The sequence below is a fragment of the Anastrepha obliqua genome, chromosome 3 (genome assembly GCF_027943255.1).
Source record: "Anastrepha obliqua isolate idAnaObli1 chromosome 3, idAnaObli1_1.0, whole genome shotgun sequence".
Lineage (NCBI taxonomy): Eukaryota > Metazoa > Arthropoda > Insecta > Diptera > Tephritidae > Anastrepha > Anastrepha obliqua.
This window is the reverse complement of record NC_072894.1, coordinates 16578271-16692609: the sequence shown is the minus strand read 5'-3', so window position 1 is coordinate 16692609 and position 114339 is coordinate 16578271. Positions and strand designations below refer to the sequence as shown.

General features: G+C 36.5%; 5 protein-coding genes and 1 long non-coding RNA gene across 17 annotated transcripts; 1 reads left to right on the top strand and 5 right to left on the bottom strand.

Annotated features, from left to right (window-relative positions):
* Positions 1 to 9301: 9301 nt before the first annotated feature.
* On the bottom strand, positions 9302 to 82807 carry LOC129240983 (chromosomal serine/threonine-protein kinase JIL-1). Of its 6 annotated transcripts, none has more exons than XM_054877080.1 (11): positions 82137 to 82807; positions 81809 to 82049; positions 71945 to 73486; positions 44327 to 44395; positions 41802 to 41935; positions 13679 to 13763; positions 13328 to 13600; positions 13018 to 13257; positions 12611 to 12912; positions 12095 to 12540; positions 9302 to 11998 (listed from the first exon to the last, which is right to left on the bottom strand). In XM_054877080.1, the coding sequence occupies exons 3-11, from the start codon at positions 72921 to 72923 to the stop codon at positions 9859 to 9861; spliced, it is 4668 nt and encodes a 1555-aa protein (XP_054733055.1). In that variant the 5' UTR covers positions 72924 to 73486; positions 81809 to 82049; positions 82137 to 82807; the 3' UTR covers positions 9302 to 9858. The 6 variants fall into 6 exon arrangements, with proteins under 6 accessions (XP_054733055.1, XP_054733058.1, XP_054733056.1 ...); XM_054877083.1 differs by having other exon boundaries at positions 81809 to 82027; XM_054877081.1 differs by having other exon boundaries at positions 82642 to 82807.
* A 2456-nt stretch (positions 82808 to 85263) lies between these two features.
* LOC129240978 (iodotyrosine deiodinase) lies at positions 85264 to 86330 on the bottom strand. The gene is made up of 2 exons (XM_054877076.1): positions 86141 to 86330; positions 85264 to 86070 (listed from the first exon to the last, which is right to left on the bottom strand). Exons 1-2 carry the CDS (start codon positions 86328 to 86330, stop codon positions 85328 to 85330), a joined length of 933 nt encoding a protein of 310 aa, XP_054733051.1. The 3' UTR covers positions 85264 to 85327.
* Positions 86331 to 89113: 2783 nt separating this feature from the next.
* Positions 89114 to 90259, bottom strand: LOC129240979 (uncharacterized). Its single transcript, XM_054877077.1, has 3 exons — positions 90186 to 90259; positions 89746 to 90128; positions 89114 to 89660 (listed from the first exon to the last, which is right to left on the bottom strand). The coding sequence occupies exons 2-3, from the start codon at positions 90106 to 90108 to the stop codon at positions 89301 to 89303; spliced, it is 723 nt and encodes a 240-aa protein (XP_054733052.1). The 5' UTR covers positions 90109 to 90128; positions 90186 to 90259; the 3' UTR covers positions 89114 to 89300.
* A 1875-nt stretch (positions 90260 to 92134) lies between these two features.
* Positions 92135 to 95021, top strand: LOC129240981 (uncharacterized). Of its 7 annotated transcripts, none has more exons than XR_008582115.1 (4): positions 92135 to 92406; positions 92785 to 92983; positions 93048 to 93559; positions 94908 to 95021. It is a non-coding gene; the product is annotated as an uncharacterized LOC129240981 (long non-coding RNA). The 7 variants fall into 7 exon arrangements; XR_008582117.1 differs by having other exon boundaries at positions 92136 to 92406; positions 92805 to 92983; XR_008582114.1 differs by having other exon boundaries at positions 92136 to 92406; positions 92802 to 92983.
* On the bottom strand, positions 94148 to 94926 carry LOC129240980 (CCAAT/enhancer-binding protein gamma-like). The gene is made up of 2 exons (XM_054877078.1): positions 94810 to 94926; positions 94148 to 94744 (listed from the first exon to the last, which is right to left on the bottom strand). The coding sequence occupies exons 1-2, from the start codon at positions 94924 to 94926 to the stop codon at positions 94505 to 94507; spliced, it is 357 nt and encodes a 118-aa protein (XP_054733053.1). The 3' UTR covers positions 94148 to 94504.
* Positions 95022 to 102381: 7360 nt separating the features above from the next.
* Positions 102382 to 103119, bottom strand: LOC129240976 (CCAAT/enhancer-binding protein gamma-like). Its single transcript, XM_054877075.1, has 2 exons — positions 102850 to 103119; positions 102382 to 102785 (listed from the first exon to the last, which is right to left on the bottom strand). Exons 1-2 carry the CDS (start codon positions 102964 to 102966, stop codon positions 102546 to 102548), a joined length of 357 nt encoding a protein of 118 aa, XP_054733050.1. The 5' UTR covers positions 102967 to 103119; the 3' UTR covers positions 102382 to 102545.
* Between the last annotated feature and the right edge of the window lie 11220 nt (positions 103120 to 114339).

Below are 114339 nucleotides of genomic sequence, written 5' to 3'. Positions count from 1 at the left end.
CACAGATGTTTTAATAAATTTTGTTTAACGTCTTAAAAATCGTATTTATTTGCGATATACGAAACAAAATTAAATAACTTATACGCATTTAATTTTTGTATATAAGTATAAATTATCCGTTATGAATATATGTTTTGCTAAGAGCGGATTAACCAATTGAAGCATAAAGGGCTTCGAATCTATTCAAATTTAAAAATATATTTCTGAAATGCCTTGAAGTCCAAAGAAGCTAATAATATTCGCGTAAATTCATATAGAGAGCAATCAGTCTGTTCATGCAGCAAATAGTTTATAGCAGATATTAAAAATGATCACGTTTTTTTGTTCATGTACCCAAAAAACTATCAAAGTAGGGGAAAATGAGAGAGCAAAATGACATTTCATTTTGAGGGGAAGCTGCAAGTTTTTACTGTATAACTTTTGACTTGTAAGAATTTGCAAGTGAGAAAAACAGCTGATCGCAAAGTAAAAATAAACACGAAATAAACTTTGCGAATTGCAATTGCAATGGAATATTCTCCATCTGATTGCGATGATAAAAGGGAACAAATTATTGTAGAAAATGTAAAGTCATGTGATGCTAAGATCGTTATTTTGCATTTTATTTGCTTTTTTGAAGTGAAACTTCTTAGGCGTCGATGGGCGAGCGAGAAGGGAGAGTAAAATTTCAAGGTCATGCAACGATTTGCGCATTTTCGTTCCGCGAGAGAGAAAAAAGATATAGGGTAGAGGAAAAGGAGAGAGAGAGAGCTATACCTCATATTCATATCTTAGATACACTTAAGGCTATTTTTCCCGAGTTTTTCCTTGTGGTTGCTAATTTCTAGTGAGAAATAACACTGCCTACTTTTTGGCGCTTGTTTGTTGGTGCAAATATATTTTTGGTGCCTACGTTTGACCTTTTTGGCGCTATATTTCCTTGGTGCCTACTGATTGGGGCGTTTTTTGGTTCCAATTTTTTTGGCGTTTTTTTGGTGCCTACTTTTTGGCGCTCATTTCCGTTTCCTGGCTAGTGCTTGTGCGTACTATAAAGTGCTATCCATTCCGACGCCGAATTTATTGGTATTGCCTTGCGGTAATTTGTACCGTTGCTGCAGTCTTGTAATCGCTGCGTTTGTGCGGGTGATAAACGCTCGGAGTAGTGCGCGTTGTTGCCACGGTTTGTGTCCGGCGTTTACCTACACCGGTCGACCCTTACCCGTTTTTTGTAAATTGTGTCTATTTGTATTCTCTGCAAATGTTGTGAATTTATTAAGATATATATTCTTTCTCTCTCGGGTCTCCCCTCTTTCTTTGTCTGCCTTGAAAGTTTCACTTCTGTTATGTGTACTACGCTACTACGAGGTAGCTCAATTGCAAATATATTTACTTTTTGTTATTTTTCCTGCCAACAAATTAATCAGCTGTTCGTAAAACTTGCAAATTGTTACTGGTTTTCCATTTATGTACTTTTTTTAATATCTTTCTCTTTCATAGCTCATTCTCGGAAATTAAGTTACTGGATAATTTTTAAATGCACAGACTTATAACGATATACTTTTGTCAAAGTTGCCAGAATTTCACATCGAAATAATCGTGCCATATAACGGTTGCAATTGCAAATCGAACATGCCCTTAGAAATATGTACACATGGTAGAAAAAGTCTGCGTTCACCCACTGTTATAAAGTATTAAAATAATTTAACGTGTTTATCTTAAAACTCTCAGTTATTTCTTTCCACTTATTTTAAAGAAAATTATTCGCAGAGGGTATGAACAAAATTTTTTGGAGTTTGAGCTGCGTTACTTAAATAGGCTGAGCAGAAAAAGTGTGCGTTCATTTCGAATAGTGACGATTATTTGCATGGCAATTACGTTAAATTTAATTTTAAATCATTCATGTATTGTAGTTGACGCGGTTAAGAACAAATCTAAAGAGGGAAAAATTGATATTAGAAATACATTTTTTGTTACTATGGACCAAAGGCGAAAAGAAATAGATATTGGTGAAAGGAAAATCATTGTAAGTTTGTGGCAAAATAGTAAGAGCTATCGGGAAATCGCGAAAATTGTTGGGAGGCAATACTCCTCGGTCCAAAGAGTGATAAACAACTTCAAGCAAACGAATTGTTTGGAGTCTAAGCCTCGTTCTGGGCGTCCAAAAAAACTGACGGAAAGAGAAGAACGCAACATAACTATTCTTGTGAAGTCTAATCCACGACTAACGGCAAGCCAAATTTCAAAAGACATAGAAGTAAAATACCAAAAGAAAGTACATCCAGATACAGTAAGAAAAATTCTAAAAAGAATCGGATTTCACGGCAGAGTGGCCCGAAAAAAACCCTTCATATCACGAGTAAATCGACTTAAGCGGATGGCTTTCGCCAAGGAATACGTAAACAAGCCACCTGAGTTTTGGAGTGTGATTTTTTCAGATGAGAGCATGTTTTGCATTTTCGGGATAAAAGGTCGTAAAATTATTTGGAGGAAAAACGGAACGGCACTTGGAAAGCAAAATCTGTTACCTACGGTAAAGCATGGGGGAGGAGGTGCCATGATATGGGGGGTGTATGGCTAGTTCGGACGTTGGAAATATACAGTTTATTTAGTCGATAATGAACAGCCATGATTATCTCGATATTTTAAAAACGAATTTGAGAGAAAGTGCAATCAAACTGGGACTCGGTGAAAGATTTGTTTTCCAACAGGACAACGACCCGAAACACACAGCAGAGATTGTAAGGTTGTGGTTATTGTATAATGTTCCAAAACAGCTTCGCACACCCCCACAATCACCTGACCTTAACCCCATTGAGCACTTATGGGACGTTCTAGAAAAAAAAAAATACGAGAGCGTACAATAACTAGCAAGGAAATGCTTAAGAACGCGCTTAAAGAGGAATGGGAAGCCATAAGTCCAGAAATAACAGCCAAACTAGTTGGATCAATGAAAAGACGCCTTCTAGAAGTCATAAAAAGGCATGGATATCCAACTAGCTATTAATTTTAAAACATTTCTATGATCTTAAGCCTTTTATTTTATTATTATTGAAGTGAACGCAAACTTTTTCCGTTTAGTTTGAATGGCCTTTTTAATTTTATGTGATCTCATTTTAAATTTGATTTTGTTATTGGTAGCGAAATATGTGTGATAGTTACGGTTAAGTGAACTAAATAAAACTCATTAAAAAAAATTTCTGAAATATTTATTGTTTTGAACTTTTTCTAATGCAAAGAATATTTGCATAGGTGAACGCAGACTTTTTCTACTATGTGTATATGCGCAGCGTTTTTTTTTTATGTGTAGGCAAAAACATGCATTTTTACAGGGTGCAGTGCAACATTGAACAATATTTTTTCCAAAAAACAAACGAAAGCACATAATAGTCAATATTACAGTCTACAATTCTTGCTGAGTTCCGCAAAATATTAAGAAAAACTACCCGAATTAGGGGAAAAACCAAAGTCACAGTTTGCCCACCAACACAATGCGCCGGCTCATTTCGCATTGTTCATCCAGATGTTTTTAGTTAAATTATTCACCGGACTTGAGCGGTGCGATTTCTATTAGTTCCACGTGCCTCGAAAGCGCTGACACACACTGGCACTGCAACTGCTTCGAACACGGGCAGGTTCGTGTGGTGCGTAATACGTGGAGATAGAGGGAGGGGTGTAAATTGCAGTCATTATGCTTGTACCATTATCCTTGTTGGGGAAAAATAAACCTATTATTTTTGCGTAAAATTTTTGCGCAAATGGTTTAAAACTGTTTTATGCTCGATTTTAGGTCCTAGACGCTGCTACGATTACTAATACGCCGGTCTACTTCGATTATTTCTGTAATTTTATTGACATTTTCTTTAACATCACAAATGCCTGAACGAAATCGATGAAAACAAAATTTCACTTAATTAGCTGCTACAGTATCAGTCTGGGTTATACTTTCGCCTTCTCTTTGTTGTCTTACATTGTTAACACCCTGTAACTCACAACTGAATATATATACAAAGTGAAGTCCAAAATAAAAATGATTTTGATGGCGCCATATTTTTAATGACTTTCCCTAGCTGACTTCCAGTGAAAGCTTGGTGACATTTGGTTTAGTGGAAGCGAAGTTATTGCGTCTAAAGTTTCAGTATGTTTGTGTCAAAAATGAGTTTCGAAGAATGAGTTAAGATCAAATTTTGTTTTTAACTTGGGAAAATGCTTACCGAAACATTTGAATTGATGAAAAAAATTCAAATTCATTCATTCAGAATTCATGAGTGGTTTACATGTTTTAGAGATGGTTGTGAGGACATAAATGACAATGAACATACGGGCCGCCCAAAATCAGTAATCACCGAAAGCTCCATCGAAATTGTTGGTAAATTTATCAAAAATGAACCGAAACCATTGTTCAATTTCATGGAATCGCAGCTGAATATCTCCATAACATCGATTTATCGCATTTTAACTGATCATTTGAACCTACCAAAGGTCTGTGCACGTTTAATTTCGCACAAGTTAACTGAGGACCAAAAATTGCTCAGAATTCAATATTCGAAAGGCCTCATTAAAGAGGCGAGAAAGGACAAGAACTTCCTTTACAACATTGATGAAACAGTGATGAAACGTGGTGTTTCCAACATGAACCTGAAAGTAAGCGTCAAAGTGCCGAATGGAAGACCCCAGATGGGCCACCACTCAAAAAATCGCGTTCGGAGAAATCAAAAATCAAGCCGATGCTGATTTATTTTTACGATTCCAAGGGAATTATCCACAAGGAGTTCGTGCCAACGGGCCAAACCGTCAATGCAATTTTCTATCTTAACGTTTTGAAGCGTTTGTTGCATCGCATTCGTCGGATTTGCTCTGAACACCGCGAAGGAGGAAGCGGGCGCTTATTGCATGATAATGCACCATCTCATCGATCCACTCTTGTGACTGATTTTTTGACTAGAAATCGCAATTTAACCATCAATCACTCACTGTATTCGCCTGACATGGCTCCCTGCGACTTCGACCTATTCGAGAAATTGCATTTGGCCATGAAAGGAAAACGTTTTGCGTCTGTAGATGCCATCCAAAAGGCTTGTACCGACATCCTGAAAGACATTACGCATTCCCGTCAATGACCTGAAACACTCTTTTGAAAAGCTTTCAAATCTCGTAAAACAATGTATCGAGGTTACTACTTTGAATAAATAAACTCGAAGTTCTCATAATAAAGCTCCTGTCGTTTCTATTTTAGCTCACTCCTGTTTATATATATATATATATATATATATAATTGGCGCTTACACCCTTTTTTGGCAGATTTTTCATGGCAGAAATACACTCGGAGATTTGCCAGTTCCTGCTGAGAGACGACTGCTATTAGAAAAAACTTTTTCTTCATTTTGGCGTTTCACTGAGACTCGAAACTACGTATTCCGAATTCCGAAGGGTAGTCACGCACCATCCATTCGGCTGCGGCTGAGTGGACGCAACAAAAAAAGGAGAAAGAATTCTTTTGTGTGAAATGCCACCTTCACAACGAGCATCAACTTTAAATTGTTTGATCGATATCGATCACTACAGCCATCTACCGAGAACATAATGGATTTCGTTTTGCCCAAACTAATATATTATTTTCTGTTTTTGAAGTAACAGCACAATTCTCCAAAACACAAGTCTGTCTCGAGATGCCTAATGCGGCAAAATATCCATTTGATATTTGTTTACTATTTAGCTGTATATATGTATGTGTATATAGTGTTCTTTTTTTAACATATCACAAATCATAAAATATAAAAAAGAAATAAACACAAAATTAAAATTTCTCAAAAACAAAATTTATTATTCAGTAATGCGATTCATTATTTCGCACTTTTAGTATATTAAAGTCAAGTAGACGTAGTTGATTGTTTTTTTTTTTTGTTTGCTTTTTGCTTTTAACATTATTCCGTAGTTGGGTAAAATAATAATTGACGTTAAAAGTATTATTTATTGTAATTAAATGTGTTACGCAGTGCCAACATACTTAAAAATACATTTGCAATCGTAAAAGAAAGACTACAACAATACAATATTTATTTAAGCTAAAAGCGAAAAATAGAGCTAAATTCAACTTAAACATAAATCAAAATGTATTAACTGAATAATAGCAGCAATAAGTAAATTGCAACAGAAAAAAAGATACCCAAAGTAATTCAGAGGCCGGATATGCTTACTTATGTAGGTGCGTGTAGTAGTAAATTTTTAAGATTTCACTAATATTTATACTTAGATACAAATTCAAAAAAAAAAAAAATTTAACTAGACTAAACCAATTTACGTGATTTGCGCTAGGAAATAATATATTTTTTTATATTTTTCGCCAAAAGACACTGGCTTTGTTAATAATAAGTATGTATGTATGTATGTAAGTGTTTGTATTTATGCTTCCTTCAAATCGGGCGATTGACGAAATCCAATATTTCGAATTTACACACACTTACTTACTTACTAGTACTTGTGTTGAAAAAACTGTTGCATATTTTTCCAATTATTGACTTAAGACAATATAGAAACTATGCCTGTACACATACATAATTTCATATAATAGTGCTACTAATATTTTTTTTTTTTACTAAAAAAGTAACTTATTCATTAAATATGCTAAAATATATATTTGGGGTTTGGCGTTCGTATTTCCTTTTTTTTTGTGTTTTTTGTAAAATGCACTCACGCACCTGACGATTCCACTGCTTGACAAAATTTTCAGAGATTACTCAACATACGGCATATGCAATAGAAAACAATTAAAACTAAGCAAAATGTACTTAATTCTTACATAACATTTTTCGCTTTGGACTATGCTTGCAGTTATTACTTATTTTCTTCCAAATAGTGGTTGCAGTACCATACAAAGTACGTTCATACACACATCCTTTGACATAGATAAAGTGAGATGCCTCAAAGGGCCATGTTTTCAGTGCTAGTTCAATTATGCTTTCCAGTTAAACTAAGTTTAAGCGCACTATTTTGCATTTCAGTTTAAAAATTCGCCACAATTAAACCAGCACTGGGAGACTGGTCCAAAATGGTACATTCTGCAATTTTTATTATTATTATTATTATTTTTGCTAATTCGCATAATCTTTACAAAGCCACTTTTTTGGCAAAAGTTCAATTACATTACAGTGTGCAATATATTTTAAATTCATGTGAGAATTTCTTTTTATGTGCATATATTAAATCTACATGATTGTGGAATTTTTATTGAAAAACTATTAAACTATTTGTCTATAGGATTTTTTAATTTTAAATGAATAAATCCTTACGCGCATAAACCAACTTCATATTTCGATTCTACATAATCGCTGCTCAAACCACAGTCGCATTTTTTGAAATTATTAATCCCTCAAGTCGAACTGTGTTGTGTGATCGGGCGTTCGCAAACGTGTGGCTATGAGCACCTCAACAAAATGGGAACATAAATTATATTATGCCGGAATAGTCTATATACAAGGAGTAACTGAATCTGAAGCTGAAGAAACTTAATATTTTTTACATTCAACTTTTTTATATTCTTTATAAGAAAAAGTAACAACCAAATGTAAGTAAGTTTTAACTGCATAAAGAAACCGAATTGAACGAAAAATATGAGTAATGAAAGCGAAGAAACGAAAACATTTCATAAAAGAAATTACGAAAGAATAAAAATATACTGTTATGAAGGCATGAATAAACAGTTTTTCATGAGTTTCGCTTGAAAAAAAATTCTACTTTGAAATTTCTAAATCGCTATCTAACTAACATTTACATTACAACGCAAGTAATCGGTAATTTTGTTTTTACAGCATCACCAAGGCGAATCTATTAAAGGTGGTATCGGTTAATCAGCTGGTTTTTTGCGAATTCATTCTTTGTTTTCTACTTTGCTTTGACAATCAAAAGTACAAAACATTGTTGTTGGTCTAGTGCCACCCAGCTGGTTTTTTGCGAATTCATTCTTTGTTTTCTACTTTGCTTTGACAATCAAAAGTAAAAAACATTGTGGTTGGTCTAGTGCCACCCACCACCTTTAACGAATGCGCCTTGATCGCAATCTAATTGCGGCGCCGTGCTTATTGACATTAAAACGCAAGCAATCGGTATTTTTGTTATGATAGCTTCTACGCTCATTTTAAAGTTAAGCAATAGCAAATTTTCAGAATCACATATAGGTAACGATGAGTTGAGAATTTAAATTCGGGTCTTGTTTGAAAATTTTGTAAATGCCTAATTAAGAGAAAAAAAAAATACGCCATTCCTTAAAACAATCAATTTGCTATGCGACTTCCTCATTAGCGTTTACAAAAATTACCGTTTAATGTTCACTAAAATTACCGTTTCTCATACAAATCAGCTTCATACCATTTCACTATAAGACACGTCTAAAATAAGACTGTCTGCTGTTATTAGTCAGTACCTAGTTGTTGACCTAAAATACATTTTATTTCCAAATTATTCGTATATTAAAATTTAATATATTTAAGAATAATAACATTTTTTAATTTGAAGTCTATTATTACGCATACTCGTACATTTTATTTCCTATGCTGACTGTTGCTTAGTGTTTGTTGTTTCAATCGACAATTAAAATTGTTTTGGTCTTCTTAAAACATTATATTTTTAAATTTTATATTTATCTAATATATACTAATATTAGTTGCAAATTGTACAAATTCGCTATATTATTAATAATTAATGGAAATTATTGTATACACGCATTATTTTGTCTGGTTGCTGGCCATAATTCTGCCACTAATGTTTTTTGGCGATTTTCCCCCAAATTCAATTGTTTCTAGTGGTCTGTTTTTATTTTCCTATAACTTAATTCATTCACATGTTTTCAACTTGCTTTTTTTTTGGTTTCGTACAAATATTATTACTAAGAAAGAAAACACTGAGTTTTTCCTTATTTGCTTAATAGCAGTTATTATCATAACTTTTGCTTTCAAGTTTCTTCGGTATATTTAGATATTTATTTGCTTTTATGTATTATTGCTCACATCTTTGAATTCTGTTCAAATTGAATTTTATGTACAATAAGCTTTTCCCGTGCTGCATTCATTACATTAAATACTAATATCTGTTTTAGTACTTGTAGTAACATACAATTAATTTATACATAAACAAAAAAATATGTTGAATGTGCACAGAAGAAGGGTAATTAAATGCGATTTAGTAAAACTGATTATAAAATGAAGAGGAAGAGGAAGAAAAAAAAAGGAAAGTAGGAAGAAATCGCTAGTCGAGATTGGTGCAGCTTTTTGTGGTTTTATATTTATATACCTGAGTTACTTCATCAATCACTGCATTCGGCTGTTCTAAATTTATATTTATATTTTTTTTTTTTTTCATTAGATAGAAAAGCTTGGCTGTATTTTAACTTAGAGTCCATATTATGATATGAAATATAAAATCAGCGTTTGACCAAGTCAACGGTTGAAGCCCGTTTGTTAGAAATTATTTATTTTAGCAACCCGCCTATTCTTAAAATTAACTTCTATATAAACTATTTCTTTATAATACACCACATCATCAAAACAAAAATCTTTCGAATTCTACTGGTTTTTAAGACATTTAAAGCAATGCTTGCAATCGTCATTTTAAATGTTATTTACATTATGGAAAAGTTCATAGAAACATTAAAACCGTTTTTCGCATTTAATCCCCTTTGCGCTTTTGTTCAACACAGGACCGTAATAACGCCTGTTATTTCCGTTGGCTTTAAATCAACGCATAATTAAATTTATGCGCATAACTGAATATATAATAATAACTTATAAAAATGTCAAAATTTAATATGTGATATTTATCTGCAATCTGGCCACATCTATAGCCCACTATGAATTCTAGATCCACCATGATGCGCAATGGATGCGCCAATCATTTGTATACGTGACGTTGACGTAACGAACGCAGCGTGCCGGCCGGTAGCAGGTGCACGGTCGCTGGAGGCACAACATCCTTGCTGCTGCTGCTACTTGCATGTGTGGCTTGCGGACTGCGACTTGCTCCGCGACTGTTTGCATGTGTTTGCCGTTTTTCGTTCGCTGCGTTGGTTGTCATCGCTTTGAAAGTTCCCTTTGATGTGGTTGAAAAAACTTCGTCGGCTATTTGCTTGCGAAGCGGTTTCCTTGTGTTTTTAATGTTATTTTCTTGCTTATCACGTCCTTCGATTTTATGCTGTTGCAGTTCCGTTCCATCTAGTTCCTTATTAATTGCCATTGCCGTGTCCTGTTCTTGCGCATTGTCGTATTCGTAGTAACGACGCTCGATTTTAAAGTAACGTAATGCATTCTGCGTACTGAACAGCAGCAGCGTGAATACCCGGAAACGTGCTTTGAAACGTTGTGCATACTTCGCTCGCAGCTGCGTTGGTAGGCCTAACCAATTATTTTCATCATCATGCGTAGGTACACGTAGACTACGCCGCATACGACGCGACTGTATTGTTTTGGACTGTGCTGCCAATGATAGTTCGGTTTTGTTTTCATTTTCGTAGTTTTCCTCCAAAACATCTACGACTGCTCCGCCGATCTCTTTCTTTGGCTCCATGTCTTTTCCAATCGCAATTTTGTCTACTCCTTCGTCCGTGTTTTCCTTTGACTCCATTTTCGGTAATGGTACGCCTCCTTTTCTTCTTGCACCAGTCTTACATTTCCTAACACTCAATGGCCTATTCGCGCGCACTTGAGTTACATTTCGTTGCCGTTTTTTGTTCGATCGCAAATCTTCCGACTGCTCATTCGGTTCCATAGATTTCACCAATGTATTTACCTTATTGGCTTGGGCATTCGTATCAGTAAAGGTTGTCTTAACCTTAGTACCATCGTTTTCATTAATTGCACTTATAGCTTCATTTGTCTCTTCAACGACTGGTTCAGTCTTAGTTAGCGCTGCTACATTGTCGATTTCATTATTATCAATTTCAATTGTGGCAGTTTTATTCTGTTCAATCTGTGTTAAAAGTATATCAATGTAATTAACTTTACGTTCCACAATTTCTTCCTCATCAAAGCCAGTAAATCCTTGTTCATGCACTTCCTCCTCTAGCATACTATCATTCAACTCGTCTGCGCTTACAGTCTTTTCACTAATAACATAGTCCAGTTTTGTGGGTTCTCTGGCTTCAATTTGTTCTCCACTTGCTTCCAGCCCATTCAAACTATTTACGCTTAAAGTCTGTCGTTCGATCAACATGTGGTCAGAGGACTTACTGCGGCCCAGACCGCTAGTTGTGTCACCTTCCGATTCGAGTCCTTCGTGTGTCGACTGTGTATCCGATTCTTGTGTTGCGCACAAAGTTGATGCGGTGGCTTGCCATTCTGTATAATTGACAGATTCATCAACTGCGGCCATCACTGCTGGTTGCTGCTCTTGCGAAATTTCCTCTATCTCTTCAGCAATGAACGTTTCATTTAGTTCAGCAACCGCAGCCGAACCTTCCACCTCTCCATAGGCAACATCAGCATTCTCATGCTGCTCTTCACTCGTGCACGAAATATTTTCTTCTATTAGTGCGTCTTCATTTTTCACTTCCACTTTCTCAGATAATGCATCTGTTTCAGTTGCAATCACCTCTTCAACATCGGAATTCTCTGTATCATCCGATTGTTGACGGTTCAAACGCCGTAGTACCTTTTGCAGTTCATCGAATTTAGCACAAAGGAATTGATGACCTAGTAACCCTTCAATGGACGTTCGCTTAGCTGGTTCACTTTGCAAACAGAAGTCCACAATTAGTTGTTTCAATGCTGGTTTGGCATTCTTCCAACGTGAGGACTTATTTTGTATATCACCGTCCAAAATGCGTTGCTTCACTATACGATCATGGATTTGCTCGATTTGGTTGCGCCTGAACGGCGGATGACCCATATACATTGCATAGAGAGTTGCGCCGAGGCACCAAATGTCGTAGGCTTTCGAGTACGTTGTGCATTGTGCGTCTGCAAAACTTTCGGGTGGTGCATAGTCCAGCGTGTAACGGGGCACATCCTGCCAAGTTGCGGCGCTCGAATTGTAGCTGTATAAGAATAACGAATAGATGTAAAAAAAGTTATATTTCATAATAACATAGTGAATGCTTTCACATAGCACTATTGTATGCTTATACACTCACCTGGCTGAACCGAAATCCACCAATTTTATACGTTTCATTTGCGTGTCGGCAAACAGTATATTTTCCGGTTTCAAATCACCATGTATGAAATTCTTTGAGTGCAAATATTGCACAGCATCACAAATTTGTAGGAAAATATCACAGCACTGTGATTCAGAGAGACCTCCAGATGCATGTATGAACTGTTGCAGTTCACCGCCAGCAACATACTCCATCACAATCCAAATGTTTGAGCCGTTGCGGTACGTATTCACATATTTACAGATATTTCTATGACTGCACGATCTCAGAGCGTCCACTTCAGCGGGCCGATACAGTTTTTCGGATATAACTTTCGCAACGTGATTCAAATGCCTTTCGCTGTCGTTGAGGATGTAGCAACTGCCGAAGCTGCCGTTACTCAAAAGGCTTTTCAATTGAAGTGTGGGTGGACAAGGCGAGGGAGTCTAAAAGAAATATGCACACACATACCATATATCATTATTTGTTGTACAACAATGGGTGCCTGCTTCTTACCATAACTGGGTTTTTGCAATACTCAACGTCGTAAACGTTTTGCGTCGCTCTAAGTGACTTTAAGTGTTGCGGTGCCACATACGAGTAGCCACGAAACAGTCTATGTGTATTAACAGGAACCGGTGCTGGTGAATCGATCACTGGCTGTTTAGTGAATTCTTCGCTAAAGTTTTGGGTATCATCCTCGCTATCCAATTTTGGTTTGAATGGAGCTTTTCGTCTTTTACTCTTCAGCTCATCCCAGTCGATTCCTTTGAAGAAGGGATGCTTTTTGATTTCGGCAGCGTTTTTGCTGTTTCCACCTAAAATAAAATGTATGATTTGCATTATTTATTAAAACTGTGAAACTCATATGAACTATGAAGACATTTGGGTGGCATGCCAAAATATTCCAATACATAACTCACCTAAACGCTTTTTGGGATCCTTATGAAGCATTTTCAATATAAAGTCCTTAACTGTATCATTAAGAGTCGATGGTAGTACCGGATCGACTTTTTGTATGCGACGAGATATGTCTACTTGAGAGTTTTGTTGTTCGACAACGGTGAAAGGCGAGGCGCCAGTGAGCAATTCATAGGTGAGCACGCCCACAGACCACCAATCGGCAGCGAGATCATGTCCAGTCGGACCAGCCCGTATAATTTCTACAGCCAATGTTATATTAGATATGTGATTATCCTCTTCAAGAAAAAATATCATTTAATTACTATTTACCTGGCGCCATATATTCTAGTGTACCACAAAAACTATGCGCACGATGATCTGAATCAGGTTCGAATATTTTTGATAGCCCAAAATCGGCCAATACTATGTGACCCTGGCCATCTAGTAAGATATTTTCAAGTTTTATATCGCGATATATGATACCCAGTTTGTGCAGATGCTCCAAAGCCAGCACCACTTCGGCAATGTAAATGCGTACCGTTGCCACCGAGAAATATTCGGCTGTATAGAGATGTGTAAATAATTCACCACCACTGACATAATCTATAAAAATAACAAATAAAAAAAAATGGAAATCATAAATTACAAAAAGTGTATAAGGGAAGCAGTGAAACTTCTTACCCAAAATTAAATACAATTTCGAATCCGTTTGGAATGCATAATGCATGCCAACCAGGAATGGACTTTGTTGTATAGCCTCAAGAACCTGAAAAGTAAAAAGTGTTAAAATAATTCAAAAATTATAAATTATTTTTTTCATATTTATCAAGAGACCATCTAACCATGCCAATCGTTTTTAGAACTCCTCTTACATAATGGGTTTATTTCGCTTTGAGGCGCCCTCTAAAAGAAAATACTGATGCATGCGAATTTATTTTTCTAAATTGACTTGATTCCTGCATTTCGACGTCGTCATTATAATAGAATTGTGAGTTTTACACAAGTGCGATGTAGCTAAGGATACTAAAATAAGATTTAGAGCTACGAGGGCGGTTCAGTAAGTACCCGGATTTGATGACAGAGGGCGTTCCTGAGGGAAGTTGGGGTTCGCATCGTGTGCTGTCATCTATCAAACGACGGCACAAGAAATTTCAGACTGATAAATAGGTTAGATTGGAGATAAAAGTAAAGTTGGACACTGGCTATAGGGACGCACACTGGGCCAGAAGACCCGAGTGAAAATTTTCGACTTAATTTAAACAGGAAATTTATAACATCATCTTATTTTGAGTAATTTTTTACACCAAATTATGAAGTTTCTTTAGTTTTTATCAATTAGTTTTTTTTATGTAACAGTTCAAAGTCAAAGTTTTAGTTCGATTTTTAACACTTTCAAACAATGTTTATCAATAAGTTGTTGTGAAAAATACTACTCAAGATATTATTATCGTCCATAACTTTTCTTTATGGATATCAAAAAATAATTTATAATTGAAACCATGTGTATTTATGATGAATAAGTTTTTTATTTTTGTATTTTATTCATACATGACTTACTTTGAAAACAAAGTTCCCCGAAGTTCCCCTATCAAATGAGTTAAATTTTATGTCAAATTGTTCGTAAAGAAGTATTAAATAAGGTATATATGCGCCTTTTTGCGCCTTTTCATAAACATGTCTGAAATATCGATATTAGTGTGAGAGAAATCTCAAATAATTTTGACCCATTAATGTTTGAGCCAAAACTACCGAGGGAAAATCGAGTTTAATTCAGTGTTTGCATTTACTACTTCAGAGCAGCAGTAGTACCCCAAATAATGCTCTGCTCTAACTATGTAGTTAAACATTGTCAGCTACAGAGTAGAGCTGATAGCGCACAAGTCAAACTAGGACTCCAAGCTATGACTCTAACTGCGCAACAGTCAGAGTCATAGTAGAAAAATAATTGCGTCGTAGTTTTACACAGGAGCTCCAGATAAAAATGCACTTCAATATGGTATTAGCCCATTACATGCGTGGATTCGATTTTATGAATGTTGTTTGCATATAGCTTACAGAATTAATATTAAGAAATGGAGGATAAGTACGCCTCAGGATAAAAAACTTGTTGCAGATCGGAAAGCTGAAATTCAAAAAATTCTACGTGAAAAGTTGGGACTATTAGTTGATATACCAAAAGCAGGTGGTTCTGGTACAACTAACGACGGAAATTCCGCACGTAAGGCATTTCAAAATGCAGAGATTTTTGCTGAATGCTTAAAGATTGATTGCCAGTTCGTAAATAATTTGAAAATTATTTTAGTTTGCCTTTCTTGTCAGCTACCAATCAACACAGAAAAATTTGAAGAATTCTGCTTAACCACTGCAAGCTTGTATGTTACCTTGTATCCTTGGTATCCAATGCCAGCAACTTTTCATAAAATCTTGATTCATGCTGGAGAAATAATAAGACATTGTACTTTACCAGTTGGTGTATATGGAGAAGAGGCATCTGAATCGAGAAACAAAGATTACAGAAACTTCAGACTCAGGCACAGTAGACAATGTGATAGGAAAACAAACTTAGAGGATCTCTTTAATCGATTACTAGATACTTCTGATCCATTACTGTCTAGTATGAACAGGTTGTCTAGAGCTAATAACAGAAGACGTTTACCACTTTCAGCAGGAGTTAAACAGTTACTTTTGTTAGATACTCAAAATATGGAAAATGATCATAGCAGTGCCAGTGCAAATGAAGACGAATATGAATCGGAAGATGAAACAGAGGCTGAACGCGATCATGAAATGATTGCGTCTAATGACGTTCACAAACTTCTAGATGAACTTGAACTATCAGAAGAAGAAACTTCTGATTCTGAATAAATTGAGCTTAAATGCAGATTCAAAAACTAAGTCAAATTAAAAAAAATTAAAAATTACAAAAATTACAACAACAAAAAATAAAAATTACAAAAAAAATTAAAAATTACAAAAATTACAAAAAAAAAATTGGGATACTAGATCATACTAGAATCCTCCTCGCGGTGTATCCTGGGTGTATGAGTACAGCTAATTCTAGACGTATTTTCTTTGTTCTAAACCCCTAGATTCTGGGTTTGAAGCAAAAATACGGATTTTTTAAAATTCATGTCCGCCATTTTGGATCCGCCATTTTTAATTTTTTAATTTTGACTTCAGATTCGCATTCATAGAGTTAAAAAACTATAATAAACGTGGTTTTAATCGGTTTTATGGCCTTTTCCTAAGAAAAAAGAGTTTTGGCCACTCACTCGGGTCTTCTGGCCCAGTGTGGGACGCTTTGCCACCTATGACCACAGTTAGTTATTGGTTCAACGAATATACACGTGGGCGAACATCCGTTTTTGATGAGGAGCGACCAGGACGCCCGGCAGACGTGGTTAACGAGGAATTCATTCAAAAAGACTAGGACATGATTCTCGCTGATGGAGGGTTTTGCCAAGAAAAGTAAGTAGTTAAAAAATTTTACTTCATTTAATAACAAGTGAAGTGTCCTAATATTTAGGTCGCTTACTGTTTATTGCATTAGCTTATTCTCCTATTCTCTTTCGATCTACGCTTTCACAGTTATTTTCTTACCTTCCAAGAATGTTTCTCTTTACTATATAAGAAGTATTGAAGTACCTAAATACATTTGCATATCATCTTCCGTTACTTATGAATAAGCAAGCTGTTCAAGAAACCCACTCTCTATTTTACTTCATCGAGACCGGTTGATCTTTTATTCTGCGTATTTCTACAAGTATTTATGCATAAAGCGCTGTAAAACAACTGAGTTATTGATCAGGGAAATGGAGAGAAGTCCTGACCTGGCCAGGGGTGTAGCCGTGCTTGGATAGAATCGAAAAAATGTAGAGAAGCGGTGGGAGGAAATCATGAGGAAAATTAATTCTCATTATTCAGCGGTATCGGAAATTTTGCTAATTTAAAATAAAAACTTGAAATAAGCTAAAAAAACATTAGAAATCTAAGAAAAAGTCTTCAAAAATGCATCAAAAACTCATCCGGCAACATTATTCCAATCGGAGTCTCCGTAATCGAGATGACTGCAACTTGATCAACATCAAGGCTAGACGAAGACGACCGATAGAGTTATAAAGTTGTAAACAGAGACGATAAAGCCATACGACAAGCGAATAGCTCAAGCAGCCTATCATTCGAGATAGAGATTAGGCTGATAATCACCCTTTCCCCGTTTACTCATATAAAAGGATGATAAATCATCAATCAAATTGGCCTCCACATCACCGAGGACTAGGCAACAGAATTCTGCCCGCACATTTCATATGCATTCACACACTCGTCCAAAAAACCAGACGGCAACGAAGCAACACGAGCAAATACTTTGTTGATTATTTCGTATACCACCAGCACAAACAAACCACTGTTATAGCCTCGGCGTCGTCAACCAATCAATTGATTCTTTGGAATTAGCTTGGAGTCGGATAACGGTCTGACCTTTGACTACACCCTCTCAAATTTTTTATACCATGGGTTTTGTAGAAAAGATTGCTAAATTTAAAATTTTAAATTAGCGGCGAACCAGTTCGAACTAGTAGTGGGTTTCCTTACAGGGCATACTTCTGCTTTTATCTCTCAGCTGTGAGAATAAACATCAAGAGAGCAGGCAGTGTTTCAATTTGTATTTGTATTGGTTCTGAAAAATGCACCGCATCTACTGCTTGTAAGCTCGTATTTTCGTAGCAGTTATCACTCGCTCATTCTTCTTTTATGTATTTCGGCATGTTTTGAATGCATGCGTGAGCAGTGTACGTGCATTTAGCTGCGTATGATAAACTGTGGCTACGAAAAAAACAACAATATCATTATTTACATAGAAATACCAGCATAGCTACAGCAACGAGAAATAAAAAAAAAAATATTTTCAAAATATCTAAAAATAGTTTACGCATTGAAATTTAGAAAAAAATTAAATTTCGTCATACGTCACACTGTAGGGACGCTAAAATTATACAAAAAAACACCGAGATCGATTTTAAGTTTGCAATGTCTCTCAAGCGATTTACCGATTATTTTTGAATGAAAGAAGTCGCAGTCGCTGGGGCAAAAATGGTTTGCAAATAAGTAATCAAAACTTTGCAATATGTCGCGTTGCTATTATTGCGAACCATATTTTTTGTTATTTATTTTATTAAGCCAGTTCGCATTGCAATCAACTAAAACCCAAAAACTATTAAACATTGTGCAAATAAACAAAAAAAAAAAATAAAATAAAATAAAAAAAATTGAAATTACTTTGATGTGTGTATTTTTATGTCCACAACTGTATGCGTGCTACTTATTTTCCATTTGCAGCCACAACACGTGGAATGATTGGAATTGTTAATTCGTTCTGCTTTCAATTTTTTATATACCCTCTTTACTTTCACTTCCATGCCTACTTTTACATATTTTTCATGCATTCTATTTTCGTTTTGTGATTTTTTTTCACTTAATTTTATTTTATTTTTGTTATGAATTTTTCAAATTTTTTCTTTGTTTTAGTTTCTATTTTTGGTACTGAATTTCTTAAACGTGTTCATACTTTCGTCAGGTGTAGCGTACACAGTGGTAAATATTAGTTTAAACGCACTTGACTTATTTCACAATTTATTATCTTAAAAAGAAAATTTTTTGCGTTTGGTAGCTTTCATTACGGTGCCTATTCACAATAAGGGGGAAAAATAATTATTATTCCTTAAATTTTAACAAATAAAAAAACACCTTCATCTTTTAAAAGTAGTAAAACAATTTTAACGATAGTCACATATTTGTTTTCGTACGCCCTACCTAATCTATGGATAATGATTTGCATTTTTTCGAGTTTTAAAAATTATAAATAATAATTAAAAATTGAATCTGCTTTTTTGCTCAAAAGTAATTATTTAGATTCGATTTTAATTTTTTTACCCTACAATAATGATTTTCTTGTTATTTTTTCACTTAATAGGAATGCCTGCCACTTGATTCTCTTTTCTTTCACAACATAAAACTCAAAATATATAAATAAATATAACCTAGACTCCATGAGCTATTGATTTAAAATATGAGTAACTTCGCTTCATATGCAAAGGTATAACAGGGATATTATGTTTTGTTTTTGTTTAACATTACGTCCGTTACGTGCCCAAAACTTCAGTACCCTTAGCAGAAGTGCTCTCTGCGCAATTGAAATGCAGGAGGAAAAGTAAATAAAGTATGTAATAATAATTATGTCATGTTCGATATAGTTTTTTTATAGTTTTTATCGAATAATTAAGCTGGACCAGGCGTCTATAGGCCTTTAGAGGTTGGTTTTGATTTGAAAAAGAAATTTGTGCTTTCAAACTACTGCACAAAATAAGAAAAAATAAAGAACATTTCTAAACATGTTCGCACATTATTCCATTTCCATTTTCGTACTTCTCTCTAACTCTTTCAAATATATTATTGCAATATTGCGGCAGATTATCAGCTGAGTAGCAAGCAAGCAACAGGGTTATACTATTACGTGCCCCGAACACGCCGCTGGTTGCATCGACTCGTAATGTGACTAGTGTGAATTTGCAAGTGTTATTGCCACTGCTACTGCTACTACTACTACTACTACTACTACTACTACTACTACTACTAAGGTGGCAGATATTTTGGCGTTATTGCTGCACACTTGAATTATTTTTAGCTTCAATGTGAATTCAATATTTACAAGGACTTGCGTATGTACATACATTTATGTATGTATGTACGTAGCACAGCTTTGGCGCAAAAATGTGCATACACACACACACATACATAAGTACATACGTGCGCGCTGTTTGCAAGAAGTATATAAATATAAATACTATCCTACGTATGTACATACATATCTATAACTAAACGACACGAAAGAGTCATTTTACTAGATATTGAGAATTTTTGTGTTTAATGGAAATGGATAAGCTTGGTTTAGGTAATTTATGACAGATTTAATCGTTTGTAGTTTTCGATGAAAACTACAAAAGAAAGCTGGAAATTTGGAGAGATCATGGATAATAGGCAAGTATTTGTAAATGCATCTTGGAGTTTTCGATTGGCTCATCAGCATCATAGTGAAATCCTCAACGGTGTGAAATGAATAACTGGATGTTTAAAATAACCAATGCCTCTGCTGCTAGTTGCCTTAATTGTGTAATAGGTATAATCATGTAATTACAATATTTCACGTAAATAAATAAAACATCAGCACGAAATATTATATAAGGCATCTTCTTTTCGTCAAGCGTTAGCAAGTGGCGAATAGATGCAGCAACTGGTATAAATGAGCATATGTTGGCAACGCGGGAAGAGAGCTACATTAAATTACATGTGTTGGTAAGGCGGTGCGTCTAATGAGCTATAGCCATACTCGCTAGCGGCGAATCTTACTCGAAAACTTTGTTGTTGCTTTCGCATGCAAATTTTGCGTAAAGTCAATCGAGCATAGAGATAGCAAGCGGAGAAATGGTGAATCGAAGTGAACTATAGTTTCCATATTCGCTGCGTTCATAACTTTCCTCTAAACTTTATATTTGTTGCATCCTCTTGCTATCGAGTGACACAAAAACGGCGCAACTCGATTAGAATTGATTATGGATTTTACGGATTATGGGAGCGTTCCCGAAATTATTTATCGGCTATTTCGGATAGAATAAAATTGAAATAGGAATGCATTTAACTACAGCAACGAAATGTGTCGTTAACTGTCCATTATATTAATCAGCAAATGAGATAGGATTGCAAATTTATTTCCACTTTTCAAGAGCAAGAAGCAAAAGAATTCTGTAGATAGCTTAATTATTTTAATAAATATATAATAATTAAGGGGGTCTTCTGGTCTCCAGCGAAAAAAAAATCGATTTTTTTTTTTGCATAATTTTGTTGTATGTGTATGCGAGAATACGCCACAGAAAGGATTTTTTGAAAATCGCATTTTTTCACATTTTTCTGGGCACCGAAGTGTACCCTCCTCCGGCCGTTTTATCATAAACTTTATCTTTAAACGCGTTTCCCCGAAAATCGTGTTTTTTAAGCATTTTGGTCACACTTTTCAAAGTAGTTATACTCCGATTTCAATGGTTTTGGTCTTAAAAGGTTCGGAAAACTTACCGCTAAGTTTCCCCGTGTACGATTTTTGAAATTTTTTTTCATTCCATTTTTATAACCTTTTAAAGTTCAAAAAATGAGCAAAAAAAAATTTTTTTTTGCAAATTGTTGCATAACATTTGAAAAAAATTAAAAAAAAAAAATCTGTCACGGGAAAACTTAACCAGGGCAACTCTGAAGACAACGCATATCTAATTTTTGCTTTCTGATTACCCAGGTGGAAAAACCGTGACCAAAATGGAGACCTGTTTCGTTTGGAGGTGGACGTCTTCAGCGCCATTTCAAGGTCGCGGGTGTTAATTTTTTTCAAAGTCAAAACCATTTTTTCAAAGTCAAAACCATTTTTTAAAAGCCAAGACATGTACCTTTAAAATAAAAAAAAAATTTTTTTTAAATATTCACAGGATTTGTCACAATCAATCCCCAAAAAAACCCTTCATTTCAGGGCCTCGAGACCAGAAGACCCCCTTAAGTTATAATTTTGTCCTTTTTATGGCAATTAGTAAATGAACCGTGCACTTTAAATACCGTGTAATTTGAGAGAATGTCGCATTCTTTTTCCATGTAATATAACTCGAAAACCGTGCAGCTCAAGTACCGTGTATCTCGAGGGATACCTGTATTTTACATAAATACATGTGTCATGTACATTTTCTTTTTTTTCCTTGTTCACACCTCTCGGGAGCATAGGACCGCGGCAAGACATTTGTCTTGCGTTGGTGACGTTAAAGTATATGTTAACGTATTTGATTTCTGACAGGGTAGGTGATTAGCCTGCTGCTATGTTACCATTATTGATCTATTGTTGAATTTGTGGAAAGGTAAAAATGTAGGGAAATCAAGAGAGGATTGGCCCTATAAACTGTTTTACTATTAAAAGGCATAATCTTCCGCGCACTCAATTCTTTTGTTACGCAAAGTCAAAGTGTTGCTCTTTTTCATTTCGGTCATTTTTCATGTTACAACTGGGTGAATGCAACATTTCCTTGCACTTCAAAACTGCTAGTTCTTCTTCTTCTTCTTAATTGGCGCGATAACCGCTTACGCGATTTTGGCCGAGATTAACAAAGCGCGCCAGTCGTTTCTTTCTCGTGCTAACCGGCGCCAATTGGACACACCAAGTGAAGCCAAGTCCTTCTCCACCTGATCTTTCCAACGCAGAGGAGGCCTTCCTCTTCCTATGCTACCACCAGCTGGTACCGCATCGAATACTTTCAAAGCCGGAGCGTTTGTATCCATTCGGACGACATGACCCAGCCAACGTAGCCGCTGGATCTTTATTCGCTGCGCTATGTCTATGTCGTCGTAAAGCTCATACAGCTCATCGTTCCATCGTCTGCGATATTCGCCGTTGCCAACGTGCAAAGGTCCAAAAATCTTACGCAGAATCTTTCTCTCGAACACTCCAAGCGTCGCTTCATCGGATGTTGTCATCGTCCAAGCTTCTGCGCCATACGTTAGGACGGGCATGATGAGAGTCTTGTAGAGTGTTAGTTTTGTTCGACGAGAGAGGACTTTACTGCTCAATTGCCTACTTAGTCCAAAGTAGCACTTGTTGGCAAGAGAGATTCTACGTTGGATTTCAAGGCTGACATTGTTATCGGTGTTAATGCTGGTTCCTAAATACACGAAGTTTTTTACAACCTCAAAATTATAACTGTCGACAGTGATGTGGGTGCCGATACGCGAGTGCGCCGACTGTTTGTTTGAAGACAGGAGGTACTTCGTTTTGTCCTTGTTCGCTTTGCCTCTTTATCCAGTTTGGAGAAGGCAGAACTAACAGCGCGGTTGTTACAGAAAAATTGTGCTTTTTCTGCTGAATTCTACAACTGGCGGCGTAATTGCGCCTTAAATGCAAATCGACGGATGACCTGCCAAGATTTCAATAAGCTAATCTTACCGGGTCTGATAAATTTATTGCAATTTATTTCAATTTATTGACAAATGAATTCATATCTGCAAAAATGTATCTTTTTATGAGTCTAGGTCTATGCTATACTTTCTCCAAGTAATAAAAAAAAGCAAATATGTAGACCCAACAATGAAAATCGAAAGTTCATGCAGAGATACAAATGAGATATAAAAAGTAGGAGAAACGAAGTACTTTACATACATACACATTAAAATTTCTAAAAATTTTGCAGAACTCATTTTGGACTGTTATCGACCATGAAGTAGGTCAAAACAAAAACAACAAATTTAAAAGAGAGCGGCATATTCATGTACCTACTATTTACGCAAGCATACGTACGTTTGAATATCGTCGCCGTTGCGGTAACAGGTGTTAACTCCTTTTAGTAAAATTTTACAGTGGAGCGAAAAAACATCATTAAGTAATAAATACGCACTAAATTTTAAAACACCCTTTTTTGCATCCTCACTATTGTCTATTTATTGACCATGCAAAACATAAGCTTTCCGTTATAAATGAAAAAGGGTTATTTCGATTGAAAAGTGGAGTTAGCAACTCTTACAGGCACGGCAACGACATGAAAAGCTTGAGTTATTGTATAAAATCAGCACACAAACAAAAATATCATCAACACTACATACATCTAGTTATAACTTCAAACAACAACAGCAACAAAAACACAAGTCATGCTTGCTTGGCCAGCAACAAAACTATGCACGAGTATAAGCATCTAACGATCAATCGCGTTGCCAACTCCAGCCATCGCACGAGTGCAAATTCACCGGCCAGTGAGTGAAGGTAGATATATATATAAATATGTATGTAGGTACAAATATATGCATGTACTTGTAATATGAGGACCGCGAAGGCAAAGCCGTCAACCAAGTGAAAGTGAAGTTTTGTATGAACAAGAGTATGTGGTCACAAAGCAATGCCTTCTTTGATTTTATTTCTATTCAGATTTTCGTTTCGTGCGTTCGCCATTTCACTTTTACTTATGTAGAAGTATGAGTGTATGCATTTCTCGTTTAAGATTTCTATGTATTCATTTAACCGCAAGCACAATCGAAAACTTCGATAGGAATCCAGTAACTGAACATCGAACCAGCAGCTCTTTTTGCATAGGTAGGTAGGTATGCACCTAAAAAATATGCAAATATTCTGCAATTAAATAAATATTTTACTAAAAAGTGTTAATTTAGAACGAAATTATTTATAGATCTTTAGATGAACGGACGTTGTAAATGACAGCGTAAATGTTGCAAATACCACCTTGATAAAAAAGGTCCCGGAACAAACACTAGGCGACGCTCTAAACCAACTGATTTGTGTTCTGTTTTTTTTTTTTGTTTTTGGTAGGTTGCCACTTGTATTCGATGTTTTATAGTTTCAAAAATGGATTGGAATTTCCAACAACGTGTTTGTGTTACATTATCCGTTAAAAAGTGTTGCAATGGAACATTCGAAATATTGGGAAACTATTTCGGTAATATTCTAAAAAAAAAAAGTGGCATGTACGCTTCAGCAGAAATCGTGAGCCCATTGAGGATGACGACAGAGTGGTAGGCCTTCGACATCGAAAACTGATAAAAACATCAATAAAGTGAAAGAAAAGTTAGGGTTAGTGCGTGAATACCATTCGGAATTCACCGAATCTCGGTGAAACACCAAAATGAAGAAAAACATTTTTCTATGGGCGCTATAAGACGTTTAAGCAATTCGCCAAAAAAGAAAAGATTTGTGGGAAAATAACTCGTGGATTTAGAACCTTGATAGCGCACCCGTTTTCAACGCTGCTCTAAAACTCAAATACTACCTAAAGACATAGAAAATTGCCGAAATCATTACGATCCCAAAGCGCAATAAAGACGCCACGTTTGCATCGTCGTACCGACCAATAAGTCGGCTGCCGACAATACCAAAAATATTTGAGAAGCTACTCTTTGATCGCATAGAGCCCATTATAACAAAAATTAATTTAATTCCCCAACATTAGTTCGGATTTAGGCGAAAACATTCGACAATCCAACAAGTGCATAGAGTCACTCACAAAATTAATAAAGACTTCAACCATAAACAAGTATGCGCGGCTGTATATCTTAGGACCCACTCTGTATCTTATTTACACCGCAGATTTACTGGAACCGTCTTCAGAAAATAGCATAATTGCTCATAGAGACCCGAAAATAGCACAAACAAATTTACAAACGCCAAAACAATTCAAGTCAATTACACGAACAGAAAGGCAACTGTACCTACTGGCTGCTAGAACTTCAGTCAAAGCTCTCGCTGCAAAACAAGACTTTAATTTACAAAACGACAATTGCACCAATTTGGAAGTATGGTGTAGAAGTTTGGGGCACAGCTTGTAAATCCAATTTGACAATACTGCAACGTGCACAGTCGACGATACTTAGGGCAATAACAAATGCACAATGGTATACACCAAATGCTGACATTCACCGCGACTTAAACATCGACACAGTTGACGAAGCCATGAAAAATGCAAAAGGCACATAAGCAGACTTCTGACGCACACAAATTCGACGATGAGGAAGCTTCCTGCTGAAGAAAAATGAAAAAAGAAGAGATTTACTTAAATGAAAACACCAACTGATCTTTTGTAAAATAATAATAAGAATTATATTTGGTTACTTATCTAAATTATCATAGTAAATATTTTATAAATGAATTATATATTCCTAAATGATCCTAAAGAGCAACGTTCTTACAGTTTCACTTATAGATCCAAATATCTTTAAAACAAATTACTTATTGTTAATATAGACAGGTGTAATACTTTTTGGAAGCAATAAAAAACAAACAAAAAAAAATAACGTACCCTCGCCCAGTGTCGCCTTATCCGTGATTTTTTGACCAAGAACGAAACGAATATCATCCAAAAGCCATCGAATTCACGTGATCTGATTCACTACGATTTTTTTTTTCGAGCCACGAAATCAATAATAGGATCGTGTGTTAACATCTCAACATGGTGGTATCAAGCTTCCATTGAATGCCATGTCGATCAGCACCAGGAAAAGTAGAGATCATGATATCGTTGATAACCAAAAGAAAAAAAATTGGGGAGAGGATACCCCCTTGCCGCACACCACTCTCAGCGCGAAAAGGCTCTGATAACGCACCTTTGTGGAGCACCCGGCAATTTGTGCCGCGATAGCTTTTCTTAAGGGGTTACATAGGTTTCATTGGTTCAAAAAATCGATTTTTTTTTTGGTTATTAATTTCTACAACTTCTCAGGAATATTATCCTAAATTTTCAAGTCTATCCGAATAATAAATTCGGAGATACAGCCTTTGGAATGTGTGCGCTCCAAGCCACTTTTATTATTACTCAAAACTTTAAACGCCGTTTTCTCGGAACCGTCTTTTTCAAAGTCGGTTGTCAAATGTTCTCGAAAACTAATATACTCAACCGATTTTGATGAAATTTTACACAGGTGTTCGAAATACAATTTACTCGTGCTTGAACGAAGGATTTTTTTTTTAATTACAACTATTTAAAAAAAAACAAAATGTCAAGCAAATTTGACCGAAATTTTCATTTTTTTTTCAAAAATGTCTGCCAAAATTCCAAAATTCCAATTTTTCCTTTTTTTTCTTTCCTTCGTTCAAGCACGAGTTTATGGTCTTAACTAAAGCACCTATTTTTGTTTTTTCATTTTGATGATTTTTTTTCGAGGGGTCACCTAAAATGACTTCATAATGGAGGAGTTTTAATTTTTTTTTTGACAATTTCAGAAATTATTTTTTAAATGTGTATCTATAAGACAGAAATAAATAACTTTTTACATAGAACAAAAAATATTGAAAATAGGCCTTTTTTTACCCGACGAAACCCATGTAACCCCTTAATAAGGGCTACCTCTTCTCCGCAGAGCTGTCCATATGCATTCGCACTCGACGCTGTTAAAAGCCTTTTCAAAATCAATAAACAAAAGGTGTCAATGTTCAATGATGATGCGCAATGTGCGGAAGTCTGCCTGACAAAAGCTGATAGTAGTTGCTTCAAGGTGATCTTTAAGACGATTCAGTATACTTCTGGCTAGAAAAGTTAGTTTAGAAAACGCAGAACTTATAATAAATTGTGCCTGAGCGAGTAGTTTTGCGTCTCCCATAATCTTTTCTGGCATCAGGTTCAAGAAGTCACACGACAGTGAGTCACCCTGTCTGAAGAAACCGCGTTTTGTATCAAATGGCTCGTAGAGATCGTTCGCAATTCTGCTGCTGGTATTGCTCAACGTCAGCTATCAATATATTAAATTCGGAACAGATACTCTTGGAAGTCACTTCACATTTCCCCGCCGGCAATTTGGGATTAGCATACACACTTACGCCTCCTATGTACTTGTATAAACATATACATATACACTTTACACCTACATATGTACATATGTATGTTGTTATAATTAAAACATAAATTCATGTCTGAGAAGCGGTTGAGAAGAAAGAAAGAACAAATACTTTCATTGCAAAAGTACATAGAATCGAATTCGAGATAAATGTCGGTGTTAGTTAAGTATGTATATTCACTCATTATTCACACATATCTGCATACAAGTATGTATGTATATATAAAACATATATGTGTAAAAGTATACGTAGTTGTATTTATGTCAGAAGCTTCAAGTAAGAAAATGTAGTGTGGGAGGCTTTTCGAAAAGCCATCAGCCATATGCTGTTAAATGGTATGTACTCGTATATGTACATATGTACGAAAAAATCTCAGCAAATTGCCGGTGTGCAAGTCAACAGTAAATCTAGGTTAATGTGCAAGTGGAACACGAATGAATGTCGGGAGAAGTTCAAAACGAACGCAAGATATTTACATAAGTGTCTGTGCATATAAAATCCCAAAAATTAAAAGCGGAAAAGTTGTATTAAATCATTAACACATTTAGGAATGATTATAAAATTTACAAGGCTTCATGAAAGTTATAAAATTTTGGTTTTATAAAGATATCTGGTCAGTCCATAAGTTCGTGCGTTTTTTAAAGGTGGTTTAAAAATTAATAAAAAAGATGTTTAAAGTATTTATTAATCAATAATATATTTTCCTGAATTATTTACAATGTCTTTCCAACGTTTAGGCAAATTTTTAATTCCCTGCTCAAAAAAATGTTTGTCCTTGGAGCCAAAATACGCTTCGATATCACTTTTTATAGCTTCTTTTGAGGAGTAGTTCTTGTTACTCATATGGGATTGAAGTCCACGGAAACGGTGATAATCACAAGGAGCAAAATCCGGAGAGTACGAGTATGGTGAATGCGGCATTAGTTCCCATCCGAGCACGTTCAGCTTGCCTAATGTTTGCCTTGCGGTACTCGTATGAGGTCTTGCGTTGTCGTGGTGAAACAAAACTTTGCGTGTATTCACTAGGTTAGGTTAGGTTGAAGCGGTTGTCCCGTGGGACACACTCAGGCTCATAGCCCATTGTGATGCCGCGTGGGGAGCTTGTCCCTATCTCTCCTAAAACCAGTGTGTGCTTTTCAAAAATTTTAAAATATCTTTGATTTCTGTAGAACTGAGATCTTCTAACTCATTAAAAAAATGGCTACCCAGAATAGTAAACCTGCGTCTGGATAGAGCAGGGCAGTGGCACAGTAGGTGCGAGATTGTCTCTTCCTCGTCCTCATCTAGACAACTTCTACAGAAGTCATGTGTTTGCACACCCATCGTTTGGGCGTGTCTACCTATTAGGCAGTGCCCCGTTATGACTGAGATCAATGTGCTAAGACTGTGTTTATTTTAGCTTAGCAGAGATTCTGTGCGTTTAGCATTTAGAGTCGGCCACAGTTGACGGGCGATTTTGCAGGTCTCTTCATTACGCCCTCTTTCGTTTGCTTTCTTTACAATTTTTTCAAGGATGAGTAGCTTACATGTTTATAAGGGTATCCCTATGTCATTATCTATGTACTCATCAGACAATTTAGTGCCGAGTCTCGCTAGTTCATCGGCTCTACAGTTACCCTCAATGTCGCGATGGCCAGGAACCCATGTTACCTTTATATGAAATGACTCAGCCATCTCGTTAAGAGATTTGCGGCATTTCATGGCTACCTTGGAGGTTGTCGACTGTTTTGTGAGGGATTTTATCGCCGCTTGGCTATCAGTGAAAATGTAGATATCATTTCCGGATATCGCATCACACTGTATCAGTGTCGCGGCTTTTATTATTGCCATCAGTTCAGCTTGAAAGGCACTACAGTAGTCGGGGAGCCGAAAACTGAAGGAGATACCCAGATGTTCGGAATATACACCTCCGCCCACCCTGCCCTCTATTCACTAAAGACGGTCGATTTTTTTATGTGCCTCATTCACGTTTGATAGCTGATGGGAATATTAATCAGCAGTTATCGTTTGGTTTGGTTCCAGAAGTTCATAATAAACAATACCGGCCATATCCCACCAAATAGACAGGAGAATCTTCTTGGGGTGAAGACCATCTCTAGGGGTCGGTTCTGGTGTTTCGTCTTTATCTAACCATTGGCGTTTGCGAACAGGATTATTGTAAAGGACCCATTTTTCATCACCAGCAACGATACGGTTAAAAAAACTTTCATTTTCAAGCCGTTGCAGCAGCTGAGAACACATATTCACTCTCTGCTGAAGGTTGGCGACGGAAAGTCTATGCGGAACCCATTTTCCCCAGCTTTGAAACCTTTCCCAACTGAACCAGGGGTCTGTGAACTGTTCCAAGCGATGAATTTAACCTCTGAGCTATCATATTGACTATCAAATTTGGCTCAGCTTCCACGAGTTCGAGCAAGGCGTCGGAGTTAAAGACTTCAGGACGACCAGCGCGCGGGGCACCCTCCACGTCGCAGTTACCACCTCGGAATTTTGAAAACCACTTTTGCGCAGTCCTTACACTCACGGCATCCTCTCCGTGGACTGTGTTTATTTCTGCAGCAGCAGTGGTTACATTTTTACCACTTTTATAAAAAAATACCAAATATGCCTCTTATACGCGTTCGAAGATTCCATTTTATTTTTTAACAACACGTGCTTCTATCCGTGATTAAAACCAATTGTTGAATGCACAATATATCAAAAAAAAAAAAAAAAAATATATAAATAGTTCCGTTATATACCGCATATAATTTTTTGTATGCAAAAATCGTACAAAAGTGAAATTATGGGTAAAATACGCACGAACTTATGGACTGACCTGATATTTGTAGGAAAAGAAATATGCACTTGTATTAGTATTGCCTTTTATTTAAATAAAATAGTATCGGATTGTTAGGTGCACTAATATCGTATTGTATTTAAAGAGTCCAAGGGGTGCATACTACAAGCGTACTATGAATAATTTAATGGAAAATGCATCAATTTCGATTTCGTCCGGTTAACATTTTATTTGAAGGGGGTAAATTACGGTAAACGATATCGAAAAGATGGTCCCCATTTCCAGTGACACATATTTGGGCTTAATTTCGGTATTTTTTATAACATTTCCCATTGATTTTTTCTCCATAAAATTACTTATGTCTGGCATACAGGTACCTTCTCTTGCAAGTTGGTCTGCCCTACAGTTCCCTGGTATATCTCTGTGGCCTGGGACCCAGCATAAGATTATACGATATTGCTTGGCCATCTCATTTAGAGATTGGCGACAACGTAAGACACTCCTTGATGTTGTTTGGAATGCATCCAGGGCTGGTAGGGCAGCTTGGCTGTCTGATAGAATGCAGATATCCGTTGATGATATTCTGTTTATCTTTAACCATTTTAAGGCTTCATGAATAGCGTTTATTTCCGCTTGAAAAACGCTACAGTGATCCGGTAATTTAAAGGATTCACTAATAGAAAGCTCTTCGCAAAATAACCCTGATCCTACACCGGTGTCCATTTTCGATCCGTCCGTGTAGATTTTAACGGGTGTGTTGGGTGTTGGATCTTCTCAAGCCATTCCAGTCTAGAAGGGATTTTCATTAGGAAATTCCTTTCGAAGCAAAGAATGGGAGGGTGATAATCATATCACTGGGTTTATAATTCGCCCGTAAGTAAGAGTAAAAATTAAAACTAATAGAACGAATACCAATATTCAAGTATTACGTCAGCAAATCAGCTGATTCTGTCGTCTAGTTTACTAAGAGCAGGAAAGCAGTTCGCGGATGTCGCCGCCTTCTGCATTCTATCTCCCCACCAAGATGCATTCCTGTGCTTAAAATTGTATGTATTGTACATGACCATTTCCGACTGGGTAAAGCTTTGCCAATGCAAGTGTACTATTTACGTGGCCATGGCTATATGTAATATATACATACTTATATACTATGTAGTTATTATGAAAAAGCAATACAATGACAAAAAATCCCACTCTGTGAGTAGAGTTTAGTCATTTGTATGCGTGGTGAATCAATTCGCTGCTCATCTCTCTTCTCATTTTCCTCTCATCTCACACTTATTTTCGGTTTTCCATTCAATACATAGGTATGTATGTATGTTAGTACCCCTGCTTAAAATTAATGCATTAAAATAACTACTAGTTGCTAGTTTTGAAAAAAAAAATTATAAACAAAATTTAATCCAAAAAAAAGGTTTAAACCAATTAATTAAAAACAAAAATATATATATACATTTATAAAGCTATATATAATAAATTTACAAAGAAACTAGCAAGAACTCGACCCGCTTTGTTGTGCCGCCAAAGCAGTTTGTGTATTCTAACGATTTTTACTGCATAAAAACTTTAAGCTGTTGCATAATATTCACTTGCAATAACACATGAAAACAAAAACAAAAAACGAAAAATGTTGTAAGCAAATTCAATATTTTTTTAGGACCATCAACGCATGAAAACCAAAAACAAAAATGTTGTAAAGACTTTTTGCTCCGGAAATACAATATTTTTTGGGACTATCAACTGCTTTAATGGAATATTTTTCACGCTACTTAAGTATAAGTTTTTTATGAAGTAGACACTTTTCTCCAAATGAAATACAAGTACAAATATTCACTTAAATCCACGTCTCCATTGAGGCATATCTGTCGGCAATTACGGTTTTTTGAAATATGGCATCTCGACGCTACTGCGACCTAACATTTTTCGCTTGGAATTTAGTTTTGTTGCGAAGTTCATTTCAAGACAGTCATTTTCGTGCCTTTTGCCTTCAAATGAGTTTCCACCACAGTTTACTTTTAGGTTTGCTGCTACTGGTGGGTTTAAGCGGAAACACCAACCAAAACACTTGTCAAATTCCATACAAATATCATAACCCAAACCCATTTCAAACCCATCTTTTCCAGCGCATTTGTGTTGCGTTTGCATGCATTTTAATATTAGGCATCTTCTATTCGCCACTTCTTTGCGCGCATCTCTGCACGACTGACTTGACGGAAAATTGGCACGTTGCAGCAACAACAAAGTTATCGAGTAGTATAATTCACATTTATACACACTAATGTAATCTTAGAGCTACCTCTATTCGAGTGTTGCCAAGATATGTTCATTTATACCAACTCTATCTACCAACTCCACTTGCTAAAGCTGGCCACAAACAGGACACAAATCCCTGCGATTTGTGCCCAGTCCGTAGCACACATACACACCGCACATAAACCATCATTTCGTTGCGATCGACGCACTGTTAACATGCGAAAGAAAAAAGCGGATGAAGCGATTGCTTTTGCAGTTATTTACATGAGAAAATTAAGAAGAAAAAAAAAACGAAAAAAGACAAAAAATGTGTTTTGAATAATTCACTTTTTATTTGCCATAACGATGGCTCGTTTTTGAAACACTCTATAAATTCTTCTAGACACTTGCCGTTTTACGCTTACTCTTATCTCGACCACGGCCATTAAAAAATAAGAAAATCCACAAACTAGCAACTAATTCCAGGTAAATGAAAATTTTCAAATACTTTCGATTTGTGCAAGCACTTCGACATATACGATCGATTTTCCAACTGCAACAAATCGTTAGAAATTGTACCCCGTCCCTAGACCGGACTGAACATACACAAGAATGAAACGACAGAATTGCGGTTTAAACACAACTTCCATGCAACACGCAGTGCAAATAGTTGAAATTTCGCTCAAACGCAAAATCTGCGAATCCTGGGTTTGTCTTACCAGTGTGCGAATGTCCCGTGCAACAAATTCTTGCCGATAGCAATAGACGAAGTTGATGTTGACGGAGTCACACAAACGTACCGATGACCAAAGAAATGTGATATTTTCGGACGAATCGAATTAATTACTACTACGACTCCCGGGAATTTTTCTACTAAGCGAAACTTTGGAAATGGTTCTTTGATGGTTTGGGCTATACATAAATTTATTGGACGAAGTCTTCACTAACTTTATGGAGGACTTGTCAGCCAGACACTTAAGGGGACAGATACCTGTAAAATTTCGATTTGTTTTTTTTTTTAAATGTGAATATTATTTAAATTTAAGTATTTCTTATATTATAGATCGTCAACCGTGACTACTCTATTTTTGCGTAAGTGTGCTGGGAGAGGTATAGTTATGCATTCAAACTTTAGACGCGTTTTTCTCAAAACTATATTTTTCGAATTGGCGCACACGATAACTCGAAAAGTTAGAGACCGATCTGGCTGAAATTTTGCACACATCTTTTTTATGATATTAATTTCTATGCGAATTTACAATTTCGAACATTTTTCGAAAAAAAAGAATTTTTTCGAAGCAAAAATAGTAGGAAAATTCGCCCTAAAATTCTTTTTTTTTTTAAGCATGTTATTCCGCGATTTTTTCCATTTATTGGTAATTCATATAGAAATTATGGCATTAGTAAACGAACAAATTTTTGGTTTTTTGTATTCAGATCACTGATGCCGATGCTACAATGCCCGCCGATTGAGAAGCCCCGATGCGACCACCTTCCTGGAGTGTACATCCGCCATTTTAAATGATTAAAATAAAAAAAAACTTTATATTATTTTAAAAAAATATATTGACTTCTTCATTTTAAATAATTTTAATGAAAATCAGGGAAAATATGGCCTTTACAGGTAACTGTCCCCTTAACGCAATATTTTAGCAAGATAAGGCTGTCATACATTCATCACGCGCCAGCGGATGTTGGCTTCAGGAAACACAAATTCAGGTATTAGAATGGCTATTATGATCGCCTGACTTGGATCCGATCTAGAACTTGTTCCGCATGTTTTAGTCAGGTTTACGCTGTACGATTTAAGTTTCAAACAGTAGAATTCCCCTTTCAGAGTTTTAAAATGTCGTTGTTTCGATTCCTAACTGGATTTATAAAGTCATAAATACATCTGGAGGTTTGACTCGCTCTATTAATTTTATATTACATACATTTTTCATTTGTTTTCCAATTAACTTTTTAAAATTAGCAGCAGTGTTTTTAAGCAAATTTCGCAATTAAATTTGATTATATTTTTTTACAATATTAAAATAAAAAAGTTGTTATTGCGTTGAAATGAAAAACTTTTTATTTGTGCGACTCCTAATGTTATAAATATTGCTACAGAATCTTAAAAAAAAATGATGTGCTTTTTTTGTTTTGTGTTTTTATTCAAATTTTTTTTCAAGGAATTACAAGGTGCTTTTAATTGAATTTCTCGGAATGCGTAAACTATATATAATGGACGCTTACAACATTTGTTACCTTTTTTGGCCGCGCTAATCCTCCTATTTGTGATGTGGGCGTCTTTATGTTGTTCTCCAACATCTTGTTGAAGGAACCCGCAGTTCCACGCCGCCTCCGAATGGCAGATGGTTTTTTAAGAAGAGCTTTTTCATGGCAGAAGTACTCTTAGAGGTTTGTCATTACCTGTCGCGGGGTGACCGCTACTGGAAAAAACGTTTTCCATCATTAAGTGTTTCATGCCTACAGTGGACTTCGAACCCAGGCGAGCTGAACTGAATGCTAATTATGCACAAACCGATTTCGGTACAGCATTCCTCGTAATCATGCCACCAAGCGAATCCAGTGATGAAGTAGGAATAATGTAAGAAATAAAATATTTAGGCGGAAATAAAATATTTAGACTATGGCTATTTTGAAACGTTCTACGAATTCAACAAAAGATTTCGTGTTCGATAGGCAGCAAAATCCAAAGATCCACTAAAAGAAGATGTGCCGTCAATGAAATTGCAATTGCAAATTACTCACCACTAGATGGCAACGGTAGTTCAGTACCATGCAAATTGGAGTTTGAAAAAAGAGCAATAGTGTTCGTCGAGTTGACGAAAAGTACCTGTTAGGGTTAAATGGCTCTTTTTTTCCGCCTTGGCTAAACCGTGGTTCTATTATCGCCACCACATTAAAAAATTTAATACATGAACATTTCTCTACATTTCTCACATTATTTCATCATTTTGGTTTTAAATGTTGCGCTATTCGTATATAGTCCCTCCTTTTCTTTCTTTTGTGGACTTAGTTCGTAGCTTAAACGAGCTAACCGATTGTTAGCTTGTTAACGGATTTTCCTCAGCATAGAGACATGATTTGATATGTATGCTTACATCCATACAAGCACAATTTTTTGTTGTTGATTACATGGATATCTCTTTTTCTCTCCGATTGTACTTTTACTTGATGTGTGTGTGTGTATGAATGTATTTTATTATTATATTACTGGCGTTGCTGCAACTGGTTGTTAGTGCCGGCATTCGCAACGTTGCGTGTGTTAGTTACAACTGTGTGTGTATATTTATGAATTCGTGCATGTATAAACGCTGCTAGTGGTAAAACTCAGAAAAATGTGGGTCAACGTGAAGTGATGTCTATCAAAATGCTTAAATATAAATATCGCATGGAGTTATCGAAAAAAGCTGAATAACTGTGGAAATTTATTTATAAAATTTTTGCAATTCGCTGAATACTTGCAATTGATAAATTTATAGGGCGGTTGTACGGTGCGATAGTAAAAGTTATCCAGGAAAGTTATGCGCGTGAATCTAAGGACTTTACATAGTAATTCTGTGTATTCAATTTTTAATTTTTTTTAAGTTTCAAAGGTTAGATTTTCAAAAAATTGTTTTAAATATATACTTCTGATATTAACATGTACACCAAACGAAAGAGTATTTCTAGCTTTAAACATTTTTTTTCTTTTTTCGTCTATTCAACTTTTTTGTTCTTGCTGTCTTATAAAAACATAAAAAAATTGAGTTTTCATTCTATGTAATAAATTATACGCATAGATATTAGAAAAAATTGTGGATATTATAAAAAATCTTTATTTATCCTGGTGAAAAGTAAACAACAAATAAGGGACAACGTTGGTTATGCTACCAAATTGGTACTACTGGATGATCTAAGGCACGGACGAGATATTCATTTAGTTGAAATTATTTATAAGCGTGCCATGAAATCGCCACATTAATAAAGCCAAGACAATGGCGACTTCATTGATCTTTTTGTTTTATTTTAACCTCGCTGATGCCTTCCACTCCGTCTGTATAATTAACAATGTGTTTCATTCACTGATTGCAGAGATAAAAAAAATTCTAAACTGAAAAACTATAAATGCAATGCGAGGTTGAGGATACGAGAGTAAGTGACGTACCGTGCAAGAAACTTCTATTTTTTAGATCAACACAAACACCAGGTCATTGATAATTGGCACTAATACTCGTTCTGAATATGAACTAAATCAGATGGTAAATATGTGTTTTTCTAAATGGCTCGACTGTAACGCCACCTAGCGCATCAGCTTGAAGCCTATGCCCAAGTCAGATGTCTAAGGAATAAACTAAGCGAAATTTATTGAAATTCATTAAGGGATTAGAGGTGGTTAGAATTTTCAAAAAAAAAAATTTTTTTTTTTGTATTTTCTTAAAGTATAATATCTTCAAACTATTGTGTGAAAATTTGAAGTGAATCCAGAAAATATTTTTCTAGTTCTTCAATAATTAACAAAGGGCGCTCAGGCACTCCGGAGCTCGATAGAAAAACTTTAAGGGGTTATATACCTTGTGGTCCGGTGAAATTAGCGAAAGTTGGGTTTTTTTTTTAAAGATATGTAGCAATAATTTTATTGTATAAAAGTTTTTATTATTGGATATTACAATGTTTAAAGAAAAAAAAAAGGCTTTGTTTGTGTAAAAATATTTAAAAATGGCGGAGTTATGGCGTTTTCCCCCAAGACCCTTTTTTTGGAAGAGGCTTGCGGTGGACGCGATTCAAGTCCACCAAGTCAACTGAAATCAAAAAATCGAAAAGATTTTATTAGTATAGGGTTATATCTTCTTAGTGAACGATCAATATATTAAATATTTTGATTTTTGTGAAAATAGGAACATGTTTTTAAAAAACTCCACTTCTACAGTCCTAAAATTGGCATTAAAAAATTCATATCTGCAAAATAAAAATTTATAATATACATAAAAAGTTGATCGTTCACTAAGAGGCGACATCAATTACGAACAATTTAAAAAAAAAATTATAAAAATCGGTTGAATACTTTTTTTGCAATCGCGTCCACCGCGAAAGCATTTTTGGAAAAACACGTTTTTGAGATAATCGCGTTTAAAGTTTCAAGCGCCGCATGAGGCCGTACGCTCAGGACGTGACGACGCACAATTTAAAACGCTGTAACTTTCGATCTATTGCTCAGATCTCTATGAAATTTTTGGAAAATGTTCTCAAGGGATTGTACTTTACGATAAAGAAATAAAATTTATTTTGATTTTTTTGAAAAACACAAGGTATATAACCCCTTAAATGCGTTTTTCTCAAAACTATGTTTTATTAACTGGTGATTACTGTAACTTAAAAACCGCTTGGTAGATTTCAATAAAATGTATACTGCTTTTGAAAAACATAAAAACATAACTAGTGCCCGATCGAAGGATTTTTTTTCAAAAATTTCGATTTTTTTCCACAATAATTGTTGGTTTTTTTTTGTCGAAAATCTAAAAAATATGTCCTGAGGCCGCCATATTGTTAATTTTGGAAAAAAGTTTCCACTAATTTCTCTTGCCCGATTGATTTTAGACGAATCTCCAAGGACTTGTGACGCTCACCGCAAGGGACTTCTGACGAAACGGGCTTCACACAAACAGCGATAATTTTACAATTGCTATTTTTGTTAAATGTTTTAAAATTTAAATTTTGTTAAAGTCAAGTTGAAACATGATGTATTAATGGTATGTTTTTTGTTTTTGTAAAATAAAGCAATTGACTAGCAAAAAAAAAAAATGATTGAAAATCATCATTTTTCGGGCCTCTGACTACCCCTAATCCCTTAAATAGTTTCGAGTTATTAACAAGGAAAATTGCCCACATTTTATTTACATAAAGTAAACAAAACACGGGTTAGAAATTGGTCACAGTATGTCGCTCGAGTAAAAATTATGTATCGCCAAAGTAGTGCTAACTAAAAAATACCGACACTGATGTAAACTATAACAGAATGAAGAAGTCGCACTTGCCACTCTTGAACGAGAAGCAGCAAGTGAGTTGGTAACACTTTTATCAACCTGGCATTTGTATGTATTCACTTGGCTACATCTACACAACACACAGTTAAGTTGTCTCCACTTTGACATATGTATGTGTGTGTGTATGCGTGCATGTAGGAGCAGTGAGGCATACTTTTGTGTTCCATTATAATAAATACCGGTAAAAGGTAACGGGACCCAAAATAGCTCAACCGGAATCCAAACACAACAAAAACGCGTAATAAGTACAAAATCAAAGTAGTGAAAAGCAAAATATGGCAAAACCAAAGCGAAACCACATTAAACCAAGAAAAAATAAAAATAAAAAATAAGGTGGAGTAAGTAAAGTTGAAGAATAAGCAAGAGAAATGAAGCTCGTGTAACTGAAATGAAAGAGGAATACTTGTTTGGTATAACTGGAATTGCTAACAACAACAATGAACACGAGTACATAAAGCGTCAAAAGAAATGGTTAACAACAAAAGCAACGCAGTCGACTTAAAACTGGGTATAAAATATAGTAAAAAAATATACGCTAAAAAGATGATGCATGTAAAAATGTGAGAAAAAGTCAAAAAAGTAGAGAGTGTGTACAAGTGTATAGTGACTCAAACATTTATTCGTACGAATGATGATTGAAGCAAAGCAAGTAGTTACATCAATATTACATACATCAATAAAAAAAAAAAATTAATATTAAACGCAAAAAAGTATTTTTTTACTTTGGCAAAGTTTTATTTTATAGAACATCTGCTTTACGTAATAATAATGCATGCCTCATCTCCCACAAAATCAAGACATCAACCTCTGGAAGACGTATGGTATTTGTGGAGAAAATACGAGGGCGCTTCAATAAGTACGCGAATTTGTTCACAGACAGCGTTTCTGGGAGAAGTTTTTACAAAAAATTGAGGGAGGCACGGCCACATTTGGCGAAAAAGGAGGTGCTGTTTTACCACGATAACGCACCAGCACATTATCCGCAGTCGTCGCCGCCGAACTGCGTTATGAATTGCTGCTGCGCCCCGCTATTCACATGATCTAGCTCCTTGGGACTTTTTCTTGTTCCCTAACATGAAGAAATGCCTCGCGGGGAAAAAATTTAGTTCAAACGAGGAGGAGTTAAAAAATGGCCGGCGAATTGGGAGAAGTGTATCTTTCTAAAAGAGGACTGTGTTGAAAAACAAAAAAAAAAAAACATCAATCTGAAAAATTGATGTCTTCATTTCTAACACGGGTACTTATTGAACTCCCTCGTATTTAGAGAAAAAGCAAACTAGCACCAAAAACAAGAAATGCCCAATGTCCAATATGCATTAAAAAATATTAGGTCACATAGTATTTCTGACTTAACTGAAAATTTGACAATTTCATTAAGAGATATATGATATGGTATAGGCTGTAAGCTGACCAAGCCCACCATTATCTTCTAACGCACAGGCAATAGTTTGGCTTCAAAATATGTAGTAATTGCATTAACTTGTTTTCACATAAGTTTCTATTAATACTAGAGCAAGTTCAAGATGCGACGATTATTGTTTGATTTGGCGTCAACTAATAAAAAAAAAACGAATTCTGATGTCCCCCAATTTGGGTCGAACTTTTTAGTTTCTTTTCTCATGTAAAGGCCAAAAATGGTGATATTTTGAAATGATTGTATGGGGAACCCCCCAGGGGAGTTCCAGGGGGTATGCCACTGGCATGGGTGGATCGGCCGTCCAAAGTTAGTGTGGGTCGGTCATACATTTGGACTCGATTGGAGCACTCTAAATGGATCAAAGTGGAATTTTTCGTGCGACCCAAATTGGGCGACATCAGAATTCGTTTTAGAGGTATGGTTCCTTCGGCAAAGTTTCTTATTTTGATCCCTAGAATACGATTTTCACAGAGCAATGAGCGATTTTTAAATCGACCCGCCCTAGTGTATAGGTATGGGACCCATTTTTGGCTTAATGGCTACGTCAATAAAAAAAAAATTGTTATATTTGGGCTGAAGAGCAGCAACCCAAAGCCATTCAAGAACAGCCATTACATCCATTGAAAATACCCGTTTAGTGCGGCCTATGGGCTGGAGGAATCATCGGCTCATATTTCTTCAAGGACGAGGCTGGCGCCAATGTAACACTGAATGACGAACGCTATCGCTATCGCGTTTCGAGGCGGTATTTTTATGCAAGCATTCGAAAGGGCCGAAATTATCTTACGTCGCGGCTGCAAAAGTGATTAAAAAAAATCAAAAAAATTTGTTGTGATGTGGAATCAGTGGTATAAGGTGCACAAAAATGTTGATGACTTTTCCGAGCGCGGCTTGAAGCGAGTTACGACAAAAAAGCAGGATAAAGTGATGGGACTCTTCTTTGTGACTACGCCAAGCACGATCAGTTCTTGCTAAAAAGGGAATAGATGTGAATATCAACACCATCGAACGTCGATTGAAGAAGGCGAACATATCCTACCGTCCCACATCGTCAAAACCACTACTCTAAGAAAAACATATTGACAAACAACACAACAAGAAAATGGCGTCACAGTATTGGGCTGGCCTTCCCAGTCCCCAGACGCCAACCCCATTGAAAATATGTGGGGAACTATGAAAACGCATCTTGCCGGAAGGCCAATACATGATTTAAAGCAACTTCTGCGTCAAGTTCGCAAAATCTGGTCTTCTTTGTCGACGAGCTGCGCAGAAAAGCTGGTTCGAAGCATTCCGACAAGATGTCAGGCTGTACTCGACAACTATGGAGACTACACGGCTTATTGAGTAATTGCAACTCGTACCTACTTTTATGTAAAAAATTTTCATGTATATATTTTATACTTCATGAATAATCGCGGTTCTTTTTTTCTGAAAGAGACTGTAACATATTTGGACTTTTATTTGTGAAGTCTAACCGCTTTGTGGATAAACCAGCTTCGATTGAGGCATTGGAAGCCAACATTACTTAAGTTATTCACGAGATACCGATTGACCTCCTCCAGGGAGTCAAGAGTCATTCAAAATTGTTGTTTACCGGCGCAGTTGCAGCCAACATTTGAAAGGGATTATTCCTAAACAAACTAAAAATAAATGGCAGGAATGGTTCTACACGGAAATATGAAATATTTTCCAACCAATTGGAATTTTCGTTGTTTTATTTCAATTTAAAATCCGATACCTCTAAATTGATCACTCTTTATTTTCCATCATTATGTATACCGCATTTGTCTGTATGCCCCGTAAATGCCACGCCTAGCAAAAATTTATCCTTATTTACCGATCTCACTTTTCCCCAACAATTTTGCCACAAAACTAGTTTGATGTTGCACTCAAATATCGTTAATACATGAGCAGCTTATGCCTAGGTACAATACACTCACTTGTCGTTCGGTTGTGGTGTGCTCGGCTGTCTTCTTCTTTTGCACCACAGTGTCCTTCTTTAACACCTTCATGGCGTACAACGTCATGTCATCATCGCCGCCAATCTTACGCACCAGAAAAACCTTGCCATAGGCTGAAAGAGAAAATATAAAATTTCCATTAATGAGACACACGTATTTATTAACCCACATGCATACGTAGAATATCATACATACACATACAATATGCAATGCGCAAATAAGTTTGTGTTTGTTGTGTATGTATGTATGTATGTATGTGTAAACACACCGAAAATGTGGGCATATTGATTTACTAAAGGGTGGTTAAATTTCAAGGGCCGGTGTTGAATGTGAACTACACCTAAACGTCAAGTTTTTTTCTGCATTTTATTTGACATTTTTCAATTTGAACCAAGGAAAGATACACAATCGAGCAACGCGTTAAAGTTATTCAGGCTTATTATGAAAACGGGCATTCAAATCAAAATACATATCGCGCATTTCGTGAAGAAAATCATGTTCAGTGATGAGGCACATTTTCACCTCAGTGGATTCGTCAATCAGCAGAATTGGCGCATTTAGGCGAATGATAATCCAAGAGTGATTGCCGAAAAACCAATGTACCCTAAAAGAGGGACTGTTTGGTGCGGTTTATAGGCCGGTGGCATCATTGGGCCGTATTTTTCCAAAATGAGACCGGTCAGGCAGTTACTGTGAATAGTGTTCGCCATCGTGAGATGATAAAGAACTTTTTATGGTCCGAATTGGAAGATATGGATGTGGACGATATGTGGTTTCAACAGGACGGTGCCACTTGTCACACAGCTAACGAAACAATGGCTCTTTTGCGCGAAAAATTTGATGGCCGAATAATCTCACGTCGCGGCGATGTCAATTGGCCGCCAAGATCATGTGATTCCACACCGTCGGACTTCTTTCTTTGGGGTTATTTGAAAGAAAAAGTGTACGTCGATAAGCCAGCAACAATTCAAGAGCTAAAGAATGAGATAATTCGGCACATTAACGGCATAGAACCTCAATTATGCCCCAGCGTCATCGAAAATTTGGACCATCGGATGGAGGTGTGTCAGCGAGGCCGCGGCGGCCATTTGGCCGATATTTTGTTCCATACATAATTGAGCATGTTGTTATCATAATAAAGAGAAATGACAATAATTTCCTAAAAAAATTGTATTTTATTCAAAATCAACACCGGCCCTTGAAACTTAAGCACCCTTTATATGTATGTGACACTTTGCTCGGATTTTAAACTTTGTTTGGGCAAAGGTTTTGATAGCCTTACTTAATTCGTTCCAGTTTTCGATATAACGGTATTTGAAAATTTGCTTAAATTTGAACTTTTTTGTAAATAAATACCTCAGTCTAAAAGTTGTTTTACTAAAATTTTCCAAAAAACAAAATAGCCTTTTCTTTGTATTAATTATTAACATTTTATAGATATACGAAACAAAGTCCAGGAACGGACAATTTAATATTCATATTCATTCATTCCGATATGGAAATTTAAGCAAATTTTCAAGTAAAGTTACCGGAATTTTAGAAGTGCCGAATTAATTGAGATCAATTATCAAAACGCAAATCTTCAACTGGCAACAAAATTAAAAAAAATTTTTTTTTAATTTAAAAAAAAAATAAAAAAAAATTGTTTTTAATTAAAAAAAAATTGTTTTTAATTAAAAAAAAATTGTTTTTAATTAAAAAAAAATTAAGACAAAAAATTAAGAAAAAAAAAATTGTTTCAGTTTTAATTTTAAGCATGACATTCGTTTAAAAAAAAAAAAAAATGTTTAAAATTTAAAAAAATTAATAGAAAAAAAAAATTAAAAATATACAGGGTTGCCAATATTCGACGTATCTTTTGACAAAGACGTCAGATAGCTTAATGTCATACCGCGTTGGAAGCGTCAGTCCAAGCAGATTTTCACCATGACACAGTACACGCCACGCGAGCGCTCCCAAATTGTTGAAATTTACATTCAACAAAAGAAGTCAATTGTGAAAATTCAACGTGCGTATAAAAAATTAAATAATGTGAAAAGTGCGCCTTCTAAGAACACCATTAAAAGTTTGTACGAAAGGTTTTCGACTGGTGATGCTCTTTCTAATCCAATGAGGCCAAATCAAAACCGACCAAGGCGGCGCCAAGGACATCCCAAAATCGCCGTTCTCAGCAGTTGGGCATTGCTCGGACCACTTTACAACGAATTATCCGCATTGATTTACATTTATTCCCGTATAAGATTCAATTGACGCAAAGATTGTTGCCTGCGGACAAGCCTCGTCGATTGAAATGGGCCCAAAGAGTCATCGAAATCCGTCGGGTCCGTCGAATATGGGCAACCCTGTATACGTTTATTTTTAAATCATAAGTCGGCTGAAAATGAAGTACCCACAACGCCCACTGTAAGCGAAAATATTTTATTTATTTTATGTGTATTTTTAAGACACTTGCCTATATTTTCAACACACTTATGCGCATACGGTATCGAGCTATAAATACTTACCCCCCGTTCCAAGTACACGTATCAGCTTGAAATGTGATAAATTCACTTTTTCCTCTTCCATTGCTGTACCTATGGGAACATAGAAAAACAAAATCTGTATTATCAAAGGAAATGCATTAAATTCATTATGCAAGTACGCAAAAGCTAACTTTATAACTTAATTACAGCAAATCTATAATATAAAAATGAATCGCAAAATGTGTTGGTAAGCGCATAACTCAATAACGCGCTGACCAATCTTAACAATTATTTTTTTAAAATGTTCCTTGAAGTCCAAGGATGGTTTATACGGCGAGAAAAATTCGAATAATTTCCGGGAAAACCCTAAAACAGCCCTTTGCTTTTTCCCATACAAATATTTCGCGTTCATGTGGATGTGCGCGTTCGCGTTCGCGTTGGAGGATCTATAGCGTTCACACAAAAGTGATAATATTCTTTTTTTTGTTTTAGTTTCAGAACGAGTTAAGGAATGATTCCATTCACAAATAATAAATAAAATTAGTTAAGTAAATTCTAAGAATAATCATGCAGGGCTGAACAAATTCAAACATATTTTAAGAATACCAAAAAACGAATGAGTCACTTGATTTACAATAAAGCGATTACTGAAAATATTTATATATACGTTTTATTTCATTATTCTTTATTATATCGGTTATTAACCCTATGTTAATAATAATAATAAATAATAAATTATCTCTATGTTTTGTCATTGAAGCACCCACTTTATAAATATTTGTCACCTTTAGGTTCCCACTATTCCTTTAGACTATTTTGCAATCAGGTTTGAACTTTAAGTTTCCCTCTTAGTTTGAAGCCCTCTGGCAAACATCAGTCGGGTTTTTAGTGGGTCCCAAAAGGGTGACCAAAGTTCATGGAAGCAAAGATACTTAGGCCACCCGAGCTGACCCTTTTCTTTAATTCTCCTGAACAGAACCGTCACCAAGATGATAGGGCGGTGTGTGAGGGTCAGCAGACTAAAAACGTCTTAAGGTAGAAATATAAACTGGTACATTCAAAATCTATTTGACAGAACGAAGTCTGTCGGGCCCGCTAGTAATTGAATAAAATGCTTTGAACAGCCTGAATACGTATATGAAGTTGGATCAATAGCTCGCTAAGAATTAGAGCAGCTGGCGTTGCCACCTCAAGAGCCAATATTTAATATTTAGTTGGTCCTTCAAAAGAACGTACCGCATTTTACCTAAATAAAGATAACCATTTAGATGTTGTTGTTGTAGCAACAAAAACATTTCCTATACATGAACGGGGAAAGACAGTCGACAGTCCTTGACCGGCTATAAATCCGGGTGGTTCCGGTACCGTAGAACTGACTGTCGTGGGAACGCGCGAGCTAAAGAGATCCTCAAATAGTTTTGTTATAAAAAACTCAATGCATATAAATTTGTAGTTAAAAACATATTTTTTTATTTATTCTTTCATTATACCCTTAAGTTACAGAAGCAAAGGAAAATAGTAGGATTCCTGACTTCATTGTTTACACAACGGGAAGTAAATGCAGCATCATCCAAATGGAGCAACCAGAAGGTCTGTGTACTATTTTAAAGCATATGAAAAAAGCTTTATAAACAATATTAAAAAAAAAGAAAATTAATAATATTTTATTGGATAGCTATGATGTAGTAGGACTTCACTCAATCTACTTGGCATTAAGTTTACTCTCTCTTTTCCTCAGTTGTAATCTTCGCCCACTCTGTATGCAAAACACTTCGCAAAGCCACCTTACTTGTCACTGCACGCTGTCGAATTCTTTTTTTTTACAGATCCCACAGATGCTCAATAGGATTGCGATCGGGCGACAGTGGGGTTATTTTAAGCTGTTTAGGGCCGTTGTACGAGAGCCAAAGCTTAACGATCTCGGATGTGTCTTTTGCGTTGTTATCTTGCTGTAACCAAAATGTGTTTGATAAGCCAAGATTTTCGGCACGCTTTTTGCAAATTCCTTTTGAAAATGTTCAAATACCTCCATCTATCGATTGTCGATTGAATAAGTTCTAACTGACCCACACTACCTGCCGCTTCTGCGGATTCTGCTTCTCTAGCGCAGTGCTTGATTTGCGCCAAACAATTTGACGACCTCTTATTCCAAAAATACAGAATTTACGTCTGAAAAAATGACTTGTTTCCAAAACACGGAGGCAAATTATTGGGTTGCGGAATAAGTTCGTGGCGTTTTTATCGAAGATTTTTATTTACACAAAAACAATAATTATATCAATTATAAAGGGTTTTCCAATAACAGGTGCTATTTAAATATATAAAAGGCTATCGAGGGATGATTAACAATTTTTTATGGCCGGAATTGGATGGTATTGATCTGGACAATGTTTATTTTCAACAAGACGCCGCTACGTGCCACACAACCACGAAACGATTGATCTTTTACGGGAAAAGTTTCCGGACCGTGTTATCTCTCGAAGAGCTGATCACAATTGGCCCCCAACATTTTGTGATTTAACACCTAGTGGCTTTTTTCTTTGGGGCCACGTGATTGAGAAAGTCTACACCAACAGCCCGGGGTCGATTCAAGACCTCAAAGATGGAATTCGTGAGGCTATCGAGGACATAGGGCAGCCACTTTGCAATTCGGTTTTGGAAAATTTCATGAAAAGGATATTGCCCTGTAAGCGTGGTCGTGGTGGTCATTTTCCTGATATTATTTTCCACTATTAACGGCATACCTTCCTCTTTATAATGAAATAAACATCGGATCATTTATATTAAAAAATAGCATTTTTCTTTGAACATCAAAATAACACCTCTTATTGGAAAACCCTTTATATTCGCCTTCTCTCGACCAATTTGTTGATGCCCTTCCGCCAAAAATCGTCTGGTCTGGTGTCAAAGAAGTTGTTGAGCCAGTTTTTAAAGACCTCTTTGTTATCGGAAGTAACGCCCTTCATTTGGTTTGACAGTGAGCGGAAAATATGGTAATCGTTCGATGCAAGGTTCGGAGAATACGGTGTACGCTGAAGAAACTCCCTTTCGAGCTCTTGGAGTGATGACTTGTGCAACATGGTACCTGGCGTTGTCGTGAAGGAGTATACAGGGTTCGATTGAAAAGTAAGGAGCCTTATTTTTTTTAAGCAGTTTTATTAAATCTTTTGGCTTATACAACAAATATTCTTCAAAATAGGACCCTTGAGCGTCAATACACCGCTGGTAGCTGTCCTTACACTGCAGGAAACATTTTTTAAACTCATACGCCAGAATCGCGTTCAATTTGGCTGTCACAGTTTTTTGGATCGCCTCGATGGAGTCGAAACGCCTCCCCTTCAGCTTTCTTTTCAGGCGTGGGAACAAGAAGAATTACGGAGGGGACAGGTCTGGGCTGTAGGGAGGGTGGGGAAGCACCGGAACCCTCATCTTGGCTAATGCAGAGGTGCAGAGGAAGGCGGTGTGCGCCAGCGCATTGTTGTGATGAAGGGTCCAATTATTGACGAGGTCGGGCCGAACCCGTGCGACGCGGTTTTTCAGCCAAAGGAGCACTTCTTTATAAAATGCCGCGTTTACAGTGCTTCCTGGAGGTACAAACTGTGTAGCTTTACGCAAAATTTGATCGAGTAACGTTGCTCCAACGATCGCTGCATTTTCGCCACTGCAAAATCCTAACATACTTTTAAAATAGCTTTCACGCGCGGAGCGATGTTGACTGCACCGCTGTTGCCAGCGAACTGGGTTTCTAATGGAAGGGGAAGGTCCAACGATCATTTTCCCCCACCAGCCGATTCGGTTGATCGCTTGGCAGACGCTCAGCGCGGGAAGGCTCATTACTTTTCAATCAAACCCTGTAGTGTCGATCAGGTCTTTTCAGTCGAATAGCCTCATTCACGCGGTATAGCTGGGCAAGGTAGAGCTCCGTGTTGACCGTATCATTCTCTTCGAGCACCATGCCCTCACAGTCCCAACAAACACATATCATGATCTTCGTGGGATGAAGAACCGGCTTGATTTTCGGCTTTGACGTATCTCCTGGAGCCACCAACTCATTTCTTTGCTTCATTCGAATTACTACGAAAATTACAAAAGCACCAGATTTATAAAAATTAGCTACTGCACCGGGTGTATAAAACTGAGTTGATCTTTTGTTGTTGTTGCTTTTTTATTAGCATCTATAAGTAGTTAAAACTCGATTGTGATTATTTTTGATGAATATTTGGAATATGTCCCTGTCAAAAATTAAATACCAACAAATTACTACTCTCATATTTACTTAGAAACATCCGTTATTTAATGAGAGAGAAAAGCTCAACACAGTAAAAAGCTAAACTCATACCTTGTATTATCTTTTTATTACGATTTAAAATGCAGTAAGAATCTGAACGCCGATACTGTTTGAACTCGGGACGAAAATAGCGTGTTTTATTTAGTATTTTTCACAGTACCAATCTACCAAGACCTGGGGGCGAACACGGCAAATATGTATATAGATGAGCTGACAAGCTCATATGCACATACAGTATTTATTTATTTATTATCGTCTGCAGCCACACACAGCTCAAGGTCACAACAAGGCAACTCATTTCATCAAACGAGTGGGCCGTCAACAGGTACGAGTACAAAAGGAGTCAGCCACACGAATCATATTTCTCTCTAACAATTGTGTTGTTGTCATGCATTGGAGGTTTTCTGTTCGTCAATTGACATAAATAACAACAGTGCGTGACAATGACTCAAGGACACTGTCTGCAAGTGACATTCAACTTGTGAGTGTAAAGACTGCAAATTTTAATACGAACTAAAGGCAAAGAGATTTTATTGAAGCACACACAACCAACCCACGTTACTTGTCCCAGTGGACTAAAAGAAGCTGGTGGAAAAACTTTCAGCACGAAACGCTTGTTACCATTACTTTTACTATTATACAATTTACGATTAGGCTACTATGCCAGTGGTAGAAAGGAAAATGCGGTTGTGGAAGAGGCCAGCCAATGAGAAAGCCCATAATTTCTTTACACTGCGAACAGTAACCAGAATTACTATGAAACCAAAAAAGAACAAATTTAAATGAAATTTTGTATTGTAAATTGTACTTGCAGCTGTACAAGGTAATACTCATGGCCAGGAATTCGTTGAAGAAACAGCCTTGGGACAACCACATTGAAGGGGCACAAGTAGTAAAGTGTGGCAGGACAAGCAAAAGTCGTCGTCGCATGCATTCCAAAAGTTGCTTCGCACAAAGGTTATTAGCACGGAAACACATAGAAGTCAATGTGCCATAGAAACGAACGAGGCAAGTCGAGTGGTGGTGGTGATGGTGCAGTTGCACGCTTTTATTAGAGCAGTCTAGGGGAGATTTTTAATTTAAATTTGTATAAATACACATGAAATAGGTGCTTGCGCCGCTTGTTGGCTGTTTGGCCGAGCTCTTCCTCGGATTTGTGGTGCACGCACGGTGTTGTTCCACAAATGGGGGGGCCTATAATTGTGTGGTTTGTTTTGTTTCATGAGGAGCTTTTTCATGGCAGATATACAGCCGCAGGTTCGCCATTGCCTGCCTAGGGTCGAAAACTATATCAAAAAACTTGTTATATTATTTGGTATTTCATGGCCGGATTCGATATTCCGGTCACTACAGAATAGTAGTCACGCACCAGCCAGTTCGACTAAGACGGCCGCGAAATAAGTAAAGAAGTGCAATTTTCGGCCCGGACCGAACTTTTTATAAGCGCGCACAATTAAGTGAAATTTAATTTGGGCGTGGGTATTATTAATATTAGAAATATGCTTCAATTTCTCGTTGCCTTGATCCTCTTCGGTTCTCGTATTAGATTCTGAAAATTAACAATCAGTTCAAATACATTTACGGTTCCGTCCGAGCCTAGGCAATCACGAGTTTTGCGATATGTTGTTTTTAAAGATCGACTATTTTCATAATAAATTTCAATAATTTTAAAACTTTGCTCCAATCGTGTAGAATTGTACTTCAGTCGACTTGACATATGTCAAAGATGGCATAAAAAAGTTACATCTATAATAGGAATTAATAAAGATACGTCTAGGAATTATTTACTACTGACATTTAGGCGCCACTTTTGAAATACCCTTTATTTTACATAAATTGAGAGCAGTGAGAGAATTATGTTGCCGTACCGTTTTATTATCTATTTCGAATAAAATTCCTCCAAATATACAATACAAATAGATTTTTTGTTCATATATAAAAAAGCAACGCATCAAAGAAAACTGTCGAATATGAAAATGAAGTACCATAAACAAGCAAGTAAAAGAAAACATTGTAATACAATAAAAAACAGGGATTGAAATTGCTCCTCAACTTCTTAATTTTCATTTTTACTCTCGCTACTACTCTAAACTTGAACAGATGAGTAGTGGACCAGGTTACGCAAAACGCGCGATTATTTGTTTTACTCCGCTCGTTGTTGCTAGTAACTCAGAGTAATAATAAAAAAAAAAGAATTGTCAGTACTCTCTGTAGTTGGAGCAGTAGTAAAATATTCATGTGTTCTCCAGCTAGTGCTGCTACTCTCATGGCTGCTACTTGAGCTGCGTTCGTTTTTGTTTTGTTAGATGCATTTTTTATGCGGCTTTGCGATGTTAAACTGAAAATATAACCGACAAATTAGTATGTCCGTATAGTAGCGAACGGAGAGCAATGGTTTCGGTAATATTATATTACTGCTATTAAGTAGTTAATGCAAACCCTGTTAAAATGCTAATATAGCTCGTGCAATCGGGTCGACGTGTTGAGTAACAACTTATAAACTTCTAAGAAAGTCTTGGCTAACAGAGCATTTAGAAAGTGTTACATTCGGTCTGGGCAAAATTTTAAATACCTGCACACATTTTAGTCTTAACAAATAAAAAAGTGCACGTGGTTTCATCTGATCTCAATAATATTTAGGCAGGAGCTAAATAAGGTGGGGAGCAATACATATATGCGGCAAGCTTGGACGAGTTTTATTTAGATACTACCCAAAAGTGGGTGTAGGCATAGCCCATTTTTTTCAAAATTTTACTTACATTATATTTTTAAATTTTTTATTTTCATTATTTGTAGCATATTTCAGTAATTTCGCTTAATTTATATCAAAAATACACCTTGTTTTCTCTTTTGAAAAGTACAGTTATATGCGAGTTATGCTGTTTATGCTGTTCAGGTATTTATTTATTTACCCATATAAAAACCCAAATCAGGCGTAATTATAAATACAAGTTTTTAAAATTGGATTCTGCCATTTTTCTGTTATGTTTCGAAATTCATTAATTTTTAAACATTTAAATATTGACCCATTTTTAATCAATTTGCCCATTTACCAGGAATTTGGCTTTTGCCCCCATTTCTCATATCTAATGATTTGCAGATGATCAGAATTTCATGGATCAATAAACTCGTAAATACATGCATACATACATATTAATGTACAATTTTTAATAATAGATGCCACATAATGTATTAAAAAGAACATCGATACCTAAAAAAAGTCAAAATGTTTTTTTACATCAGCCAATTATTAATTATTTAATTTTTTTATTAATTTTTCGAAATTTTATTATTTTAATAGTTTCTGAAATTAACTTAACCTCAAATAATTTGCTGACGTAAAGAAACCGGATTTTAATGCACAAAAATTTAAAGAGCCTTTTAGGTATTAAACATTCAAAGAAAAAATCACCGTGTTATTAATGCGCATACATTAATATATACATAATGAAGTTAAGTTTGACTAAGCTTTTTTCTAAAATTGCTAGTTCAAAATAAATAGTGAATATATACACATACATAAATGCATAACCTAACAGAATATGTATGTATGAAGCACGTGTCTACGCGCACAAATGTGTTGGATATGTACACGCATAGGCATACAAACGAAAGCATTTATTATTATACATTTGCAAAATTACTCTCCAGTTAGGTACAGAGAGCAAAGTCAAAAATACTCCTTAAGCCATACAATCACTTTACTGTGACAACACGGGCGCACTCATCACTCACCGCGCCACTAAAACGTAAGTCCAGCAACAAAATCAAATTATTACGGTGAATTAAAATGCGTATTTGTTGTGATAACTTGGGAAATAATGGTGGCTGACTACAATAATTGCCTGCGGTTATTGAACCACAGATATTTTCTAAATATTGTATATGTAGTTATACGAACAACTAGATCGACCATAACAATTTCACATTATTACGCCCTGCAGGAAAATAAGGAACTACTGACATGAGTTTCTCATTCCTCACTTATTGTATTTCGCTGAAGTATGACTTTTATGAGAAATGTTTAGTCAGTAATTTTTCTACACAATTTCAAAATAAATAAATAAATAAAATTAAAATTTTACAAAACAAAAACAAAAAACTTCAATCTCTACGCTATTTCCCCTCCTCCATTTGTTATTCTCCTTTATGGGTCCATGTATTTTTTTCAGTAATGTACTTTCGAAATGTTTCAAGTCCTCTTCGTTATTTGCTAACATCATCTATAGTATACTGCAGGCCTCACCATTGATAAATACATCGCAGTTTTACATTTTTTCTTAATTTGTTTTGACTTCTACTGTAACTGTGATAAAATTGAAAGGCGACTTTCAAATTTAAACTTCACTATCTCTTCGGCCGCCATAGCCGAATAGGTTGGTGCGTGACTACCATTCGGAGTTCAGAGAGAACGTAAGTTCGAATCTCGGTGAAACACGAAAATGAAGAAAAACCTTTTTCTAATAGCGCTTGCCTCTCGGCAGGCAATAGCAAACCTCCGAGTGCATTGCTGCCCTGAAAAAGCTCCTCATAAAAATATCTGCCGTTCGGAGTCGGCTTGCGACTGTAGGTTCCTCCATTTGTGAAACAACATCAAGACGCATACCACAAATAGGAGGAGGAGCTCGGCTAAACACCCAAAAAGGGTGCATGCGCCCATTATATATCTTCGGAAAATATATTTTTAAAGAAAATTTAATCTGCTTTAGCAACGTTTTATTTATCTAACCGCATCCAACCGAGCCTTCAACTATTTCTAAGTTTGACGCTTATTGTAGTTTGTGCTCATCGATACATATTAACCGTTGGCGATCGTATGTCTACTCTCGGCTACCAAAGCATATTTACCATTTCGGTCGTATGTCTGCTCTCAGCTATCTCAACAAGGAATCATACTTATTTTTTACTGTATTTATTTATAGAATTAATAAATCTTGTTTATCCTTCATAATCCTATGCATCACTTCTCTTTCGAGAGAAATTAATACGGACCAATAAGACACCCATGTCCAAATTTAACATAGCCGTAAAGTGTTAATAGTTAAATAATCCATACACGCATTCGTGGCAGATCTACATGCATAAAAAATTGAATTAGGTAATAACGGATTTTTCAATAAAGTCATAAAAGTTTTTATTTAGGTTTATTAAAGTTTACGCTTGTAATGAAAATCAATCAATTTCAATTGAATCGATTCAAATCAATCGATTCCTCGCTGTTCACTGCAATTGAAAATCCCTTTGTCAATATTGTGGCGAATTTTATTAGTAAATTTCTCTGCTGGGTATTTTTATAAAAACATTAATCAACATCAGTTGGCAAAGATGAATGTTGTTTATACTTATTTCGCTTCAAACAAACTTGTTTAATTTATTTTCTCCATAAAATTCGACTTGTAGAAGTTCATATAAGCATAAATAAGATTTGGTTTTATTTAAAATTAAAAGCACGTGGTATTTATTTTATGATGAAATTCAAAATTTGACTTCAGTATTGTATAAAAAAAAACAAAAAATCTATTAAAATTTTATTTATTTATATTAAGCAATAAGCACATCGCAAACGAAATTGCGTTGCAAAACAAAATGCCACTTAACTTTATAAAAAACACTCGTTTTAGTCACAAACACTTTTCTTTTATTACTTCATTTGGCAAATACATCACACTTTTTTTTTTTAATTTTAAGCGAAATTTAAAAATTAAATGCATGTTCGATGGCCCTGCCGAAGTTCATGCACCTAACGATTACACGTTTATCTCTCCCATTGCCTCTTTAACACTCATTCACTCAGACGTTATGGATGTGTCATTGGTACAAAAAAATAATACAAAAAAAATTTCATAAAAGGAGCATTCCAAGGTATAAGTAGCTTTTTAAACAAGGCGTTTCTAGTGAGATCATCTATTGACGACAAGCCAGATTTTCACTGCTGTGCTACGCCGTCGAGTGGATTTGTACGTGCGTAGCATTCAGAGGGTTCGGGATAAAACTCATTGTGAAGTTTGTGCCACGAAACATCAAATCGTAGAAAAGTTTTCTTCTATCGCAGTCGCCCCTCAGCAGAAGACAATGCTAAGCAGCTTAGTACGCTATGAAAAAAGCTCTCATAAAAACCGTCTGCCGTTCGGAATCGTGATAAAGTTATCGGTTCTATCATTTGTAAGTTTAAAGTTAACCAATAAGTCGCACACTACAAATCGGTAGAGACGCTCGGCCGAACATCTAATAAAAGATGTACATACATCCCAATTAGGTGCGTATGAATATATGAGCAATAAACATCAGTCGTTTCTCGGTTTAGAATATAAAAATCACAAATGAAAGTCCTACTTGTATTCATGAATATGCGTCGAATTCACGTATTCGCGAGGAGAAAGCGAAAAGTAAAATTTTTGGCCGTGATGTTGGGCATTTGATTCCAAGTTTGTTGTTGTGAAATCTTACAAAGTTCTGTAGGTAGGTAGGTAGGTAGGGTGGTTGTCGTAAGACACACTTAGACCTTCGGCAGGTCCATTGTGATACCACTGGAGCTTATCCTTACTCTACGTGTTCCTTTTCAAACCATCCGGTTGCTTTAATAAACGAGCAGAGCTTCGTTAGTTTTAGATGGGCTATGTCCGCTACATCGGTTAGAAATGCTGTATCAAGAGTGCGCAGCCTTCTTATAGCTAGGCTTTCACACTCACATAAAAGGTGTTTGACTGTTTCCCCTTCTTCTGTATTAAGACAGCTTCTACAGAAATCGAAGTAAGGGAGTCCTAACCTTCTAGCGTGGCTGCCTATTAAACAATGACCAGTTAAAACACCTATCATTTTTCTTATAGATTCTCTGTTGAATCTTAGCAAGATCTTCGATCGACCGCTGTTCCAGTTCGGCCATGTCTGTCTGCTTAGTTCGCATGTTGTGAGGTTTTGCCAGATTGTATTTACCTTTTTGATGGTTTCCCTGTCTATAAGTAATTTACAAGTGGCTATGGGCATGGGTATCAGCACCTTATCCTGTTCGAGATCGAGCGTTGTACCGGTTCTTGCAAATTCATCCGCCTTACAATTTCCTGCAATGTTCCTGTGGCCTGGTACCCAGATAAGGTGCACCTTGTAGCACTTAGATACGACATCTAGTAGTTTAAAACATTCTAGAACTGTTTTTGACGAGTGTGTTTTTGATTCCAGCGCTTTTATTGCTGCTTGACTGTCCGAGTAAATGAAGACTTCATTTGCGGATAATACTCTCGTTTTTATTTCTTTACGTCCCTCTTTTATGGCAGTGACTTCCGCCTGAAATACACTGCAATGATCAGGCAAGCGAAATGATTGGCATACTCCGAGTTTGTCGGAGTAGACCCCTCCACCTACTTGGTTGTCCAGTTTTGAGCCATCTGTGTAGATGTTTAAGTCATTTATCTTGACAATGAGCCCGTTATCCCATTCTTCTTTGGAAGGAAATACTGTGACAAAGGATTTATCGAAATTGATGTCCTTGGTCCTACAGAAATCCGTTGTGCTGGGAATGCAGGGGAATTGTGCTAAAATTGAGGAGTGCCCTCTTTGGTACGTTCTGAGTAGGCCGATTTCTCTTAGTCTGAGAGTTGCTTTGGCAGCTGTTTGCTTACCGTACTGCTCTTCTATTGGTAAAATGTTAAGCATAATATTTAGTGCATCTGTGGGTGTGGTTCTGAGGGCCCCGCAGATGCAAAGACTGGCCATTCTTTGTACGTGTGCCATGCTTCTTTTGATGTACAATTTATCTAAAGCTGGCCACCATACTAATATGCCGTATGTTAGGATTGGTCTGACAATTGCCGTGTAAAGCCAGTATACGATAGATGGGGAGAGACCCCAACTTAGTCCTATTAGCTGTTTACAAGAGTATAGTGCTATTGTCGCCCTTTTTACTCTATCTTCGACATTTGCCTTATATGTTAGCTTTCGGTCTATTATTAGACCTAAGTAGCGGGCCTCATCACTAAATGACAGTGCCGTTCCACCTAGAGTCGGAGAAGTTATATTTGGAATTTTGTGTTTCCTGGTAAATAGGATGAGTTCAGTTTTATTAGGGTTGACGCTTAGCCCATTTGCTTTTGACCAGTTTTCAACCATGTTTAGTAAATCCTGCATGACTTCTATGAGTGTATTGGGGAATTTCCCCCTTACTACCATTGCAACATCGTCCGCATATGCTACGACGTGTTGTCCTCTCTCCTCTAGGCTCTTTAGCAATGAGTTTAGTGCCAGCACCCATAGGAGAGGGGACAGCACAAGCATAAAAAAAAATTTTTGCTAAAAACAGATGTATTCGATTAGGATCCCACAAAATTTAACGCGACTGGACAAAGTGTTACGAAAATTGGTTGAAACGAATGCAAAAGAGTTTTAATTATTAAGAATATTTTGAAAAAAAAAACAACGATTTTCAGCCACCAATGTTCATTTTCCCATTGCTAGGCCAGAATATAAATAGCCAACCTCGTAAACTACCTGTTTATTCAGTCGGCACATTGTGTTTGATTACATATGTACATACATACTGCAACCATGTGTCTACTAAAATTACAACATACAACAACATAATCCCTGCAAGACAACTGAGTATTAAATATGCAAATTTTTGTGTTATTATTATGAATAATTACAAAAGAGCTTAGCAAACTACTCATTTTTGTTCTAGTTGGGTAGTACTTGATTACCTGAGTACTCTCCTCTTGTCGCTGGATTTTCTAAGCGCACATTCTCCTGTGTTGACAATTTGTATGAAGAAATAGTAGCGGACAAAACCACCTTTCCCATAGGTTATAAGTAATTTCGAATGAGAGTTTTGTTTTCAAGTTTCAACTGAGAAGCTCTTTTCCTATCATAGTAGTTACATGTAAGTGAATTGCATTGCTCTAAAAAGGCAAAGCAACCAATAATTTTCACGTTTCATGGTGTAATTTCTCCTGATTAAAGAACGGCTCATTGTTGTAATCACAAAATCCGCAGTCTCTAAAATGTATTGTAGGGAAGAGTTGCATTGATAAGAGAGCCGTACACAAATCAATTTACATGCCCATATACAATATATGTATGGATGTATATGCATTACGCACGCTACAACGAAACGTGTAAAAACTTGAGAAAATTACAAAAATACCAAAGTGATTAAAAATAGATAGAAATAATAAGAAGAGAGATAAAAAAGCACAGATAATGAAAATAGAATGTGTACGGGTTTGTAGATGCATACATATCGATCTTCTAGTGCGTATACAGACATACTTACATATATAAGTATACCTATAGAGGCACAAACACACACACATACAAATATACGATTTAAGTGCACACATTCACATCAAAAGTGCGAAAAGTGTGGGGAAAAAGCTGAGTGGGCTTGAAAAAAGATAATAAAAAGAATAAAATGAGAAATTGTATGTAAAGCGGAGAAAGAGATAAAAATAAAGTATAAGAGAATATGCGAAAATGCAAATAATATAAAGCACAGAAGGCCGCTCATGAAAACAGTGCATTTGAACATAAGAAACCAACGTACACACATACGTATGTATATGTACACTTGTGCTCGCACAATTAAGTCACTAGGAATGAAAATTGAAAAAAAAACATTGTAATAATATATTGGGTTAGGGAATAAGTTCGTAGAGCTTTTTATGTTTCCTTTTATTTTACAACGATTTGTTTGCTGTTTGACAAAGGGTAAGTATTCATTCGATAGAGTTCTTTCTGCTCTACAAAATTAAGGTAATTGTATTTTTGAGTTTTATTTTTTTATTATTGACATAGTTTTGAGGCTTAGAAATGGAATACCCAGGAAGCAAGAATCGACATTTTCGACACCTGCCCGGGGCATTTACGACGTGTATGGAGAAGGTGCCATAGACGAGTCTACAGCACGGAAATGGTTTGCAAAGCTCAAAAATGGCGACTTTGACGTCGATGGCACATCCCGCACGGGAAGGGCTTCTGAATTCGTTGAAGAACGTCTGAAATCACTTTTGAAGGAGGACAGTCGCCAAACCAAACGTGAATTAAGGGGGAAAAAAATAAACTGCGATCATAAAACGATTCTAAATCACCTTCATGCAGTGGGAATTACCGAAAAATTGTGAGCCTGGGTGCCACACGAGCTCAACGAAAATACAAAGAAAGTCACCTTCAAATAATTGCTTTTCAGCATCTCGCCCGCCATCGAGCAACAGCGCATTTTGTACCGAATCGTCACGAGGAATGAGAAATGGTGCATCTACATCTATCTGAAGCAAATAAAGGCGTGGATAGCTCCAGGAGATACGCCAAAGCCGAGAGTCAAGCCGGATCTTCATCCAAAGATATCATGATATATTTTTGGTGGGACTGGAAGAGCATGGTGCACTGGGAAATGCCGGAAAAGCATGCCACGGTCAACTAGGAGCTCTAACTTGCTCTGCTACACCGCGTGAATGAGGCTATTAGACCGAAAAGACCTGATCGACGTGGTCACACTATACTCTTTCACGACAACGCCAAGCCCCATGTTGCACAAGTCGTCAAAGCCGTACTCCAAGAGTTTGAATGGAGGTCCGTCAGTATGCGCCGTATTCTCCGGAGCTTGAACCGACCGATTACCATCTTTTCCGCTTCCTGTCAAACCATATGAAGGGCGTTACCATCGATGACAAAGAGGTCCTTAATAGAAGTGTATGTGTCAATTATTTATTTTTATTTTTTATGTACATACATATAAATTGAAAAAAAAAAATAAAATTATAATTCACCATAAACATGTTCCATACATTTTTTTAATCATATCTACTTTACTAGCAAAAAACATACAGTGTTTCTCCAGCGTTCTCCTGTTTGTCTTCTATTTCTTCCATTTTAGTGGAAACCAACTCAGGACCTTCTCACACAAAAGAAGAAAACATAAATCAAAAAAAGTTTTGCAGCCAACTTCAAGTTTGACAATACGCATAAGAAGCACAAAGCGGGCCGCCAGTACGGAAAGCAAAATCCCCTCTCTCTCTTCTCTGTCCGCTCTACTCCCACGAAAAAAGGTACGTGGCTGAACATTTTAAATACATTTCTATTTCTTGTTTCATTTACATTTCTCTATTTATTGTTTTAAAGTTTTCCGAAATCCCACTTTACCAAAATATGTAGCTGCAAATCAAAATTTTCAAAAAGCAAAAAAGTTGACACAGTTTGAGAGCATGCCAGGTGCTAAGACGAAGTAAACAGAAACGGATAGTTGAGATAAGCTGAAACGAATGATGTTGTTTTTGTTGCTTGTTAGGTGAACTTGTTTTTCTCAGCACACTTGTCCAAACAGTGCACGTACAAATATTTTCTCTAAAACACAATAAAAGAGAATAATGAAGTCAGACAATTGTGCGTTTATAATTATGTAATCGTATCGTTTTTGAAGGGGTAATACCTAAACATGCATTTGACCACCAAACTAGGGTTGCAACATAGAAAACAGCTTGACATGTGTCACAATTTTAAACACCTTTAATGAACGGCACAACACACTGTATTTACTTGTGTTATCAGCGCATGCCAATGATAAGCTGTGCGTTACTAAGCAAATATATTTATGTATGTATGTATTTGTACATTTCCCATTTACCTTCATCGCGTGAATGAAATATAGCAAAAAAAGAACAGTGAACACGAGTTTTTTGAGAAACTGTGTATATACACTTTGGTACATAAATGCATAAATTTACTCGTCGACAACATAATAGAAAGTTTGTATATAATATTCACGAAAGAATTCGCTCGATCATACATACATACATACACAGCGATGTGCATAAAAAAAGCTGCGTTATAATAGGTACTTTTTTTCTTTTATAATTAGTGTTAATTCAATATAACAACAGATAATAAAATGAATTAAAGCGAATAAAGGGTTTTCCAATAAGAGGTGTTATTCCCGTAAAAAATCAATGGTTTCGTTGTTGATGTGGCACGCCGTCTTGTTAAAAATAAATGTTGTCCAGATCAATATCATCCAATTCCGGCCATAAAAAATCGTTAATAATCTCTCGATAGCGTTCCAATGACTCCGCCGGACCATAAACCGCATCAAACAGTCACACGTTGAGGATAGAGAGGCTTTTCAACAACAACTCTTGGATTTTCTAAGCGCCAGATCCGACAATTTTGCTTTTGACGAAGCCATCGAGGTGGAAATGGGCCTCATCACTCAAGATGATTTTTCGATGGAATTTCGGATCATTTTCATGCATTTCAATGACCTAATTAGCAAAGACACGACGTTGTGATGATCGGCCGGCTTGAGTTTTTGTGTTAACTAGACTTTATAAGCCTTAAGACCCAAATCCTTATACAAAATACGATGTAATGACGGTTGTGGATTGCCTAATTCTAAAAAACGACGAGGAATGGACAAACCTGCGTTTTCTGTAACCCTTTCTGTTACAACAGCACGGGTTTTATTCTTCACATCACTAACTTGTCCCAACAGCTGGGGTGCTTCAAAATGACCCAAAAATGTTCGAGTTTTACGAACCGCCTCTGCCAAATTTTCATCATTTCAATAATTTCAATGCGTTGTTTAAGCGTGTATCGTTCCATTTTTATTAATGGCGTAGTTTTTACTTGTCAAATATCAAAAAATGACAGCTTCAAAAGTGACATCTACCGAAATAGCGGGCTATTCAAAATAACACGTGCTAATAGATAATGTATTCCTTCTACCTAGCGATTTTTTTTTTGGTTAAAAATCACTTTTTGCTGTGCCAATACTTTTGTTCATCACTGTACATTAAATATTAAGAGAATGAAACAAACAACAAAACTAAGATGTTCTCCACAGATGACAAATCTGCTGCTAATTCTGCTGGTACTAAGCGTAAAAGTCCATTTAATAAGGCAGCAATACCGGCACTTGTAAAGGCAGCATGGGAGAATATTTCAACCCTGCCAAATGCCAACACTTTCTGGTTCTAATACCGATGACAAAAACTGTGATTACTCCACTAACAATAAATATTATGGTAAAGTTAATAATAATTATGCCAATTATTTTAGTTTTCTCACACAAATGTTACCTTTCAGAACGCAGAACTTTGTCGAAATGATTCGTAACGTTTCTCTATAAAGGGTTTACCAGTAACAGGTGTTATTGGTAAATGGACTGCGCTATCGAGAGATGATTAACGATTTTTTATGGCCGGAATTGAATGGTATTGATCTGGACAACGTTTATTTTAAACAAGACGGCGCTACGTGCCACTCAAGCAACGAAACCATTGATCTCTTACGGGAAAAGTTTCCGGACCGTGTTATCTCTCGAAGAAGTGATCACAATTGGCCACCGACATTTTGTGATTTAACACCTACCGACTTTTTTCTTTGGGGGCACGTGAAAGAGAAGGTCTACGCCAACACCCTAGGGTCGATTCAATACATCAAAGATGGAATTCGTGAAGCTATTGAGGACATAGGGCAGCCACTTTGCAATTCGGTTATGGAAAATTTCATGAAAAGGATATTGCCCTGTAAGCTTGGTCGTGGTGGTCATTTGCCTGATGTTATTTTCCACTATTAACGGCATACCTTCCTCTTTATAATGAAATAAACATCCGATCATATATATTAATGTATAAATAAACTTTATGCCATATATTGACTTATTCATTTTAAATAATTTTAATGAAAATCAGGGAAAATATGGCCGTTACGTATCTGCCCCCTTAAAAAATAGCATTTTTATTTGAATATCAAAATCACACCTCTGTTTGGAAAGCCCTATATTTTATTTCAGCGCTAAATCAACACAATTTGAAAATTTTGAATTTTCGCTAAATAAAAGTTATTTAAACATATTAAGTCTGCTCGTGTAAAAATTATCCAGTAACTTGCCAGTAACTTAATTTCTGAGATTTCTCTCTCAAAGAGAAAAATATCAAAAAAAAGGGCATGAACGCAAAGCCAGTAACAATTTGCAAGACTGACGAAAAACTGACTAAATGTTCGCGGGAAAAATCACAAAAATTTAAAAATGTTTCACTTGAACTACCTTGTATGAAATTAAAACAAAAAATAAAGTAAATAAAATGCAAAATAACGAGCTTCGGAATCACATGATTTCGTTTTGTTCACATTAATTTTTTCCATTTCATCATCGCCGTCAGATGAAGTAATTCGCAAAGTTTATTTCGTGTTTATTTTTACTTTGCGATCAGCTGTTTTTCTGACTTGCAAATTTTTACAAGTAAAAATTTATTCAGTAGCAACTTGTAACTTCCCCTCAAAATGAAATGCCATTTTGCTCTCTCACTTTCCCCTACTTTGCAACTTTTTTGGGCACATGAACACCAAAATGTGATAATTTGTAAAAATTATTACAAGCTCATTCACTTCACTTATCTCTACTTCATCGCACACCACCGTATGTACGTATGGCTTTATTCATTATCGGGTAAATATTATATTAAGCATTTCGATAGCGCTAAACGGAAAATAGGTCGTAACACAGATTGGATACCGCGACTTGTCCTAAATACGTAAAAAACAAAAATCATTTGACATGTCACGCCAGCACAACTGCGTGCACGTAAGCAAATAAATACTATAATTATGCATACATTTGTAAGTATGTATACCGTTATATTAGAAAGTAGGTTAAGCACGTGGTGTTGACGTCACTTGGAATTCCCCGTTGCATAAATTAAAATGGAACAAAATTCATGGAATATGCACAAACGAAATTAATAAACAGCTTAGATGGTGTTAAGCTTCCGCATGCCAACTATTTCAAGCAATGCGTATCTATTTTAATATTATAATAATGATACTTCATGAAATTTTAGAAATGCCAATCGACACGTGCGGAAAAATAAAGAAAAGTGGTATCAACGAATCGACGGTTACAAGAGCGACAGTCTCGAGGCGAGTTTGTTTTACAGATTGGTTCGATCGGTCAAAGAGTTTGCATTCTATTCGAAACAAATAGTGTAGCTATAAAATTAGAGAAAATTAGATTACAAATTTAGCACTACATGACAACACAACATTTTCCCTATAGTTTTTCTTCCTAGCAAACTAAATTATTACTGTATAACATTTTTCTTGGAAAGTTTTTTACTAAGTAGGCAGCAAGTACCTCTCTAATCGATGTTTGATATATTCCTGCTTTCCTCATAAAACTCATTTACATGCAGTATTTACAGGGTCCGGCACTCGAAGTGACCGGTCGCGCAGCTGATGCACGGGCATCAGATGTCTGTTAGTTGGCTAAATGAAAGTCCAGAGTATTGTTTACAAGCGCGTGGAAGCATTTTGCCGCGAGTAAACGCGAAAAAAGAAAATCAGTAATGGATTTTAAACGTAATAGTGCGATTGCATTTAAATAAGTTATATACGTTATAAAGTTAATAAAGTTTTTGTTTAACGCATCATTACTTCTTACAATGATACTATTAGCATCGCGAAACGTCATGGAGGTGGTCATCAAAAGACTGCAACGTCACGTGAAATGGTTCAAAAAGTGAAGAAGCGACTTGAGCGAAACCACCGACGAAGTGCCCATCAAATGGCGAAAGAACTGAAAATATGTGACCCTAGCATCCGCCGCATACTGAAAAATGATCGCAAGTCAAGCCTTACAAGATCCAAAAGACGCATAATCTCACACCAAAGCAGCAACAAGTCAGGCTTGAGAGAGCGAAGGAGTTGCTTCGCTTGGCCGAAAGCGGTCAATATCCGAACATTGTGTTTTCTGATGAGGCAATTTTTCAAATTGAGCAATTCGTAAACTCCCAAAACTATAGGGTTTATTTGATCGACCGTTCACACGAGAATTTTAGTCATCGATCACCAGCCAACAGGAGGCAGTACCCGCCACAGGTAATGGTATCAGCCGCTGTAACCGGAGATGGGCGCTCTCGAATCGTTTTCATTGAGCCTGGCGTCAAGGTAAATGCGAAATATTATCGGAAAAGTATTCTGTAAGTTATTTCGAAGCAGTGGGCAGACAAATATTTCGGTGGCAGATCATGGACGTTTCAACAGGATTCGCCACCGTCTCACAAATCTCGAGTGAACGAATAATGGATAAAAACAACGTTCCGAACTTCATAACGTCCACACAGAGGCTCTCAAATTCACCAGAGGCGAATCCGATGGATTATTCTCTTTGGGCCATTTTGGAGAGCTCGGACTAAAAGATTCACCAGTCTCCAGACGCCATTGTCCGCGAGTGGGCCCAAATACCTGCAAATCTCATTCGGGCACCTTGCGATTCGTTTCTGGACCGTCTCAAGGGCATAGTTAAGGCAAAAGGTGCTCATATCGAGCAAACGTAAATTGATTCTTAATTTTGTATTATTTTCACACATTTTTTTATTTTGAGTTGAATAAAAGTAATTTTCTAAACTAAATTTATGGCCTTTTTAATTGGTTACACTTCGAGTGCCGGACCCTGTAGTGAACATATGAAGTGATCACAGTGCAACCGAAAACAAAAATGGAGACGTTGCGCAAGCGGTCAGCTTGAAACTATACGGTACAAAGACAAATCGCTTGCTGTAGTGAATTGTTTACATTTCATTTAATTGTTTGCACTTTGAAATAAACGCGAGTTACTTTTGAAAAATATATTAATGCCAATATAATAAACAAAAATAAACTATAATATCTTGGATATAAAAAAACGTTGTGAATGGGTTTCCGTCTCATTTTCAAATGGGTCTCAGGGTTCGCTAAGGGAAGGGTTACTTTCCTTAAAGTTTAGATTGTGCTTTTATGTGGTTTAAAGTGTTACACCTTTTGCCTCCCGGCAACTACCACAAACCCAATGGTCAAATAAGTAGGTAAACATTTCCTATTTGAATGTCTACCTTAAAGTCATAAAAATCTTTCATTGGCCATTATTGGAGTTTTATTGAAATTTGTCCATAGTTTTTCAATAAATAGCTCAATTTTTGCCAAAATTTAATCAAACGTATTAATTGACATTCTTGACGAATCGAACAAAAATTATCGCAACTCTTCATACAAGTGGTGAAGGAATTCTCTAGACAAATTTATTTCGTGAATGGAGTTTTTTCTTTGAGTTTACCTTTAAAAAAAGGTTTCCATATAGAAATAATTGGCCATTTCAAGACGAATCCATTTTAAGTGGTATTACATTTTGTTCGTCTTCCACTCGCCATCGTATTCGCAATGCAAGCAATTCGTTTTCAGCTTCGTATTTATCTTCGTTGTTGTTATTGTTGTAGCAGCATAAATATTCTCCATCCATGTGCGGGGAATGTAGCTGAAGTTACAATACAAGGATATAAACGACCCGGTTTCGCTAATGGAGAACCAGCTGTTGTGGGAACATTTTTATCTTAATTGTTGTTGTTGTAGTAGTATACTTAACCCTGCCGGTGTTATGTAGATCACCGGCCATCTTACTCTAGCTCATCGAACAGTAGGCCCAGGAAATTTGCGAGGTTGGGTCCAGAGAGAGAGAGAGGAATGTTAGATGAGTGGGTTCGATGGGGTATGTGAAAAGGCGGTTAGTGTCGCGCGGGGTGCCTTCACATGCTGGACATATGTTTAGTATGTCGTGGTCAATTCTGGATAGGTGGGAGTACAGTACAGCTGTAGTATCCAGAACGTAATTGTGCCAATATTACGCGGGTCTCACCAGGAAGCTGGAGCTCTTCATCTGCTGTAGGTGGTAGTTGGACTCCGATTACGGCATTCGGTGGATGGAAGCTTAAGAAGGTGATACGTGTATCCCAATGAATGTCGTTAATAGTCTGTTTAAACACTGTCCGATCCAGTAGTTGTCGATTTGTTTTGTCTTGGATCTCATCTCCGTAATTGAAGGGGTGTCTCCTAACGTGCCTGCGAGGCGTCTCTGGTTCAAGCAGGTGTCTACATGGGTGAAACCTGCGGTAGCACCTTAGCAGAAACTGTTTGCTGAGCATTTTGTTGGGCTCCTTCGTAAGGAACATCTGTGTCCCGTTATGTAGGTGTTGTAGTGGGCACATTAGGAGGCATCCCGTCGCTGTCCGAATAGCAGTATTTTGGCATGTCTTTGTTCACTGCGTATCACTAGTTCCAGGCGACCAGACAGGCGCAGCGTAATTTAGAACCGGCCGTCCAATTGTTTTAAATGTCGCCAACAATATTTTATTTGTCTTTGACCTCCTTTGTCTAGGTGCTAAAGAGGGTCGCTGTGAACTTAGTGGGGGAAAGTTGTAGATTCCTCGTAATGAGAAGCGAGAAAGGCAGGTAAGGTAGTCGTTTACTTACAATGCCATTGGCCGATGCCATTATCGTACAGTCGTCAGCTTAGGAGACCTGGTAAACTCCCTGCGATAGATAGAAGTTGAAAAGCAAGGGTGAAAGGGCGAAACACCTTGCTTTATCTTCGTCCTCAGCTTCGCTTCCACTCTGCAATCTTAGAGTCAGAAGACAGTCATGCTGCAACGCCTGGAAAACTGACGAAACACAAATGCATGTTTGCGATAACCCAATTGTCATACCTTTCACTCTCTATTGCAGCGTAAGAGTTTAAAGCATTTTTCAATTTCCTCTCCACATAACAAAGTCAATTTTTTACTAATTGTCATCTCATTGGCCGAACTTGTGTTGCATAATTAGTTTGTGTGTAAATAAGCCAACATGCAATAGTATTCGAATGCGCCATTGAAAGGTGTTCGGCATTGGCACAATCGAGAAACTAACATCTAAACAGCAATGCAAAAATTGTATTAAACGTGTCAAGGTTGTAAGCATGTGCTCCACTTTTGCAATACCGCCTTCATCTCCGCCGCCCATCCAAAAGCCAAAAGCAGTCAGCATTAGCACAACCAACATACCACAGAATGCAGCTAGACAGCACAAAGTTATGCCCACGTATATACATATGTATATATGTGTGTGTATATGCATACGATCGTACTCATGGATATGCATACTTATGTACAGTGGCCCAAACGCTTAATCGTTATAAGTAAATTTTCTGTACAGATAAGCATTTGTTAAATTTATTATTGGGAGGTTGAATTAGTTTTAAAGGTTTTTTTCGAAGATTTGGGGCTTTATTGTGAAAAAACGGTACAAAATATTTTATTCGAAGTATTGGCCATCGCTAGCTACAACTTTCGCCCATCTTTCGGGCAATTTCCGGATGCCGTTTCTCCAAAATTCTGGCCGCTGCTTGGCTATCCATGACTCAACCCATATTTTGGTAGCCTCGTACGAGGAGAACCGCTGGTCCGTCAAATCGAGACTCATATGCCGGAACAAATGATAATCGGAGGGAGCTATGTCTGGACTATACGGCGGGTGGGGTAACACTTCCCAGCCAAGCGTTCCAAGGTATTTTTTGAGAGGTTGAGCAACATGCGGCCGAGCGTTGTCATGTTGCAAAATAACCTTGTCGTGCCTTTTTACCGTTTCCGGCCGTTTTTCTTTCAATGCCCGGCTTAAACGCATCAATTGCAGTCGGTAACGATCCCCCGTGATTGTTTCGCCCGGTTGGAGCAGCTCAAAATATACGACGCCGACCTGGTCCCACCAAATGCAGAGCATGATTTTCTTGCCGTGAATATTCTGCTTGGCCGTCGACGTTGATGCGTGGCCGGGCAAACCCCATGATTTTTTGCGTTTTGGGTTATCGTAGTGGATCCATTTTTCGTCGCCAGTCACCACCCGATGCAAAAAACCCTTCCGATTTTGTCGCTCGATCAGCAATTCGCACGTAAAAAATCGCCGTTCGACGTCGCGCAGCTTCAACTCGTACGGGACCCAATTTCCTTGCTTTTGGATCATTCCCATCGCTTTTAGACGCTTGCAAACGGTTGATTTATCAGCGCCCAATGATTCAGCAAGCTCTTCTTGGGTTTGGCACGAGTCCTCGTTTACCAATTCCCCCAATTCCGCGTCCTCGAACTTTTTGGGCTGGCCAATACGCTCCTTGTCTTCGGTGTGAAAATCACCACTTTTGAATCGTCGAAACCAGTACTCACATGTTGAAATCGACGGAGTATGGTCTGGGTAGGCCTCCTGCAGCAATTCACGGGCTTGGGCTGTATTTTTTTTTCAAATTGAAGAAGAAAAGCAAAGCTTCCCGCAAATTGCGTTTCGACGGCACGAAAGTTGACATACTCGGAGCACGAAAACACTGCGTTGTTTATACTTCAGCGAAATGACAGATACTGATAAACAAAGCCTAGGGATGAGGCCTTGTCATGAATATATATTCAGTATTGCCAACGCGATAAAGTGATAAATAGCGCCATCTGTGTGTCACCTTTAAAACTAATTCAACCTCCTAATAGTTGCTCTCAAAATTAAAAGACCAAACTGTTGATTTTTTGATAAATTATAAGTATCGCGAAACTATCTGAAATGGCAAGGGCACTAGATCTAAATTTCCCTAACTACCACTAGAAGAAAATAAAGAAAAAATAGTATTGGTTCGGAAATAACAAACTAATCCAATACCAAAATTAAAGGATTCGTGTAAATTTTTATTTTCAGATAGAAAGCATTGTGAGTTCATATATTACATTGGGGAAAAAGAAATCCGTTATTTTCTCTGTATCTTGTTAAGTGTCGATCGAACAATTTAAAGTTTATGCTCGTTGTCAAGGTGACATTTCACACGCAACAATTTTTCGCAAATATAATGGATTTCGTTTTCCCTTAAACTAATATTTTCGATCTATCGTAAGCTGGTCACGTAGACAATACGAAGAGTTTCCAAAAGGTCCGACACTTGGTATCTTAATTTTATAACCGCGCCCGCTTGATCTCAAGAGTGTTATAGATTTGTTCACAAAACGATTAATAGGCAACATTATTAAATAATCGAAGTATAGTATGGCGGCCACCGTAGCCGAATGCGTTGGTGCGTGACTACCATTCGGAAGTGAGTAGGTTCGAATCTCTGTGCATGAAACACCAAAATGATAGAAAACTTTTTTTCTAATAGAGGTCTAATTCTTATTTGCCGTTCGGAATTGGCTTAAAATTGTAGATCGCACCATTTGTGGAACAACATCAAGACGCACATGAAAAATAAGAAGAGGAGCTTTGCCCCACACCCAAAAAGAATTCTACGTTACCGGTACGACCCGGATTTACTATATATCCGGCCATGGACTGTACGCCAGCAGCACCCCGAGTACAAATATGGGGAATGTTTTTGCTGCTACAACAACAACAACAACAACACTTCATTTGCGTGATCAACGAGATCATACCAAATTCTACCCTTAAAATCTAATAGAGCTCTAAAGCGTACAGCTCTCTATGTTTTCTATGTTAAGTTTACGCTAACTAGAACCGCATGTTGCTGGTAACTTTGGTTAGCTTAAGTTATCTGAAATTATGTCTAACTTAAGTCTTGGCTAATAAAGCTTTAACGCTCTGCTAGTCAGTTGCTGTACAGACGGCAAAGGGGTATCTACGTACCGGAATGATTCGGGGTTTTCCCGACCAAGGGGTGCCGTCCCACTACTCTTGTCTAGTGCGCTGAACGTTAGCCCTCGTTTATCGCCCCTGGAACAGCTTCATGCAGCAAGATTGCACCCCATAATTCCCCTTAGGGCTGATATTGAGCCTAACCCTGGACCCGAAGTTTAGATATATAATCCACATTAAAATTTGTTTTACGCCAAAAATATATTTATTGTAAATTTGAGTCTGTAACGCGCAGTTTGTATTCTGTCTGAAATGAATTGATTTCAGCTTGCAACCGAAAGAGAAATTGCATATATTAGGGAGCTGCCAGAGCTGTATTCCTAATTGTGAAATAAGATTTAAATTCCTTATGACTCGGAAGGACCCAATTATATTCAAATGGCCTTGTTTGAGTCTTTGATCTAGGCAGTAATGCAATCGCAATTCCATTCCCTTATGTGCTTATTTATTGATGGCGATGCGTATTGCTGGGATATAATTATGGCGGTAGGTCTATCATTGGGGTGTGCTAAATTATGTAGCGCTTCATAGAATTTCGACGTAGCTGCAAAAGAACTTACGATGTAGCTGCCATAAAGACTCACAAGAACTTTTTCTTTCTTCTTTTTCTCTTTAATTTCGGGAGGTGGGCTCTAGATGGGCGAAAATAGCAAATATTTCGTTGCATCAGATGTTATTTTTCTGAGTTCTAACTGATCCTCAATCGTAGTGAACCACAACTACACCTATTGGTGCAGAAAGGTTGTTGTTGTTGTTGTAGCAGCATAAACATTCCCCATACTTACGTACGGGGAATGCTGCTGGAGTGACAATCCGGGTCGTTTCGGTAACGTAGAATCGACTGTTGTGGAAACGTTGGAAATATGGTAGTTCCATTCGCTCGTATCTATCGACATGTGCAGCCACTTGTTAAGATTGGGAAGCGTTGAATGCTTCGAAAAATTCACAATTTTTGTTTAAAATACCCAATTCTTGTTTTTCCGGTGTGTCATCATATTTTGGCATCACTGTCACGAGAAAAAGAGTTTCATCTATGAGAGAAGTTGGTGTTCTATCGCTTGGGAAATTATTAGTTTCAGTTTGCTACCGAAAGAGGAATTAGGGCGTGTATATGCTGAAATTTTGATTGGCAAACAACAATTGTTGTTGCGCCGAACACGTAGAGAGAACACAAGGCGAATTGAGTACAAGAAGGATTCCGACGGCGCAATCATGAATTCTATCACCCTTGGGCCAAACAGACCTAAAATGTGGTGATTTAATGCACAAAAATTATTGAAGGTCGTATCTCAAACCGAAAGACAGTAAAGTAAACATATTGATCCACCCTTTGGAAGCTCTAAAAATATATTCATAAACGTTACGGATTTTCTTGCACAATTTCTATGGTTTTCTGTCCAAAATATGACTTTTTTTTGCATATTCGTTTACAGTAAGTGTATTTCGTCATCTATTTTTAAGGCTTTTTGCGACTAGTACATTCAATAAGCACAATTAGTACTTCAATCAATATTTCCAATAGGCAAGAACAACAAGGCTCAAACAAAATTTCATTTTACGACCAATCCCAGCGGACTCCAATGCACCTTCTCCTTCAATGTAGCGTTATAGCGGGAAGAAGGTTGAGACATCTCGGCCATTTGCAGCCAGGAGAAAGGCACATACGCTCAATCCAACCCAACTTTATCCTGAGTTTAATAAGGGAACTAGTAGAGTTGTGATGTGTGGAGGGCACAAAAGACCATGAGGTCGAAGTGCAAAGCTCGTAGAAAATCGAATCTAATTTAATCTACCAAAATTAACCATCATCAATTAGATAATGTGACAAATATGTACTGAGTCCGCACAATTCGCTAAAAATTCATATAAAGTATAAAAAAAAGAAGAAAAAAAATGGAATCTTATATTATTATTTGGATTAGTGTACTTACATTTGGTGTGAACCTGAGTAACTTCCTCAATTTCACGTTGCATTCGTTCCAATTCGACATTGTTGCTGCTGTTGGAGGCATCACCTTTACGACTAATTTCCCTATTTTTACTCGCGGCCTGACCGCTACTACTTGCACCATTTACGCTCAACTCTTGCTGTTGAGCGTCATACTTGAATTTGTTCTGAACCTGCTGTTGTTGTTGTTGATGATGGTGCGGGGCAATCGACTGGCAGTTGCTGTTGCTGCTACTACTGCCGCTAACAATAAGCGTTGGCATTCCACCGTCACCGCCGTTCGCTTGCCGCTCCTTGCTGCTTCCACTTATCACTGCTCTTCTATTCACCTTAGCGTCATCATCACTATCGCTGCTATCAGGTACTTCGATAGTCTCCGCCACGGGTAATACATTCATTTTTGCTGTTAGTTGCACATAGTAGCTGTTTTTGTTGCTATTTATATTATTGTTGTTATTGTTATTCGCTGTCGTCTTTTTGTTTGCCGAAGTGTGGCTAACTTGTTGATGCTGCGCTTGTTGTGGAGGTATTTGAGGAAGTACATAACGTTTGTTATTGTTATTGTTGTTGGCATAGTATTGATTACGCTGTTCTTGTTTATTATTAGTTGTCACCGTGATAGGCCCTTGCCTGTGCGATTTGCTTTGACCATGCGCAGCTATATGAGCGCTAGCGGGCAACGCAGAGATATTGGGGGCACCTATATTCACTTTTTGCCGCTTGCTGCGGCCACCATTCATATATTGTTCGCCAGAAGGTTGTCGAGTGCGTTTGGCACTGCCAACACTACTGGTGGACGAGTTACCGCCCGTGAAATGTGTTTCATTGGTAGGCTGCTCATAGAAACCGCTCTCGTGATCAGCCTGTCGTCGCGTTGCCATCTTTTTGGAAGTGGCACTAGCGGTCAAATTTAGCGCTTTGGTGCTACTCCCACCGCTACTATTGTTATAATATCGACTCATTATGGCAAAGTGTTTGCAGTGGAAATCGCTACTGTAGTGCTCTTATTGATTTTTTTTCCTCTGTGGAAACGCTTTGTATTTAAATTTTGTATATTTTGTTTGGAATTTTTGGTTTTAAGAAATAGTTTTTGTAGATTTTAATTCTTTCAATTGTGACATTTCCACGTGCTAAACTTGTTTGACAACCGACGGCTACTTTCCCAGTGGCAAGCGGGTCACACTATTGTCATTCGCAAGAATGGTGCCTTGATAGCTTTTTGTTTTCCCGACTTATTTTTCAAATACATACAGATGTACGTATTGTAGGAATAACATAAAGTTATTTTTCCTGCTAAATGTGGAAAAGACGATTAACTCGCGAAAGTATTAGTAATAAGGCATAAAATACGGTGGGAGAGGGTTAATACGCTTAAGCGCGAAAATGCTGTTCATCGAAATCGCGGTCAACTTGTCGCGTACTTTTGAGTAGCAGTAAGCCCTGTAGTTGCCACTGATGGTATAATTGTTGTTGTTAAAGTAAACGCATTCGCAGTTGTGCCCATTTTCTCAAAACTTTGTGATATCTGCAAAGAGAAATACATACAACTGAAAAAAATTATTTCCTAACAATAATAATATAAAAAATATATAGATTTTTAATGTAAAAAATACATAGTATGTAATAAAAAAATCTATATATTTTTAATGTAAAATATAATGTAAAAAATTAATAGATTTTTATTGTAAAAAAATATATCGATTTTTAATGTAAAAAATATATAGATTTTTAACATAATTCAATAACAGGAATGAAATAGGCTTAAGAGTGTGATAAGCAGTTGTTCATTGGACAACATAACAGTCACGCATACATACAGTTTGTCAAGAACATCTTTGCATAGTGAAGAAAAATATAAAATTTTAGGTTTGATCGAGGAATCCAACAACAAATAAAAAAGCAAACAAAAAATTTATACACACATGTACACACATACACTTGTCTACGACTATTAGGCGCCAACAGTTATTAAATAATCGCACACATTACAAATACAACAACAACAAAAAAGATCTATTTAAAAAGTGTCAAAAAAATCTTTGCATAACTGATGAAAACAACAAAAAATGCCGTTATTTTCCGCGAATTTCATTCATTTGGGTTTTTTTGCAAATGGTATGGAATGTCAAAGGGGTAAGAAATTATTTAGTTATAAAGTGATTGTCTTCAGTTCTTCAAGTGATCTTAGATTTGAATAAAAAAATGCCAGGAAAACGAGTTTCAAAAAATATTCAATTAGTGTATTTCAAGCACTACAAAGACAAATCAGCCAGAGAAATCGCCGATATGTTCTCCCTCAAAATTAGAACTGTGTATAATATAATAAACCGTGCTGAAAATGAAGAAAGACTCGAATTGAACGTAAAATTATATATAATAATTATATAAATAAAATTATTAAAACTATTTATAATAGTCCGGAAAGCAGTACAGGAAGATTAGCTCTTCAAGCGGAAAAAGACTACGGGTTAAGAAAACAGGAAAAAATCCCTGTTATCAGCACAAAACGTTGATAAAAGATTGCGATTTGCCACCGAGTACATATCGCTACCCACAGAGTACTGCGATAACGTTATTTTCTCCGATGAGACGAAAATGATGCTCTACTATCATGATGGACCCCAGAGAGTTTGGCGTAAGCCTCTCACAGCACTACAAAACAAAAATAGTATCCCTACCGTAAAGATTGGAAAACTGTCATTAATGGTTTGGAGTTGTATATCAACAATGGGAGTGGGTGAAATCAAAATTTTGGACGAAATAATGACCAAGGAAGTATATCTTGATATTTTAAAAAACGAATTGACTTCCAGTATTAGAAAATTCGGCTTTGTTGATTCGGAAAACTCGAACAAATTTAAATACAAATACTATCAATATAATGATACCAAACATAAATCTTATTTATGCAGCTCCTGGTTACTTTACAACTGCACCAAAGTTATTGATACTCCCGCCGAAAGTCCCGACATTAACCCAATCGAAAATTTGTGGGTTCATTTAAAAATAAAAGTAGGAAAAAGATCGTCAACTAATAAAACTGAATTAATAAGATTCATCAGAAAAGAGTGGGAAAAAATACCATTGGAATATGATATTCCGAAACTAATTAAATCAACTAAATAATTTCTTACCCCTTTCACATACCATTTGCAAAAAAATCCAAATGAATTAAATTCGCGGAAAATAACTGTTTTTTTGTTGTTTTCATCAGTTATGCAACATTTTTTTTGACACTTTTTAAATAGAGTAAACATATTTTTGTTGTTGTTTTTGTAATGTGTGTGTTTATTTAATAACTGTTGGCGCCTAATAGTCGTAGACAAGTACAGTAATGGAATGTGTGTATAAATTTTTTGTTTGCTTTTTTATTTGTTGTTGGGATTCTCGATCAAAGCTACAACTTTAAATTTTTCATCACTATGCGAAAATATTCTTGACAAACTGTATTTACATAACTTAGGTGACTTGCAATTTTTTCTTGTGTATACTCAAAACAGTTACATAGGCATACAGTAGCTCAAGTGCTTAATCGTACATACTCATTGTTCAATATTAAAACAGAATTTCCGAAACTGTAAGTTCATTTTCATTTTCGAAAAAATTATATTTGTCATTAATTTAGAGCAAACTCCATTTATTCACATAAATAAATTACGTTTAAGGGGACCCGGTGGTATAGAAATTTCGAATTCGAAGGTATAGTATCTTAAGAATAAACTCTGAAATTTTCACGCGGAAATTCCCAATATTATAGCGTCTACAGCCCATTAACTAGGTAGAGTGCGGTCCGCGCTTCTATACCTCAAACTTTTAACTCATTTATCTCGAAACTACTTTTTTCGGCACGGCGCGGACGAAAAAAAACTATTCAACTGAATTACCTGAAATTTGAATATGTTGTTCACAACCATGCATGGCTATCATCGGAACTAGAAGCATAATTTTATTAAAATAATTTCCTAATTTTTACGCTAAAAAACTAGTAAAAAATACCCGATTTTACGACTTTTTTCAAAAAACGCGCCATTTTGTCCATTTTTAGTTTTTTCGATTTGTTCTAGTTCCGACCATAAGTGCACTCTTTCTGATTAAAAATCTTCTTAATTTTTGTGTTACAGATGAGTAGAAGTCTCGAAATCACCTACGCCGTCCGCGTCCGATTTTCGAGATGGTCATCTTCACCGGCATTTTTATAATAATAAATATTGTTTTTAAAATAAAATAAAAAATTTTTGTATGCTTATTAGATTTAGTAATAAACACGAAAAGTTGAAATATCGTTTTTTAATTATTAATAGCAAAAAAAAAAAACCGTGAAAATAGGTGAAATTTTCGTGCTCTAGACCACCTTAAATTCAACACTTTAGCACGGAGAAATAAAGATAAAAAAAACCAGAAGAATTCATGTCCAAAAGAATAATCATACAACATTGTATGTTCTTGAAATATAATATTATACAAAACTCCCTCATCAGTACGTACGGATTCTACCAATTTTAAGAGCTTTTCCAGTTTGTTTGTCTTCCGGAAAACTTAATATTTTTTTGGTTTTCTGGACAATTTCCCAACCAACAAACGAATAGTTGAGGTCATTTTTTAGATGAGCCTCATCTTGGCAACGCTCGAGGTATGTTAGCTTTAAGGATGCTCAGATATTGAAATCTACCCATGTTGCCTTCAATAAAATGAATATTTCCGCCATCTGCGTTTGGCGACACCAACACAAAACCATCTTCATTCTTCACAAGAACTATTGTACTCTTCGACTCAAATTCAGTAATGGACTTTCTTTTTCAGGCAAAACACTTTCATTCAATAAACAATAACCCATTCATTAAAACAATAGTTTCAATACAAAATACTAAATCACTACGATTTAGTAATATTTTGCCGTTTTCCAGAAGTCTATATCCTTGATTATGTATTCAGTGGCGAATTTCATGCGAGCGCTCTCGTTCTTCAAACTAATAACGGGCCTATTTCGCGCTATTCGTCCTTGGAAGTTACGTTTTTTCATCACACAGCGAACTGTTTCATCACAAACCATTTTACTATATTAGTATTTGCCCTAAACATTTTATTTCAGCTTTACTGCGGAAAATCATGCGTTCTTGGCGATCATTAAGTTTCTTCTCTTGGCATAGGCGGCTGGACTTAAAAATGAAGCGTTTTTTATAAAATCTTATAAGCATATTGACCGCGCGCTTGAAATCTTATATATAGGGATCCTGGAATATGGATGCTTCAAATGTAAAGCTACCTTATGCGGAAGAGAATTTATCGGTGACTCGGACATTTCAACATGACTATGATTCGACCGAAGCAAACTTCTGATGTTGTAAAAAAGTTTTTCGAAGACAATTCGATAACTTTTTTTTTTTTTTTTTTTATTACAAACATAGATACAATATAAAATACATAACAATGTTTGTTGGCACTGCAACTAGTTACAGATAAACTAACGAGCAGTACAATTTTGGTAACATAAATAAAATTTTGTGAAGAGATTTTCATAGTCCCTTCCTTAAATTAACAGCCATCATGCCAGATCATGTGGTTTAATTCGATGCAGTCGTCGAGTTAGGCCTGAGGTGTTGAGCAGATTGCTAGCTTCCTCGTTCACGTGCCTTTGAAGCCTATGGGAGTGGGCTTCTGCTTGTTTTTTAATTTCTTCAGCGACCGTAGGGATATTGAGGTCACGGTGAATATCCTTATTGCGAACGAACCAAGGTGCGTTGAGAATATCTCGAAGGATTTTATTCTGGAGTCGTTGAAGTATATTTATATTACTTTGACTGGCGCAACCCCGATAACTGCTCTGGGTTGGGCATCATTGCATCCCGAAATAAATTCAATAGAGCATCTTTGGAAAAACGTAAAAAATTCATTCAGTACGCAGAATAGCACAAATTTGAATCATTATTTGAAAATGTCAAAGCAGCATGGGAAACCATTCCTGTTTAACGTTGCAGAGGTTTAATAATGTCAATGTAAAGGCGCTGTGCAGCAGCAGTAAAGAAAAGAGGGTTTTCAAGTATTTTTCGTTCTCAAGTATTTTTCTCAAAGAATTTTCGAATTGTACTAACTTTTGTTTTTCTAGATAAAAATACTGTTACAGATTGAATGCATTTTAAATTTAAAGAAATGGGTATCGTTCTTAAGTATTTTTAAACGGCTGTAATTTTTTTAAATCTGTTTTGAAGTTGAACGTCAATGTGTGCGTACAATTAAGCGTTTGAGCCACTGTATATCTTAGCTATTTAAAACAAAACCTCATATTTACAGACATGGACAAAAGTTTGCATACACTCGCTATTTCCGTTAGTTTGAAAAATCAAAAAGTTGATTGCAAAATGTGTCGAAACCTTTTTCTAATCACAAAAAAAGGGGAAAAATTATTCTTTAACACAAAATAAAAAATGTATGGGGAAAACGAAAAAAACAGCGTTGAAAAAAATCTACATACAATACAAGAATAACTTTCTTTAGTGTAAACATTTTACTTAATCGCTCAATTCTTACTAATTTTGCCTGCCAAACTTTCATATGTCCAATAATATTTAATTCCGGGCTTTCCGTTAGTGCGCTTATGTGGATTAAAGCATAAAAAATCCAAATTATCCACTGAAGGTTTTAAATTTATCCACCGAAGGTTTAGATTTTTTAAAGTTGGTTCTAAATAATGGCGAAGAGCTCTGACGAAAACCGACGAGTTTTTGAAAAAAAAAATTTTATGGAGTGATGAATAGAAGATCGCCTTTCGGACCTGATGGAAAAAGTATATTTGACCCCTATCTATAAAACACAGCGGTGGCAATATTTTGGTATGGACTTTCTTCAAGGAATTTCCTCTTCACTCTTAAAAATGCGAAATTCGTGTCCAACCCTTACTGGTACCTATTAATGAGTTGTTTGAGGAAAACAGGAATATATCAGACACCGATTATCGCGGTGAAACTAAGGCAATCGAGATATGTAAGTGCTCATCTTCATAGGATAATTGCATTGTTTAGTTAAAAAATTTAATAATTTTCACTACAAATTGAGGTCGAATTACAGCCTAACCTAAAATCCGCCAAATCAACCTACAGGGCCTTCAAGAATGCCGATTACATCAACCTGAACGCCTTCTTCACCAACACTGACTGGTCTAATCTATATTCAACTAACAACGTCGATGAGAAGATCAGCATCCTCTACAACATTGTGGAATTAGGTATATCTCACTACGTTCCAGTATACAGCAGAAAAACTAGTGACTTCCCTTGTTGGTTCTCTAACGACTTAAAATTCAAAATAATACAAAAAAAATCAGCTCATTCAACGTATAAAAAAAGGCCCACCAGAGAAAACTACTTTAAATTCAGTAATCTTCGTCGTGTATGCAAGAATTTGAGTAACTTGTGCTACAAAAATTACGTCTCCAACATGGAACTGAAGGTGTTGTCTGACCCGCATGAGTTTTGGAAATTCGTCAAGAATAAAAAAAGGAACAATTGCGATATACCCTCCTCAATATATTGGAATAATAAGTCGGCCAACACTGGTGTTGAGACCTGCGACCTATTTGCGTCTTTTTTCGAAAGTGTCTATTCTTCAAATATGCAACGTGATAACACTGCGCCTGTCTGCAACCCTAACGCTATGTTTAATGCCTTGAGTGAATTTGAAGTTAGCCAAGATCTAGTTTTTAAGCTTCTAACAAATTTAAACCCAAGAAAAGGCGCTGACCCAGATGGCCTGCCGAACATATTCCTTGCAAACTGCGCAATCGGTCTCTGTGAGCCACTAACGGATATTTTTAGCACCTCGCTGGAATCAGGTACCTTCCCATCTGTCTGGAAGCTCTCGTTTGTCAGCCCCATTCATAAGGACGGTCCCAGATCTGATGCTGCCAACTACAGACCAATCTGCATACAATCAGCGCTAGCTAAACTGTTTGAAAAACTCATTGTGCCTCAACTTACGTGGCACTTTACTGATATCATCTCGAATAGACAACATGGATTTGTGGGCGGAAGATCCACTGCGTCCAACCTCTTTACTTACACCAACTATTTAATCGATGCCTTGAACGATAACGCCAAAGTACATTCCATTTACACGGACTTTAGCAAAGCCTTTGACAGAGTCAACCACGAGATATTGGTAATGAAACTAAGTAGTTATGGCATCCAAGGCAGGGCACTAAGTTGGATTCAATCGTATCTGATTGACAGGAAGCTCCAAGTCAGAATAGATGGGCACCTTTCGACGAAATACGATGTCAAATCAGGTGTTCCGCAAGGATCACACCTGGGTCCCATACTTTTCAACATTTTTATTAATGACATTGGAAACAATCTTCACTCAGACTACCTGTTGTACGCTGATGATCTAAAAATCTACAGAAGAATCAATCGTTACGAGGACATGAATCTACTACAGCAAGATATCAACACATTGGCTGATTGGTGTACCAAGAACAAGCTTGATTTAAATATCAAAAAGTGTGCTGTGGTCTCGTATTCAAGGTCACACACCCGTGAAGCCGCAAAGTATACGTTAAATGATGATGACATCCATGAAACCGAGGATATCAAGGACCTAGGCATCATTGTGGATAGCAAGCTATCTTTTAGTAAACACATAGATAAGATCACGCTTCAAGCCAATAAAGTTCTGGGTTTCATAACAAGGACCAGCAAAGATTTCACCAATCCGCACACGCTGATATCTCTCTTCAACACTCTCGTACGACCGATCCTGGAATACGGATCTGTCATATGGTCTCCATATACAGATTACCAGATCAAACGCATCGAGTCAGTCCAAAGGAAGTTCTGCAGGACTTTAGCACACCGGTATAAGCCTCAAGGCTGCACCTCAACTGATGACATCTACATTCATTACGGAATCGAGGAACTGCAAAGACGTCGACAGGTGACAGACTTAGTTTTCTTTTACAAAGTACTCAATGGCCTGATAGATGCTCCAGACGCAGCAGCCTGCTTTGAATTTGCGCCGGCTAACCTACATCTGAGGCGTCGTCGCCTATTAAAAACTGTCAAGTCAAGCAAAAATTACGTAATTGGTGGCCCACATAATCGTATTGCGAATCTAGTCAATACACTCAATAATGACGTGGAATTCTATGGCGGATCCATTGGTGCATTTGTTGCAGCTGTTAAACGGCACCTAACATAATTTGTTTGCTCAATTTATTAACATATTTGTCTTACTGTTATCTCAAACTAATAAATACCCCCTCTATATTATTATATTATTATAAATTATTCCCTTTTTTGAATAAATTAAATCTATGTAGTATATTGCCGTTTGGCGTTTGTATAATTAAATAAATAAATAAATAAAATAACTGGAAAACTATAAGCTTCCGACTGCTAAAAGTGAGTTTGACAGGGCAAGACTTCAGCTTTCCAACTGTACCACTCATACCTCCCAAAACCTATTGGCTCATTTCAAAGCCATAGTTTATTCTACTTTTTCTCTCAGAATTATTTATAGAAATAAAAAATACTATACGATTTGGCAAAAGTGTTCGTCCAAACAGTTCGATTCACCCACATATACACAAAAGTGCACATGCATATACATATACGGACAGTTTTAAGGCACAAAATATTAGTATTTAAATAAAAATGCATTATAATAGGGCAATACGTGTCACTTTCTTAGTATTACAAATTCGCTTATCTACTTGTCTGGTGTAACAGTCATTCAGCATTCAAACACATTCTTACAAATCCATCCAATAGTATTTACATATGCATATAAGCGCAACTGCTTCAACTCCACCCACAGTATAGCTTTCATATACTCCAGCTGCTGTTATTAAACTCACCTTTAATTGCATTAGCACTTGACCACTTTTGATTTTATTAATCCAGGCACTAAATGAATATACCGCACTTTTTTGTCGTAGAAAAGTAATAACCACTTTTGGGGCGATTTTTTATATTTTCAATTAGTCATTTCTTGAAATATTGATCTTACATATAACTGCACGAGTATTTGTTAATTTTGTGGACGTATTAAATATTTCCTTTGTATTTCGAAGTATCTAGACACAACACATGGAAATCCTATAAATTTATATTGCTTTTAAAATTTATACAATAATAGCTTTTAACAAATTATATGTTTGATAAACTTTCATCGCATAAACTTACACGCGCCTATTTTATGCTTCGTAGCATTCGTCAGATGGCAGCCGTTTACATGCGAACTCACCACTTTAGCACACACGCATACACTCCAAAAGAAATAAACACCACGCCATTCCAACACATATGCAATTAATTGAAGAGCGTGGAATGGTTGTCAAAATGGTGATGACAGCGCAAATGTGGAAGAAAATACCAAAGGATGGGCAAAGAAAAATGAAAAAGTGAGAAATTTCACTTAAAAAATTTTTTTTTGGTAAATTTTCACTTCAGCACTGCACTTAATTTCAATCACTTATTAGCCCCAGAACCTTTCTTTTTCAAATTTCAAGTCTTTTTCTCTCTTATTATCAGCCCTCAGTGGAATTTTCAAACTTGAATTTAACACAAGCCTATTTTACTTTACACTCAATATTATCTTTGCATCAAGTACGATTTCACCGACATCGCGTTTCGACCTTTGTTCGGCAAAGATTTCCATAGAGGTAATGCTCACGCTTTCCGAACTAACCTGTTTAAGCTAAACAACTTCCATTTGTCTTATTTAACAAATTTCCATGGTTTTTACAAGATTCACACAACGACGACGTACGCGTTAAATGTAGTGACATCCACTTCGATACACTGCGTAGTTATTTTTAAAATGCCATTTTCACTTCACACATTTGTTCGCAGCGCTTCGTGTGTCAGCCGATGCAATGTCATTATGCATTCGCTTTGTACATATTTGCTGTCAACCGCAAGTATGCTTTGTTTCCGTTGCGAAGCGAAGTCAGCTGATATTGACAACGGTTCTACAAATGTTACAGTATGTGTTAAACATACTGATACATTTCAGTGTGAACAATTTACTTTTCATTTAATAGCGTATCATTTTCTCGGTAGTCTCTTAAAGTATTATTAGTTAGTTTAAGTGTTGTCGGCAAGCAACTATTGTAACCGCTGATGATAGATAAATAAATCGACTACTCCCATGATTCTGAGTATTTTAGTATTTACATGAAATTATTATATTTTTTATTTTTTTTTATTTCATCATACACCGAATTACTACTGCCTTTATCACTATTTCAGTCAAAATCTACCTCTTGGAGGCGAATTTATTTTTATTTTTCTATTGTCACTTATTTCATGCCTCACAATTTGTGATACGGTAATATTTTTCATATTTGTCCTAGTTTGGCGTTGTATTTTAGAGAATTTAGTCAAGAACGTAAAACCATTTTCACGTAAATCCTATTCAGCTGGCCAGTTCTATCTTACCAGAATTGCATATAAATTAAAAAATTTACACCTCAGAATTATTTTATAGCTATAGCGCGCTGCATAGAAATCTGAGAAATTTAAATGTTTCCGTGAGTTCTTCTTTCAATAGATGTTACCTATTGCAGCTGGTAAAAAAGTTTTAGTTCCTATTAAATATATGTTTGAGATATAAGAAATTTAATATCGATTTAATTTAATATTTCGGTTATTTATTTTATTAAATTTATTATTTTTAAATAATACTGCGATCTATTAAATTCCGTAAAATTATAGTTGGCAAAGTAAAAGTACGTTCACATATGCATTATTTACCAATTGAACCACAAAATTAACCTACCCGTTCACATATGGGAGATTACCTGCAAAATTGACAATCAGCTGTCAGTACTGTTGTGAAAATTTTTTCTACATAGAAAATAGATCTAAAATAAAATAAATAGAAAATTAATGATCTATTACACAGAAAACACAGGGTTGTATATCCAAAAGTATGGTTATTATCTAGGATTATTTTATAATCTCAGATTTTGGGAGATAAATTTTGTATGGGAAATCTAGCTTTTTAAATACGGATTGGGAGTTAAGGACTAAAAAGTAGATCATCTACTTATATGAGAACGCATCATAAGCTTATCAAAGACTTGGATGAGTGGCATCACAGAAGTAATCAACACTGAAGTAAACAAACAGCAGAAAATAAATGTACATATAAACGTTCATAAGCAGTAGAAGTATCTGCGATTTATGAGACGAAATTTCGATAACTATGTAGAAATTACAAGCTCTTTTTTTATGACGTGTGAAAAATTCATGGCAATATCTGTTAACTGTTTGTCATTAGACGAAAATTAGCGTGTTTTCTTTGGCTATCCAGCTCAATATCCCGAACAATTTCCGTGGGAACGGACCGAAGGATGGGAAAACGAATAGAGGTACTGGCATACAATTTCTGTTTTGGTAGTAATAATAAATATAATCACATATACATATGCAAGGCGTATTAATTGATAAAACATTTGAGTTGATTAGATTTTTAAAAACTATATTACCCCAGTTTTCAGTTGAAATATCGTTTTCTTCAAAATGTGTATTATTTACAGGTCTTTCATCAACTATTAATATTTCATCTTCCATGCAGACATGTTCCACACAGCCACAGCAAATGTGGTGAAGAAGGCCCAGTCGGTTCTACGTTACCGAAACGACCCGGATTTATATCCGGCGAAGGACTGTCACTCCAGCAGCATTCCCCGGATGTAAATATGGGGAATGTTTATGCTGCTACAACAACAACAACAGCAAGAAGGCATCCATATATAATTTAATAATATTTATTATTATTACCAAAAGGGCAATTCTCGTATAAATTGATTGAGATACTGAGTTGAATAACCCAAGAAAACACGCTAATTATTGACTTCGTGTTTGTGCACACATACGAGTTACCAGTTGCAGAAGGACTTGATGACAAACGTACAACGAAAATGAAAACGAACGGAACGGATCATAAATTGAACCATTAACCGAGTCCATGGACTAGCGTTATAATATTATATGGAATACTGTTTACTAGAGAGGGCTAGTTTACTGGGGCGAAAGCCCTTGGTCGAGAAAAACCGGAGTCAGTCCGGTAACGTAGAACTGGCTGACATGGGACGCTCTTATTTTTCACTTTATAACTTTCCTAATACAATAGCGAAATAGAAAAAATAATAGCATTTTATTGCTTCTTCTCAAATATTAAGCTCGTCTGAAACTATCTTTCTGACCAGATGGTAATTGAACTTTGAAGATGAGTTTGATTTGAAAAGAAACCACTCATCGACCAGAAGTAATAGGTACTAATAGCATAAACTACATATGGCATAACATAAGTAAGTATTTTATGACTTGTTTAACTTAAATTTTAATTTTCTCTTTTTTCAAAAAGTTCAATATAAAATCATGATTTCCTCCAATTTTTTACGCTTCAAATCGGGTACAACACAATCTTCAGCAGCATAACCGACAGGCAATAATAAAAGCAATTTTTCATTTTCGGGCCTCTCAAGAAGAATTCGTAATGCGTGTCCGCAATTCAAAGGTGTAGTTACCAAAGAATTCAGACCAGCAGACTGCAAAGCACACAATAGAATTCCGCTGGCAATTGCTACGGATATCTCATTGTAGTAATGTTGCTTGCGACCGCCATCTGGCAAATGGCCATACACTTGTTTGAACACTAGAATTAAATATGGTGCATCAGTGAGATACGATTTAACATGATTTGTGCGTAGCGGACGCAAATCGGCTGTCCATTGACGGTGCATACGTTGAGCATAATTCAGCTCTTCTTCTGCTTCGATGACATCGCGAATACGTTGTTTCAAGTCAGCATCTCTGACGACACAGAATGTCCATGGTTCGGTGTGTGCACCACTAGGAGCTGTACCAGCTGCACGTATGCAATCCGCAATAACATCTAGCGGTGGAATAGGTGTGGTACGGTAAGAGCGTACGCTGCGACGATCATTTGCTACGGCATAGAACTGCTTGACACCACTAGGAAGCGTAACAGTTGCGCCACAAAATGGAACATGATTATCAACTTTCAATGCTGGAACATAGGAGTTGTAGGAGGTGTCGTCATGTGCCTCTTCATTATTTTCGAATGTATCACTGCTGGTGAAGTCAGCTGCGTAAGGTGAAAAATATATTAAATTACTGCAATATAAATTTGGAAAAAAATGTTCCACCCTATTTACCACTAATATACTCTTTGTTGTCTAACCAAGTTTTCTTATTTTTATCATAATTAACTGCTTTCTTATTTAGAGCCCTTCTTTTGGCCAAACGAATGGTAATATTTCCAATTATTATTATCAACAGAGCAATCAACGCGCCTTGCCAGTTTTTCACCAACAAGGAATTTTTATATAGTGAAGTGATATCCATTTTTCCACTCCTTTCACTGGCTTCAAAATTTTGTTTTCTGAATATTAATTGTATGCAAAAACATATACAGATGAAATTATAACTAACTTCATTGGCAGTTATTTAACAAAACACCGTCTGACTGAATAACTCATGCCTTCTTACCATGCATAATAATTAGAAACCATGAACGGCCTTAATCCATTTATGTTTTTTGTACAAGTATACAATTGTTTACATACTAATCTGCTTACATATGTATGTTTTTAGCTTCATGTGGATCAGTGCATTTCAGTAGCAAATAAGTACGTTTGTTCAAGTAAATTCGTGTGTTTAATTTGATAACAGAAACCTAGGCAAGTGTTAGTAAGCGCGAAGCAAAATATATGTATGTATATTAATTTCATTATCAGCAACAAATTACATTAGGTTTGTTCGCTTAACAGTATATGTATGTAGGTATATTAGTTGCGTTCATCAAAAACTATAATCTTTTGTCTGGACATAGTGTGTTCCGTTGTCGTTGTTGTTGTAGCAGTATAAACATTCCCCATACATGCACGGGGAATGCTGCTGAAGTGACAGACCGTCCTTGGCCGGATATAAATCCGGGTCGTTCCGGTTACGTAGAACCGACTGTCGTGGAAACGTCACGGTGCTCTCTTGACGGATTCTGTAGAGCCCAAAGTACATTTACTTATTTCTTTCGTATTTAAATCATTTATATCATTTAGTTTTTCCATATCAAATTTTGTGATTTATAACATAAATAAGCTGTAGCCAGATGCCATTTCCTTTACCAGAAGATCTTTGCAAGGAAAGAGGGAAATCAGCGTGGATGGGGCCGCTATTGAAATAGTCAGTGAAATTAAATATCTTGACCTTATCCTGGACGGGGATGTAATCTTCTCTAAAGCAACTTGGGGTCCCCTATGGTGTGCAAATGATTAGCAAGAAAATCCTGTGATTATAGCCCGAAAATCTTGAGATCGTAATAGTAGTAGTATATGAAACACTTGCGAAGGTATCAAGAATCGCCCTTTTGACATAAAGGGCAGCCCTGTGTAAGCTTCAGCGTCTAGTATGCTTGTGCATCACATAGGCGATGCGCACCTGCCCTACAGCCGCGTTGGTGGTTTGCCAGCTACCACTGGTTTATATAGTCAACTAGGTGTACTCTATTTAACATGACTAGGGAAGGTTTTAGCAAAGGAAAAGTTATGCGAACTAAATACATGGAACGTTGAGCTTTCAACTCCAGCTTGTCCAACTCGCCAGAGATGATATCACTACTGTCATAGTTTTTGAGATAAGGTTCAGATTGAACTCGGGCATTAAAGCTCTGGTAAGCAGATTACTCGAAAACACCCGAAGGCAAAGACGCTGGAATTTATGGTCAAAAAATAAACTGTGTAGGTCTATGCCAGCTTTCTGTAGTACTACTTCAAAGTAGTATTTATTAAATAAAAACTTCTTCTTAGCGTCACAGCCCTTGGTGAACCATTGCCTCCTTCACAGCTTCTTGCCATCGATCTCGATTTACAGCCACTTCCCTTCAACATTGCACGCGCATTTTCCTAAGATCAGTTTCCACATCTTCTAGCCACCTTTTCCTCGGGCGTCCCTTTTTTCTTTCCCCAATTGGGCGAAGATCTAGCGCCTTTCTCGTTGATCGCTCCCTTGGCATTCTAGCCACATGTCCCAGCCATTTAAGTCGTTGAGTTACTTAAATATCAGTGTTGAGAGAGCTTCTCTTTGTTTAACTCCTGAGGCAATAGAGAACGGTTCCGTACATTCTCCTTGCACTATAACTTTTGATGCCGTATTTGTAAGGGTCATAATAACAAGTTCAATAACCTTTGTAGGTATGCCTATAGACTGCAACAAGTATTTTATTTTACTTCGGTCTATGCTTTCTAAAAACTTAGTGCTCCTCATTCATTTCAACTCCGCAACTTCGAAAACTTTAGTATTGCGTTTGTTTACCCAGTGATGAGCATCAGATTTTCATAGATTTACTGACAGAAAACTTAACGTTGCCATTAGTTGCGTTCGATAAATATTAGGAATAACTATTACAATTCCTAATTTTTGCACGTCGTCATTTTAGCGAATAGGCCCACATGGCTCTAGTAGTTTTTTCTATCACCGTTACGAGGTAAGAGTTCCAATTTAGACGTTTATCTAGGATAACACCTATACATTTTATTTCGTAGGAGTAGCTTATGGTAGTTCCTTCTATAATTATTGTACCAATGCCCAACTTTTATTTGTTTGTAAAAAGAACAATGATTGCCTTGCTAGGATAAATAGATAATCCTTCAGCACGGCACCAATCTGATCCAGTTAGGATCAGCGCTTGGCTCATGATGTTGGAAATTGTACCTCCTAAATATACCTACAACTAGTACCTGCTTAACAATTGAATTGGAATAGAAATATACTTGCAAAAAAGTAACTTTTATTCAACATTAAAATTGCACAAAAATTTTTGCTAACGGAATGTAATCGCTCCTTGATGAAATAATGAAGATTAGTCAATAAATATGCCGAAGGCATTATGCATTTTTTTAATCATGTGTTTATATCTTTGATTCTATTCAAATTACATAGACGAATGGTAAATTATATATATAGATTTAAAGACATTTATAAAAGAATTTATATTACACAAGAAGAATAGTATAAATCATTTTTAACTAATTATATGTACATTAATGCCTTAAATTCTATTTATTTTAAATTATGTGCAATCTTATTGTAATATCGCAATGCAATGTTCTAAGAAGCTGGTTATACTCTATAAGCTGGATTTATAAACTATCAAGAATCATCGCTCTAGCAACATTCTCACAAACTTTTGGTGAGTTTTCTGTAGTATGCAAAGTTAGAAATAATAGTTGGACCCGGATAAAATATTTACTCAATTTCTTGTTTCACTATGACCACTTTTTTATAGTTTATCTGTGTTCTTGCTGAAAACACTGTATATTAGTACTTATTCGGCGCTGTAGGAGTAGGACTAGGGCTAACAACGATGCCTTGATCTGTCATACTACTGCTGAGACTTCCACTCCCACTTTCTCCATTCCCAAGAGCCCATGTGCTTGCACTTGACTGAAGTTTATTATTCAATTGCGATCTGTGTACTTCTCGTAAAATATCCATTATCTTCCATTTGGCGTCAAAAAACAACACTTCCGGAACATCTTGCAAATCACTTTTTATCATTTCGCATAAACTCTCCACTTGCTTCGCATTCCTGTGTGGTGCCCCGGGTGCATTCGTAAGATTGTCAGACAATTTCATGTTGGTGTTGATACTACTACGGCAGGACATTTCGCTTTGAGTCTATTACAAGAAATTGGCATATGTATATATCAAAATGTTAGAATATTTTAAAATAAAATCAAAAAAGAATTTGCAGAATATTTACTTCGCAATGTTGCGGCTCATTATGGATGTAAGTCGAAGCGATTGGGTCACAGGCTTTAACATCGTTGGCAAAATCATAATCATTAGAAGAGTTTTCAAGCAATGTAAGATGGTTATTTCTATTGTACGCTTCCTTCGAAACCGATGAATAGCACTTATGGCGGTTGAGGTTGGAAGTTCGTTTGCCATCGAATTTGTATAAGCGTACACACTTACGACAGCATAAATAACCTTGTAAAATAGATCCATCGTCTTTCCTAATCTCTGCGAAAATGTTCCAAACTCCGCTTTTACCCTTTCGTTTCTTTGATAATTCATAAACACCATCATTAATTTTTCGCAAAATGTGATCTTGATTATCCATGAGTATATGTATGTGTTTCTCTGAAAGCAATACATAATAAATGCAAAATTTCTACCAGTTGGGTTGAAATCACTTACTTATTACCGGCTTTTTATTAATATATGTATACACTCAGTATTATTTTATTTGGCTACAATTTCCTACTCATAAATAGGTAATTCGTCAAATACTACTCGCGTACTACTTTATGTTAAACGCATACGTATGCATACTCACGAGTCATTTACGCTATATACGAGTATGTGTGTATGTACATGACAGTATTGAATCACATATTGGGCCTTATAATACGTTCACATATGAGTAGATGATCTACTTTTTCGTGCTTAACTCCCAATCCGTAATTAAAAAGCGAGATTTCCTATACAAAATTTCTCTCCAAAAATCTGAGACTATAAAATAATTCTAGATAATATCCATACTTTCTTTCATTTTGTGGATTTATTCTAATTATTGCATATGTGAACGGGTACATTAATTTTGTGGATTTATTGGTAAGTAATGCATATGTGAACGTACTTTAACAAGAAATTCAATATGACGTACGTTCAATGCGTTACTAACAAAGGAGTATGTTTGGTGTATGTTTAGTGAAATCGAACTAAACAAACAAGGTATTTCAAAAAATCGTGCCCTCATGAAGTGGGCTCTGGATGCGATTAACGTAAACACGGCGACAATCAGCTGTTACCGAAATTGTAAAATTTTAAAAACTGAAATTTTGGAAATTGAATAATTTAGAGACGAAATAAATAGAAAACATCACATCAACTGCTCTACTGCTACTACAAACCTAGTATAATTCCATTATAAATTTTGGTTACAGTTATTTCTTTGCAATTTGAAAACGTGAAAAGCAAAAGCAGTGCAAACATAAAATAATAAAAATGAATATGGCTGTGAATTTTATAAGCAAGCAATTATGCGTGCATTTCCACTTTAATCACAGAATTAATAATACCAGAGAATGCAAAATATACGAAAAGATGGTAAGGCAAAGTGGAAACTATTGCGCGGGGCATATCTCAGGCTTGAAACGATAGAAGCGGCATTTTAAAGCGAGTTTATTGTTCGCCAAAAAAAAAGTATAAAATAAGCCAATAAAAAGTTAGTTAGGATGTAAACGAACATAAAAATGGAAATGGAAGTGAAAAGAAATGGAAAATCTGTAAAATATCTTGGAAAGATATAAAGGTTTTGATATACCTAACATAGATATCCCGGCGATCTTACTAGTGCAAGAATTTTTCTGGTTTGCATAAATACCGTTATACTAACAGAATGTGTTCTAAGAGATGATGTAAATTAGGTATATCTGGGTTTAGTAATTTATGTTTCTTAGCTTTTTCACGTTTTTTGCTATTAATTAGCAAATTATAAATTATAGTAATTTTTATATAATTTAAATATTAACTATTATGCGGTTAAAATAAAAAGGACATGTTGTTGTTGTTGTAGCAGCATACTTAACCCTGTCAGTGTGGTGTAGATTACTGGTCGTCTTCGTCTAGCTCATCTAACGGTAGACCCAGGACACTTGCTGTTTCGACAGATTGGGTCCAGAGGGCGAGGGATGTTAGATGAGTAGGTTTGATGCGGCATGTGAAAAGGTGGCTAGTTTCGTGCAGGGTGCCTTGACATGCTGGACATACATATGTTTGGTGTGTCGGTGTCAATTCTGGATAGGTAGGAGTTTAACCTGCTACAATATCCAACGTTCGATTGTGAATTACATTATTAAATTATATTTTATTTAATTATTTTCGTTAAGATCACAAAAAGTATGAATAAACAACATCCTCATGTGATATCCACATATTCTACAGAGGCTTTTGAAAAAGCTACAAATAAAGAACAACGCATAGGGGACTATAGCCCCTCTTATTTTCTGAACGTCATTGTACACATGGGGACAAGAAGCGAAATTGTTGTAGTGGTTATTGATGTTGCCTGCGCTACAGTTTGTGCCTACTGTGGAACAAATACTAATGTGCTTGCACACTTGTTTAAATTTTGTTATATGTATGCATGTGTATGCATATATGTTTTGGCATGGGGAAGTTGTTAGTTATCCATTGTGTACGGTTTTGTCGTTTTTCGATGTTCTTTCGTTTTTACTGTGCAGTGCAAATAGAATACACGAAAACAGTTTATTTCTACCCTTCGCCAAGGGTTCGAACGGAAGATTAAATAATAAATATTATTTAAAAAACAAAATATATCATTCAAGAGTTATTTTAGTGTAATTCAATGTCGCGTCGGTAGCCAAATTTTCCGAGTCCCACGAATTATACACGGGTTTGTTAAAATATGCAGTAGCTGGTTGATGTGCATTGTTTATTTTGTTGCTGCTTTGCAATTATTCCTAAATATCTTTGATGTAAAGCAAAACGCTTCGACCGGAAGTTCATTATAAATGGTTTATATTTTTTATATAGTGATGGTCTTTTAGACTCATTAAGACTGGGATTTTCTTGTTCACCATATAAAAATCGAATTAATACACAAAAAGTAAATATACATTTTTTCGATGTTTTTATTGAATTTGAAAATTTCATAATAGTCATCGGCCTGCTATTTCAACTATTGCAGAGAATTTGTATATATATATGTATGTATATATAAATATAAAGTCATCACGGCAACAAGAAATAGTAATTATATTAACACATCTAGCGCCTATATATTTCTAGTAGCACAAACTCTCCAATTAGCGGAAGCACTTGGTGTAATTCTCAACAGCAATAAAACATCGTGCTAAAAATGCACAACAAATGTGATTACAAACAATTAACACTGACTATTGGTGCAAATCAATGAGCCCATACGTCACATGCGTATCACCACATACATTTATACAGTTATATCCGCCTACGTAAATAAATACATACAATTATTACAAAAACAAAAATTATTAATTTATTTTATTATCTCCGTAGTGTGAGCCTAACTGGAGCACATTGGTAGCAATTTATGACACTCGGGCTTTGACTTGTTCCATATTCGTCGTTGATTACATGCAATTTTAAACATTGGAGGTGGAGGTACCTACTCGGGGGAATAGAATATAATCGCAAAATAGAAATTGCAAGAAATCAATTGGAAGCAGTACAGCGGCTGCAATCATCGCTCTTTTGAGCTAAACGTCATAATAAATATCACATATAAGTAGATATGTAAAGAAGCAATAACAAAGCATGTTAAGCGAATAGAAATAGTTTGATAGCGTTTACTAATTCAGTATTATTATGAACTCGCTGTGCTGAGCATGTGTTTGTTTCTCCTTCCTTATCAGGATTGTATTGCTAATTGTTAGCGCGTCACGATAAGACGCTTGAGGCAATAACTACTCAAAAAATACACTACGTTATCTCGCTGCCGAAATAGCAGTACTGAAAAAATATGGACGAAGTATTTTCACTACATTTGGGAAAACTAGACATTTTTGATGGTAAGCATACAAAATATATTTGTATATTATAAAATATATAGTGAACAAAAAAAAAAAAACATAAAAAAATAAAACCTGGTACATCAAAGGGTTTTGCCTTTGACATGCATCTCTAAAACTAGTTAGTTGCAAGCAAAAGTAGCTGAAACTCTATTTTATTTTCTTTCAATAAGTAGAAACGATTTATTTTGAATTCATTTTATAACACCTCAAAACAAAAATAAATTAAAATAAAAAAATAAAGCTCCTTGCTTATTATATTAAATAAAAGTAACTAAAAATACTTTTATTTTTTTTTCAATAAGTACAAACTATTTAGTATGAATTCATTTTATTACCCCACTTCCAAACAAAGCGAACAAAACAGTCCTTTTTTATATCAAATAAATACAAAAAGCATAACATTAAAGCCCAAGACGAATCTATTAAATTCATTATTTGTTTTTTACTTTGTTTCCTACTTTGCCGTGATAATCAAATGTACAAAACATTGTTGTTGGCCTAGTGCTACCACCTTTATGAATGCGCCATATCAAAAGTAGAATAGCTACAACTTAAAACAAATTCATGAAAAGAAACACACATCTCTCGAATTTTGAATTTCTTGTTTGATGAACTTTATTATTATTAGTATTTACAATATTTCACATTACAATGTATCACTTCTCTTACTTCTAATGGATTTTTTGTTTAAATCCTTATGTCTAGTTTTGTTTTTATTCCAACAGTAATATGTTTAACACGAAAACCTATATAAAACATTAATTTTGGTTCTTTAGTGTATTGCTTCACCTAACTCTAAAATCACACTAATTCTTAATTCACATTGTTTTTTACTTCTGCATATTTCAATCCTATCCGTTAAATATAATGGTGCACTTTAACATTTGTTTGCAATAGCAAATCATAGCTTGCTATTATTTTAGAATAAGAAATTCCGTTTACTTATGTGCCATCAAAATTGTCGCCCTCATCGTCCGAAGGTTCATTTAGTATCCGTTGCAGCACAGCTTCCTGCTCGCCTTTTTGCACGTTGTTCAACAACAAATTTTTTAATGTTTCCACATGTTCCTTCATTTCTTTAATGGAAGCTTCCAACTTGATATTATCATGCTTAAGCCGCTCCACATTACGTTTACGCTCGGTTGCAGTTTCTTTAGATTTTTGTCTTGTTTTCTTCACCGCCTAAAATATTTTTTATGTAGTGTATGGTATTTATAGTTAAAAAATTAATCATATTTGAAATTCACATTATTGTTTCTCTGTCTCTTTTGTCGGTATGCATCATCATCGTATTTGGACGCGTCTGATGTGTTACCACTCCCACCGCCATTGCTATCACCACCAGTCTTCTTTCTTGCTGGCATTCTCTCTTTGGTTATACTTTTCTCAATTTAAACTGGATTCAACAACAAATAAACATGAACTGGACATCAATGGTTAAAATTTGCTACAAATTTATTAACAACAATGGAAAATACGCAGCGGAAGAAAACAATTGTGAAATACAAAGCAAACGTCAATGAGAGGCAGAACCAAAAAGATAGAAAACGTCAACAATATGAGAAAAAAAAGCATCTGCATAAACAGGGTTGCATGGCTGTCGGCATATGAAACAAGTTTCTAAAGAATTTATTTGCTATGCATAATGCATTAGAATAACTTGATTTCTTTAAGAAAAATACATTAAAAACAATTTTTTTATGTAGTTATGTTTTGTCAATATTTTACTAAAAATGTTTTGTAGATTGAAATGTTTATTTAAATTTGGAAATTAACATTGTAAGAATTTGTGATAATCTTATGCCAGATTTTGGCTAAAATTAATTTTGTATTAATTTTATATGATTACAGAAAACATTTTAAACTAATTTTGCTATATTCGCTATAACTGAAATTCAGTAAATGGCAGCTTATTTGATAGTCATTTTGTTATAAAAAGACTGAATTGTAGAGCATCAAAACCACACATTTAAGAATTGTTAAAAGAAATTAGTTAGCTAGAGCCGAATAATAAAATTTGTATGTCACACCTCGAAAAGTAGCGCAAGTATCTTTATATTTTTTACAATTAGCAAATAGTTTGAAAGTTTCGTAGCATTAATTTTACGGAAATAAAGCAGAAAATACTACTAATGAATATATTTTGGGATTGTCAATTAATTTAAATGATTTGTACCATTTTTTTAATTAAAAATAATCAAGTAAGCAATACTTTAACTATGTACAACAGCAAAATCTTAGAATTTGTCGCTATTTCTGCCCGCTAAGTGCGGATAGTCACAACGTATGGCTATTAGCACCAGCTTTTCAGTGAAGGTTTAATTTTGTTGAACTTTTTAAATTTATGGGGGTTTTTTTCGAAAAATATCTCGTCTCATTATACGGTAAGATTATAAAAATATTCACCAAGCATCTAATACAATACCATTCTTGGAAAATATTGTCATACGCCCTGCGCAATTCAATTCACTTCGCCTTGCGCCCTGCATATGTTGCATATTTCATATGAGAACAGAACAAAAATCAACACTTCCACAAATAATTTATTCGAGGTTTTCACACCGAGTTCATTAAGCAGTTATTGGTTATCGTCGATGTCGTTGTTGTTGTAACAGCATAAGCATTCCCCATACATACATACGGGGAATGCTGCTGGAGTGACAGTCCTTGGCCGGATGTAAATCCGGGTCGCTTCGTAACGTAGAACCGACTGTCGTGGGAATTAGAACCGACTGTCGTCGGTGTCGATTTTGTTTTGTAAAATTTAAAATTTGCCAAATAAAATTTTAGCGAGTTAAATTATCTAGATTACAGGGTAGTGTGGGAACTTTAAACAAATTTTTAGTGATTGATAAGTCTTACGAATTCTGGTAGATTTACATATAAGTAATAAAATGAGCAATGTTTGAGTTTATGATATCTTTTTTTAGTTTATTAAAAGTACAGTACTTTAAAAATTGTTACTAAAGCAAAAGAAAAAACTCACATTTCATTGCTACATGGGTAAGCTAAAAAACACTGACACTTATTTTATAAAACATGTAATAAACATAAATACATATGTATGTACTTGTATAAATTTTGATATGTAAACGGATTTATTCAAAGCTTCCACAAGATATGCCCAATAATATTTACTAATATCCTATTCTATAATAGTTGGAAATAATAATGCCGTAGCTGCGCTTATCGATTTTATGATTTCTTATGATTTGGGAATAAAAGGGACTGGATTTAATTAAGCGTATATTAATATTAAATTACATTTTTGTACTATAAGTTGCACAGGTTTATAGAAAGAATTTAAAAAAACATTAAAAATACCCTTTTCAGTCAGGTACTACTTACTGAAAATATTAGAAATTGTAAAATGTGGTAGGTTACCGTAAAAGTAGTAGTACCCAAGGATGATAGGTAGATAACTATTGTAGTATCAGAGAATGTTAATGGATGAAAAAGTAATGTCTTATCTGCAAAATATTTGAGTATATATACATATATATAATTGGCGCGTACACCCTTTTTGGGTGTTTGGCCGAGCTCCTCCTCCTATTTGTGGTGTGCGTCTTGATGTTGTTACACAAATGGAGGGACCTACAGTTTCAAGCCGACTCCGAACGGCAGATATTTTTATGAGGAGCTTTTTCATGGCAGAAATACAGTCGGAGGTTTGCCATTGCCCGTCGAGAGGCGACCGCTATTAGAAACAACTTTTTCTTAGTTTTGGTGTTTTACCGAGATTCAAACCTACGTTCTCTGTGTGAATTCCGAATGGTAATCACGCACCAACCCATTCTGCTACAGCGGGTATTTGAGTATGTTTATGAAATATCAAGACGCATACCACGAATAGGTGGAGGAGCTCGACCAAACACCTAACAGAAGTGTTCGCGCGAATTTTTTTTTATGTTTACTATATTTAAGAAAATTAGACATTTATGACAGTATTGCATGTGCCAAAAAATATACGGGCGTGTACATTTTCGTATGCTAAAATTTTTATAACTTGTAAATCTAGAGGCGGCTGCTGCAGCCGAATGGGTTGGTGCGTGACTACCATTCGGAGTACGTTGTGGCACAACATTAAGATGTACGCCACATATAGGAATAGCTCGGCCAAATAGCCAAAAGAGGTTTACGCACCAATTATGTATAGGGTTTTTCAGTAAGAGCGCTTCAACTTTTGAACTTGTTTGAATAAAACACAAACGGTTTGAACTTTTTAACTAATTTTTTTTTTTATTATCGAGTTTGAACATATACATTTAAGTATGAAATTCGATTTCTTTTGCATGACCACCGCGTGCACGTTTTACGAAGTCCAATCTTTTGCATAAATCGGCCGAAATTCCAGCAATTTCGCGTTCAATATTGGCTCTGAGCTTACAAATCGTCGCCGGCTTGTTACTGTAGACCAATGACTTCACATAACCCCAAAACGGGACGGCTTGCTAAATGGACCGTAAAATGGCCGTAATGCTCTTAAAGTAGCAGCAACAGAACGATTATTTTCATAAAAAATTTGCACGATTTGCAAGTGTGTAGCGTTCCATGATGAAATGCATACTAATGAAGTTTACAAATGACAAGCGAAAAATAAAAAATATTGCGTTGTTGTTGTTGTAGCAGTATCTTCGCGCTGTCAGTGTAGTGTAAATTACCGGTCGTCTTCGTCTAGCTCATCTAACGGTAGGCCCAGGAAACTGGCTGTTTCGACGGGTTGGGTCCAGAGGGAGAGAGGTGTTAGATGAGTGGGTTTAATGGGGCATGTGAAGAGGTGGTTAGTGTCGTGCGGGGTACCTTCACATGCAGGACATATGTTTAGTATGTCGGGGTCGATTCTGGATAGGTAGGAGTTTAACCTGCTACAATATCCAGAACGTAGTTGTGCCAAGATTACGCGGGACTCTCGAGGAAGCTGGAGCTCTTCGTCTGCGATAGGTGGTGGTTGGACTCCGATAACGGCATTCGGGGGTCGGGAGCTTAGGAAGGTGGTGTCTCCCGATGAATGTCGTTAATAGCCTGTCTGTATACTGTCTGATCCTGGAGAGGTCTGTCCGTTTTGTCCTGGATCTCGTCCACGTAGTTGAAGAAGTGTCTCCTGATGTGCCTGGGAGGTGGCTCAGGCTCGAGCAGGTGTCTGCATGGGTGAGGCCTACGGTGACACCCAAGCAGAAACTGCTTGCCGAGCATTTTGTTATGCTCCTTAACCGGGAGCATGTGCGCCTCATCATGTAAGTGGTGGATAGGGGACATCAGGAGACATCCTGTCGCGGTCCTGATGGCAGTATTCTGGCAGGTCTGAAGCTTCGTCCACTGCGTATCACTGGTTCCAGGCGACCAGACAGGCGCGGCATAGTTCAGAACCGGTCGGCCTATTGCTTTGAAAGTCGACAGCAACATTTCTTTGTCTTTGCCCCAAGTGCTGCCGGCAAGCGACTTGAGGACCTTGTTGCGATTCTGTACTCTCGTTGCAATAGCGGTTGTGTGCGCCGAGAAGGAGAGCAAGCTGTCAAAGGTGACTCCCAAAATTCTGGGGTTGTTTATCGTCAGAATTGGGGTATCGTCGACGTGAACCTGAAGTGGCAGCTTGACCTCCTTTGTCCAGGTGGTAAATAGGGTCGCCGTGGATTTCGTGGGAGAAAGTTTTAAGTTTCTCGCAGTGAAGAAGCGAGAAAGTCTGGCGAGGTAGTCGTTTACTTTTGAGCATAGGCCATCAATGTCATTGCCCGACGCCATTATCGTGCAGTCGTCGGCATATGAGACCAGTGAGACTCCCTCTGGTGGCTGGGGGAGTTTCGAAATATAGAAATTAAAAAGCAAGGGTGAAAGGACACCACCATGCGGTACTCCTTGCTTTATTTTTCTTTGTTTTGAGGTTTGGTCTCGAAATACTACCGACGAGTGACGACCACTCAGGTAGTTCGCGGTCCACCTCTTCAGCCCTGGCGGGAGTGTCGACTGTAAAATGTCATCTAGTAGCGTGGCGTGGCTGACTGTGTCGAAAGCCTTTTGTAGGTCCAACGCTACTAGGACAGTCCTCTCGCAGGGGCGGTTTTGGTTAAGGCCACGGTTTACCTGGGTGTTTATGACGGTGAGTGCCGTGGTGGTACTGTGCACTCTACGGAAACCATGCTGGTGTGGGGCTGGAGTCAGGTGTTGAGTGAGGAGTGGGAGTAGAAGGGCCTCAAGTGTCTTCACTACTGGGGAAAGGAGAGTTATCGGACGATAAGACTCCCCTTGGTTGGCGGGTTGCCCAGGCTTCAGCAGTGGGACCACTCTCCCTAATTTCCACTTATCAGGAATGATGAGAGTGGCCATAGACAGGTTGAAGACCTTTGTGAGATATTCTACTCCCAATGGACCCAGCTTTTTCAGCATCAGCATGTTTAGTCCGTCGGGGCCAATGGCTTTTGATGGTTTCATGCCCCCTGAACCTCGTCGCTGGTGAAAGTAAGCGGTGCACTGTTGTAGGGCAGTTTGTGCAGCCGTCTGGTGGCACAACGCTTGGATCTGTCGACCGGAGGATGCAATATAAATTGCCGGCTAAAGTAGCTCGCGCATCTCTTCGGGTCCGACGAAGTACGACCGTTGAAGGTGATATCCACCTTGTCGTTGTGCTTCGTCGGGTTCGACAGGGACCTTACGGTGGACCAGAGCTTGCTCACACCAGAGGTGAAGTTGCAGGGCTTCAGATGCTCTACCCATTTGGTCCGCTTATGTTGAGTGACCAGTTGCCGGATCTCCAAATTGAGATTATTTATACGAGGATCCCCGGGATCGGCCTGGCGTAGACGGTCACGCTCGTTTGCCATAACGGCTGCTTCGGCTGGGAAATTGGGACGTAATTCCCGGATCCGTCCAGCAGGTATGAAGCGAGCCGCGGCGGCTGTAATCGCCTTGCGGAATGCGCGTTCGCCTGCGCGCACATCGGTGGGAGTGGGTAGGGCTGCGAAGATGTTCTCAGTAAATTCCGCGAATCTGGTCCAATCAGCTTTGTTAAAGTTGATATATGACCGGTGATCCGCGGAAACAAAATCGGCGGGTCTCTCGATCGAGATGATAATGGGCAAGTGGTCTGATGCAAGCGATAGCATAGGTCGCCAGGTTATGCTATTTATCAGACCAGCGCTAGCTATTGTTATGTCAGGCGAGCTGCTACAATTGCCCACTACCCTAGTGGGGGCGTCGTCGTTTACAGTGCTGAACGTCGAATCGTCTATCTGCTCTGCCAATAGCTGTCCCCTACGATCATTTGGCAGGCTTGAATGCCAAAGATCGTGATGCGCGTTAAAGTCACCTACTACCAATCGGTTTTCTCCCCTGATGAGCGCACCAATATCGGGGAGATATCCTGCCGGGCAGCAGGTGACAGGGGGTATGTAAATATTATAAATTTCGAGCTCGGCATCGCCTGACCGGACAGCTATACCTTGACGTTCTAAGGTGCTGTCCCTGCGGTCGATGCCTTCATCAATAAGACGATACTGCACTGAATGGTGTACTATGAACGCTAGGCCACCACCGTTGTCTCGCTCGCGATCCTTTCGGTGCACGTTATAGCCGTCCCTGGTAATCAGGGGGGAGCTAGCGTGCAGTTTTGTCTCTTGGACCGCAGCTATCTTAATTCCGAACCGATTCATGAAGTCGACTATTTCGTCAATCTTGCTCGTTAGTCCGTTGCAGTTCAATTGCAAAAGCTTGAAGCTTCGCGGGAGGGTCGTCGTAATTCGGGGGGTGAGGGATGCGTGATGTTGTCTGCGTTGGACCTGCTGTGCGTTCCGCAAAATGGGGAGTGGCCTGATGTTGTCGGGTGGCCGCGCCACGGGGGGCGGTTGCGGGTGCAGAGCTCTGCAGCAGGGGGCAACGTAGTCGCGTGTCCACTCACGGGTGGTGTGCAGGCCGGAGCACCTCCGAAAGTGACACCAGCCACTGCAAGAACTGCATTGGACACTTGTCAGGTTCCGAAGTACTACGGTCTGGCACACGGAGCAGACTGTGCGGGGGACCAAGAGCTGCTGGTTTGTCCCCGCACTGGGGTAGGAGCAGGAGGGTTGTGGGTTGGAAAGGGAGTCGTGTTGCTCTTGGGGGCTCCTGGCCGTTGAGGTGTTGTTAGTGGCGGCAGTGTGATGTGCCGGCACTGAGGGCAGTGTCGCCGTAGAGGCGGTGACCGCCTGTGGGCGGGAGCAACACGTGGCCACATACCTTGTGGACCACTCCCTGTGAGTCTTAAGGCCTGAACAGGTCTTAAGATGGCACCACCCGTTGCACTGGTTACACCTAACCGAGGTGGAGTTCGGGTGGAGCCGTTTGTGGCAAATGCAGCAGTAAAATACTTCAGGTCCGGGGTTGGGTTCGACGCCAACCCGGAAGAGAAGTATTTGGAGCAAACTGGCTGCAATGAGTTGCTCCTGTGACGAAAGGTTTAGGGTAAAATACGGTGCACTAGACAGGGCTAGTGTACTGGGGCGGCAGCCCTTGGTCGGGAATAAAAACCCGAGTCATTCCGGTAATGTAGAACCGGCTGCCATGGGAATGAAAAAAAAAAAAAAAAAATATTGCGTCGTTCGCCCTCCCTATCGGAAAAAAGTTGAAGCGCACCTATTGAATAACCCATTATGTACACATGCACACACACAGGTACATGTCTTAATTAACGATTATGCATGAACTATAGTTAAGTTTAATAAGTATTCACGAAAATTATGAGATAAATATATGTATAACCCATCAAAAATGACAACAGAATTAAATGTGATTGTGTGGGTATTATTGGAGAAAATTGAGTGAATGTGTTGGTAAAATTGGAAAAACTGGTGAACGTTGGTTTGCAGGGTATATTTGTAAACATTACATGCATACATACATATATGCCCGAGTATGGCTACAAAGGTAGCAACATAAAAATTAGAATAGTTACAACTTACTACAACAAACTCATGAAGGCAAGTACAAATCGAGTCGAATTTTGAGTTTCGTTTACTTATGTGTCATCAAAATTGTCGCCCTCATCGTCCGTGGGTTCATTTAGTATCCGTTGCAGAACAGCTTCCTGCTCGCCCTTTTGCACGTTGTTCAACAAAAAATTTTTTAATGTTTCCACATGTTCCTCCCTCTCTTCAATGGAAGCTTCCAACTCGATATTCTCATGTTTAAGCCGCTTCACATTACGTTTACGCTCGGTTGCAGTTTCTTTAGATTTTTGTCTTGTTTTCTTCACAGCCTAAAATATTATTTTATATGGTGCATTAATTATAGTTCAGAAATTAATCATATTTGAAATTCACATTATTGTTTCTCTGTCTCTTTTGTCTGTATGCATCATCATCGTATTTGGACGCGTCTGATGTGTTACCACTCCCACCGCCATTGATATCTGCACCAGTCTTCTTTCTTGCTGGCATTCTCTCTTTGGTTATACTTTTTCAATTTAAACTGGATTCAACAACAAATTAACATTGCAATGATTAAATTTTATTGATAACAATCTAAAATAAGCGGCAAAACAAAATATTTGCGAAATGCAAAGTAAACGTCAGTGAAAAGCAAATTCAAAAAACCAGAAAACGTCATACATATGGTACTGAAAAGAAAGAAAATTTGAATGGACAGGGTTGCATGTGTATCGGAATATAAAACGGTTTCTCATGAAATGTTATGCTACACGTATTAAACCGGGACTAAAGCGTATTACACAAAGTAAAATAAGTATATGAGACTTAAGCTAAAATTATTCGAGCTGTACCGTGACCAAACATAGCAATCAGCTGCACTGATCAAACAAATGTACCTCACTGTAAACGATTATAGGTGCCGCACCATAACGTCATAACCATAACCGTACGTATCTAATGAATTTTGGTTTTTCGGCGTAACCGTAAGCAGCTGTGAAATACTTTACATTTGTTTTGATATTTGCGATTGCAATTTTTATATTACACTAGCGAAAACCCGCCCGTTCCGCTGGTCGTCTTTAAAAAAATCTAGATTAATTAATTAAATTAAGCCGAAAAATACTGTGTGTATTTTATAAAAATTCTCGCTCATGAATGGTAATGAAAGAAGTTTTAAATAATAGTAGCAATTAAAAAACGAGGGTTTAGCGCTAAAAAAAAAACACTTTTTTTTTGAATTTTTTACAGAAATATGGCTTAAGATACTTTAATAAAATCAGTTGCATGTTATTGTACATCTTTTCAATAAGTTTTTAAAAAATATTAATAATAAAATATTGACAAATAAGCCCATGACAGAGTTTTTTTGGAGATATGTTTTTCGAGAAGTGCTCTGCGGTGCCAATCGGCATTCGTCGTAGAATCATCTGAAACTAAAAAAGTCGAATTTTTCAGTTAAAGTATGACGTAATGCTCCCCCCTACATTAATAAAATTTTTTTTTTCATTTTTGTAGTTTTGGTGGCAAAAAAACGTAAAACGAGCATTTTTGGCGAAAAATTTCGCCATATTTGTAAGTGAAAAACAACCTTAAAAAAAAAAAAATGAAAAAAAAAACAGTGTAGGGGGGAGGTATTTTTGATTTAGAAAACGTGTGCCAAATTTGAAAAGAATCGGTTGAATAGTTTCGGAGTTGTGATTGGCACCGACTTTTAAGAAGTCGTTTCGGGAAAAACGCGTTTGAAAAAATGACTCTGAGAAATTATCGATGCTCCGCATTCGAGGTAGAGTGCCTACAAAGGCTATAACTTTGAGAGTTCTGCTCCGATCCACTTAAAATTTTGACACAACATTCTTGAAATGATTTACTATAAGATGAGTGAAGAAAAAAAATTTCGATTTTGTGACCCTACCCCCCCCTTACCTGTTAATCGAGTGCCATTACTTAGTCGTGGTTGATTTATGTTTCTCAATATAATAATCGGTGCTCCTATTTTCAAGTTTAGCATGTGTGGCGGTAACCCAGGTAAATCAAAGGAATTCAAAAATTCAGTGGGATAATTTACAATATCGTCTTGATTTGTAACAGTATCAACGGATCGATATGTTTGTTCTGGACTTGGTATGTTAGCCAAAATAGCCACATTCATTTCATTCACATCTTTATTTTTGCCAGCCATGATGGCTCGTTCACTAAGCCAATCATGATTTTTGTAATTTTAAGGCAAATTTGGGAAAATACTTTGAATTAACTGTTCTTTCATTTGACTTATTTGACAAAAGTTTGGTTGTAAAGTTATTAAGCCAGTTAAATTATCGACAGGAACTTTGCCATTTCCAATATCAAATAATTGCTGTGAAAATTCAGCAGCTGATGGATCATTTTGCATTAGAACACGTACATTTGTAGTTAGTTTGAGTGTTTGAACATGTCTCCACAAATATGATGATTTCAAACATGCAACCAATTCATCTGCTACAGTTACTCGAGGAATAACAGGCAGTGTTTGTCTAAAATCACCTGCCAGCAGCACGACCAAACATTTCATTTTTACTACGTAAGTCTCCTATCAAGCGCTTCCAGTGACTTTTTATGTGCCATCGTGCACTCATCCCATACAATTACGTGTGCGAAAAAGCGGAGAAGGAGAAGAGAACTGTTCTATTCCCCCCAGCTTCAACCCAGCTATGTGTTCAGGTGCAAATGACTTTTTGCGTGAAGTCTGATATAAAATAAGTTCTATTTACTCTTCTTAAATTTATATAAACCTTTCCAGGCGAACTAAAAAAACTGACATATATTTGCTTCAACCGTATATTTGTGAGTACACAGGTAATACGTAAATATATGAATGATGTAGGTAATATCTCATATTAGCATAACCTTTCTGCAAAAAATTAAGGAAACGATCACCAATCACGCCGGCAATGATACAATGAATTTTCCACTATAACTGACTTCAGATTAACGTTTATATAATAAGCGTATATGTAACATTTTCAAATTTTTCTAGAATTTTTTTTTTTAATTTTTAATAATAAGTGGTCTTCCTCTTCCTCTTTATCTTTCTCTTCCTCTTCCTCTTCATCTTCATCTTCATCTTCATCTTCCTCTTCCTCTTCCTGTAGCTATTCCTTTTCCTCTTCCATCTCCTTTCTTTATCCCGGAAACGGGCAGTAAAAATTACTTCACTTAAAAGCTTTCATCAACAGCTTCTATCTGATACCCACATTGTACAAATACATCCAAGGGTACCTTGGTCCACCTTTTCGGCTATATCTCGAGACCCTGGTAACTCAGATTACAGATACTCTGTATTAAAGCACTCATCAGTAGCTTTGATTTGATACCCACAATGTAAAAACACATCCTAGGGTTACCCGGGTCCTCGTTTTGACCTTCGGCAGCGCCACATGGTGGTGAGTGGAATCAATAAACATATTATACTAACCTTCACCGTGGAAAAATATATATATATACCAAATTTCATAATAATCGGTCCAGACACACACACGACCAAAATGTATTCAATTCTAATGAATGCTATATGCGGTACAAAAAATACGTGCGGCAAATAGCAAAAACACACACACTTAACTGACGCACCACACACACACGCTTTATCGGATTTCAACCAAACTTCACAGAAACCTTTGCCAAAGCAACACCAACAATGTGTGAAACTTTCATTGTTTTCCTTACACGCGTTGCTGAGATTACCGGAGACAAATGCACACTTTTTTTCGGCTTAATTTTTATATATATCTATATATATAAAAATGAAATGATGTTCGTTTGTACGCATTTTTTTGGGGCGATACGAGGCCAATTTTATTCGTTCTTTTTTCATATTATAGGGATCCACTAGGGGAAGGGTTTTAGCAAAAAAAAAATTCTTTTAAATATTTTCTTCATATAAAAATAAGAAAAAATCAAAATATTGTACAAAACAAAACTTGCTCGATTCTTAGATTAAAGTAAGTTTCGAATCGACATTCATTTTATGTGCACAACTTTTTTTGAATTTTTCGTTATTGTATACAGAAATTTCAAATGATTCGAATGAAATTTTTTTTTTTTTTTTTATTTCTTCCATAAAATATTACACCTGCCGTTAGACAATAAGTAATTTGATTTACAAAAAGATGGAATGAGAGTGATATTGAAGGGCCAATGCCCCCAAGCTCATTTAGAAGAAATATATACATATTATTTAAAAACAAGTGGTTAACAAACAATGACATATACGATTAGTTGACAATTGATTACAAGGATTTTGCAAGATCTGTTGGTGTTTGATGGTTAAGCCGACTTTGGGTAGATTTTTCTTTATTTGGTAGTTTTCTCATCATAGGATTTGTATGCGTTAATAGTCTATTTATGTGTCTTCTGCTAGCGCTTTGTATTGTTTCATCAATAGTATCGATGTCAAGGTCGCGATGAATATCTGCGTTAGGTATGTACCAAGGTGCATTAGTTAAGGTCCTAAACAGTTTAACTGGTTTTAAAATCGAAAACCAGATAATTTTTTTGCACGAAAATCAATCGACAGACGGCTCAAGTTGTTACCGTTAAATTACGCTAGCTTACACCAAAAATGGTCCTCGACCAAAAAGCGTTTTTTAAACTAATTTGAGGTCGCTGAAACCAAAAATTACTTTTATTTTTGTTTTTCAAAGAACGGTTTCCGAGATATTCCCAAAAAACATTTTTTTTTGTGCAATAGCGCAGTTATTACCTGCAATCTCGAAAACAGTGCGCGCCATTTCTTTGAAGTGCAAAAAATTCGAAAGGCACACATATAACCTACATGGCAATGTATAATTCGTGCCAATGGAAGTCGGAGTTTTCACAAAACAGCTGTTGGAAGTTAAAAAAAGGCATTTTTGAGGTTTTTTACGAAATTATCAAAGTTTATTAACCTTTTTCTGGAACAAAAACATTTTTTATACCGACATAAGATAGATTTTCTGAAAGACAATTTAGTCACCCACATTATAAGTCTAAGTTTGTCTGAATCGACGAAAAATTGTGGAAGTTATGACTCATAAAGTCAACACGTGTGAATTTGCAGCTTTTGACTTGGCTATATTTGAGGTCGAAAATACGCTTTTACTCTCAAACTTCTTCTTTTATGTTGCATGAAAGCTGCACGAAGTTGCATCCAGCAGTAGTCGCTCATCATTCCTTGATCCCAAAAGCCCTCATAACGATTTTCAATCGTAGCAATATCTTGATGAAATCGCTCGCCTTATTTATCACCACTAAATTCGGAGGAAAAAAATCCAAATGACTGTGAAGTAGCTGCATTTTTAACGACATGCGAGCACCTGTTAACAAAAACAAAGTTAATTGTAAATTTTCCCATAATTTTCCAATCAATGAATGTACATATATGATAAATATATTTTGGAGTATGTACGTTTTACAATACTAACCAACAGTGTTAAAGTATTTAATTATTTTATGAATCAATTGACGGTCGTTGTTGCTCCTGTTGTTTCCCAAGAATCCATGAACAACTTTTTGGAAAGCTTTCCAAGCTTTAGCTTCGGAACTGTCAAGGCATTGTTGAAATTCTATGTTCGTAAACAATTTCTTTATCTATGCACCGACGAAAATACCCGCTTTGATTTTCTCTGTTGACAATCTTGGGAACTTGGTTTTCAAGTATTTAAGGGCTGTGTTTTTCGCTTTTTTTGCCAAAGCTTTCACAAAATTCTTCATTAACCCAAGTTTTATATGCAAAGGGGGGAAAATAACTTTTTTTCTCAACAAGTGCTTTTTTGATAAAGTTGTTTTTTCCCACGACATGAAATGTTTGTCATCCGCTCTACTATCCCAAAGACACAAAAGACAACTGTATTTGGTTTAGCCACGCTGTAGATCAGTCAGTAGAACGACAACTTTCAAGTTACAGCATATTTTCCAGTTATACGAACTGTAGTCAATTAATTAAAGTAGCTCTTTTATTGCCTCATAAGTTTCTTTGACATTCGTAGAATGAGCAACGGGGATCGATGGTTTCTTGTTGCCTTTGTGCAGTAAGACAGCTTTAACACTATACTTGCTATCATCAATGAATAGACGCCACTCGTTTGGATCATGAGAGCCGCAAACAACTTATTAACATTATTGCAGTAGCAAAAATTTTCTGTTTTTGAGAAATACTGTTCGAAATTTCTTCTTCTTCTTAGCATCACAGCCCTTGGTGAACCATTGCTTCATGCACAACCTTTCGCCACCCGTCTCTATCTAAGGCTACTTCCTTTCACTGCCGCACGTACATCTTTGCAAGGTCATCTTCAACGTCTTCAAGTCGTGCCTTTCTGGAGCGTCCTCTTCTTCGTCCTCCAAGAGGGCGCAATTCAACTGCCTTTCGAATTGTTCTCTCCTTGAGCATTCTCAACACACGTCCAAGCCATCTTATCCTCTGAGATTTTATAAAACTTATCACAGTTTCGTTTTTTGCTAAAAGTTCCAGCTCATGATTATATCTTATTCGATAAGTACAGTCCTGTAGTCTTATTGGTTCATAAATTGTCGATCTTTCGATGACCATTAGCTGATTAATGTCAGTAGTTTTTAGCGACCATAGTTCGTAATCATAGGCAAGCACAGGGCGGATCAAGGTTTTGTATATCCTTAACTTTTGGGTGCGACATAATAATTTTGACTTAAGCAGTTTCAAATTAGAGTAATAGAACTTATTTGCTGTTAAAACTCGGTCACTAATTGTCAATGTCATATTCTTATTGGCTGATATTTTGACACTCAAATAGGTAAATTCTTGCATACTCTCGAATGTAAGTACATATAGTCTCCGCTCAGCAGATCATCCCCTACAAGACAGCTGACTATCATATAAGCACTCATATTATCATCATCACTATCCTCATCCAACTACACATTTTTGTCTTAGCCGTGGGAAAGTTCTGATAGTTTCCTCTTGTCGGTGTGATATTCTATCTCTCTTTTACCAATAGCAATTTCTTATAACTGAAAAATATATCTGCCCTGCTCTAAAGGCATACTAAACTCCTCATTTTTGTCATCACAAACTCATCAGCACAAATGGCCTAAACTCCTCATTGTGGTCATAACAAACTCATCAGCACAAATGGCCTAAACTCCTCATTCGAAATTACACGACGAAAACGAAATTACATTTATATTATTATATTCATTTATTGTTTACAAACTAAGTATTTTAAAATTTTATATTAATATATATATTTACATATTTAAATTTATTCTAATAATATATATTTTTTTCATTTCTTGTTTACAAACTAAGAATTTTCATTTACATATTTACAGATTTAAAGATTTTACATATTTACAGATTTAAAGATTTTACATATTTACAGATATAAAGACTTTACATATTTACAGATTTAAAGATTTAAAGTTTTTCTATTAATATATTTTTTTTGGTTACATCTATTGTGTATAATAATTTTCAAATTTATAAGGAAAACCTACAACAGAACCTAAAATTGGCCATAATGCCCGATTCGAACTTTTAAATACTTTCAGACCATCAATTCCAACGTCTATATAAACCTTATCTACATTTTTCAAATATTCAAAATTTTTTGATTTAAAAAAAAACTGAAAAAACTAAAAGAGTTTTAGCGGATAAAGGTATTCCTTCAACCCCAACCTTCTTCAATGTTTGCAGTAAGTCAATCATCGCACTTTTGTTGTTGCAACTTAAATTTTGATTGTAGACAAATTTATTTCGTGTATGATCTGAAAAAAAGAAAATTTTTGTTAGTTAGTATTTAACAACTTAAGTTTATGTTAGTAATTTACAATACCTTATTTAAAGTTCACGTTATATTTTCATTGATGACAAATTGCCACTTTTATTTAATGTATAATCTTCTGAAAAAAAGAAGATTTTTATTATTTCTATATTATTATTTCATTATTATTATTATTTTTATATTATTATATTTATAATTTTTACTTTTTATGAAAATATTATTTTATCGCAATTTTCACTATTTTGAACAAAATATCACAATTTCTTCAGAGCAGCCACAGAACTGCAACTTCGCACGTTGTTGTTGTTTTTGTTGTAGCAGCATAAGCATTCTCCATACATATACGGAGAATACGGCTGAAGTGCAGTCCATGTCCGGATATAAATCCGGTAACGTAGAACGTTAAAAATGCTTATGAAACCACGATAAAATTACATTTAGTTAGAATTTGAATATGCATACCTGATTTACACTCGATTTATTTACAATCCACTTTTCACTGCGGCATTATTTTAAATAATACTCGTATCACAATGAGCACAACCGCCTTCCACGAGGAAAATGTTTACAATTATGGATAACTAGATGCGCTTTTTGTTTGAAAGCGCACCTAGAAATTCCTTTCAATACTTCTTAGTATTGCTAATTCCTGGGAACAATTAATAGTCGGAATGGCGTGCTGCCAGAAATAGAGCACAGAAAATAATTGACGAAAACAGTTCGTTTTTACGTTAAAGGAAAAATTTCGCGATTTAAATGTAATACATATAATTAATTGTTTTAAAATATTATATAATATGTTTTTGGGTTATAATATAATTTTTATGAGACCACTGTCAAATTCAATCACACTTTCCTGAATACATTTTGAATACATGTAATTCTATTGAAAACTGAGTGTTGGTTTTTGTATGTAAATATGTATGTTTTTGTAATTTTTTGCATATTTATGTATTTTATACTCTGTGTGCTTATTTTTTTTATACTTATATGTATCTACATCAATCAAAATAAGGAAACTGTAAAATCCCAATTTTTGTTGTAAAAAATACCCAATCAATATTATATTTCTCCCGTTGTGGCATTACTGACGAATAGTATAAAAAAGGAGAATTTCAACAGGGCTTTCACGAGAAAAAGATTTTCACATTTAGTTATCTCTTTTGCTCATTCGACAATTTTCAATTTGTCAATGCGCATGTATTAGAGACTAATAAAATATTTGTCAATGTGTTGGAATTTTTGGCGAAAGCACTCAGCATTGTCTTGTAGGGTCGTGCCTTAAATACTATCACATATACACATACATAGACAGTTCGTTGCTCATTCTCCAAAAAACTCCACAAAATTTAAGCATGCCGTATTTGAAAATAAGTGTTAAGGAGTTTGTGGGTTTATGCCCCTTGATTATTATTGTACTATTACTTATACACCCAACGATAACTTTTCTTAACAATACCATTAACGATAACTTTGTGGAAAAGTGCTACCCATTTATCATTGCCTAAAGTAGCAGAGCTTAGAGTTTATTAAGTCTACATTGCTAACATTTGCGCGCACTTAACGCATGTAATTAAATCACAAATATGTATGTACTATACGTAGGTTTGTATGTATACGCGTATCTACAAGTCTGTTTATAGGTAACTATGCACCTGCGATGTGTCAGGAAGAGGGTTGGTGAAACTATAGTAATCAATGAGCTTGAAAAGCAAAACAGGTGAACATTTCTAAGTGCATTCTTACTTGTGGCAAGAGGAGTTGGGACACATTTGTGGCCGGATGTAGTAGTAGACATTAATTATTTCCAGCTGCCAACCCAACAATGGCCATGGGCCATTCTTCGCCTGCTTTTACCTCCCGCCATCCATTCGCCTATTTTCCTAAATGTGCATGTGAGTATGCGCGCACCTAAACTCGCTCTTGCCTAGCTGATTTTTTAATAATTATTTGTCAATCCGGTCATGATAGTGACGCTGATTCCATTCACTGCAGCTTGCTGATGATCTCGGGTGACTTTGAAAAAAAAAAAGTCCACAAGAGTTGGAGTGGCATCAAGGGGCCGCTTAGCACATCTGTGTGAGAAACGGCGCAAGTTGCTATTGTGATTGCAGTTTTATAGGCTACATACTTACATATGTACATATATGTGACTTATATGTGTTGTGTCCCCTCCCCATTAAAACACAAATTATGGCCTGATAATTCCGCCAGGTGCGAGGAGTTATTTGTCTTCGATTTGCCTTGAAAATCTGGCTGTATGCAACTTGGAGCTCCTGGTGTTGCGCTGCCAAAGTTGAGCAAAAGTGGCACCCGGATTTATTTTGTAATCATAGACTTAATTTTCATGCTTCCCTTCGGTGATAAAATGCGAATGTGAATGATCGTGCTTAGTGGCTTAGCTGGCCAACGAATGCGTCAACTTGATTTCACCGCCGCTTACTTGTTAATTGAAGGTAGCCTGCAGGAAAAGTTTCAATTAAGGGGGGAGTCTGGTTTATGAGGTCTAAAAATTGCATCTCTTTGTGATTTTTTTTTAAGGAAACAATTAATTTAGCACTGCAAAGTTTTTTCTATCTTTTAATGAACATTTAAAAAGTATAACAAATTTTTGTACTGGTTAAAATAAGTTGAAATTAGTAGAGGCTGCAACGCTGGAGCTTCCAACTGGCGTACAAGTTACAGCTCGTAATTATTATCTAAAGCAAAAAATTCAAATGGATTTCTAATTATCATGATTTTTTATTCTAGATGAACTAATAAAACTGAGAGAAATTCCAAAATTTCAACTTTGTGGAGGTTTTAAAGAAAAAAATGCCTTTCTATAAAAAAAAATTCACTTCAACTTGGGATAAAAATCTTGAACATTTTTTTTATCTATTTTGTTAGTTCAAATAGAAGAGAATTTAATACTGAAGGGAACAAGCTGTGATTCATTTCGAAAGGTTCATTGGTTTTTTTTTCATTCATGTACGCCAATTCAAAGAAATCATAAAAATGAAAAGTCGAGAAAAGAAGATAAAGTTTGTACTATAGCTGTCCGGTCACAGCGTAACTACCTAACGCTCGCCTACCTTTGGCTTTGTATCTACGGAAATATTGAGAATTAGGCTCTGTAACTTTGTGTGAATATTCTGAAATATATTAGGAATCGTTTAAAACGAAAAAAAAAAAATTGATTTTTTGACCTTATAAACCAGGCTCCCCCCTTAATAAGTTGATATTTTAGGAGAAGACTACTATTGTTGTAATGATTTGGTTTGATTGCAATAAATAATGACGCTGATGTTACTATGTATAGAAGAAATATTTATGTGTGGCAGCCTCGTAATTAGTAGGGCCCGAGTTCTTCCTTGCTATACGAGTATGACAACACACCATCAAGGAGAAGAGGTGAAGAGCTAACGCTAAGAGATGATAGCACCAAATTATGGGGCTATGCTAGGTGAAGTCCTTATCCAAGCAGGGTATAATCAAAAGAGGTTTAGAGTTACGGTTCCCGCAGAATGTGCGGCCATCAAGATGTTTGCTTTTTCTATCCATCCCATGTGTATGTGCCATCTATCATTTTGATATTTAGTTTGATGTCCATTCTCTTCTTAGCCATATAGCTGCAACGGGGGTTGATGTGATTTCCTCGCAGAACTTCCTGAAACTACCCCTTTTTGCTTTCCTAATTTCTTCACTATATGGTTTTACTAGTGTAGCTAATTCGTACCTGCACCCGGTGCGTTTGGCTTTATAAAATTGCCTTCGTACCGCCTTCCGAAGGGCTAAGAGTTCCTACGACCTCCTCGACTCGTTGTGTGCATTGGCGTCACATCCCAACAGGAGTGGTAGCTTTCTTTTGTTTTAATAGCATACTAGACTCCCTACCTCATCTGGGGGAACGGTGCTATTATCCTCCGCAAGGTATGCTGACGACATTACGATGTCTTTGCGGGTCCCGTCTATCAGCAATTGTGCCTGGATCGCAACCAGATTCCGATTCAAAAACTCTGTAATGCAAAAATAGTTAATGTTTCTATTTAACACTATGCATGCTCTAGGTCTCTCTTTTGAGAGATCCCAAATTACCTTATTATTGCTGTTATTAAGGCCTTTAACCTGA

Coding starts and splice junctions, on each gene's coding strand:
- LOC129240983 (XM_054877080.1), bottom strand. CDS start 72,923: ATGAGTCGATATTATAACAATAGTAGCGGTGGGAGTAGCACCAAAGCG. Junction 41,936..44,326: donor ACGTGTACTTGGAACGGGGG/GTAAGTATTTAT, acceptor TTTCTCTTTCAG/CCTATGGCAAGGTTTTTCTG. Junction 13,764..41,801: donor ACACCACAACCGAACGACAA/GTGAGTGTATTG, acceptor TTTACTTTTCAG/GTTCTTGAGGCTATACAACA.
- LOC129240978 (XM_054877076.1), bottom strand. CDS start 86,330: ATGGATATCACTTCACTATATAAAAATTCCTTGTTGGTGAAAAACTGG. Junction 86,071..86,140: donor CAACAAAGAGTATATTAGTG/GTAAATAGGGTG, acceptor CACCTTACGCAG/CTGACTTCACCAGCAGTGAT.
- LOC129240979 (XM_054877077.1), bottom strand. CDS start 90,108: ATGGATAATCAAGATCACATTTTGCGAAAAATTAATGATGGTGTTTAT. Junction 89,661..89,745: donor ATGAGCCGCAACATTGCGAA/GTAAATATTCTG, acceptor TTCTTGTAATAG/ACTCAAAGCGAAATGTCCTG.
- LOC129240980 (XM_054877078.1), bottom strand. CDS start 94,926: ATGCCAGCAAGAAAGAAGACTGGTGGTGATAGCAATGGCGGTGGGAGT. Junction 94,745..94,809: donor AGAGACAGAGAAACAATAAT/GTGAATTTCAAA, acceptor AAAATATTTTAG/GCGGTGAAGAAAACAAGACA.
- LOC129240976 (XM_054877075.1), bottom strand. CDS start 102,966: ATGCCAGCAAGAAAGAAGACTGGTGCAGATATCAATGGCGGTGGGAGT. Junction 102,786..102,849: donor AGAGACAGAGAAACAATAAT/GTGAATTTCAAA, acceptor ATAATATTTTAG/GCTGTGAAGAAAACAAGACA.